Source organism: Rhipicephalus sanguineus, chromosome 7 (genome assembly GCF_013339695.2).
Source record: "Rhipicephalus sanguineus isolate Rsan-2018 chromosome 7, BIME_Rsan_1.4, whole genome shotgun sequence".
NCBI classification, from domain to species: Eukaryota; Metazoa; Arthropoda; class Arachnida; order Ixodida; family Ixodidae; genus Rhipicephalus; species Rhipicephalus sanguineus.
In genome coordinates this window covers 5,890,051-6,027,656 of record NC_051182.1, presented here as the reverse complement: position 1 = coordinate 6,027,656, position 137,606 = coordinate 5,890,051, and the positions used below count along the sequence as shown (strand labels likewise).

General features: G+C 47.7%; 2 protein-coding genes across 3 annotated transcripts; one reads left to right on the top strand and one right to left on the bottom strand.

The window, feature by feature from the left end:
* Positions 1 to 48,872: 48,872 nt before the first annotated feature.
* LOC119399276 (thioredoxin-like protein 4A) lies at positions 48,873 to 117,553 on the top strand. 2 transcript variants are annotated; one of them, XM_049417631.1, is made up of 3 exons: positions 48,873 to 49,014; positions 72,061 to 72,222; positions 117,195 to 117,553. In XM_049417631.1, exons 2-3 carry the CDS (start codon positions 72,070 to 72,072, stop codon positions 117,468 to 117,470), a joined length of 429 nt encoding a protein of 142 aa, XP_049273588.1. In that variant the 5' UTR covers positions 48,873 to 49,014; positions 72,061 to 72,069; the 3' UTR covers positions 117,471 to 117,553. The 2 variants fall into 2 exon arrangements, with proteins under 2 accessions (XP_049273588.1, XP_037522020.1); XM_037666092.2 differs by lacking the exon at positions 48,873 to 49,014 and having other exon boundaries at positions 72,050 to 72,222.
* On the bottom strand, positions 76,300 to 77,064 carry LOC125759226 (uncharacterized). Its single transcript, XM_049417630.1, has one exon. It carries the CDS (start codon positions 76,969 to 76,971, stop codon positions 76,327 to 76,329), a length of 645 nt encoding a protein of 214 aa, XP_049273587.1. The 5' UTR covers positions 76,972 to 77,064; the 3' UTR covers positions 76,300 to 76,326.
* Positions 117,554 to 137,606: the final 20,053 nt, after the last annotated feature.

Sequence of the window (137,606 nt, the reverse complement as noted above, 5' to 3'; positions counted from 1 at the left end):
CGAAATTTTTGTGACACATGGTGTTTTACTGAAAATAAATAATGAAAATAGGCGTTTTTCTCAAATAGTCAAGGCTTTCAGCAAGTGACCACCCCCCCCCCCCCCCCGAAAAAAATTCCTGGCTACGGGCCTGGTGGAAAGAAAAGCACACTGCATAGAGTGATGAGGATTTGTCAGCAGAGGTCATCAATTTAACGCCGTTGTTATCGAAAACAGAGCAAAATAACGCGACGTGGTGAAAAGCATTCGTCTCTTGTCGAGTGACAAGTTGAACACTGGACAATTTTACTTTGAAATTCAACATTTAGGTTTCGAGCTAACAAGCGCGAGCGCGTTCGGGCAGAATGTTGAGGAATAAGTCAGGTAGTGTAGCTACTAGTGATGCAGAACTATAGGTAAATTGACTCTCGATAGCATCGATAGTACTACTATCGACAAACTCTTGACAGTCCAATCGGTAGTACCATCGGTAATATTTGCTAACGATATTACTGCCATGCGTGTTTATTGCTTTTTTTATGTATTCGGGTTTCACCAGCCAAGACTTTCGCAGCGTTTGACGCCGACCGCGCCGCAATGTTTGAGAAGCATCGCGTTTGTTTGAGATCATTTTGTTAAGATTAAGCGCCGGACGCGAGTCAAGTTTATTCGAGAGCTTACGCGAGCACCAGCGATAACGCTGGAAGTTTCGATGGCTGATGTACAAAAGACGAAGCGTTCGACCGATTATCAGATTACTCGACAGCCGGCGACTGTTCTCGCCGCTATCAGTGCGCAGCGTGTATCGCTTGTATTTTGAGTTTTGATTTTCTGGGCACAAGTTCGCCCATATAAAGAGCTTCGTCTTTCCCAGTCTTTCTGCAGCATTCTTCACCCTCACAACCACGCGACAAACTTTCGAAAGTGGTGAAAATAATGATGCTGTTGCTTGCTGGTCATATTGACAAAATATTTGCGATAGCCTACTATCAGGTTCGCTTAACTTATGAGCAATTTTTGGCATGAGAAATAAATAATATCCGTAGTGAAAATGGCGCAATATGTCCATCAATAAATTCATATTCAAAAGCAACCAGTTACACTTACAATTAAGAAACTTAGTTCTTGATAACTTTTTTTTATTTTGAAATCATGAAATGCAACATAAATTTGAATCCGCGCAGCTCCACCACATGTAACGGCTTCCTTTCCGCTACAGCTGAACAGTTTGAATTTATGATCATGTGTCAGCGAAGCACTCTGGTGAAGAACACAAGTATGTCAACTTTCTTGCCCTTCAGCCTGCTCCTCCGGCTCCACTACGTACCACGCGCGCGGGGAACCAAATTTATGCTGCAATGAGTTCGCGCTGTTGATATTATACTATCGATAGTACTTACTATCGATAGCGCTATCGATAGTATTTTTACCATCGATAGCTCGATAGTGAGTCCGCTATCGATAGTATCGATAGTACCATCGATAGTTCTGCATCACTAGTAGCTACAAAAGCGATGACGGCCTTTGGTCAAACAAGGAAAACAGCAATGACCGTCAACCACAGACGCAAGGGAAATTTCCTCGGATCATTGTCAACTTCCAGCTAAGGAATAACATCGAGTGTTGCTGTACTTACTGAAGTTAAGTTATTAACTGGATGCTGGCTACGCATGCAATGGCCATAATGATGAGCACATACATTGGCATCAGTATGGAAGTTGGAGTTCTTCGGCGTTGTGAAGTTATTCGATCGGAGACATATCATTAAAATATTTTTATAACGTTGAGAAATCGCAAGTTTTGAACAGTCTGGAGATCAATGTATTTGCCACCAGGATAACGGATAAGGAAGTGCAATCACGCGAATTTATCTTTAATGTGGCTTTAATATGTTCCATTGTGCTGCGGTAAGAATTGACTGAAATAGTTCGCAAATGGCACGTTGATTGTAACCGACCATGTACATTACACCATCGATTAGTAATAAACTTTGAAAATGAACTAATTCAATCTTTCTTCCATCGGAAAGGTTTTGCCTGCCAAAAATTATTAATTTCGTCACACGAAACGTGCGAAATACAGTTTTCGCGGATTGTACAACTTTGGTGGAAAATTTCAGCTGCGTGTTTCAGAGGTGCGAAAGCTCTAACTGATTATATGAAAAGCTCAATTGCGAGGTGATCTTAAAACCTGGCGTTCTTGTAGCTTATTACACGCCCATTTGTCTAAGAACGATGTCGCATTTGCAGTCCTGCTCTATAATCAATAACCCCAGCACTAAAGGTATGTTTGCCGTGCCTCAGTTTTCCCGAATCCAGCCGAATATTTCTGATATGCACGTTAAGTATTTGACTAGGAAACGGTACAATTACGGAGTTGGTTAGGATGCGGAATTTAAATGTCGAAGTTCGTCACTTGTTTCGCAAGAAACTTCACAACCTTTAGCGATCGGGTCGCCGAGAATCCTCCGCCGCATTGTCATGAGTACCTTTCAAGCCCTACCTCTTATGATGAAACACTTATATGCTCAATGTACAGTGGTACGACACGAGTGTTTTTCAAGTGTACTGAGCGTTTACGGTTTCTGCTCGAAGTTCAAGAAAACGACCGTCTTTGCATGCATTAGACGCAAAGCATTTGGGTTGAACAACGTCAATAAATGGGAAATGCGAGTGCCGAGCAGAAATTTAATTGGGATCGTGATAGTATAGCGCACTGAGGCTCCATTAAAATATCTACGATTTTGAACTAGCTGTCCACCAAAAATTGTGATCCCCGCCTTTTCTATGAGCTTAAGTGGAACAGCTCGGCGCTTCTGGAAAGCTAGCACGGTGCTCACGCTTTAGCACGATCGTGAATATAAATATATGATTGATCTGATCGAGCCGCATGACAAAGGGAGGACATCAGATATAATGGTTACATATAGAAGTGTGCGAATATTAAACATTTGGAATATCGAATCGAATATCGTCATACTTGATTCGGTCTTCGGATGGAATAGCCCATATGCGTTAATACGAATATTTCAAAATATCATCTCTGTCCAAATAAACACAAATTAGCTTTATTCTGTGGACTAGATACGATAATTTCTACGGTCACAAGCTACACGCCACTTGCAGAGCCAGAATTTGATAGTTCGCACACTCTGAAGAGTTTTAAAATTTGTACTTGATGCTCAGTTTATGGTTCTCGTTAATTTTTTTTTTAATGTTAGGGTGCCAACGATATTTTGTGTTAACAACGAAAATGGTCCAATTCAAATTCGATTCGCTTCTTGGACGCATTAGCGCTGCCCTAAAACGTTTAGGCATGTGCTTCAGTGGAAATTTCGCGCGCCTTTTCATGCTCACCAAACAGAGCTGATATAACCAGCACGTGCGTTCCTCCGAAAAAAAACACAGTGACTATTTTGTGCTCCAGACCACAGAATAGACTGCAGCTTTATTCTGTGGACTAGACCACAAAATAAAGTGCAGCCTTATTTTGTGGATCACACAATAAACTTGCGCGCTGTGGGCTGTGCAGAAATGTTCTGTAGCCCAAGCAGCCCACCTCTCTTGACGACGGTTTCTGCGCACCAGACCGCAAAATAGTCCTAATCTATTCTGTGGACCAGACCACAGGGTACACTGCACCTTTGTTCTGTGGACTAGACCACAAAATAAAGTGCAGCTTTATTTTGTGGACCACACCAAAGAGACTTGTGCTGTGGACCGTGCCAACGACCATGCGCACCAGACATCGCTGTAGCCCAAACAGCCCACCTCTCTTGACGCCGGGTTTCTCTCACAAATGGGTAGGGTTTATTCTGTGGTCTAATTCACAGAATAAGCACTACGCCCTCCTCTCTTGACGGCAGCTTTTCTCGCGAATCGCAATATTCGCTCACAGCTTTGTGAATAAGTCCGGACCAAGGAGGTCATTTCCGGGCATAGTACGCGAGATGGAAGACGCTTATACGTGAAAGGTTCGAAATACGAAGGCGAAGCCCACCTTTGGCATGCTTGCTGGTCTGACATGCCAAAGCAGGTAAACATGTCGTGAATTTAAGCAGCAAAAATAAGGCGTATAGTAACAAATGACAGCGGTTCTAAAAGTTCCTGGACCTGATCTATCGAGTGCGGAACAATTAAGTCACTTTCACCACAGTACATTTGTGTCATGCAAAAAGAAAATGTGCACTAAGATCTGCACGGGAGACTCAAATTTTGAGCGATCCCCCCGATTGTGCGAACGCAGCCACAGATCTCCCTAAGAACAGCGTCAACGCCACCGCGAGAAGGGAATCATAACGACAAAGGGCGACACTACTAAAATACTCTGGCACTGATCTCTGGCGTCAGGACACACTTCAGTCACTTTCACCGCAATGCATTAGTGTCGTGCAAAAAAAGTGCACTGAGATTGGCAAGGGGCTACTTTAGCTGTTTCTGTAAAGTTTTCAGATGTTGACGATCATACAAGTACTCGTAATTATACGACGCGTGCAAGTTTATATAATTAAGTGACAGTGTGCTGTGTCCAGTGACAACTAGTAGGTTCTCGCCAATCTTATTGCGCTTTTTTTTTGCTTGACACAGGTGTACTTCGGCGAAAGTGGCTTAAGCGTTGCGTACTCGATGGATCAAGGCCAGAAAATTTTATACACGCTGTCATTTGTTATTATTGTTTTCTTTTTGCGGTGGCGTTAGCGTTCTTTTACGGCTGATTTATGGCCGCGCCCATTCAGGATTGCTCGAAATTCGTCTCCCGTGCAAATGTTAGTGCACTTTTTCACCTGACGCAAACGTACTGCGATGAAAGTGACTTTAGTGTTCCACACGCGATAGATCAGGTCGACGAAATTTTAGAACCGCTGTCATTTGTTATCATTATACGCCTTCGTTTTGCTGCCTCCGTTCACAATAGCAAGTTTATCTGCGGCTGATATCAATACTCGCATATGTCAAAACATTGGAATCTTTCACGCATATGCGTCTTCAATAGCGATTCACAAAACGGCGAGCACATACTGAGATTCGCGGGAGAAGCTGTCGTCAAGGAAGCTCGAGCGTTGGCAAATTGAAGTCTTCATGGGGTGGGTTCAGTTCCTTCTGAGGGCATTCCACTGGCTCATCACAACAGTGCCTGTTCTGTGGACCAGACCACAGAATGAACCCTCGCAATTTGTGACAGAAAAGCGTCGTCAAGAGAGGTGGGCTGCTTAGGCTACAGTACATTCTGCACAGCCCACAGCGCGCAAAATTATTGTGGTCCACAGAATAACGCTGCACTTTATTTTGTGGTCTGGTCCACAGAATAAAGCTGGAATTTATTCTGTGGTCTGGACCCCAGAATAGTCACTGCGAAAAAAAAAGTGGTGAGATGGAGCCTTGTGGTTTCGGCTTTGGAGAGAGCACACGCCAAAGCGCACGCTAGATGCATCACATCCCTCTCCCAGAAAGAATGACAAGACCTGAAAGGAGGAACGGAATGTGCGGGCCTCCGTCGTGTTACGAGGGGCGTGCAACGGAGTGCGCGGACCCCGGACCTCTCGCTGTTATTTTTGTACCGTTAGCTACACTTGTCTAGCCGGAGCCGATTTCGCGTGGGTCATCATGAGCCATGCTGCGCATGCGCGAGGATGAGTGCGGAGCCGGCATCTCACGCGCTCTCTGCCACCGCTGCGCGCGGCTTGCCGCTGCTGGTGGCGGAGAGCGGGAGGAGTGGCGTCGTAGCCGGGCAGACAGACTGGCGCCGGCGCGCGCGACTCGCCGCTGCTGCTCTGCGCATTCGAGAGGGGTGACGTCGTAGCCATGGCGCGCGCAGCTATTTGCCTTCGCTGTGCAGTCACCGTCTGACAATGCGCTGGTGCTGCTTGATAGCGCCTCTGACCGGCGTTTGCAGGTGGGTAACGCCATGGAGGAGAGAGCAAATGTTGCTCAACGGCGCAAAAAAGCCGAGAAGCTTATGTCATCGGATCCCGAAGTAGTTGCCTGGCAATGAGCGGTTCAGCGTACGAAGAATGAACGGAGGAAGGCTAAACGTGCTGCTGAGACACTGGAGGAAAGGGAGGAAGGTCTAGCAAAGCGGCGTCGCCAGGATGCTGAGCGACGTGCCCGACCACCTCTGCAGCAGCAACAACAAGACGCCGTCGATGACGACATGACGTCAAGGCTCGCCGATCGACTGCCTATACTGTGAAACTTAGCGAAAGCGCCAGTGCGACTCGGACCTTCGAGACGGACTTCGTAAACAATCCGTTTGGATACGTGTGCGACGTGTGTGAAAGACTATGGCACATGAAAGACTTGACGCCGCTAAGTAGTGTCCATGCGTGAAACGTTGAGTTTAGTGGTGGCGCCTGAGTGGGGTGAAACCGTGGCGCGGGTTTGTACAACGTGCAAGAACTTTCTCGTTAAGCAGAACATTCCGCTATTTAGCGTTACCAACGGATATCGTTACCCGGCCCTGCCGCCAGGTCTACCGGTTCTGAACGATGTGGCCGAAGTGTGTCATAGGAGCAGCAGTAAGCATGACAATCAAGCTAATCCTAGACAATCTGGAAAGCTCTGAACAATCAGCTGAACCTTTACTAACGCTACGTATATCCTGGCATAGCCGAGCAAAGCCGCTGCAATTTTTTCTTTGTCACAGCGCTGGGGAGGGAAGCAAGCTCCGTGGCGTTCGTGAGTTCCCGCCAAATCGTAGCTCTTTCGAGCGAGGACGTGCTGAAACACTACACAGAGACGGGCAAGCACTCAGCACTCATTTCGTTTGCCTTGATCCTGGAGGCGCGCGGCCGTCTCCCCGCTGCCGAAAATTTCAAGCGAACTCATAAGTGGCATTCTATTTCCTGACGGTGTATCGCATGGTGAGTTTTGTCTAGCGACAAAATCAAATTCTATTTGCACAATTCATGCGTCAGTCTGGTCGTCTCTTCTAGCTGACAGATCAGAAATGCTCAGGCGAACGGCGGTTATATTTGTCCATGGACCCAAGACTTCGTTGACGGGCAAATATGTAAAATTTTCTTGTTTTTTATTCATTTGTGGCATCTTATTGTAAGACCGTGACATATTTTGCCGTTTTCTCTAGGGAACACTGCAACAAGTTCTATAGTGTGGATTGCGTGCTGCGCTGGTCTGGCCAACTGAAAAGAACTCTGGTAACATGCAGGCTTAGTTACAAAAGTCTCACGCACTCGCTTTTCACATTGAATTTAGTTGCAGGTGTGCTGTAAATGCCGACTGCACAATATGTGACTGGCCGGCGGCCGCTTTGAAGGTAAGATTGTGTTCCCATTAATCTATTTATTGTACTATTTGTTTTCCAGTGACACTGCGAGCCAACAACGAAAACCTCGATCCAGTCCGTCTCCACATATTATCTAGTTTGTGCGCTGTGGAGCTTGAAGCACTTCTCAGAATTTCAACACACTCGCATTTATTGTAAGCGCAGTGTTTTTCTCATTTGTGCAGCGACAAAATTATTTTGTTTAGTTGTGTGAATAGAGTTTCTAGTACGCGACATGACTGTGCAACTAGTCAAGTAAATAGTCTACCTTTCTCACAGTATTATTCATTGTTCTTTCTTTCAGTTTTTCCCGACAGAGAAACAATGCAAGTCTCACATCTCGACGGTAAAACGTCGCATCTGCGTACGTGTTCAGGGCCAAGAGCACGAGAACTGGCCGAAAGAAGGGAGCCGATCCAAGAGGAATGCCGTCCGTCTTGGATATATGTCAGCGCTATCACGCAGTGATCACACGGACTGTACGGTTGCGTTGCACAAGGGCTGATGCAAACGCTCCGTGCGAACAATGTTGCATGGAAAATTAGTGCATCCATACAATTGAAAACTAAAGATCTAAAGCGAGAAAACCTATATTCAGGTCTTCTTTTATTCTGTGTTACGTATTAACACGTTAACAAGTGCAGACCGTTAGAGGCGTTTAATTCCGTGTTATGTGTGCACTGCGCCCGTAATTCAGATAGAGTTAAACGCCTCTATAAGCTGCCCGTTGACATTGACACGCACCAACACACCAGAAAAACAGTTGAAGCGTTTTGTTAGAACACGCACAAAAAAAAGAGAAAAAAATTTGGCAGATCCCACGTACCGTGGGAATCAATGTTACGCGAAGCATCCGCGGGATGGTGACTGTGGCGTAATTTTTATATTGAGCGAAACGTTGCGGAATGACGCTAGAGAAATATGGAAGTGGTGTACGCGCACTCATATGTTGAAGAGTCGCATATCTATTATAAAGCCATTTGTTTACAGTTGCGTAGCGATGGCAACAGACACATGGGTGTTACCAACACCAGAGGCGGTAAGCTGATTTGTAGTGCTTATATTCTTGAATAGTGGATAGCACGAATCCGTACAGGGAAAAGAAGGAACACAGGCGCACAGGGCAGGCATAACTTGCAACTAAGCTTCATTCAGGAAAGTTTCCCTAGATATATACACAGCCGCATGGCACGCGCAGGCGCACTGCACGTACGTTACAGTCACAGTTACAGTTGTAATGCTTATAATTCTCCGTTATGACGGAGAACGCACGCACATACGGAAAACGAACGACGCACGCACGATCCCGCGTGCATGTGTGGAAGGGGTTCTTGACAGTTCTTGATCAAGGTCATCATCAAAGTGATCAGTGAGCCCGAGCAGCTGCACCGGACTTGTTAATCGGATCCGTTCGTGATCGCGGTTACGAGGGGTCTGAGTGTACTGGAGTGCGAGGTATAGTGCAGATGGTGGAAATCCTGGATGCCTCTTATGATGAAATGATCTATGATGCATCCTGTCGTGGACGTGGCAGCGAGGCTTTGGTGCCCTCTCCACATCCAATCCGTCTTTCACGCAGTATAGAGACCAAGCATTTTTGCGTCTTGATAAATCAATGTTGAAGACACCGGTAATGATGAGAGGCCTGGTTCTCTCAGCAGAAATATTGTAGGAAGCATTGACGCTGGTTTTTGCGTAATCCACATGGTCCACGTTGCGGACCACGTGTACGAGTGGATAGTGGTTGAGCGTCTTCCAGGGGTGTTCTTTCTTCAGTTTCCTCACTTTCCTTGCGTCCGCCGCGGTGGTGCAGCGGTTAAGGTGCTCGGCTGCTGACCCGAAGGTCGCGGGTTCGATCCCGGCCGCGGCAGTCGCATTTCGATAGAGGCAAAATGCTAGATGCCCGTGTTCTGTGCAATCTCGGTACACGTTAAAGAATACCCAATGGTCAAAATTTCCGGAGCCATTCGCTACGGCGTCTCTCACTTCATATCGTGGTTTTCGGACATAAAACCGCAACAATTATTATTATTATCTCTTTCCTTGCGTCTGTATCACCTGACTCTGTGGCACATACCCGCATAACACTACCTCTGGTTTACGGGTATGTGCCACACGTGACTGAGAGAAAGGGTTTCATGACGTACGCGACAGGTATTTTGCGTTATTCATGTCATGACCAGTGAATGGTGTTCGTCATACACTGATCCCCTGCTAGGCCAATTTTGGTATATTACAAGTTATACAGACGACCACGAGAGCGCCCAGACGTAGGCGGCTAGATAGATAGATAGATAGATAGATACGTAGATAGAAACGGCCAAAGTGCCTGAGGTTCGCTAAGAAATGCTTCGCATTTAAAAAGCCGAGCAATACTTGCGAGAAACGTCCGCAACCGAGCTACGGCCGTCGGTAAATCGGCGCTTATGTCGACGCCCACGAGCGGCATGCACTCGGCTTCGTCGGCCACAGTGGACGGGCCTACATTGGGTGCCAAGGTTGGGCCAACGACAGTGCAGTTGGCCAGCGACGTCAGGCCGACATTTTGCCAAGGATAAAATGTTGCTTGGGAAGCGCGCATGCAACTAGAGACCAGCAGTTCGGCTTTGCGAAGCGGTGCGCCTCTTGCAGCTGCTGTCCGGATGAGTTTTCAAGCGCGCCGAGCTCCGATATTGAGTTCTTGTCGATTTGTGGCAGCACAGTGAGGTCCGCTGGCCATTCGGTACTGGAAAGCTACCAATTAAGCGGTGGTCCGTGGAGTGGACGCGCTGCTTACTTGTGATGTTTTTCAAAAGGAACGTGCAGTCATGGCGTGCGTAATTAGATTTTCACGAATTAGTGTTCGACAGTTTCATCCCTGGAAGACGGGAAACTTAGGCGAACGCCGGACAAGTGTCTACGCCTGTGACAAGACGGATATATATGGATCCATTGTGTGCGAAATGCTGCGCTGCCTGCCTTGTCCGCGATGCAGCCGTTTTGAAGGTAATATCACTTATGAGCTTCGAGTGCTAGTTGTCCAGTATCCTAGAGAATGTGTAGATATAATGCAAGGCAGGGTGTTTTCAAGTGTTGAGACGATGGAACGTTGCATTGTAAACATGCTTTCGGTACTGCTCTGTATTAATAGGTTGATTTATGGGTTTGTGCGCAGTGCTCGCAAATTTGCTGCCATTTGTTTTGGAGCATCACAGAAAACGAGTGCCGTGCAATACTTGTGCTTTGAACGGCATGCTAAATAACTATGAAGTATATTCGTGCAAATTTGTAACCCTGTCCATCTTTCAAGGAAAGTTCAAAGGGCCCGTATTTGCACTTTAAATGAATATTTCTGAACCTGCTACATGTGTAGGCATATGAATTCGAGTAAAGAGAGGGAGAAAATAGACGAAAAGGAAACGCAGGGAGGTTAACCTGGCGCGAGCGACCGGTTTGCTACCCTGCACAGGGGTGGGGATATAGGGGTCGGAAAGAGGACAGAGAGAGAGAGAAACTACGGGCCGACTGCCCGTAGTTTCTTTTTATTATTTTTTGCCGCTGATATATAAACTCGACTTTTAAAAATTCGAAATTGATCAGCGCATGATCTCTGCAGATAGTGTTTGTAGTGATTTTTCCGAAGGTAGGTCTGCTGTGTATATCTATAAATTGATATTACTATTCTGAGACATGCATGAAACATGTTACCTCTTATTTTGCAGCAACGCTGTTTCATTGGTCACGGGTGAATGGCACAGATTCGTCAGCTGCGCAGCCCGAAACTTCACCAGTGTATTGGTTGATAAAATACAGGACTACATGAAAGCCGAGCAGAGGAAATCTTTGCATCTGAACCACAGCGCTGGTTCAAGCCAGCTACAGCAGGAAATGCCCTGAGTTGTGTAATATCCTTTTGCGTAATATTGATAAATCATGATCATCTTCTACACTTAACATGGAGTGTCAAGTGTTCCTTTGGAGTGTTCGATGTGCTCAGAATGAACATTATTCGCACGTTCAAGATTTTTTGAGCTTAGCTGGGGTCAGTGGCGCACCGACGGGCGGGGGGGGGGGGGGGTAGAGGGTTGTAACCCCCCTTGAGGCCCGACCTAACCCCCCCCCCCCTTCGTAACTGCCCCAATGTCCTCGTCGCCGAGGGTCCAACGTACACCTTCAAGGGCCCCGTTGACGTAATTTTAATTCAGGATGCTTTTTGAGGTCTGATTGACTCCAGAAATGTAGGTGAGTATTTATCACCTGCAGGTGAGTATTCACTCACCTAAGCAGGTGAGAATTCACTCACCTGCTTACAAACTGATTGAGTGCAAACCGCATGGTTTGTGGCTCTGCGTTCAATTCTAGTGACGCAGCTTTGGACGAAATAGATGCTTTCACGGGCTGTCAGTCGGACCCCTTTCCTTTTCTTGCCCTTTTTGATTGCTGCCACAGCGCACGGAGATATCCCGGAACATTCGAAACAAACTATTATGTTCGTTTTGTCTTGAATGTGCATGCTTCTTCAAATTCGATGTCAATAAAGCGCATTTTATAGAGACGTCACTAGCGTTGTCATGTGCATTTAATGGCTTTACTCGCTCTGGAAACGAAACACACTTAATTATGCACATTTCCGGTGTCCCTGCCGGCGGCATTTTCGGCACTTCGTTTAAAATCTTCGATATTATAGTGAACGTGAATTGCGTCCGTCAAGCAGCATGCTTGTTTTCTTTCAAATAGTTAATAATATGCGATCTTCTTGCCAAGATACATTCTTTTTGCATCACAACTCTGCAAAACACAAACTGAGAACGAGGGCACTCATTCGACGGCCAACTTGAGTTGAGGGAGCTTATCTGGCTGTGAAGGCATGCTATCAAGCCCTGAATTCTATAGCCACGTGACACCGCTTTATATTGAAGGTCTTAGAAATTAGCACCGCTTTCAATGTGCGAACGAGGCACAATATGGTTCTATTTAGCAGGACTGTTATGTTTGCCGCTCATAAGTCGATCCTGCAGACGGGACGGCGCGGCACGGTACGTCGTACAAAGCTTCTTTCTCGGCTCTCCCCCTGCCTGGTCTTTGGCTGTGCAATTATCAAGAGAAAGCAAACGGCTTCCTTTGAGCAGCGATGGCCAGCATGGGTTGCGGTCAAGCGACCGATCTCAGAGGTCGGCGGCCCGAATGTGTGGGAAAATGAGGAGGACATCCCCCGCTCTATGCCGTCGCTCGAGGCGACAGTATGCGTGACCCTAACGACGACCGACATGTGCTTTCGCAACAATGCAAGGTCGAATGCGTGGGAGGCAGGGTCACGCAAACGCCTTTTCTTTGCCAGAACCATTTAACGACTGGCTCCGCGAGTTCAACTCGATGCGTATGTGAAAATGGCGTGAACGCACCAGGGCTAAGATACAGATGTATTTCGACCGTGAGAATCCCTGAGAGCGTGGGATAAGGAGAGGGAGAGCCATGATGGGAAAGAGTGCCAAAACGCCTGTCTGCACTGTAATGACACTGCTGTCGAGATTAAGGACAGCCCGGTAGGGAGTGGCTTAATCTGAGGATAAACGGATTGGATAAGGGAATGTCGAGGCGGACAACCAGTGGCCACCTCCCCTTTTCTTTGTTACCGCAAGGTACTTAAGACTGGACGGAATTCGTTTCCCTTCAGTCTAGGCTGTAATCACTCAACTGATCAATCAGTAAGACTCCGTACGATGCAACTTTCGTCTGGGCCGTAACCACTCGGTGGTCGAACAGTGAGACTCGGTTCTTCGTATGTAGTAACAGTGTTCTAGGCTCTAACTTAAGAAAAGTTAAGTAGAAGAGTAAGATGCTGTTGATGTCTATGTTATCATCAGTGTGCTTCGGCAAGATGTACATATGACTGTAAATATTTCGCTACAATATACCTTCAAGTTTTTATTACCTCCAACCTGCCTCCTGCTTCATCGACGTCGATCATCTCCTTGACGGGACTTCAATCCACATCAAGGAGAAAACGAACAAGGAAGAAACATAACTGGCGCAGTATGACAGGGATCGGCGAGCTCTACAGCACCATACACTGGACCAGCGCTGAGAAGACCCGAGGGCCAAGGCATCCAACAGCCACCAGCGGCAACGTCGAGACGATCCCACAGCAGTCAACTCCGGCACCGTGGAGGAGATCCAGGAACGACAGAGCATTCAGCAAAGGGTGAGCAGGATTTCTTGCGTCTTTCTCAGGTTGGCATGGCAGTTTGTGTGTAGAGCACATGGTGAGAACACGCGGAGGTGCTGAAAAAATGGAGTTTAATGGAGATGAGGGTACGAGTGTGGCGGAAGTGGATCGGAATCGAGAGCTATCAAATAATGGTAGTCTAAATTCCGATAAATCAGCTGAGGCGAGAGTGCCTACTCAGAGGCAAGAATTGATGCAGCAGGCATCTCAGGTTTTGCCGAATTCAAGTGAAACGAGAACGCTCGAACTTGAAATCCAAAGGCTCAATCTCAAGATTGAGTACGAAAAGCTATTGCAAATTAGAATGCACGCGGAACGTCTCAATGGCACGTTGTCCAACTCTGGGTCGGAGACGGGGGATCAGAGGCGACGGTGTTTCGATTCTGTCCAGCAATGTGCAAAAGTGCTGAAAGGGTTTCGCCTGCCGAGTGACGCGGATGTGCCATTATGGTTTGAGGAAGTAGAAAGACTGTTTGCTACTTGTCAAGTACCGTATGAGAGTCGCGTGCATTTGGTTATGCCAGCACTAACCGAACGAGTCCGTTACCTACTGCGTAACCTCAACCCTGAAGAGAGTGCAGATTACGAGTCAGTTAAAGCGGCGGTGCTGACGGAACTGAAGCTTTCTCCGGCAGAGTATCTGCTGAGGTTTGAACGAGCGGTAAAGCGGAAGGAAGAGACGTGGGCGCAGTTCGCGTCGCGTGTGAGAACTTATTTCTCATACTACCTTCAAGTGAGAGAGGCCGACACGGTAGAAGTGATGGCCGAACTCATGGTTGCTGACCGTATAAAATCGGGACTCAGTACGGAGCGTCTTGAGTATGTGAGATTAAGGGAAGGCGAGGGATGGCTTAGGCCAACCGAGATCGCTAAAGTGCTCCAAACTTTCGAACAAGCGAAAGGGAAAGGGCGTGCTTCAAAGCAACCAACTGTAGAAATGGGGCAGAAGCCGGCGACACGAGTTGAGAAAGGGGCTCTGAAATGCCACCTATGTCACGGCTCAGGCCATTTCGCTAAAGAGTGCCCGAAGGCTAGTGATAAGGAGAGCAACCCCAAGAAGGCTACCGAGCCAAAGCGGAAGGTCCAGAAGGTAATTTTAACCCACGAGACGGAAATTGAAATACCCAATGGAGTCCTTAGCGCAAAGGTGAAGTCTCTGAAACACGAGGGCGAAGGCACAAATAAACTGCAGTTAATTCCTGTATCATGTGCAGATGTATCCGCAGATGCGATTTTGGATACAGGGAGTGAAGTAACTGTCATTCGGGAAAGTCTGCTTCCGCGTAGTCTAATAGAGCCGTGTGGCACGGTAAGATTGGTGTCTGCTTTTGGTAAAACGATCGAGGCAAGGCTAGCTACGTTGCCGGTAAAATTAAATAGCCCGCGAGTGGTGACGCAGCCTCAGAGCGTCGACCTACTCTGCGCGTTAACTGATGAGCTCGTCGAGGGCACAGATTGTTTGTTGACCGAGGAAGATTGGAAACTTTTGTTGAAGGCCAGCAGCCCTCTGGCACCCTGTCGAGCACCGGCCGAGCCTGCTCATGAGGCAGAACAAGCAGTAGAGGAACCAAAAGTAGTGGCCTGCAATCTTACCTTGGAGGAAAAAGACGTTTCCGGGGAAGATGAGCAAATTGTGGAATATGCTCCACAACCAACCACTATAAAGCGGGAAGAGCTAGTGCTAACGAGCGAGAAGGTTGCTCACCTTGATGCTGACGCGCAGGCGGAAGTACAGGCGGTGTTCCAAAGATATTGCACACTCTTTAACGGCACCCCGAGTATAGCGAAGGTAGACGAACATAAGATAGAAATAGAACCGGGCCACCAGCCAAAAAAGGTGTTTCCTTACCGGGTGCCGGAACTATTGAAGAAGGAAGTCAGCCGGCAAGTTGACGAACTTTTGACTTGGAAGTTGATCTACCCCACGGAGAGTGAGTTCGCACACCCTGTGGTATGCGTCGGAAAAAAAGATGGGACTATCCGCATGTGTGTGGACTACAGGGCGTTAAATGCCGTCACCAAAGCGGATGCGTTCCCTATGATGAATCCTCAGGAATTGATTTTCCGAGTAGGTAGAGCGCAGTTCATTACGGTAGTGGACCTTAGGCGCGGGTACTGGCAGGTACCGATGGAAGAGGAGAGTCAGAAATTCACCGCGTTTGTAACGCACGAGGGTCAGTACGCATGGAAAGTGATGCCTTTCGGGCTAAAAAATTCCGCGGCAACCTTTCAAAGAATGGTGAATAAACTCTTGTCGCAACATCAAATGTATGTCACGGCATACCTTGATGATATTGCTATTTTTTCTAGCACTTGGGAGGAGCACTTAAAGCATCTAGACATTATTCTTAAGGTCTTAGATAAGGCGGGACTGAAAGTCAGTCCGGAGAAGTGTTAGATTGCGCAATCCCACATACATTACCTGGGGCATGTTGTCGGTTCAGGGACACATGCACCAGACCCTGAAAAAATAGCAGCGATTAAGAACCTGGTACCACCGCGCACTAAAAAGGAACTACGTAGCCTGTTAGGACTTTGCGGCTACTATCGCGAGTACGTTCGAGGATACGCAGAGGTGACGAGCCCGCTCACGCTGTTAACAAAGAAAGCGGTACCTAATAAGATACCCTGGCCGGAGGAAGCCCAGGCGGCATTTGAGATTCTCAAACGATCTTTGTGCGAGGCCGTGGCGCTTAACACTCCAGAGCCATCTCAGCCCTACTGGCTCTTCCCAGACGCATCAGCTACGGCGGCGGGAGCATGTTTGGCGCAAATGTCAGCCGAGGGGCAAGAGAAGCCTATCGCCTTTGCAAGCCACCGCTTCTCACCGACCCAGATGCGCTGGTCGACCATTGAGAGGGAAGCGTTCGCAATAATATGGGCCTTAAAGAAGTTTGACTACTGGCTTTTCGGTGCCATAGTAAACGTAGTTTCCGACCACAATCCGCTGTCGTACCTTACAACTTCGACTCCGCACGGGGCGAAATTGACAAGATGGGCGCTGGCTTTACAGCGATATCATGTGTCAGTACAACATCGGAAGGGCGTATGTAACGGTAATGCTGATGCATTATCAAGGCTCCAGAATAGTTTATGGAAGCCATCAGAATAACAGTGCCATGCCAACTGGGGGGGACGTGAATGTTCCTGCCCACTTGCTGCTGTATATTGTGGACTGTGTGATTGTCAATTCAAGAAACAGGCATTAGTGATCATACTGCGTGAAACAGCAATGGTGTGCTTGATTGTTTAGCATGTACTTGTTTACATTTCTTGTATTCTCTTGTCGTGTTGTCTCGCAATTGTGTTTGATGTTTGTGTAGACTGTTGTATGGTTAGAAAGTCCAGTGACCTAATCGCGGCAGTGATTTATCGTACCACTGAGCGTAGAACAGCCCAGCGTACTCTTTAGGGGGGACGTGTTATGTTTGCCGCTCATAAGTCGATCCTGCAGACGGGACGGCGCGGCACGGTACGTCGTACAAAGCTTCTTTCTCGGCTCTCCCCCTGCCTGGTCTTTGGCTGTGCAATTATGAAGAGAAAGCAAACGGCTTCCTTTGAGCAGCGATGGCCAGCATGGGTTGCGGTCAAGCGACCGTTCTCAGAGGTCGGCGGCCCGAATGTGTGGGAAAATGAGGAGGACATCCCCCGCTCTATGCCGTCGCTCGAGGCGACAGTATGCGTGACCCCAACGACGACCGACATGTGCTTTCGCAACAATGCAAGGTCGAATGCGTGGGAGGCAGGGTCACGCAAACGCCTTTTCTTTGCCAGAACCATTTAACGACTGGCTCCGCGAGTTCAACTCGATGCGTATGGGAAAATGGCGTGAACGCACCTGGGCTAAGATACAGATGTATTTCGACCTTGAGAATCCCTGAGAGCGTGGGATAAGCAGAGGGAGAGCCATGATGGGAAAGAGTGCCAAAACGCCTGTCTGCACTGTAATGACACTGCTGTCGAGATTAAGGACAGCGCGGTAGGGAGTGGCTTAATCTGAGGATAAACGGATTGGATAAGGGAATGTCGAGGCGGACCACCAGTGGCCACCTCCCCTTTTCTTTGTTACCGCAAGGTACTTAAGACTGGACGGAATTCGTTTCCCTTCAGTCTAGGCTGTAATCACTCAACCGATCGATCAGTAAGACTCCATACGATGCAACTTTCGTCTGGGCCGTAACCACTCGGTGGTCGAACAGTGAGACTCGGTTCTTCGTATGTAGTAACAGTGTTCTAGGCCCTAACTCAAGAAAAGTTAAGTAGAAGAGTAAGATGCTGTTGATGTCTATGTTATCATCAGTGTGCTTCGGCAAGATGTACATATGACTGTAAATATTTCGCTACAATATACCTTCAAGTTTTTATTACCTCCAACCTGCCTCCTGCTTCATCGACGTCGATCATCTCCTTGACGGGACTTCAATCCACATCAAGGAGAAAACGAACAAGGAAGAAACATAACTAGGACCAAATGAAAGTGACCATCGATCCACGAAAAAAAAAAATGATTTCAAGCACTTGCGACTTTTCAGGTACATGTAGTGCGAACCTTCCTATACCGTGCTAATCGCATCACATTACGTTTGCTAAATATAAAATATTCCACACAAGTGTTTGACTATTTGAAATTCTGTGTCCATCTCTGTCATCATGCAAATAAAACTATGGAACACACAGAGGAACAAGCTCTCAACTCATTCCAGCCGCAGCCGAAAATCTTTCTCAGATACTCTCAACGACTGTTTTTGATCGTCAAGAGATGCTCAGTCATGAATTGCCTCTCTCATCTAAATTCCATCGGAGTGGAATTTCGTTCACCCTTGAAATAGAAGACTCCCTGCCGTTTTCGCAAGTTCTCGTAAACTGAAAATAAAACTATGGAAACACACCTACACTGGTCGATATGTTCAGTTCACTTCTAGCCATTTAAAAATCCAGAATACGTCAGTCGTAAAGACGTTAACGCAAGGGGCTGAAACACAGTACTGCACACAAATTGAAAGAAAGAAAAAAAGGAAAAAGGCACCATATTCAGGACAATCACCAAAAATGACTAGTTAAAATCTTTTATGGAGAAAGCATTCACTTCCACAAACACAGCCACGTAAGCTGAGAAATCCAGCAACAGGCCCTCCCAATCAACACCACCACAGAAATACGTCACTTTTCGCTATGTCCGAGGCGCCAGCGAAACAATCGCTGGCTTAGAGTAGCGTGAAAGTCTACGAACAGAATAGCGCGTTCTCTACCTGCTTCCAAAGACCGGTCGCCGAAAGAGAGAACCCAAGGCATTGTCTAAAAAATTGCTTGCCCTGGCTGCGACGCCAGCTGCATAAGCGAAACCGTGAACCTCAAAGACGGAAACAACGTCCCCAATTTTGCAAGAGATCGCAACCCCACAGCCGAACATTCCAAGACGTATACCACTGAGCCAATCTTACTGAAACTGCAGTCCTCGCAATTGAAGCCAATTACCGGAAATGAATCCTGGCATATCCAAGGGCCCTAAACAACGCTAACCTCACTCAAGGCAACCTGCCTCTTGTGTACACGTTGGGCCTCCGTTCCGCTCTGCGCAGTGCTAAAAAAAAAGACGTGGGCGTACAGCCTCGCACAGTCCGGCACTCCAAGTATTCCCTTTCTCTGTCCCCCATCTCACCGACACAGCCACACACAACCATACAACTCCCCACCTTCAACACCCATCAAGCACTCGGAACTCTTGTGTTCTTGCCGACGTGCACCACCGCCGCCCGACGCACCCTTTCATCAAAGTGCTTGATTGGGATGGTTGGTGCTGCATGGTAGACGAAGAACGAAAACAGCGCTAAACACGGGACGAGAAGAGGACAGCGCCGTGTTTGTGTCTTCTTCTCGTCCCGTGTTTAGCGCTGTTTCCTTTCTTCGTCTACCATGCACCCTTTCATACACGCCGAACAAGAAAAAAAGCCCTCTTCATGCGTCTCCTCTCCTCAAACTTTGAAGAAGGAACGTTTCCCAAAACGTCTGCACAATGCCCACCCAAACATCCAAAAATAAGAAGGCGTCGACGCGGCGGCCGATCCATCCACCGAGCTTTTAGGCACTTGTTTTCAATTTTGAAGCAAGTTTCGGCCCGACGACACACATGATTTCTGTTTTCTTAGGAGCTTGTGTTTACTGCAAGTTCATCGTCTGGAATCACCCACCACGATTCGGACATTGCAGCCGCTGAAGAAACGCAAGACGAAGAGGCTCATTGTTTCCCTGCATACATCAGGGAAACAATGAGCCACTGCTTCAAGGGCATTCCTCGTATGTGCCTGTTATAGTACAGCTGCTCTGGCGCAGGCAGATGAATCGTGTCAGCTGTTCCTTAATGACTGCAGCGGAGTGATCGTGCATTTTTCCTGAACGTGGCGCGTTAGTGCGGCTAAAAGAAAAGCGACCTCACACACGGCTCGTTCGTCGAAGCGACCGCGACCCCACGGAGGCGGCATAGCACGGCCACACGACGAAATTACTTTGGGCACATTGATATTTCTTCCTGCATTTCTGAGCGAGCCTTGCTTTTAGTACTCTGGTTCAGTGCACGAGTGTCATTTTTCGTCTTCCAACGCACCGACGGTGGGGCATCTTCAAAGTTAGGAAAACCGTAGCGTGTGCGCCGTCAGCATCGCATGACCCCACCTACCCAGAGCGCTTTTTTGCACCACGTTTGTGTGTGGGCGGAGCAAGAAGCCGTGGCACAGTGAGTTAATGTTTTTGGGTACGTTTAGCAAGGAGATGGAAGGATTTTGGGCAAGTGCGAAAGGTATTTCGAAAGTGCGAAAGGTGCGAAAGGCAAGTGCGAAAGGTTTCCCTTTAAGATGCGAAGTCATCTCTTGCTCGAGGGTATGTCCCGCGGCGTGCTAGTCCGCACTCATGCTACGCATGCGCAACTCTCCTCCTTCCCTCTCTCCAACAGCTGCGCGTTACTCTCTCCACTTCTCTACCAGCACATGCTTGCGCTTCTCCTGCGTTCTTGCTTTTGCTCTAGCGGCGCATGCGCTACTCTCCTCCTCTAGTCTCCTCTCCTTCAAGTGGTAGAGCGCTGCGCGCGTTCAGTCCAGCGCTTGCTTCGGTTGACTCCTCTGAAATGCGGGCTCGAAATGCCGAAATTCTCTCCTGCGCAGCGCCGCGATGAGCGCCCGCGCATGCGCGTCCCCTCCCCCTCTCTCTCCTCTCCAACGCTGCTCCCCTCTCGCGCGCCTCTAAACCGCGTTCCCCGCTCGCCCTGTGAGGATTACCGGCCAGGCTAGAGGGAAGACACGACACGCGTAGTGTTCCTCTTCGCGTTCCACGACGCGAGGTCGGTAGCATGCCCAACGAACGCCAACGGAACGCGATCGTGCAAGTGCTCCGGCTTCGCATCGCCTTATGGTCCCCTTTAGCGGGAGATGATGTAATTTTTTTAATAAACAACTCTCTCTCTCTCTTAACCATTTCTTTTTTTTAATAGTCCACTGAAGCTATAAAGTTTGCTGGGCACCCACACCTGCGTTCTCTTGCTGGGGCTTCTTTTTGTGTCTGCTACGCAAGTCAGTGTCGACAATGAGCTACCTCGCCAAAGCCTCCTCGCTGAAGCGCCAGTCGAAAACTCTCCTCACTTACTTCCCCAAAAAGAGTCCGTGTGCGGATTCAAGAGATGCAGCAACAACGCCGCAATGCCAAATTCCAGTCGTAGAGGAACCGGTGACTGATCAGATATCGTCTTCAGATGAGTCAATTGCTCAGCAAGTCCTCACCGAGGATGTTTCATTCGACGAACCTGCGCACCAAAATGACCTGGGGATCTACGCGGGCCAGCCGGTAAGGGTGGCTATAATGCAGTTTACCCATGATGTGAGAATTGTACGTGTGCTGCATTGAACTGTACATAATGTTTATATATAACCAATAATTACAGATTGTAGAAACTGGCGCAGTAGTACCTGGTATGCATTCATTCCAGTGCAATGAGACAGATGTTTCTATCTACTATAGGTCACTTAATTACTCTAGCGGGTTCTTCTCTATATGGCAACAGCCGCTATTTCGATATCTCGAAAATTAATTCTTACAGCGGCACAACTCGACAACAATCATAGCTATCGGCAATCTTCAACTGCTAAATATTGGTCTTTTACATGCGTGACTCGTATGTATTGAGTTTGTATTGTATGTATCGTATGTATTGAGTATGCATTGAAATTAGGTTGACTCTTGTTGCTAGATTTTAGCTCTTGCATAATGCCACTTGTTTTATTCGATCCGATGCCATTGCATGGTTTCTGTTCAAAATGGGTTTATGAAGTTGGGATGCTTTTCCAGTTGTGAGCACGTTCTGTCCCTCACCTCCCATACCCGGCAGGCCCGTAGCCAGGGGGGGGGACCCAGGGGGCCCCCTGCCCCGAAATTTGGATAACACGTGGTGTTTTATCGAAAATAAATAATGAAAATAGGCGTTTTTTCTCAAATAGTCAAGGCTTTCAGCAAGTTCCCCCACCCCAGAAAAAAATTCCTGGCTACGGGCCTGATACACGGAAATGTGTCGTGGGTTCAGCCATGTATTTTAGTCCTTTCGTCTTTCTGACGCGCCAGGTACAAACTGAAATCGAATCAATCGTTAAACTCTATGTTAACTACTGTCTAGAATGGGGAGTGAATGGGGAAAGCCATAAGGCCTAGTCTGCTTATGTCACATGTGCATGGCTGTAGCCACTCCTGCAGAGTCTGAGGTTTGTCAGATTTGCCTCGCAGCCGTTGTAGACCGTGGCAAATTCAGAGGATGGTCGTGACGCCGTACCGTTTTATGCTCTTATAAATTCTCACGTGCATTACTTGAAGGTGATAGCTCGGCTAGTTGTAAACTGACTTTTCGTGCGTTTCCAGCGCTTAAAGGGGTACTCAGACAAGGGACAAATCCTCGGCGGATAAAGGCGGAGCCTAGTGACGTCAGCTCGCGAGGGGAAGTCTCCACAAATGTCCCCCACTCACACGGACGAGGCGAACGGAGCGGGAGACTTGTGTTACTAGACTACTCTGGTGGCTTGTGCGACCCGTTTGACGAGCTGCTGACGACGAGCTGCAGACGACCATGCAGCTGCAGACTGGGCACCCACTGATGCTCTCTGCAGGAGCAAGTGCAACAACGTGGCCAAACAAGAGCCCGAAATTCCGCCATATCCGCCGCCGCCGGGGGATCGTTTGTCCTGTCGAGGAAAAGGTGCCCGTATCCTCCGAGGAGTCGCGGGGGTGTCGCGCCGACTCACTAAACCGTGACGTCGCGGTGACGTGGTCCGCAATCTCCCCGTGTCCCCCACCGATTTCTCCCTCGTATGAATACCCCTTAAAGAACATCGAAAAGAAAAATTACAGAAGAAGGATGGCACATTTCTACGCAGTTTAAAACTGCAGCTGTTTTTTTTATATTGTGGAGCGCCCACGAAACAAATAAATAATTCATGCACAATGTTAAAAAAACACACAAACTAGAGTCACATATCTGGTCGAAATATCTGGAGCCCTCCTCTACGGTGTGCCTCATGATCACATCGTGGTTTAGCACGTAAAACCCCAGAGTTTATTAAATTTTTGAGATCAAACTGAAGGCGTCGATTTGTTATTTCCGAGCAAAAAACAACCGCCCCCCCCCCCCCCCCAGTGCCCTCAGACTATTACTTTGGAAGGGAATGAACAAAGTTTAGTAGAACACTCAATATGCATATTTGCTGTCTAAGAATTAATGTTGATGTGTACACGTCTCACAGTGGGGCTTGTTACTTCCTAATCTAAGCGACAAAAACTGCGTGTATAAACGTAATCTTTCTCGCAGCCTCTTTTTAAGAAAAAACATACTGTGCTATGATAACACAGAATAGAGGATTCAAGCCTTAACGCTGCAATTGCGAGCATCTGCTTAGCGCCTGTACATTAATTACACAAATCTTTTGTAGGTTACCGATGTCAAGAAAAATGAGCTACTGACGAGCGCATGGATGCCTGCTGCAAACTTTCCATTCAGGCCAACGGGAAAAAGGAATCTGAGGTTTCAGTGCCGGTGGCTGCAGCGATGGAACTGGCTCGTCTATTCAAAAAAGGAGAACGGCGCCTTTTGCAAGTATTGCGTCCTTTTCGCTCCATCTGGAGTCGGTGCGCGAGGCTTGCCCTCTGGCAAACTTGTGATGTCAAAGTTCAACTGGAAGAATGCGATTAAGGTTTTAATTTTAACGAGCATGAGAAAATGTCGTTTTACAGAAACAGCGTCCTTGGTGCGGACAATCTTCTAGAAATTTTAGAAGGCAAGAAGAACCCCATTGACCAGGACCTTGACCGCGGCTAAGAGAGCAAATAGCCAAAAAGAGAAAAAAAAACATGACTCCTGTTATTACAACGGTAGTCTGGTGCGGAAGGCAGGGAGTTGCTTTTCGAGGTCACAGAGATGGCGGGCCAATGGATTTGCCGCGTGAGCCTGTAGAGAACGAGGGAAATTTCAAGGCCCTGCTTAGGTTGCGCGCCTGCAACGGCGATGATTCTCCAAAGAGTCACCTAGAAGAATGCGGCGCTAATGCAACTTACACGAGTTGGAGAACCCAAAATGGGATTATTTCAGCATGTAATAGCATTATTCTGTGAAAGCTAGTTTCTAAAGTGAATGCTGCTAAATGCTTTGCAGTATTGACTGATGAGACAGCCGATATAGCCGGCGTTGAGCAGCTTTCGCTTTGCGCACGCTGCGTGGATATGGAAAAAAATCGAAATTCGGGAGGAATTTCTGCAGTTTGTTTCTGTTACTGACCTAACGGGAAGGGGCCTGGCCGATACAATTTTAAAAAGCTTATATGATTATTTAGGCATTGCAACCGAGTACAACAGAGCTCAAGGGTATGACGGTGCAGCCTCAATGAGTGGTGCTTACAACGGCGTTCAAGCACACGTCCGACAGAAGTGTGCTATAGGTGACCAAATTGAAATGTTAATACAAGCAGCTCGCGTGACGCGCTTGAAGTCGCTCTGTCCAACACGATGGGTTCAGAGGCACGATGCTCTCAATGTGCTTGTAAATATTAAATGCGAAGCATTTCTTAGCGAACCTCTGGCACTTTGAGCGTTTCTATCTACGTATCTATCTATCTATCTATCTATCTATCTATCTAGCCGCCTACGTCTGGGTGCTCTCATGATCGCCTCCTTAACTTGGTGTAGACCAAAACTTGCATGGGAGGGTAAGAGGATTTGACGAATATGATTGCCGGGTCATGACATGAATAACGTTAAAATCATGTTGCGTACGTCATCAAACCCTTTCCACTAGACACGTGTGGCACATACCCGTTTACCACGGGCCGCGGCGTACGGGTATGCGCCACAGGTGATTGACAGTTTATATCTACCCAGGAACGGCAAGAACAGACATTGGTAACCTAAATGCTACAGCGTTAAAGAAAACCAACATCAGCAGCGTTGACTCAACGAATGGAAAGAATGCAAATTAGGATCCCAGCAGGAATCGAAGCCAAGCATTCTGCGTGGCAGTCAGGTATTCTACCACTGAGCCACGCCAGGTCTATAAACTGGTTTGGAAAAACAGCCTACGCAGGCGTAATATCGGTGCAACGTCAATTGTGGTTGTGGTGCTGGCTATCTAATTTTACAAGAAAGCAGTAAACACAACATGATATTCCTACGATGTGCCCTCCTACGATACAGGCGCCATATCAGATTAACGTCTGTAATTCCAGTGTTGGCTCCGCTTTCATAGCAGTCTAATAAATATTACGTTTGTATTCCTATGATTCAGAAAGCTATGTCGAAGCATTGCTTGACCCCGGAGGAATACATTAACGAAAGTTACATATGTTAGTTACATATGACGAAGTTACAAAGTTACTTCGTCCACCAGAACGATGCAGTGTCCTCTTCATTTCTTACTAGGCTGGGCGATGGCCTCATGCTGACCGAGGATGATGCCAGATTGATTGACAGCCGCGTTGTAGACTAGGCTACGTAGGCCACATACGTCCAGGTACTCTACCAATACGACAAATACCATCCACTGATTTTGTTTTACGTAGCACTATCCAGGCCTACCAGCCTCGACGGCCTATACCTCCCCAACGCGAAGGGTGGCTTCAGGTTCCGGCATGTCGCCGGCTCTGTCGACAGACAATTTGTCGACGAAATGACCGAGGCATCCACGAATTCCAACAGCTCTACTATACCACATACTTCACTACACATGGACCCCTCGTCACCACGATCACGACCGGATCCTATAACAAGTCATGACCAGCCGCTGGTGCTCACTGATCACGGTGATGATGCCCTTGTCCAAGAACTGCCAAGAACTTCTTGCACACATGCACACGGGTTCGTGAAACGTGCGTGCGTTCTCGGGACACGTATAAGCACTACATATCGGCTTACCGCTTCTGGTGTTGGTAATACCCACGTTGCCATTGGCAGCGTTACCCAATTTATACAAATTTATACAAATCTTTAGCGTCATTTTGTAACGTGTCGCTCAGTAAAAAAAAGTTACGCCACAGTCACCTACCCGCCGCATGCTTCGCATAACATCGACTCCCAGGTACGTGGGATCTGCCGAATTTTTTATCCACCCCGTTTTGTCTACTCTCCAAAACATTAGCGACAGCTGGAATGATCGGGAATCTTCGTCGAACGCTCAAATCCTACTGTGTGGTTTGCAGAGAAGCGAATTTCTTGTCTGTCTTTTTGTGGCGGAAAAAACTTTCATAAGCTTGCCGTTAAGCAAATACTTGCAAACTGTAAACATGAATTTTTCATCAGCTCTCACATTGGCAGATGACATTTTGTTTACTGTACGTAACCTTAGATCCCGAGCTCACGAGACATTTTATGAACTTTTTGAAAATATTACGTCAGTTTGTGAAGAGGTTGTCTTGGTTATTGAAATGCCAAGGATCGTTGGTCAGCAAAGGATGCGCTCAAATGTGCCTTCGTCGACACCGGAGGAGTATTTCCGTCGTTGTGTATTCCTTCCATTTCTCGAAGCTTTCACAGAACAAATCGATGAGAGATTCGTGAAGCACAAGAGCATTCTTGCTCAATTTAAAGTTCTCCTTCCTTCTTCATTAAGCCTGTTACCCAGCAAGGACGACGAGAATGCAATGCGCATTCTCTGTGAGAGCTACCATTCTGGTGTCGGGGACTCCGTGTCATCTGCTATGGGGGAGCTATACGTCTCTGGTACAGAAAGCTTCAGCGGCTTGAAAAACGCCCAATGGGTCCTTTGGAAGCCCTGGAGTCCTGCCCGCCTGGTATATTTCCTGTGATCCGAAAACTTCTTCAAATTATGGCTACTCTCCCAGTAACGACTTCTACAAGTGAGAGGTCCTTCTCAACTCTGAGACGTCTTAAAACCTATCTTCGCAGCACGACTGGGGCACAAGGTTAAACGGTCTAGCTTTGCTAAATTTTCACCGAGAAGTTCCTCTCGCCTGAGCAGATATTGGACGAATTGGCAACGAAGCCACGACGGCTGGACTTTAAGCTGTAGAGTGTCTCATCCGCAAACGCGCCACTGCTACAAACGCCTGCTTGAGAACAGACCTATGTACGCTGCCTTCTGAATTGAGTGGTTTTACACCAGCTTCTACAACATGCGTACGCCTGTACTTGTTTAATTGTTTAAAATTTTTCTTCGCTTGGTTTAGCTATTTCCCTACGTCGCGCGCAGAAAATCTGCACAAGACAAGAAGACTACGCAGCTTACGTACGCTTGGTGCGGCGGGAATTGTCCGCCTGTGGCTATCCAAATTCCTTCTTGAACGCTGTCGAACGACAAATCGCACGTCCGCAATTGCCCTGTGCTGCCTCTGGTAAAAAGCGCGCGGGGATACCGTATATCCCTTCCATAAGCGAAGCCCTATGCCGTGTTCTGCGTTCATACAACGTCCAGGTGGCATATGTTCCAGACCAGAAACTGCGACAATCACTCGTGAATGTGAAGGACAGACTGCCCAAAGTGAAGTTCCCGGGTGTGGTGTACGCTGTCCCATGCGCGGATTGTGACGACGTATATATTGGTGAGACTGGTGACTTTGAACGGCGTCTCAAGCAGCACAATTATGACGTGAAGAAGGGAAATGTGAAATCAAGTGCTTTGGTTGAGCATGCGTCAGGTGGACACACAATCGACTGGGGGAGGGCACGTGTTCTCGCAAGAGAAAAAGGACTGTCACGGCGTCTTCATCTTGAGCCGCTCGTGATACAGACCACACCGCGCATTTTCAACAGGAGCGATGGTAATCTGCCGCCAGATTATGCGCGCTGCCTGCGTGACGTATTCAAGCGTACATAACGCGAACTGCTTGACGCATGTTTTTTTCATTTCACTTGTGAACAAGGCTCCCGTGTGGGAGCCGAAACGTCTTTTTCTGTGTGTTTTAATTTTCACTTTGGTCGGCGCAGTGCCTCGAGGTTCTTTTACCTTCACCAGCTTTTCACTTGTGCTTAATCATACAGATTACAACTTTCGGGCTCTGTCCACACTATATATTATCTTGCTCTTCGCCGGTTCATTATTAACGCATTTCTAATGTTAGTATATGACTTTACTTTAAAGTGGAGTTGGGCGAAAATAAACTAAATATAAATTTAAAAAACTATGCCCTGCCTGCACCACCTAAGTATCGCAGGCCAAAATCGATAAATTAGATAAAAGAACAAAATGCGCTAAAATTTCTATTAAAAGAAAAGATAGAAAATAAAAAAGTAACAGTTTGATCCCACCACCTAGCGAAGCCACCTCCAAGGGCATAATTCTCTAGATTACATACTACGGTTTCTCTTCATCTTGACTTACAACTGTTTTGACACAATGGATCTCCGATGAGCTCGTCTTGACTAACAAGTCTTCTATTCTTTTCTTTTCCTGTTGTCTCTCTTGTGTAGGCTTTCCATTCCTCTCTTTGTTGGGTCCCACTGTTGGAGAGATGGGTCCGTGTTGAGCTTGTCCTCCAGTATGTCCTTTTGAGGCCTACTCTAAAACTCGTCAAACTGATAAGTGACTGAACAAGATTTTATTGAATACAGGTTAGTTGTTATGGGTTTTTTCTTTTTTTATGACTTATTTACTACACCGGCTCCCCCCTAACTCCACCGGCTCTTACAAAGGTATTGAGAGATTATATTAATATCATAACGATATAAAGATGTACTGTATCGGCTTCAAATCACTTCACTACAAGTACATGTAGTATAATTACACAAGTTCAAGAATGTAATATATTATTATCAGATCGCAATAGAGATGCACTGTATCGGCTTCAAATCACATCTATACAAGCACATGTAGTATAATCACACAAAGTCAATCATGTAATAATTGCCAAATTAGCCAGGCCGCGTTGATGGCAAGGATTGATAACAATATGTCCAGTACATATTTGGTCCGTTCGTTTTTCTTATCTTCTTTTTCATGTTCATGTTTTTTCCTCCCTTCTTTCTTCGTTTTCCTTCTATTTTTTCTTCTTCTCTTTTTCTTTTCTTTTCATTTTCTCTTTTTTCTTTTGTATTATTTTTTGTTCTCTCTTTTCGTGTCTTTTTATTATTGTTATTATTTTAAAATATTTTTTTCTCTTTTTTTTCTCTCCCTCTTTTTTTTCCCCCGTATACGTTCACCTATCTGGCTCGCGCATTCTCTTCGTTGTTCTAACTGACGTAGCTTGCGCATTCCTAGAGTTCACTCCGCCAGTCATTAGTAACCTTCTAAAATGCTTACAAAACTCACTGCTGCTACGGCTGTCTAGGTAAGAGCTTAAACAAATGACCACTTCTCTACAACTTGCCGTCTTCTGTGACGTAACCATCGGCGCCGCTATCGTATCTGTCGCCAGCGCGACTTGCGTGCTTCCTCTGCGTATGAATTTCGATCAGACTTTCTTCCTGACCCTAACCCCCTTTCTACCATCACAAGCGAGGTGTAAGGCGTAACCGGCAGTATACTACGACCCATCACCGATCTTTTGCAAACTGCCCACTACTTCGTCTTTGCAAACATCCCACTACGACCCATCACCGATCCATCACTTCACCGACCAAAAGGCCGTTATATGAAGGGGGAACGGAAGCCACGTCTAGCTACCACTTACGATTAATAAAATTTCTTCTATAAATATATACAGTGTTTGTCACGTCTTTGATGATGTACTGGGCTATCGCTTTGATTACTGCTGGGCGAAGCCATTGAAGATTTCACGGTGTAACCATGATTGCTTCAGGAGCTTCGCCCAAGCTCTTCATCATTCACCCGTGGATATGCTGTGAATTTTTTTCTTGTGCCCATGCTGGTGACTTAAATAATGTACAATTAATACCTACTTCTCTCTGAGGTTTGTTCCTCAGGTTGCCAACATCAGCAGCAAGACAAGAGAATGAGCACACAAATGCACCAAACACGCCTGTGATGACGCAGCTGCCTTGACAGAGGCAAATCCTTCTGTCAAAATGTTGGCCAGCACGACTGAGGCACTCACCTGATTCGACTTTAATTTTGCCAACGATGCTATGATAATACGCGTCAGCGGTTAACTTATTTTCCTAGCCTACCCAAACGAATTTCGGAAGCATTTTTCATGATGTCAGGTTAACTTCCACATTTCAACCATACGAGAGGACCTTGAGAGAATTAAATATATACACCTCTTATTAAGGATCTCCCGTAGCCTCACGCGGGATCCCCAACCACCAGTAGCCTCACGCGGGGCCCCCAACCACATACACGAAACATCTCAGCGTTGGGACGCAAGTACGCTTGTCTTAAGGCGTCTCTCTCAGCCCCCCACGCAAGCAGGCAGTCATTCCCTCCTGTCGAAGTAACCGTACACCACACCACCCTCACGGCCACGGCACAAACGGCGCGACGGCGTTGTGGGGCTTTCCGGGAAAGGCATCTGGACTGCGCGCGTGACGTTCGACAAGTGCAAATGGAAACAAACAGAAATACCACAAGGGTGAGAGAGTGGCCGGCGCGGGGAAAATTCGGAGACCAGGGGCAGAGAATTTCGAGCCACGAACCAAGAATCACGTCTCAAGACAGTTGTAAATACTGTAAATAAACTTCTTGTTCTAATTGTAATCGAAGCTTTCATAACACCTCTTGTAGACCCAAATAAAAAGTTTCTCGGTGTCTGAATCTGTGGTGCGTCATTTCTCAACTTTTTTAAACCACAATCACATATTGTTTCTATGCAATGATTTATTCCCTTGATATATTATAGGCCGCGCCTATAGTACCGGCAGCCGGCATATTATCCCGGAAAAAAGTTGCCGGCAGTTTTTTCCTATTGGATGCTCATTACCATGTGACTTATCTGCCGGCACATTTCCGGTGAGCCTGTCGTGGCGGCAATACATGTGCATGATTGTGCATGATGCCCGTGTCACTGAGGCGCTTTGCCTGGCTTCGAGAGACGTTTCAACGCTATTCGCAATGCCCATAGACTGTCGCGCCACCGAGCGGAATTCAGGAGCGTCCTCTCGAGGAGGGTTAGTAGACGACAAAATGGCGGCACTATGCAGCCGCTCCCTTGTTCGGCTGTGCTAGCCTCAGTGTTAACGCGTTGGCAAGAAAGGAACACTACGACTTTGCATGTACCCTGCATCAGTGAACAAACCGGGTCCTCCGTGACACGAGAAATCTGATTCGTTCTTGCGAGACGCGAAGTTTTCGTGAAAATACGTCGCAACTCGCGCTTTAAGTGCTAGCCCAAAGTGTACACATACTATCAGCTTCGCGAGGCTTTCTGTAGCCACGTAGGTAAGTTAAATGTTATCGTCCGACATATTCAGTTGAAGCTCACCCTGTTTTACTTGCATATATAATTGGTCAGTGTTTCTTGTACTGCATGAGTCCCATAGCACTGTACGCGGTAGGGAGGTCGCGCGGGCTCGCGATGTGCTCATGTTTAACTGAGCGATCTCAAGTTGGCGATACATTAAAATAGGGCATCTATCCTTTGTCAGCAAAGCGCTGTTACGAATCGTGCGAGCGACGTTTCAATCATTCGAGGACGCGTCTGCTCGACGCCTTTCGTGGAGCGAACGCTTTCCATCCACGCTGTCCTTCGCGAGTGTGTTGGGTTACAGTAGTTGGGTTTCATAGCCACCGCTGCGCCGCTTGTTTTTGTACGTTTGTTGATAGGTGGCAGCACACTGCAAGCGATTTGCTTGTTGACCGGTCTGAGAGCAAAACGTTCTCCGCGCCCAGACGTCTCCCTAATTGTAAACGTGGTGACGCGGAGTGGTCGAAGTCGTTCGGCGGAGGAAATTCTTCAGATTGCTTTCAGCAGTGATGTTGAAAGAAACCATCTTGACGACGAAGATTTTTCACTGGACGTAGAAGACTGTGAAAGCACCGAGAGTGATAGCGACGATGAACCACCAGCTGCTAACTCACGACGAGCGAGTTGCACTTCACGTCCCCTCGTGCGTTAATGTTCTTTCAGGCTCGTAACTCGTAAGTCACTTTGATTGTATTTAATGTATAATATCCTTGAGCGAGATCGAAATAAAAGCATAGTTCCTCTTGTGCATTGCATGTATCATAATTATTGTGAATATTATGGAGCGCCGCATGCCGCCAACACGCTCGAGCTCGACCAGCGAAGCGAAATGGTTAGAGCGATGGATCGTGCAGTCACGGCCACAATCCACGCCTCTCGGCTAACTTCTTCGACGTTGCGAAAAGGACACGTGTGCATTCTTTTCAATATTCATATTTCGATTGTGCTGATCGAGCCTGCAACGTGCGAGTGAAGTGAATTGCACACGGCTACAGTCTCAGCATGGCTGCGACACAAGCGCTACTGAATGGCATGTTAAATGCTTGTGTTCCGTTGAAGACGTAACTCCGCGTTTCCGACTGCGCAAGTAATGACGAAGGGGTATTATCACAGAACACGTTTATGTTTGCAAGCCATCATCACGCGCAGCAGCGATGGCGCTGCGCTACTCGCTGGCGGCCTACTACTGCGGCAAATCCGTCAGGCAGGCTCGGTACGTACTACCTCGGAGTGCCGTTCAGCTCATACGTCAATTCTAGTTCATACGGGTTTATGTAGCACGCACAGGATTTCGCAAAGCATCGTTATGCACGGTAACGGAGCTGAAACATAACCTTTCACTTCGCAGCAAATAATTAGGTGGCGAGTACTTAGCACTTTCCATGGTTTGGGAAAGTATTTTAGTCTCATATCCATTTCAGCGCAGCTCATGACTTCATCCGGTGAAAGTGGCATGGTCCGTACGTCCGCACGTCCTATCTGTTCCTATGCTAACAAACGGGTTGACCCTCCTCCTGGCGCCATGTTGAAAAGCACGGCGCGCCACCTATAGTTCGTGGGCATTGCGAATAGACATCGATGGTTTTCCACAAACGAGAGTACATTATTTTCCTGTTGCTCAGTGAAGGCCCTCTGCGCCCTTCGGACGCGGAAAACTAATCGTGGCTTCGCCCTCGCTTCGCGAGTACGGCCATTTCGCTGACGCTCAATGGCCGGTTGGCAGGTTCTCCGTCACGCGGTACTGGCCGCTGTCGCGGCCACGCGCTCATTAGCCCGCGCGCCTGCCCCTTCGGGGCAGGCGTGCGGGCTGGTCCACTTGAGGAGTCAAAGGACGCCCGAGGCTGGCATCCCCGGTATCGCGAGGCCGCCAATCCATCGTCAATTTGACTGTGACTGCAGGAAACGTGCACTTCTTGTGTTACCAAGTGGCAGCCACCAGAAAAAGAGCCACGTTCGCGTGGAGCGTCGTTACCGGCTACACGTGCGGACAGCCGATGGCGTACGATCCGACACACGAACAAAAGCTCTACAGGGACCGTCCCGCAGAGGTCACGTGGACGTGGGCGGCCAACAGGAAAGAACTGCCGGTAGCCGGTCGACCGATATAATTGACCGGCAGCCGGCAATATAGACACTCATGGGCGTCGGCAGGGGTGTGCAAAGGGGGCACTTGCCCCCCTCAAGCCACACCAGCACTTGCCCCCACCCAAGCTACACCAGTACTATCTCCCTCCCCCAGCCGCCATGCAACACTGCTTTGCACCCCCCAAGACAAAATCCTGCCGACGCTCCTGTAGACACTACCTATATTATATGCATAAAGAGCTCATGAGCTCTCTATGAACTGTTTTCATGGAGTCAGTGTATTTATTCAGACTATGGCTTTCGTACAAATCCAGCTACCCACGTAACACAAAAGAAGCTATTTGACGTCTAAAAGACGTCTTGAACGGCTATCAAAAAGGGCTAACAAACGTCTTGGTCAAGACATTCCCGTAGCCGTAGACGTCTATCCGACGTCTAATAGCTGTGCTAATGTCCCGCTACTTCCATGTTTGTGGCTTGCGTGTTCTTTGCTGTAAGCGTTTCCTAAAGCTCCAGAAAGAACGATGCACGCACCAAGATTCATGTATTCTCGCTAAATAATTTAATATCGCCTTTTCATGTGGACAACTTTCGCTTTCTGGGCGCCGAGGTTGGGCAGTGACGTAGAAGTGTAGGAGGCGTGGTCACGTGACCACACAAGGCTGTGACGCACTTAGCCAGAAAACGATCGAAACTCGGCGAGTGATGTAGCAACCGATGCTTTGCCGGTACGATAGTGAACTAGAATATATTCTAGTTCACTACAGCCGGTACATACGTTGCGGAGGTGGCGGAGGTCCGCAGGTCACTCACGTCACTTTAGCAGATCTGGTGTGACGTCACTACAACTTTCGTTGTCCATCCTACAGATCTACGTCAGTGTTGGCGCGCTAGCGATGGGTTTGATCGGGAGAATGGACATCTAGGTACACTTTGGAAGTGAATTAAAATATATTCTAAACCTTTGCTGTGTCCGACCCTTCGTGTGGAGTGTCCTTGCATACAGAGGAAACCCACAACAGGCTTGTTATAGCCTCGAAATTTGATGGCACCACCCCTTTAAAGACGTTCTTGTTTTTTCGCCGTTTTCAAAATTTTGCACTTTTCGAAATATAAAATAAACTAATATAACTGTCTTTGCAGCACGTTTGGTCGGCAGCCTGACGGCTACCATAGGAAGATAGAGATTGAAGCGACCGAAAGAGCTCCCGCGAGAGCACCTTCCTGTTTTTCTCCCACTTCCTATGTCAGTCGTCGAGCAAGTGACCGAACAATCAAGCAAGATCACTAACATACGCACATACCTGTTCACTCACGCATGTCCTCACTGTTGCATACATAAATTTCCGACGCTGAGTTTACTCGCGTTTATTGCGGACCGAATCAAGTTGTTGCGGTCACTCATATATGCCGCGTGAATTATTGGCTACTGCAGCACACCATACATATCCAATTTTCATATAAAAGACATCCGTTTATAATCAATTTGAACACGTACGCAGGGGATCAACACGTATACTGTACTACATAAATGACGTTTAGCGGATGGCGCGCAAATAAATAAGCAACTTCTCAGCAACAATAAATTATCCCATGATGTCAAATTGGCTTTATTAATGAATAAAGCACAACCAAATGTGGCACAAAACACGTCGGAAGGTGACCGCACAAGGTGAAGCTGAGTGGCACGGCAGCAACGTAAATAAAATTCTGCATGAGTGCACTCCAAGTCTCGTCAAAGAAACTGCACTGGCTTCCGCATTAACTGGCGTGGCCCAATATCTTGCACAAACAGCAGTGAAGAAAAGCTGCATACAGAGAAAGCAAGTAAGCTACGCAGGATTTACAACAAATAACAGATCATCAAGTCACTCTAAAAAACATTTCCAATTACAGATATGAAAAATGCTGTCATGTATTAAGAAACGACAATCAATCATAACCGCACCTACAGGCGAGGCGCCTACGGTATAGAAGCTTTGCACTTTGTCAGCGACAGGCCGGCATAGTTGTAAGCATGCTTGCTTAAACTATGTCGGCCTGTCACTAGCGTGCGTGCGTGGAGCCACGAGCTGTAACGCGCAAAACATAATTACTCAAAATAGGGCGAGTCAGTCTGGCTTACGATTCGCACCGGCGCGTACACTATAGTTTCGCGTTCGACCACGCGGTTCAACCTAGCAAAGAACTGTTCACATTTTAATCACAATTCTAAAAACTTTCAGTAAAAACGACGAAAAGTCAGGTGCACATACCGAAAAAAGCACTCCATCCGAACGTGCACACGTTCTTAGCTGTTTGTCTGGCTGCAACGAAGGTGGTGAGCAAAACAATCGCTTCTTGAAACGAACGTACCGACGAACGTACCGTCGCAACAAGCACAGTAAAGCTTGTTTCACCACACTGATGGAAAATATGCGACAGACAGTATGATGACCGTTACTTGATGCCAAACAGCCCGTAATCCGTTCATCCGTTCACAAACAAAAGCTGCAAACGCTACACAAAACGCAAATGACCGCCGGCCGTCGCATAGCCATAGCTCTGCTGCCAATCGAGCCGCCGCGAACTGGCGGCTGGCGCGAACTAGTGGAGGAAGAGGGGCAAGGGGGAGGAAGGAACAAGTATTCTGAAACAAGCCTCACCCTTCACTTGACCGAGCTGAACGCAGCGTCACCATTCGACAAGACACACAACGTTTCTCACAAAATGATCCCGCTTATTGCTTACCATTTAGTAAACATTCCTGCCAATGGGTGTGTCTGCCATCGACATTGAGTCAAGGTGGAGCGCCGAGTGAAAAGATGTTCTTGAATGCAGGGGTAAACATGCGCGCTTCGACAACACCCGCTTCGAGCCGCCGACTGCGTAGCATCAGTATAGCTTAGTAGCATGCATGCTTGCCTGGCTTGCGTTTACTTCTGTTGTCGTTCGCTGTTGCGCGAGTGTTGCGCGGCCTTAGCCGCCTTGGCTTGAAAAGAATATACTTCCCAAACTGCTGATAGAAACCCGCGTTGCGGAGCGAAACCAATTATTTTGAGGGCTTTGTTTTCTGCGTCTCTTCTTTCACTAAAGCGAGAGTCACCGCTCCAATTAGACATGCCGTTTTGCCGTCTTTGCGCTCGTGGACAAAACATTTGAATAATCATTTAGATAGTCGTTGCGCGCGCACTTCCCCCACCCACGAAACACGAAACCTCTATAAAACGTTTTATAGAGGTTTATAGAGGTTTTAAACGTTTTAAAGACGTTTTATAGAGGTTTTGTGTTTCATGGGCAGAATGTCTAAAAATCTCTCAATGTAGACGTTGTGGACTTCTTTGGCAGAATACACTCTGGCTATGTCGTAGCTGTTGAAAACGGTAATAAACAGCTAGTACGCAGGCATATTTGAGAGGCAGTGCTTTGTTTTGCAAAAATGGCTATTCTTGATCTTCTCGTAAGCCAAGACGTCTATAGCCGTCCGTAGCCGTTTCGAGACGTCTTTTAGAGGTTTTGTGTTACATGGGTAGTTAAGGCTGACAATTCACTTTGAGATATAGTTTCACTAGGCTCAGAGGAAACATTATATGATGTTCCGCTCTCATAATTTAGAACATGCTGACCCGCAGAGTTTTTCTTAACAGCATTGCGCGACCGCCAACCGGCCGGCATATCGCCACCCTTCTCACTCACGGAGCGGCAAAATTATATATGTGCCGGACAATTAATTCCGTCCGCACTGAATCAAATTAAGCCCCTACCCCGCCCGTCTCCATTCTTACACCCCCCCCCCCCACACCCTTCCCCTTTTAACTGCCGATGTTCCTCCACTCGCTTTCACAGTCATATTTATTGTTATTCTAATACCGACTCTCCACATCTTTTATTATTCTTCAAAGCCCCGCTCATACATCTTGTTGGAGTAGACGACAGTCCTCGCCAAAAACCACCGCTGGCGCTGTCACTGACCCGGATTCGCTCAAGTACAGCTATGAGTACAGTGAGCTCGAAAGTTACTTCACATCCCCGTTTATCTTGAATCCAACACTAACTTTCCACATTTTTGGGAGCACTTCACAACTTTTAATGAGTACTTTGGAGGTGTGTTTCGAACACCTAGTGGGTAGAATTAAGAAAGAACTAAGAAGTTCCGAGCCTTTTGTCAGGGAAATAATGAAGGAAAGAATACAATTTTAAGATTTAAAGCAAACTGTATTAAAACATAAGGTTACATGTCGTTCTTCTGGCTGCCCCGCGGTCCGTCCCAGTTCGTGCCTCGAAGCTCACTGCCTTGCCAGGAGGCTCCGGCCTGGCTCCTCCGTCGAGATGGGCCTTTTGTCCCCACGGGGACCACACCCCTGCAAGCAGCACTCAACACAGAATTCGCGGAATACGCTCGTAAAAAGCCGTGAGTTCGAACGTCTCAAGTTTCGGTGGCGCGTCGCACAGGAAACAAACACTGCCCCACGCAGGGCTCGAAAACGAAAGGAGGTACACACACGGAGCGGCAGTGCTGCGACACTGACACACACGGAGCGGCAGTGCTCCCACACTCACACGATCCCCGTTTTAGTTGGAGCTGTCCTCAGCTCCACGCCCCAACTGAAGGCCGATGCTGGTGTCCGCAAGTTCAGCGGCGTCGTCACTTCGTTCATGGTACACACGCAGCTGTTCGATGTTGACCGCCCTGTCGGCGTCGCTTGCCCGACGTCGCAGCTCGCCGAATGAGGGCGATGTTCTTTCCTTGGAAACCGACAATCACATACGGTCCCTCGAAGCGGGGGTCTAAAGTCCAACGGCGAGCCCCGATGGCGCACAGCACCTTGTCGCCAACGTTGAATTTGGAAACTTTTCGCCTCGCATCGTAGCGGAGAGTCGAGTAGTGCTGGCTCGTTTTCAACTTTTCTCTGGCTTCCTTGCGCGCTACTGCTAGTCCACGCAATCGTTCGGACTCTTCGATATCGTTTTGGATCGCTCCAATGTTGAGTTCACCCGGCAGCTTGGGTTGGTGGCCGTGCATTAGCCAGAATGCGCTGTATCCGGTTTGCTCAGACCATGGCTGGGCAAAGATACTTTGAAATTGTATCGCGATACGATACAAGATACTCAGGCAAAAAGTATTGGAGATACAGATACAAGATACTGCCGCACTAATTGTATCCGATACGATACTTGGCAATTGTATCTTAAGATACTTCGATACATTCTCAAATTTGTTATTATAGATCCATACAATGTAGCAGCAAACGCCTATACACAAAGATGTCTCCTTGAAAATTTCTGAACTGTGACCTATTTAGTTTCACTTGCATGAAATGTCTGTTAGTATCTCAAAAGTTTTGCCCTTCTTGCTCAAAGTACATTAGTTAAAAACTTATTGGGGCTTGTTTTAGCTTCTTCAAAGGACAACTCTTTATACACTTCGCTGACAGCGGTTCTTGCTTGTCATTTTTGTAATTGATGGGAGTCGCTGCTCAGCTTGCCGACCAGCTAGCGGGTTGCCATGTAATCACAATAACGTCAATATGAAGCCTTCGCACGACGGCGCAAATACCGGTGTGGACTTTTACCTTGTCCGTAAAAGACAGTTTGCACAATACCGTACAGGTGTACAGCAGCAACAACGCTAATAGCGACTTTTTTTCTTCCTGGGGGGGGGGGGGGGGGTGGAGTGGCGCGGGGAACGCATGGTGTAAACGGGGCTTGTGACCGTTCGCTAGCGGCCCTGCCGGCACACATGACCGTCTCCGTTCCATTTGTTTTTGTTTTCTAAATAAGTATGTTAGTGAGCTACACAGACATGACTGGTCTCAAGCATTTCTTTCGTGAGGAACACGTGGTCACCATGTGCTGCAACATAACCGTGGAACAAAAACTCTACATTTCAATCCGCGTCCAGATTTCACTCGTTATGTACATTAGTTTCGTTGTTTCTGGAATCCGGACTCAAAATCCCCTTCAGAAATTACCTATATATGAGATATGTCAAAGGCCTCCTTTCAAATGGCAACGCCATTTTGTTAAAACTCTCTCCGACCCCACCATCTTCACTGTCCCCGGGCCTTTGGAGCTAAATTTCGCGACTGCGGCCCGCCGGCTATAAGCTGAGTTTGAGACCCCTGTTGTATATGTAGATGACGTAAACCTGCAATGAATTTCCATGTTCTACTTAGCTGCTGGCGTAAGGGATTCTTTGTTGATATACTCACTAACGTGCAATTTTTTAGCAATTTTTCTTGAACGAGAGAACATGTGCAACACAGAAATGTCTCAGACGTATTGCGTAGCTGCACGAAGCATCGCAGGACACCGCCGCTATTCGTGCTATTGCCGCTTATTACCGGAAAACAAATATAAGTAAAATAGAGAGGTGGTTGTTTATCAAACATTCACATTGAATGAGTACAGAAACACGATACAGACGGCGCCCTTAACAGCTATATGATCACGAAGTATCGTCAGCTTACCTGTTGAGACCAGGCACGTAGCCAAACATTTTTTCGGGGGGGGGGCACTTGCTGAAAACCTTGACTATTTGAGAAAAACACCTATTTTCATTATTTATTTTTCGTATAACCACCTACTTCACCAAAATGTCGGGGGGGAGTGGCCCGGGCCAATCCCCCCCCCCCAACCAAGCCCTTAGCCGCCCCGCCCCCCCGGATAAGGGCTTGGTTGAGACAGTGTGAAATTTAGTGCCTATGGAAAATTGCCTGAAACGGCTCGTTGGGACGCTCATGAGTAAAACGGAGCATTCAGTAAAACAACGTTTCTCGAACCCCTTCCTAACATCTTTAAGTTGGCTCTTCCATTTTTATAATGCAAACTCAATTTCGCTATTTTCTTAAGCGGTAAGTAGAATATTTTGTACTGTATACTCAAGGCACGCCCACATAATAATATATTTGTTTTCAAAATCGCTTTGGCAACGTGTAAATGTGTAAACAGTAGTAGAAATAAAGCAGATAGTTAGAAGAATAAAGCAGCAATCTTTTTTTGGGAGCGCGTTACAAAAGCGCGTTACAGTGACCAGACCGGAAAAACAGTGCAGAGACCTAAGTAATGTATGTGACGCAAAATTACAGCTAAGAAAGCACTTGTGCCTTGTGCTAATAATCAAATTATGATTTCATAAATTCTTTGAATAAATGCAGATGGAAGTGAAAAATACCGTACGCCAAGATATTTTCTGTTAGGTAAACGCTTGCTCTATTAGATCTAGCATCAGTACCTGTGGTGCTAAAGTTGTTAGAATCTTATTTGCATATAAGTTAATTCATCGCATGCAAGTCAAACTTATATCCTCGAGATCCTTTAAATCGCTAATATGTAAAATCCACGCGACGCGCAGCAACCCCGTTCTTGCACGCATCACATTTCGTTACGGATCAAGACGCAAAAGAATCTACAATAACGACACTGTGACAACATCAGAATTTGCGCGATAGACGCCGCACGCAGTGGAGTACGCGGCGCAGGACAGTGGCTATGAACAAGTGTAGCAGCATTGGAGCAACTAAAAAGAAAAGAAATCGAGAAAACAAAAGGTACGTGGGCTGGGCGTAGACGTCCGCGTGCTTGTCTTCCTAATCTACCCTCACTGGACGACTTAGACTTATTCAGATCGCTTAGTGGCACCAGTACCAGCTTGAGAAGCGGAGTTTGGCTAGCGATTATTGTTTCGCACGGCTGTGTTGCGATAGAAGTATCTTGTATCTTAAAATACACGATACATTATCGAATGTATCGGAAATACAGATACAGATACTCGTCTTTCGAGACGTATCGCGATACAGATACAAGATACCCAAAGTGTATCTAAGATAGTATCTAAGATACATGTATCTTCGATACTGCCCAGCACTGGCTCAGACTTTGCCACGTTGATGGCGAAGACGGCGTCAGCAAGCATGCGCTCCCAGCTTTGTGCCTGGCTGAGAAGCTTTGTGCCTGGCTGAGAAGCTTTCTCAGAACTTGCTTCAATGTAGCGACCATGCGCTCCACGAGGCCATTTGCCTGAGGCCAATACGGAGGCGTTTTCAAGTGTTCGATTCCAAGTCTTCTGTGAAGAGAAGCCGTCTTTTTGTTCACGAAGCCTCTCGCCTGATCCGTAATGATCTCTTCAGGAACGCCGAATCGTGGTATCCATCGGTTCAAGAGGTAGTCGATATAGTGCGTCGATGCCGTACTTGGTACGATGACAGCATCCCTGTATCGTGTGGCATGGTCAATGCAGACCAACACGTAGCCTTCGTCCTCCGTTTCGTTGAGTGGGCCGATGTGATCCAATGATATGACGGTGTTGGGCTCGCTCGGCACATCTCGTGGACTCAAACAGCCTTCGCTCCGTTTCGTCCGAGCGTTGATTGCCTCACAACTATGACACGACTGCACGTATGATTTAATATCCCCAGATATTGTTGGCCACCAATACCTTCGTGCGATGAGGTCCTTCGTTTTGGTTGCGCAGAGGTGTCCATTGCTGTCGTGGAATATTTTCATGACAGTGCTTCGTAGCGCTCTCGGGACGACAATTTTCTTAACTGTGCGGCCTTTCTCCGTCATCTGTCTGATTAGAACGCCGTCGTCTGTCGAGTAAACGCTGTCGTCTTTCGTTCCTTCGTTCATCAGCTTCGCACATTGTGTCCATGGCTTGAAATTGCTTCAGCGTCTCGTGATTCCGAACAATCAATGCCTGCAGAAGCACATGCCTCTCCGCATCCTCTCTTTTGAGGACGTCTCCTGACGTTCTTTTCTCTTCCAGTCGGGAAAGAGCGTCTGCTGCTCCGTTGAGCCGACCGGGACGATGCAGTACGTCGAACGTGTACTCAGCGAGGTCGAGCGTCCAGCGAGCAAATCGGCGGTTAGTCGCTCCCTTCTGCACGAGATATGTTAGGCTGAAGTTGTCTGTGAATACGGTGAATCGCGGTCCTCCTCGTAGGTACAGAGCAAATATTTCCGTTATTGCCCAGTGCAGTGCCATGCATTCGAGGACGTTGGAGTGAAGCTTGGAGTCATGCTCGTTGAGCGATCGGCTTGCATATTCAATCACTTTCTCCTTGCCGTCTTGTGTTTGCGTAAGCACGGCTCCTAGTCCTGTTTGACAAGCGTCGACGTAGACTTGTGTCGGGCATTCGGGACGAAATGTCGCCAAAACAGGGGGAGACTTGAGCGTACTTTTGAGATTATCAGCGATAGCTTGGTGCTCCGATGTCCACTCAAACTTCGTCTTTTTAGACACTTGGTCTCTCAATGGACGTGTTATTTTGGAGAAGTTCGGGACGAACTTGCGATAGTGATTCACAAATTGCAAGAACGAGTACAACTTTTTCGGGTTGGCGTGTGGCTCGAACTTGTCGATGGCTGCGATGCGTGAGCCGTCTGGAGTGCGACCTTCATTTGTGATCACGTATCCGAGGAAAGTCACCTTGTCACGGATGAACTGGCACTTTCGAATGTCCATCTTTAAGCCGTTAAGCTTGACTCTGTGTAAAGCTTCATCCAAGAGCTTCAGCGATTCAGAAACTGTAGATGCTCCTTGGCCGACATCGTCCATGTACGTAGCGGTTCGTGGCAAGCCATCGAATGTGTGGCGCATCACTTTCTGCATTGTTTGTGGCGCTTTGCAGAAACCGAAGGCCATTCTCAGATATTCGTATTTGCCGTCCGGCGTGACAAATGCAGTTTTATGAATGTCGTCTTCCTTCACTCGAATCGTTAGGAAAGCGGCCTTAACGTCCATGACGGTGAAGTACTTCGATTCGTCTCTCGTGATGTCTGATATCACGTCTTCGATAATTGGCATCGGGTAAGATGGGTTTACCGTTTTTGCGTTGAGTTTTCTGTAGTCGTGCACCATTCGTCGAGGCGTTGTTGGGTGGTTCGGCTGGTCAACCACAATCGTTGGTGCGGCGTGCTCACTGTCACTCGGTCGGACGATGCCCTTCACCAGGTAGTCATCAACTTGACGTTTGATGAACTCACGGTCTGCGGGAGAGCATCTGTAAGGTCTTGAGGTGACAGGTATGCTATCTCGGAGCTCAATCGAATGCTCAACGTGCGGGCACAGTCCAAGCGCGTCAGACTTCGTTGCGAATATTGAGCAGTTCTTGAGCAGTATCGTGCGTAGCATGTTTTGTTCTTCCGGGCTCGCGTCTGATGTCATCGAAGAAACTGATTTTTCGATTTTTTGGCACAGCATTGCATCAGGTTCTGTAGGTTCAATTCGCACAAACTCGGTTGTGTCGTTTTTTTTGTTGCTGACGGCAGAACGATGCAATAAGAATATCTGCAGTCTTCCCATTGACATTTGTGCTTGACGTCTGATCACGTACGGTGAGAGCTGGGAATTGAGTAGTGTCCTCTTTGGTTACGTTCACCAAGGTTACATCGTTTGTCAGATGGAATATGACTTGAACGTTTACTTTTCGTCGCCAGTCGGATCCAAGAATGACATCAATAGGTTTCGGTAGCGGACATACCACAACATTGGATAGTGTGGTCCGTGTTGTTCCGATAATTATGTCAATTTCGGCGGACATTTGCGGATTTATCGTTTTGTCCAAAATTTCGATGTGATTGCCTGATGTCCATGCAGTAAGTGCAGCTTTCGGAGGAAGAGCTTGCGGGAGAGATTAGCGAGACGTTGGCGCCTGTGTCGATGCAGACTTTGACAGGGGAGCTTGCGTTAAGGAGGCCGTTGACAACAGGTAACGTTCCACCACTAGACTCCAGAAAACAGTTCACCTGTTTGAAGGAAGTCTCGATCGTGTTGTCACTCCTCGGCTGCGCTCGGCGCTTCTCCTCTGCTCGTTGCGTTGCTCTAGTCTTTGGCTTCGGGCACTCACGCGATATGTGTCCGGACTCGTTACAGTTAAAACATCGCTGCACAGATGGCTTCTTGAATGGGAAAGACGTGGCAGCACCTGACATTTTGCGTTCAGGTTTCCTTTCTTGGAAGTCTGTGTGCTCTGACCGCGTCTCGTCCGTCGTTGCCATTGATCGTCGGCAGTCAAGCATAGTAGCTCTGTCAATGAGCTCCAGAACGGAGTTGCAACACTGCGCTGCTAGCGGATTGGCCCATTTATCATCTTTGATGCCTGCCAATATGAGGGAGATTCGTTCTTCGGTCCCCATGTAATACGGTGCTTTTTCCAGGATCGCGTTTTTCGAGTAAATGTACTAATTGATTCTTGTCGTTGCAGCGTGCGCTTAGCTTGAAAGTCCAGAAATTCTTGCATGGTCATTTTCGTTTGAATCGTTTAGAAATTTCTTGCTTCCACAGTTCCCAATTTGTAATTAGCTTTCCGTAGCTTGTATGCCAGTCGCGTGCAGGACCTCGTAAGCGGGTGATGGCGTTCACTAGTGTCAGCGACGGTGACCAGTGAGCGAGTGAAGCGATCCTTTCGGTCTCCATTATCCAAGTGTGTACGTCGGATTGAACTGAACCGTCGTAATGTGGTATCGCTGCTGACGTGTCATTGGTCGAATGTACTTGAATAGGTTCTCGGGTTTGGACAATGCATTCTGTCAATTTCGCTTGAGATTCGGCCATCATTGACAGTAATCGAGAGATGTCGCTGGAATCTAATTGTCGTAAATTACCAGCTTCACTACGTGCATATTCGGATGAGTTCAATCGGCACTCACTCGTTTCGGCGTCTTCGTGACGGTTGTCGTAGCATTGGCTGACTCGTTGCTCTCGTTGTTCGTTGGGCGTAGACAGAAGTTGAAGTTGGCTCTTGAGGACTTCGATTTCGGCATGCAGCTTTGCGTTGGCAGCAGACAGACTCCGAATGCTTGCCAGCTCTTCGTCGCTGGTAGCTCGTTGCATCCTTGGAGGCTCCTGCGTGCCGCTGATTCGTTGCCGTTCATTGTCCTCGATGAGCCTCGTGACAAGCTCGTCTTTTCTGCCCGTGTGAGGAATGCGGCGAAGCTTGAGTTCATCGGCAAGCTCCGTCTTCTTGAGTGCGCTGAGGGCTCGTCTGTCTTCGGACAAAAGCAAGTCCTCCGTCGTGGTCGTTGAGTAAGCTCGGGCTGGGTTTTCGGTGGCTTCGACCATGGTGATTGTAGCAGCAAATGACGTAGAATGCCGTGAATTTAACTGGTTTTATCCTGTCGACTGCGCCATGTCAGGGAAATAATGAAGGAAGAATACATTTTAAGATTTAAAGCAAACTGTATTAAAACATAAGGGTTACATGTCGTTCTTCTGGCTGCCCCGCGGTCCGTTCCAGTTCGTGCCTCGAAGCTCACTGCCTTGCCAGGAGGCTCCGGCAGGGGCGTAGCCAAGGGGGGGGGGGGTTCAAACCCCCCCCCCCCGAAATATTTCAGGTTTGCTTGCGTATATATACACGCACACATACAAACGCACGCACGAACGTACATAAAGTATGGTTGAACCCCCCCCCCCGAAAAAAATTTCTGGCTACGCCCCTGGGCTCCGGCCTGGCTCCTCCGTCGAGATGGGCCTTTTGTCCCCACGGGGACCACACCCCTGCAGGCAGCACTCAACACAGAATTCGCGGAATACGCTCGTAAAAAGCCGTGAGTTCGAACGTCTCAAGTTTCGGTGGCGCGTCGCACAGGAAACAAACACTGCCCCACGCAGGGCTCGAAAACGAAAGGAGGTACACACACACGGAGCGGCAGTGCTCCGACACTGACACACACGGAGCGGCAGTGCTCCCACACTGACACTTTACTGGTGGCAGAAGGCGCAGAAGGTGCCAAAGAAGGGTAGATTTACTGAAAAAAAATAATAAATGCTTCGCATTTAAAAATTAATTGGTGTTCTTTTGGTGCGCCGATCGCGCTGCGAGAACGGATAACTGGGCTAGTTTGTGGGAACTCATGTTAAGGCAGGTAGCGCAAAGAGACACGGACACAAGCGAAGAATAAGTGCACAGGACAAGCGCCAACTTCAAACTAAAGTTTATTTCCTGATCCTCGCCTATTTATCTTTTATCACACCACCACATAGTCACCATGGAGAGAACAACTGATACTGCTGCGAATGTCATGACGCCGACTCACTTTAATCATCTCTTATACCTAAAATGATAACAATACTAAAACGCGCCAAACCGCGCAGTCAAACACTGATAACTCGAAAACATCACAATAAGAACACGCATGCTCAGAATAGAATGTTCCTATTACGCGGCAAGGGTAGCAGCGAGGTTGGCCGAAAGAAAAGCCATCTCACACGGGAGTAGGCTAAGTGAAGCCTGGCTAACACATACAGAATCGCTCTTGAGAATTAAAAACGCTTCTACAATCTCTCTGGACAGCTTGTTCCGGTTCCGGTACATCACCGCCGTGTCAGACAAAAGTGGATCACACCCGCACTGCCGACAGTGCATCGCGAGATGCGAGTATGGCGAACCTTTTAGAGAGCTGAAATGTTCTCTGAGCCTGATGTTCAAACATCTGCCCGTCTGGCCTATATATTTACGCCCGCACGAAAACGGAATGCAGTACACAACGTTAAGAGTGCACGAAACGAACCGCATACCGTGCCTAACGGTACAGATCGCCGTTCTGTGATCTTCCTTGCTGCACATGCGCCTCTGCAACTTTGGACAAATGGCTCCCACCTTGTTTTTTGCCGTGAAAACAATGTCAACGTCATGACGTGAAGCCACCTTTTTGACGCGATGAGAAAACCCGTGGATGTACGGTATAACCGCGAAACTGTTCCTCTCTACCGTTTGACCCTTGACGTACTCTGTGCTCCCGTTTTTACTGTCCTTAAACATTTGAAGGCGGCCGCGGCAATAATAGACTCTGGGTACCCAGCCTTCTGACGCCTTTTCACCTGTCCATTCATATACTTTCTGTCATCAAGTGTTCGCAAGATTTCTTTAGAGCTGAGTGAATGCAAGAGAACGATACCTTGCTTAACCAACTTCGAATGGGAAGAATTGTAGCTCAGCAGGGCTTTTTCAGACCGAGGCATGTATTGCCAGCATACATGCGAGCCTCCCAGCGTAATCCGCAGGTCGAGAAACTGTATAACATTGTCTTTGGGTGTTTCAAACGAAAAACACAAACCTTGGCCGTGCTCTTCAAAAACCTTTAGTACCTCAGCTATCTTGAGGTCAAAATCTTGCGTTTGAGCAAAAATCAAGTAGTCATCGACATACCTCACAATTTTTTGTGTCACACTACCAAGGACGGCTGTCGATGCCTCTGTCCACCTTGGCCAAAAATATGTGACTCAAGATAGGCGCTACTCGAGACCCTATACACACGCCTGATCGCTGCGCGTATACACCTCCTTCCCATGAGATCAAGGTGGAGCGGAGGTAGACAGTTAGCAATTCTAAAAAACCTTCGGCCGATACACCGCACCTGGACATGAAGGCGACCTCGTCATTATCAGTACATATACAATCTCTTACACTCAACATGAGGGCGTCCTGGGGCATGGAATAGTACATGTTCTCGACATCGATGCTGAAAGCGCCGCAACCCACCGGATTGTCTTTGTCCAAAAAATCTACAACAGACGCGGAACATGGAATATAGAACGGATCGTTCACATGCAAAGACCCTAAATGTTTCTGAAGAAACCCCGAGACCAACACCAACCAGGTGTTCCTTTCCGAGACTATTGATCTAAACGGAATTTCCGGCTTGTGGACTTAGCCGTAAAAAACACTTCCATCAACAAGCGTTTGCTTTGTTTAACACCAGCAGCTAATTTGTCAAGCGACAATTTCTTGAGCAGTTCCACAGCACGAGCTCTCACCTTGGTTGGCTCGTCACGCACCTTGTGGAAGTTTCTGTGCACGGCTTGCCGCTCCCTTTTCTAGGAAGGTGCCCTCCTCCATGACGACGAAGAAACCCCTCTTGTCTGAAACGACTTTTTTTTTTTTTTTTTGTCACGACACGGCGGTACATCACCGCCGTGCCGTGACACGGCGGTGATGTACGGAACCGGAACAAGCTGTCCAGAGAGATTGTAGAAGCGTTTTAATTCTCAAGAGCGATTCTGTATGTGTTAGCCAGGCTTCACTGAGCCTACTCCCGTGTGAGATGCTTTTCTTTCTGCCAACCTCGCTGCTACCCTTGCCGCGTAATAGGAACATTCTATTCTGAGCATGCGGTGTTCTTATTGTGATGTTTCCGAGTTATCAGTGTTTGACCTGCGCGGTTTGCGCGTTTTAGTATTGTTATCATTTTAGGTATAAGAGATGATTAAAGTGAGTCGGCGTCATGACATTCGCAGCAGTATCAGTTGTTCTCTCCATGGTGACTATGTGGTGGTGTGATATAAGATAAATAGGCGAGGATCAGGAAATAAACTTTAGTTTGAAGTTGGCGCTTGTCCTGTGCACTTATTCTTCGCTTGTGTTCCGTGTCTCTTCGCGCTGCGAGAATAGATATCTAGTTCACTGCAGCGTAGAACACGGCGGCGGCGGCGGCGCGCCGATCAGTTGGCTTCGGCGGCGGCGCGCCGATGTCTCGGCGCACACAGGCGCACACCTCTATGAATCACGACAAACGTTCTTCACTACACTAGCTATATTAGCTATACGCAACGTAGCTGGTGTGTACTGGTGTGTGCGTTCTTTTTGGTTTTTTTTTTTTCGGAAGCAGCCCACGGTGCATCAAGATTTTTGTTTTGTTGCTGTACGTCTTTCACGGAAGTAGCAGGACCTGTATTGTGCATTCATGCTCGTGGATAGTTTCGTGGTTTGTCCAGCCCTCGCCGCTGGTGTCCTTGAAGGCAGTCGCATGCTGGGATGCGACTGCGTATGACAACAGCTCATTCGGTTGCGATTGAAAACCACTTCGATGACACTCCCGCGCCATGTGCGCATGTGTTACAGATGTATTGACAAAAATTATTGAAATGCTGCTCAATTGTAATGGACGGCAACCGCGGTCAATAATGCCGATGTTTCGCTTGGCCAGTGTAACTTGTCCTGCTTCTTGATTTGATGCGTAGTCTAGCTGGAGGATTTCAAAAAAGTTATTAATTTTGTGTAAAGATAAGCGTGCGCAGGATCTCTTCATTTCGAGTTCATTTCAACGCGTACCATGCACGCACGCCCGCTGCTTTGGGAGTCGCGCTGCGACAAAAGTCGGCAGTGGGTTGATGCATCCGTGAGTAGAGTGACCTAGAAATATTGGACAGTACTTACTTCTACGTCACCCTAACATTTGCTACTGTATGCCAACTTTCATCGAAGACAGCGCTATGCTCAAGCAGGGCTGGGCAATATCGAATATACACGTATCTTGGACACTATCTTGATACTCATTTGGTATCTTGTGTCTGTATCATAATGCATTCGGTACGTGGGGTATCAGTATGTATTTCCGGAATATGCGGGACAATGGTAACAATAATTAGAAAATGTCAGTAATTAATTTCATAGTTATACTTGTTAGGTGAGTTTCTTCGTTATACTTGTTATGTGGAATATCAAAGCTTCAGAAAAATCAAGCCTGCCAGTGCTCACAGAAAACCTTTTTACTTTCTTTATGCTTCAAAAAATGGCTTCTCAACATGTTGCACGAAATATATTGCTGCCCTAGGTAACAGGTTCATCTAAAGTTAAAATATATGCCTTAGTAGAGACGTATTATCTCTAAGAGTAGTACATATCGCTGCAAACTTGACCACCTAGAAGGAACGCATGATGGAATAGCGCAAAAACACACAAGGACACTGGCAAGCGAGATGACACAGGCACTGGACGCCTGTGTCCTTGTGTGTTTTTGCGCGATTTCACAATGTGTTCGTACCACCTAGCTTGGCTTTCCTTACTAATAGGAACATTGCTTCCATTGCTGCTACTGTCACACGACTGATTGAAGATAATTCAGGAGCCCTGTTGGGAAAATGGGGGCAAGCAAAGGCACGTGACCTTGCTGGTCCTTCAGGATTAGCAGCGCAGAACTTCAGGCAACAATGAAATGACAAGTGCCCTCGGTAAAAGATGTCAGGAACTGCAACCCCATGATCGAGAGAGTTATTGAAAAACGGCTTGCACCAGTGCGCATGTGACTGGTGTGCCTACGAGGGATGTATTTCCGTACACTTGCCGGCATGTCATTGCTGATGAACTTGCTACGTGTACACAGAAGAATGGTGGTGACGCGTCCTTAGCTGTGCCCATTACAGATTTGAAGCTCCTCTGCAGGGAACTCGGAAGTTATTGGGAGATTGTGTGGGGGGTAAGGAATCTTCATGCAAACTTCATTTAATTAAACTTTACTTGCATAACTGGCCATCAGCAGCAGTCCTGGAGAAGTGCTGTCTTGCTTAAAAATGGGTCGTACCTATACTACGCATAATTACTTGTTGATTGGTGAGGACCCTCCCAATTGCAATGAATATACAGTCGAAACCGCGATAACGAAATCCCGAGGGAACGAAATTCTCACCGCAACGAAATATTTCGGAGCACCGGCGAACGCCCATAGGAGACAATGCATTTCGTAACTCGCGACTACGAAAGATATTCATACCGCGCCCTCATACGAAATTTTTTGAACATGAATGCGGAAATAATCTACTCTCGCAACATTAACTACATTCGAAAACTGCTGAAAGCATTCATGCTACACTTAAATTGTGCAAAACTATCGCTACAGCGCATTTGAGAAGCAGCCGCCATCATTGTTTACAAAAAAAAACATAAAGCTGGGACAATGATGATGATGGCTTGCCGAAATACCTGCTCGTAATCGCGGGACTACGTAGCCAAATCCACATTCCTCATGGAGTTTTGTTCGTTGGCTTGGCTCTGTGCTTGGCTTTGTCGGCTTTGCGCGCTCATGGTCGCGTGTGTGGAGCGTTTGCTTGGTCTCTTGGTGCAACGTGAACTGTGTGTTGCGATTGCTTCATCCGATTTCGCTGCCTGCGAAGATGTCGCCTCCAACAAAAAAGCGGAAGTTCATCACGGAAGATAAGGCTGTAATCATAAGTGAGGTGAAAAAGGGTAGGAAAAAAATGGACATCGCAGAAGAAATCGGTGTTGCGTGCAGCTCGCTGTTCATGATTCTGCGCTGATCCGCGTTGATCCAGCGGAGCTGGAAGAAGGTTCGCCTATAGGCGCACTTGACGGTACTGGTGACAGCGCAGTGCCGCCGTCACTGACCAGTGCATGGGGCGAGTTTGTGCCGTGGCAAACAAGATTCCGATCGAGAGGCATGAAATTGCTGCATGGAAGGCCCGCCAAAGCAAGCTTAGGGACTTTTGGAAATAAAATGTGTGTTTTGTAAATTCCATGTCTTTTGCCGCATTCTCGCGCCAACGAAATTCCCGCAAGAGCGAAATTTTGTGCTTTCCCCGCCGATTTCGTTATTGCGGGTTTCAACTGTAGTGAAAATTTCATGTCGAGTAGAATGTTAGCTGAACCTGAAAGAAAGGAGGATTTCGAACGTGATTACCGAGAAGATCTTTCGCATTGGCAGTGTTTCTTGGAAAAAATGCAATATTTGACGCAGACGTAGCTTGAATTTTATTAAGAGAACCAGCACACTGGTTCTGTTAATGCTGGCTGGTGCGTCCCACTTCACATCTACTAGTGGTTGTTCCCCGGGAGTTAATTGAACTAGAGGACAAGGTTGAACCCCATAGAGTTACTGTCAATGTTGCCCGGTAACATGAATAACGATCTCGAACTCTAGCCGAAAGCGAAACTTGAGGCGAAATAGTATTCATAGGGGCTGAGGGGAACAGCGCAAAAAACGGGACGGAGAAAGATTGAGCACACGACACAAGCTGACGAACAACTGTGTAAATTTATTACACCTGGAATATATGGCTGAAAACAGAAAACAAGAACCATCACGTGCACAACATAGTGAAAGGCAAAAAACGAATCTGTCACGAGTCAAAAGTACAAGTTAACTGCTCAAAAACATTATCTCTTTTTCCAGGAGGGCGAGTGAAGGCTCACTAACGCTCATGTCCCCTTTCGTCTTGATATGAAAAGCCTCGTTAATTTCGCGCTCTGTCTTGTTACGATATCTTGAGTATCTTGCATTCATGAAAGCGGGGCGCAGCCGCACAAGGAGCAATGGGCTGCCAAGGTGCTGCTCGTTGAAGTCCTGAGATTATTTGCGTGCTCTCTCAGGCGGTCGTTCAAACAGCGACGGTTTTCCAGTATAGGACAGACCCAGGACAATGGAATGTCGTACACTACGTTGCTCACACACTCGACGTACTGCGTCCTGTGTTTCTTGACACATGCCTCCTTGGTATTGTCGACGTTGACTTTCTTGCAAAGGCGGCCGAGTTTACGAGGAGCCGAGAAAACGAGTTTCACGCCTGCCTTGCCAACATCTTCTTGAGCGCATGGCTCACCGTGTACGTAAGGGATGACAGAAATTTTCTGTCTCTCCTGTGTTGGGCGTGTCCTGGTACCACGTTTTGAAATCTCACTCAGTAGAATTGCCGCCAAGGCACTGAGTAATTCAGTCGGGTAGCCGGCGCGTTTCAGTCGCTCGACCTGGGCGCTAAAGGTTCTTTGCACTTGGTGAGGGCAGGACCTCCTCAGAGCACCTCTGAGAACACCCAAGGCAACTCCGCGCTTCACAAGCTTAGTATGTGCCGAGCTGAACGGAAGAAGGCCCTTCTGTGACCTCGGTGCGTATTCCAGCAAGTGTGCAGTCCCCCAACATGCAGCACCAGGTCTAAAAACCTTAAGCAACCGTCACTGGGGAGTTCCATGGTTAATGTGAATGCGTTGAGAATGGCCGCGAACACGCCAATATTTGCTGTGATTCTTCATCGATTGAACTGTCAAGCCTGAAGGGGCACTGATTCATAGGGGCACTGATTCATAGGGGCACTGATTCATAGGGGCACTGATTTTGAAATATTTGAAAATAGGCATTTGTAGGTGTTTTGGTACACATGCCGAAACAGGCATTTATAGCCACTCTAAAGTTCTTAACCTCCTGATCATATCAAGAGGGGGCGCACTGATATTGAAAATAGTGTCACGTTGAGGTGACGGTCTTTGCCCGTAAGCACGGGGACAAGGCGATTTAAAAAAACACCAACTTTATTTGGGCGAACTTGTGCCCATAAGAAAACTTCCGTCAAAAAAGCTATTCAGCGGCAGCGAAGCGATGTGGTCCAACGTCGGCGCAAGGAATGCCTATACTCTCGCCGATGCAGTATCTTATAACCGCACGATGCCAAACACACAAACACGAATGCGCCGTATCGTGCACCTCAGCCAATGACGTGGTCCCGCACTTTTATCAAATGCATGCCCAGTGCGCGAGCGATGGAGCAACGCCCTAACGACGTGCTGCTGTAGATAAGTTGCTGCGCAAGAGAAGCGGCCACCAATAAAATGCATGTGGCAATAAGCATTTGTAGGTGATTTGGTACAAATGCCATAACAGGCGCCACTGTAAAAGTTCTTCTTAACCTCATGCTCATGTATCAAGAGGGGAGCGCAAGGAACAAAGTGGGCATGTGCCTAAAATCCAGTCTCTGGTCATTGCATATGTCCGGCACTTTTGTGCCATCATTGGCCCTTGTGCCCAAAACATCACATTATCATCAGGTGGATGACGCCACAACTTTTCCAATGGGCAAACAGCATTTACTAAGGTGCTCTTTCTTTGTTTTCTCTGTTCGTCCATTGTTGAAATAGCATTGTGGATCACCTGCTATGCAGGACTACCTAGCTAAGTTTGTTGTAGTGAACCTACGACTATACACACTATGAACCAACCTTGTAGGCACAATATGCCATTGTCATGAGGATCCCCTATAAGGCAGGCTGGTGACAATATGTTGCACATTTTTTGCTGTCTAATACCCGTGCTTTGTTCTTTGAGCTGCATTTAGTGTTATTTTCTAATGCATAGAAACAAAAATTAGCTAGTGTGCTTTATAAATGGTTTATAAACATTCTTATTTAATAGAACAGTGGCAACCTGTACAATATAAATTACACAAACCAAAAGCTATAGGCGAGTGCTTAGTTAAACGTAACCCCATTTACGAATGGAAAAGAGCATTATATGCTGTTTGTAAACATGGCATATGAAAATTGCTGATGGCACGTTTTACCTGCGTTATTAAATCCTCCCTGCCCCATACACTCTACCACAATGACAACACGATATGCTGCTAGAATGCAGCAAAAGATTCATCTTACTATGAAGCGCGAAATGACACTGGGACAAAGCATAGACACACACAGGACAAGCGCTTTCTAACAACTGATTTTATTATCGAAACACCTCAGACTTTCAATCGACACGGAACTGCGCAAATCACATCTGCTAATGCCTTAGCGCACATCGCTAAAACAACATAAAAAAGACATTCACAAAAATGCTGAAAGCAGGTGTATCTCTTTGTCTGATAGAGCTATTGAAGGATGACTAATGCAATCATCCTTGTGCTGGGAAATGAAAAAAGCTTCAGCAATTTCTCTAGATGTCTGGCTCTGATGAGTAAACAGAGTGACGGTATTATCAATGCTGGGGTTGCACTCACATTTGTTACAGTGCAATGCTAGGTGTGCGTGGGGACGTCCTTTTAGGCTGTTCATGTGTTCCCTTAATCTTGTGTTCACACATCTGCCAGTTTGGCCCACATAAACACGCCACGTCATAGGTAATCTATATACGACCTTGTTCACGCAGTCAACAAACTTGTTCTTGTGCGTTATGGTGCACACTTCACCATTTTTGCAATAGCCGTATTGCAGCAAAAGTTTCACATGTTAGTAGAGGATGTTCCAAATGAAGGAGGCCTACCTGTGGAAGCGAAAGATGAGGCTCGTTGTTTCTCATGCTCTAAAAAACAATAACGAGAACAGAGGGACAACCCCAATGCATGCAGTCGTCTTCCATCTGTCCCCATTCGTGTTGTCACTGCTCGGATTTTGGCACGCAAAAGCCCACCAATCGTTGCTGTTAGTATGGTCTTCAGCAAGCACAAAATGTAACCAGGAATGTCGTAGGAAAAGTTTGGAAGCAAACTGTTAACTTGTAACAGCAACAAGAATGCAACTATAATTAGCTAACACCCGTCACGGTGGTCTAGTGGTTATGGTGCTCGACTGCTGATTCGCAGGTTGCAGGATCGAATCCCAGCTGCGGTGGCTGCATTTTCGATGGAGGCAAAAATGCTTGAGACCCACCCGTGTGCTTAGATTAAGGGGCCCAGTAAAGAACCCCAGGTGGTCGAAATTTCCGGAGGCCTCCACCTACGGCTGCCTCTCGCAATCATACCGTGGTTTGGGACGTTAAACCCCAACAATTATTATGTGTATTATTATAATTAGCTAATGTATTGATGTATCTTATCGTATCTGATACATTTATTCTGCAAGTGTCTTGTATCTGTATTGGGGGCGAGGAATTATGGAGTGCCCCCTATTGGATGCCCCTCTAGGTAGGATAATGCCGCTACACTAAAGGCAAATATTAAGTCGACGCTGATTGTTGAAATAGATGTCCAGAAGCCTCATAGTGCTACTTTTGTGCCAAGGAAGTGCTTATTTTGAAATAAAATCATGTTTTAGTGGTCCGCATCGCATTAGCGCACTTCAAACCACCCGCCCGAAATTGGTCTTTCTGACGTCACTGTTGCTGTGCCCAACGTTGCCTGCCTTTACTGCACACTGGCGTGCACTGGCGGCGTGCACCTTTTGGACATCCGGCAACATCACATGCATGCGGCATTTTGTCGAACTTTCTGTCAGAGTGACTTTTAAAAAGTTAGCTACTAGCCATAGTTATACAACATTACGACATATTTTTATTGCATTTAAGCTTCGCTTTTTCTTTGAAACAGTTTTTTCTAACTTCAAGGGACAAATTTTTCTCCCCACGAACTCTCAAATCTATCCCCCTCCCCCCGTGCGCCGCGCCGCTGCCGATCCGATGAACCCGTGCCGTTCATGTGCCGCCGCCGAAGGTGGAAACACCGGCGCGCTGCCGATGGCGATTTTGCGACCGGCGCAAAATCTAATCCAAAATACTGCATGTCGTTGAAGTAGGTTCAGAGACAAGCTGTGAAATCTAAACGAGTCACTAACAACTTGTTACACTCAGTCCAAAAAGGGCTAAGATAAGGCATTGTACTATTCCACACAGTAGTGGGGTAGTTGAAATTGCCAGCTTAGAGGGTAGGAATGTTGGGAAAACATACAGTAATCATGTTAAGGTCGTCATGCCATTTGTCAGTGAAAGTTGAGCATGATGAGGGGGAATGGTGACATATGCCTAAAATCACCTTAAAATACAGGCAAAGTTCATGCAGGACTAGTCCCAGGCTACTTGGGAAAATAATAGGCGATAAACGAAATTATCTGCAGCACCTATCCCAGCGTGCACATACGTCAACAAAACATTACCTAAGTGGGATTAGGCAAGTGAATGCATTGCCGGGGGTATGGAAGGGCATATTGACCAAAAACACAATTACAGTGGACTCTCAATAAGCGGAAATCTCTTACTCAGAACTGGGGCCTAAATGGAACAACTGCCTTAAATGTGATTGGTTTCGTAACTGAGTGCTTCAACCGAGTTCATCTCTCAGTAAATGGAACTCCTGTTAAATGGAAAATGTTTTCCTGGTCCCTTCAGGAAGAGCCAGGATAGGGGCCAAGTTTACACCAAGTTTACACCTGGTGCCTTCAGGTTTCGTTTAATGAGAGCCTGCAGTATTTGATTTCATTACCACTGGCGTAAATCGCTAGAAAGTCACCCCCCTTTTGTTCAGGCTGGGGGGACACTACTTGCAATTGTCCCTTCTTAAGATTTATTTATTTATTTATTTAGAATACCCCTCAGGGCGAATGGCATTACAGAGGGGGTGGGGCAAAAATACGGAAAATTGGAAATAGCTCAGAAACAGGTCACAAGAAATTACACAATATTAGTGGAGAAGAAAAAAAAAGAACTCACAACAATTCATAAATAAAACTCGAAAACATTACAAGTAGTTACACAAATTAGAGCGGCACAAAAAGAAAACAGAATACGTGATGCATTCATTATTAACAAAAGTCAAAATTTGATGTATCAGTGAAGATATATACACTTGATATAAATAATAATGATGGTGCCAAGTTTAAAAAGAAACAAAAAAAGCTTAGATACAGATATCGCGTACAGCTCCTTTAAATTGGTTAGTTTCCTTGATGGTGACAACATCTTCAGGAAGGTGATTCCACTCATCACTTGTGTGTGATACAAATGAGTGAAGGAAAGAGCAGGACCTACAAGATGGAGTGCCGACTTTGTGTTGGTGATCAATGCGAGATGACATGTAATGTGGTGCCGAAAGGAGTTGGTGTCGTAAAAGGGGTGATGATACATCCTGTGAAAGAGAGAGAGGCGCGCGTTTTTACATCGTGAGGCTAAAGATGGTAATCCCAGATTAGTTTTCATTAAACTGATGCTAGCCGTACTGTTATAGTTAGATGAAATGAATCGTGTGGAATTGTTTTGAATCTTTTCTACTAAATCAATTAATTTGTGCTGACTGGGGTCCCAAACTGAGGCTGCATATTCTAGTTTAGGGCGAATAAGTGTTTTGTAGAGAATTAGTTTGAGGCACTAATGACTGTAACGACAATGATTTCTTTTTCAAACGACATATATTTGAATTGCTTGACAGTTAGGTATAGTGCATTCAACTTTTTTTGTTAATGCTTGTTTATTTTGTAGTGTGTAGGCCTGTGTTCAATGCCCCTCAGCTTTTTGAGACCATTGAAATCGCAACTGCCGCTCGACTGCTTTCGGAGGAGACTCAGTAGAGCAATGCAATTACACGAGCTGGGAACCCATGCTCGTTTTGTTTTTACAGCAAAAGCTGTTATAAGATCACAACAAGGGCCGTTTTTAGCGCCCTAGTTGTCCGCCGCCGGTGTCCGTAACCACTGTCACTCGAAATAAGAAAAAAAAACGAAATAAGAAAAAATATCTGGGATGGAACGAAGTTAGAACCTGGGCCCTATGCGTGAGAGCCCAGTGTTCTACCTCAGAGCCATGCCGCTGCATGAAAATGCTTTGCAAAAAGACCCTTTACAGGCTTGATGTCGGGAAGGAACCACATTAACATATGTAATGTAGCGTGGTATACTCGCGAACAACTTTTCTTGGCAATGAAGGGAAGGCTACGGGGTGGAGCTACTGCACATGTGCTCCGTGAAGTAGTCCGGTTCGGCACCCGTTTCGAATTTACTTTTGGTTTGTGAATTTCCGTACCTTCGGTGATGGCCATTTGATTATTCGAGTGGCCGTCACAGGCTTACACAGCCATTTGTTAGTGAAATTCGTCACAAGCTCCCTCGGCGAGTCGTCGGGAAAGCTGGAGGATGACGAGCGCTCACCTGAAGACGAAGACGCCATTTTGAATGTGAGGTGCACGTAAAAGGTGCGACGTTTTCACAGGTGCAAAAACGCGAAATGACACTGCATAAAGGAAAACAAATATAAATATCTCCTTGGTGCGCGCTGACCCTCTCTTCAAACAGCGCCCAGTGGAAAATAAAGCAATGTTGTTTTTTTATTCTCACGCATAAAACACGGACGCAATTGTAGGACTATAATCTTCAGCGGTAGAACACGAGTAGTTCGGCTCTCTAGCCTTCCCTTCATTGCCAAGAAAAGTTGTCCGCGATTATAGAAGAGTAAAATAACAACCAGGAGTCACACAATGCGAATTCTGTAACCAGGCGTCACACAACTCGAATTGCGCAATGAGAGGGTTTGTTGAATGCTTCAACCCATTGCAAAGAGATCTGCCATTAATTCTTCGTCATCAGCCACAGCATCAACAAAGTGAACATAATGCCTTACAGGTATTGAGCAGGTACCACGGTTCTCCGCAGAACGACGAAAAATTGCATGGTAGCTGCTTCCCTTCACAAAAATTATGATGATTTATAGCGTAGTGGGTTCCTCGCTTCTATTGGTTGCCAAGGAAGCCCATAAGACTCCCGTGATGCATTTCCTCAGGGTCTCAATAAAGTTAATTCGCTCTCTCTCTCTCTCTCTTTCTCACGTTAATGTACGTTATAAAGTGTGGCAGGTGAGTTCAATAACGACCGGGCGTCACACAATGCGATTTACGTAACTAGTGGTTCTTTTAAAGCTTCCAACCCATTACAAAGGGCTCAGCCAGAATTCTTCGTCGTCATCAACTGTCGCATCAACAAAGTGCACATGATGCCTTACAGATGGTACCTTGCTTCTCCGCAGAACGACGAATAATGTCGCGGTGGGTGCTTTCCAACTTCACAAAAATTGTGATTTGTGGTGTAGTAGTAGTGGGTACGTTGCTAGTGTACTTGTAATAGTAGCCACAAGAGAGTTTATAACGGGCTCTAGAAATGCCACTTTTCCAGCTTTCGCTGTGACTGTGCTGCGCTATCCGCGCAGGCCTGGCGTTTTTTTAGTTTTATTTGAAAGCATGATTTTAATTTTATATCAATAAAAATGAAAACAAAATGGCCACCATGGCAGGATGTATGTTCCCTTTTGTGAGTTTTCTGGATTAACACTGCTGTTCATTACCAAAAAATAATACACTGTGAGGAGCAATGCCGTGCATTGGCAAGTGCGTAGGAAGTGCTCAAAGCCATTCGGTGCTTTCTGACAGATACAAGGGTTTCTTGTTGTTTCCCTCATTGTTTCAGCGTGTACGCATTTCTTATTCCTTTTCCGAGCCTAGCTTGCATTGCCCGAAGGTTCTACAGCAAGGGGAGGTGGTTACAGCACTGACATAAAGAAATCTTCATTTTTTACTGCACTCTTGCGTTTGAAGCAACTGGTTCCACTCTTTAAGCCTTTGTATTCCAAGGCCAATTCAGTTGTGCACATAATTATTTTTTTGCGTATGTGCAATTGCAATACATATGAAAATGGGAATAAACCAAGAACCTGGAAAATTTAGCTTCAGTTCTAGGAGAAAACAAGTGTCCACATATGTAGACGCTTGGAACACCAGTTACACTGGGTCCATCATCCTTCTTTATTGTACATGAGAAGTTTTCTTGCCAATGGCTCTGTTTCAACGCATTGACCATGACCACCATCACTACTTACCATATCCTGGATCCTTCATATTGAACAGCACAAAAAACGAGACACAAAGAAGAGACTGCACAACACGAGCGCTGACTGACAACTAAATGCTTTATTCAAGCACAAAGAAAAGAAAAAGAAAGGAAAGAAACAGAGATGCGCGCGCAACCTAAGCACATGACAAGGGAATGCAGGCATACAGCAAAATTAAGTGTTGTCCAAGTAAGCCATCTCACAATCGAGCAACGCAGTCGATGGAGTGCTGACACACGTGTCACCATTTTTGCTGATAGCAAAGGCTATCTCTCTGATTCGAGCCTCACTGTGTCCAAAAACAGCGGTCGTGCGGCAGAACTCCGGTGAGCAGCCACAAGCGGCACTGTGGGCGGCCAAATGCGAATACGGCGCACCCTTGAGACAGCTATGATGCTTACCGACGGTTACCGACATATCCTGCAACTAGGCCCGAAACACTGCTTGGAACCAGCATTGAAACCTGTTAAAAAGCTTTGCCTTTCGAGGTCTGTATCATGTTGTGTTCCTGAAAGTGAAAGCTCTTTTTGTTTGAAGGAATGTGTTTTCTGCTGTCGCCAACCCAATGCTAATCCTGTAAAGAGGAAGTATGTCAGCTCTTTGGTGAAACACTTTTTCAAACGGCCTCAGGCTACTTACTTCGGATAAGGAAGGATTTTTTGTGGTTATGTCCGAAGAACAGTTTGGTCTTAAAGCACACAGTGCAATAAGCAGGAACTTCGTTCTGTCAGGGCTTAAGCCTGCGCAGGTTAAGAAGCAAGCCATTACACTTCTTAAAAACCTAAGTTTGGAGCATCTCAGCAATGCTGTTGGTAAAATAAAAGAAATTCTCTTGAGACCCTTTTTCACAGCCAAAACCCATAAGACTGATGTGCCATTTCGGGTTATCGTCACCGAATGTCACACCTGGCAATATGTAGTGTCCAGATTTCTTCAAAGCACCTCAGCCATCTTTCCGCTGAATGACCCTTTCTTCATCAATGGTTTGTATGACGTCAAATATTTAAACACAGATAATCCCCAAAAGTGCATGGCTTTTAGCATAGATGTAGTTGATCTATTTTATTCTATTCCCCATGCGCAGCTGTTGACTTGTGTGAAGGCTTGTATTACAGAGCAGAATGATGAAGCACATTCATCACAGTGCGGTATTAGTACCGACAGTTTCCTAGAGTTGCTCACGTTTTATTTGTCTTCTTAACGTGGTTGGATGGAATGTCAAGTATATGTGCAGCGATCCGGTACTTGTATAGGGTCCCGGTAGCCCCGGTTTTATGTGACATTTTTTTTAGGTTGTATGGGGGACAATGTCTTGGTCAATGATCTGGATGGATGGTGGTGAAGATTTTTCGCTACGTAGACGATTATTTGTTGTCACAAAGAAGGACATTTCATGCATCAGATGATCAATGTTGTGAATGTTTCAAAGAAAAAGGACTAGGCCTGACCTTCACAGGCGAAAGTCCTGTGGAAAGCAAAATTCAATTTCTGGGAACTGTCTCTGACGTTAATGAGCAACATGTTTGCTGGGAATAAATGGCCCTAGGTCCAGAAGCCATGCTTAACTATTCCTCCAGTCTTCCAGATTGTGAAATCTGGTATCGCTGTTAATCACCATTTTTTCTTGCCCTAACCAAGTTCTTGTGTCCACAAATGTCCTCTAGCCTCCTCGTCTCAAGTTTCAGCGCTGAAACACGCGGCCTTCCCTCTTGACGCCATTGTTCTGCGTCATTAAAAGTTTTAAACAAAGTTAGAAATGGTCCCGCAAAACCACTCGTGACAAACGAGCAAAGGGTAAAACTAGCGGTGATCCCATATATTCATGGCATTTCTCACCATATTAAAAGATTTGCCGACAGTTTAACATTGACGTCACTTTTCCCGCTAAGAATAGCTTAATACCCTGTGTGCCGGAATTGATAACTTGTCCTCAGGTGCGCGTGGGTCATCTAGGAGAACGGGCACAGTAAAACACCGCATGTAGTTCGTCCCTTGCAAAGCAATGTAGTGTACTCAATTCCGATGTCGTGCGGTAAAGTGTGTGTGGGGCAAATGGGGTGCTGCCTCAACATTCGCCTGCGCGAGCATCATAGCTGTCTCAAGGGTGCGCCGTATTCGCATTTGGCCGCCCACAGTGCCGCTTGTGGCTGCTCAACGGAGTTCTGCCGCACGACCACTGTTTTTGGACACAATGAGGCTCGAATCAGAGAGATAGCCTTTGCTATCAGCAAGAATGGTGACACGTGTGTCAGCACTCAATCGACTGCGTTGCTCGATTGCGAGATGGCTTACTTGGACAATACTTAAATTTGCTGTATGCCTGCATTCGCTTGTCATGTGCTTAGGGTGCGCGCGCATCTTGTTTCTTTCCTTTCTTTTTCTTTCTTTGTGCTTGAATAAAGCATTTAGTTGTCAGTCAGCGCTCGTGTTGTGGCAGTCTCTTCTTTGTGTCCGTTTTTTGCGCTGTTCAGTATGAACCCCAACCAACTAGCCCACCTCTCCCTTTTGCTGCAATATCCTGGATCATCAGTTCAATGCGTTCATTAATAATATCGTCATCATAAACGTTGACGTGGCCACTTGCTAACGGCTCTGATTCAACACTTTCTCATCAGTGCCTTAATCCTTAGGTTCAAGGCCCACACAACGTGTTCGTCATCATCTTTATCATCATTGATCATCAGTACCAATGTGTTCCTCGTTAAGTTCAAACTGAATGTTTTCATCATCAGCAGTAGCATTGTTCAAGAGGCCTTTGCTTGTTGGTGGCTGTGCTTCAACGCGCTAATTATTGGCACATCGCAACATTTGCTTCCACTGACAACATCGCAACATTGCTTCCAAATTGCAACCTTTGCCTTCCGCTAGTCGGCTCACAAATTATGGCATGGTATGTCTTCGTCACTTAATCCACATCCCGAATAAAGCAAATAAATTCTAAATAACTTCTAAAAGGTGCTTTTAGCTATATTACAGATAATGTTTTGTGCAGAGCCGCACGGTAACGAAGCGGGTCCTACTACATTGCGGTGTTCTATTGGCTTCTTGCATGAACTCGGCATGCCTGGCATCCACAAATGTGGACACCGCAGAACAACTCAACTTACAAAGCTTTGGTCGCTCGCAGTGCAACAAAAGTCACACAAAAACAAGATCAACCCTTCCTTTCCTCAAATAAAGCCGAATAGTTTAAAAACTCCTACGAATTTACAGTGAACCACAAAAAAAAAATGTAGGTATAGGACATCTTCAGGCTACCTGTGAAGAATGCCATTGTTCTGTGTGCACTTACTGCTGTTTGTTCACAGAAGTTGCCACATGTAGATGTTTTTATGACATGCTGGAGTAATGCCAACATTTCAACTCGATTTTTAAGGCAATTCGTTGGCTAGCCTGATCCCACTTCACTGATATGTTTTGTCCACATGTGGACACCGGGATACAAAGGGTAATGGTCTAACAAAAAGGATTTTGTGAATAGGTTCATCCTGGTACGCAATTCCCTTATTTTGAAAACCTTGTAAAGGCGTTTATTGACGGCTGGATTGACGGCGATGATGCACAACAGTCACGACGGAGCGCAGACTCTCACGAGCACGAGGGGCGCGCTTTCCGAGAAGAGGCGAAGAGGGCGACCCACTAGAAGGCGCTGGAGAGGACGGCCCATTACAAGGTTCCAGTGCTTCTCTACAATTACCCCAGGTACGAAAAGGGAGCCGTCTGGCGACCTAGCAGCTGGTCCTATGAGCGGTTCATGTAGGGCTTGAGGCGCTCCACGTTGACAATGTCGCGCCCTCGACGGCGCATGTCGGAAGATGGGTCGATGGGTTCAATCAGGTAGTTGACCGGGGACGTGCGTTCGACGACACGGTAGGGGCCTTCGTATTTGGGCAGCAGTTTGGAAGAGAGGCCAGTTGCAGTGGTAGGGACCGAGAGCCGTACGAGCGCTCCAGGTAGCAACGGGGTGCAGAAGTGTTGGTCTCACACCGCTGATGCTTTTTCTGCCGCTCTTGGTCGTGCGTAGTAAAGATCTTCGCAAGCTCGCGACACTCCTCAGCAAGTCTGGCTGTGGCAGAAATAGGCGCACACCTCAGATCGATCCGGCTTGTATGGAAGGATTGTGTCGATTGTGTGCGACGGGTTGCCTGCCGTACAATAGGAAAAATGGTGAGAAACCAGTGGTGCTTTGAGGGGCGGTATTGTAGGCGTAGGTGACGAAAGGTAGAATGGAATCCCAATTTGTGTGATCGGCGGCGACATACATCGAGAGGCATGTCGCCGAGCGTGCGGTTAAAGCGTTCCGTGAGCCCATTCGTCTGCGGGTGGTAAGCAGTAGTTTTGCGGTGAACAATGTTGCACTCTTTGAGGATGGCTTCGACGACTTCCGACAGGGAAGACACAGCCTCGATCGCTGAGCAGCTCCAGGGGTGGACCGTGGCGCAGCATGAACCGGCGGAGCAGAAAGGAGGCAACATCGCGCGCTGTAGCCGCTGGGAGGGCGGGCAGTTTCAGCGTATCGCGTAAGGTGGTCTACAGCGACGATGGCCCAGCGGTTACCAGCCGAAGTCAGAGGGAGTGGCCCATACAAGTCGATGCCAACACGCCAAACGGCCGGTCAGGGCAAGGTAAAGGTTGCAGACCTGCTGGTGACTGGTGCGTTGAAGTTTTTGCGGCGCTGACAATCGATGCAGGAGCGACAACGAACTTCTGCACGTAGCGGTACATGCCTCGCCAAAAGTAACCGTTGGTTGAATGCGGTGGTAGGTTTTTGATACCCCAGAGTGTGCACACTGCGGATCAGAGTGGAACGACTCGCATATTCAGAACGCAGACTGCGGGGTAGTACTAGTAGCCACTGGCGGCAGTCGTCATTGTAATTGCGTCGGTGGAGGAGGTCGTCGCGAATGGCGAAATGGTGGGCTTGACGACGCAGCTCGCGCGAGTGGATGGGTGTTGCCGAGGGATCAGTGAGCAAGTCTATCAGTGAAGCGATCCATTGATCCTTGCGCTGTTCGGATGCGATGGTGTGAATGTCGATGGAAGAAACAGCATTGTGAGACATTGGAGCTGTGGGTATTGTCGTCAGGCAAGGGGGAGCGCGGAGAGTGCGTCGGCGTCAGCATGCTGGCGTCCGTGCGGTACAGCACGCGGATATCGTAGTCCTGTAGGGAAGTGCCAGCGGGCGAGGCAGCCTATGGATCCTCAATGATGACACCAGCAGAGTGCATGGTGGTCGGTGATGACATCAAATGGGCGACCATACAAATAAGGTCGGAACTTCGTAAGGGCCCAGATGATCGCTAGGCATTCCTTTTCGGTGACGGTGTAATTGGTCTCGGCTTTGGTGAGCGTAACGACTTGCATATGCCACGACATATTCAGGGAACCCTGGTTTTCGCTGCGCAAGGACAGCGCCAAGGCCAACACCGCTGGCGTCTGTGTGTACCTCTGTAGGGGCCGTAGGGTCGTAGTGGCGTAGTATGGGAGGTGACGTCAACAGACGACGGAGCTTCGCGAAAGCGTCGTCGCACTCTGACGACCATGAATTGAGGGACCCGTTATTTCCGAGGAGCTTCGTCAGCGGCGATATGACGGTCGCGAAGTTTCGAATGAAGCGCCGAAAGTAGGAACACAGTCCTACGAAACTACGCAGTTCCTTGACGGACGTAGGTTTGGGGAACTCGGTCACGGCCCGAAGCTTGGCTGGATCGGGAAGAATACCGTCCTTGGACACGACGTAACCGAGTATTGTCAGCTGCCGTGCTGCAAATCGGCACTTCTTTAGATTCAGTTGTAGACCGGCGTCGCTCAAACGCGTCAAAACATGCCGCAGGCGTTGAAGATGCGTGGAGAAGTCCGGAGCGAAAACAACGACGTCGTCGAGGTAGCACAAGCATGTGTGCCATTTCAGGTTGCGCAGACAGTATCCATCATGCGCTCAAAGGTGGCGGGCGCATTACACAGCCCAAACGGCATGACGTTGAATTCGTACAAGCCGTCGGGCGTGACAAAGGCGGTCTTCGGTCGAGCGTCATCAGCCGTCAGTACCCTGAGCGCAAATCGAGAGATGAAAAGAATTCTGCCCCTTGCAGGCTGTCAATCGCGTCGTTGCCGCAGTGGTGGTTGGGCACCAGTGTCGATGCGATGCGTAACGGCGGAAGTGCGGCCGAGAGAAGTTTGAGCGACATTGAAAGAAGAGCGAAATTCGTCCAACAGGCCCAGAAGTTGGGAACGCTGGACCGGTGTAAGGTCATCAGCAATGGAGGAACCAAAGACATCAGCAGGTGATGAAACAGACGTCGAAACAGCGCTGAGCGTACTGGAACTGTGGCAGTGCATTTCATCTGGTTCGTCCATAACTTGTGCATCTTCAAGGGGTTCCACGCTGCCGAGACATTCCCCTCGGACCAACATAACACTGTACGGAGATGGGTTGATAACAAGAATTGACGTACTGCCCTGAGTGAATGCACGGTCGCGAAAGGCACCAGCATGCCTTTCCTCGTGCAAACACGGTCAGATGGCGAGAGGAGTACAACGGTGTCGGAGCGACTGGCGCAGTACACTGACACCGCCGTCGACGAGTTTGCAGGCACCTTGGTGTCGTCTTTGACAAGTACCTTGCCCGCAGCCGATGGACTGTCTGCCGGCGCCAATTCAGAGAATGGTGAGAGCTCTATTTCAGCTGGTGCGCAATTAATGACGGCGTCGTGGCGGGAGAGAAAATCCCATCCTAGGATGATGTCGTGAGAGCAGGCAGGAATTATGATCAATTCGACGGCGTACAGAGCATCCTGAATAATGACGCGAGCTGTGCACACCGCTGTTGGGTGAATACTTTGGGCGCTGGCTGTACGGAGGGAGAGCCCCGAAAGCGGCATCGTCACTTTTCGCAGTAGTCGGCTAAACTTGGCGTCCATAACGGATACGGCGGCTCCAGTGTCGATAGGGCGGACGCGCGAAGACTGTCTACAAACACGTCAATCACGTTAGAGGGGCTTCGCTGAGGGCTTTCGCAGTTCGATAGCGTCGCAGCCCTTGCCTCGTGGACTGCGACGACTAGTTTTCCTGGTTGCGTGAGCCCGGACGTGGCCGCATCGGCGACAGTGAGCGACGTCGTGGAGACGGTGAACGGCGGGTAGATGGTGCGGGGCGGGACGTCGGTGACATAGGCGGCGCTTGGTCATAATAAGGGCTGCTTGATGAGCTGGTCAGGGTTGATGCGACCCGAGGCGGCTGCACGTGATTGCAGTAGCGTGCGACGTGACCGGCGCAACCGCACACAAAGCAAATGGGGCGGTTGTCGGAAGTGCGCCAGCGGTTCGCGGGTCCCATCCATGTCGCAGAACGGGATGGACGAGGCGGCTGCTGATATCAGGCAGGAGTCGGGGCCTGGGGACGACGTCGACGTATGTAGGCGGCACAGCCGCGTCGAAGGCCTGTGGTCCGACGACGGCTTCGGCGTAACTTCGCGTGCCAGCCACAGGAATCGCTGGGGGCGTCCTGGCTACAGCTTGCGCGTAGCTTAGTGGTGCAGGCACTAGAGGCGGCTGGTGGTATTCGGGAATGACCTCCGCGATTTCTTGCTGAATCGCTCGGCGGAGAGGAGGCAGAAGTGTAGTTGGCGGCTGGTCAACATGCTGCGGTGGAGTGAAAGCCAGTAGAGAGACCTGGCGGGCAATTTCCTCACGCACGAACGACTTTATTTCGGCGAGCAAGGTGGAGTGGTCAGAAATGGCCGACAAGCCGGCGAGATCAGCATCGCGTGATGGCGGTCGACGGGTCATCAAGCGCTGCCGGCGCAGCTCCTCGTAGCTTTAGCACAGGGTAATGACCTCTGCCACTGTGCGAGGGTTTTTGGCCAGCAGCATGGTGAAGGCATCGTCGTCGATGCCTTTCAGAACATTCCTGATTCTGTGAGACTCCGACATGCTCGCGTCGGCTTTCTTGCACAGGTCAAGGATGTCTTCGATGTAGCTCGTGAACGATTCCCCTGCCTGCTGAGCTCGTTCACGTAAGCGCTGTTCGGCTTGAAGCTTACGAACGGCAGGGCAGCGAAACATGTTGACGATGGCGGTCTTGAAATCGGACCACGTCGGGAAATCGGATGCATGGTTGTTGTACCACATGCCAGCCACACCCGCGAGGTAGAAAACCAAGTTGGTCAGCTTGCCTGCTTCGTCCCATTTATTGGGAACACTCACCCGTTCGTAAATCGCGAGCCAGTCCTCCACGTCAGTGCCATCCGCGCCGGTGAAAACAGGAGGGTCGCGGATACGGGGGACACCGGGACAAGCGGTCGGGGCAGGAGGCGGCGTTTGCAGAGCGGTGTCTTGCGGCATGGTAGATGGCACGGTACGGGATCAGAGCTCCAGGGGCATCGAATGGAGACCAAAGTTGTGGTGACGGTACAGCACTCTCCACCACTTTGTAAAGGCGTTTATTGATGGCTGGATTGACGGCGACGATGCACAACAGTCACGACGGAGCGCAGACTCTCACGAGCACGAGCACGAGGGGTGTGCTCTCCGAGAAGAGGCGAAGAGGGCGACCCACTAGAAGGCGCTGGAGAGGACGGCCCATTACAAGGTTCCAATGCTTCTCTACAACCTGATCAGTTCTGTGTGAATGCTAATGAGGTTCTTTGAAATACTTTTCTTTGTTAATTCCTGTTTTATTATTTAGTATATGACAAAAGAGCTTCAGCTGCAGTTTTTGGCGATGCAAGGTTACCCAAGTCCATGTTTCATTTGAGTGCAGCTCTCCCCCTTTTTGTGTCATCCCAAGACGAACCTAGCCGCCTGATTTTGAATTTTTTTTCTGGTTCATCAGTCAGTGTAGCCTGTGCAGGATCCCATATGGCACAGATATAGTCTAGTGTAGGTTGAACACATTAAATATGCATGTTAAATAGCCATAACAAATACGGCTAGATTGCTTAAATGTGTCCTGCCATTCTCATAAGTTTGATTGCAAATTTTCCCACCAGGGATGCTTTCGTAGCTCATTCGCTGGTATATGTTGTCAGCACTTTCTGTGCGTGTTTTAAAGATAAAAGTGAGCTCTTCTACTGCCCAGCTTTTTGAAAATTTTCCAAACCTGATGTGCCCGTTCTGAAAAACTACGTTCTCCAACATTTTTCTATATGGATGTCACTTTTAACACTACAAGTTGTGAAAGGGCTCAGATACCAAGGCTGTGGTACGACATATGTTAAATATGTCCCCTGTGGTTTCTATCGCAACTGTGCAGCACCTACAGGTGGCGCAACAGTCCACTGTGCCAGTGCCACGAGCGGCCACTTGCGGCCACTTCAGTTTCCACTTGCGTGCTACGAATTGTCGTCTCTCTAGTCTTCTACGCCTGCCTTGCATGCAAGTGCATGAGCGCAAAGGCGACAGGTTTGATCAAGCGGTTAGGTATTCAGAAAATTAGCAATGCAGGATTCTTTCAGGGCTCATTTCAAAATGTTAACAGCGCAAGAACGATTAGGAAGGGACGAGACAAACAAAGGTTTCAGGGCCTCAAGCGAAGAGAAAGGACACAAGTTTGACAGAATCCATCATGTTTCCGATGTGACAGAAAGCGCTGACGTGCGACAGAGTGTTTCAAAACGCGATTTTTGCAGCAGGCCAGCGTAAAACTGGAAGTATGGGCCATCACCATAGATGTTTCTACGCATTCGTTATTGTCGTTTTGCCTGCTTATTGTTGAGTAAACGATGATATTTGTGTCTGACCTGTGTTAGGCAACCCATTGCTATGGGCGCAGATAAAACGTTCGATCGCCAAACCGCTTGTGTTGCACTTAGTAACGCTATAGCAGTTATGTGAATTTTGCTGTGTTGTAGTTCAGCTCCGTTTGTAGACATTGCTCGGGCTACATAAATGCTTGAGTAACTTTGAGATGTGCTGACTTTGCACGTGATATCTTAGCAATCACATAGCACGGTGGAACGGCGTGTCGAGACTTCACTTGCATGCACTGTATTGTTAAAGGGACCGGCAATCAATGTTTATGGTGCTTATTTTTATTATCGCAACGGAAAATTTACCGGTGAGAGTGTCTAATCACGGAATGGTAACTAATCACAGAATGGTAACGTGGAAAACGACGTGAAACATTTGTAATCAGAATTTTTCTATCTGCGGCGAATATGAAGTCGTATACACAAGTGACAACACATGCTGCCAACAGTGAGCGCGAGAGAGCTTCCTGTTCCAGCGTGGTGGTTTGCTGCGCATGCATGCGCTCCGCGCGCATGCACCGTGGCTCTACATTTTCCACTGGCTACCGCGAAGGCAGCACCGCTTCTCACCGTGCAACTCATTTGACCATATAAGTAGCACAAAATAGAGCGGGGATAGATAATAATATACATACTCTAATTTTCAGGAATAATTGTGGCGCGCATGACAGCATCAACGACTTGACTATGTACAAGCAAAGTGATCGACTCCATAACACAGTTTCAAGGCTCTTCCCCTAGGCTACACGGCATACCGGTTTTTTGTTACTTTTAAACACGATTTAAAAATATAAATCCTACTCACAGCGCGAAAAGGATGCTGGAATCTGCCATTATATTTCACGGTCTTTTCATTTCTACCAGGAACTAATCACACGTTCTGGCCAGTTGTTGGTCCCTGACGCATTTTGCCACACATCCGGTGCTTCTTCTTTACTGTGCCCGCTTACGAACTGCACCGCACGACAAACTGCAGTACGGCAGAAAAACGACTAGGAGCGTACGACGGAGAATGCGCTGATCTGTCCATGGCTTTCTGCCAACGAAATGTAGACTGCAGACTTGAGATCACTTTTCCAGCTACCACTCAGTTTCATCAACACTTTAAAAATATCAGTTAAAATGCTTGGACCACAAATTCCCAGTGCACTAGCTACAGCATGTACTTCATAAACATGCCTGGAATCACTTGCTTTACCTGCCATACACTGTGAATCTAACATTCCCGCTGGTCTCTGAAGCATGGTCACGGCGGAAAACTGAAAAACTTTGTACCAGGTGGGTAGTTCTTAAATGTGTGGGCACAGTTTACGACGCAGCAATTCATACGCGCGACAATGCACTAACCTGACACGGCTCCGCTCATGGGTTGGCTGCTGCCCGTAGCACGCAAGTCGCTTTCGTTCACTCCCACACCGCTGTGCCGCCGGCTCAATGCACGTGCCCTGTTTAGTCTGAAACTATATCGTCTTGTATTCCAAAAGGACTTGTTTCTGGGCTAGTTGGTGTGTATATTGCTTAGGTACAGAAGACTGAGGCGCAAAATACATTTCTTGAAGCATGGCACTTGTCTATCTTCTCTTCTGCTTCTCCCTTTTTCAAGAAATGTATTTTGCGCCTCAATCTTTTGTACCTAACCAGTATATCATCTTGTGTTTTTCTGTGGCAAGATAGGCTAGAGGTCATTGAAATCATGTTGGCCCCATAAATGTGCAATATCTGTCAGGTGATTGAAAAGCCGGTGATTAGTAAATGACAGCAGAATAAACGTGGCTGCATGAAGCTTGACATAAGTCAAGTGTTGCACCCTATGAAATATACACATGACATTCGTTGCGCCTGTTTGCGTGTCACTCGTGGTGATCATGAATGGTGTTCCAGGGTGAGCTGCCATGTCGTACATGCTGCAGCATCTGCACAATGGCTGGCAAGTGGACCAGGCCATCCTGTCGGAGGAGGACCGGGTGGTGGTCATCCGCTTCGGCCACGACTGGGACCCCACCTGCATGAAGATGGACGAGGTGCTCTACTCCATCGTGGAGAAGGTACTACACAGCTGTGCATGGAATCTGGTGTTTGGTTCGTGTGCACACTGCTGTACATTTTTGGGCGGTCCTTGCTATTGGGAGAAAACGTTGACTCTGTCACATCCACTACCTCCTGTATAAACTTACGACCTGCTCACCGGCGCCATCCCTACGGAGGCGTGTGGAGCTAAAAATTGGCGTGTAGGGACCGGAGGTACCGCCAGGTGCTGCCACAACTTTCCCCCATAGCAGACGACGCACGACCGTTGTGGTGCACTCGTGTGTGCGCATTCCTCTCATTGTTTTTCTAGTCTCTAACGCGTGGATCGAACAATCCACTGATTTAACGTCTCGATGCAACATTCTGGCTGTGAGACGCACCGTGGTAGATGGCTCCGGGAAGTTCGTTACCGGATCTCAATCTCTGCGCGAGCGCTTTTGCGTCCCCATCTAAGTGCAGGCAAACGAAAGCATTATGCGACACATAACCCAGAGAACGTAAGCCTTATATCTTACTTTATTTTGTGCAGCGGCGCCTTACCTAGCAGCCGCAAAAATAATTCGTTCGTGGGCGAGACAGTGCGATCTTGTAACAAGTTGAAACCGAAGTTTCTACGATGCAAATGAAGACGACATACGGTACGAACGACGCATGCGATGACCCGTGTAAGTTTTCATGACCTGCCTGTCGCCCTTCAAGTATATCGTTGTCATACTGTGCACGGATGACGACAGAAGGGCGCAGTTGTGCTATCGTCTGCAGGTGCTTTGGGTCTAGCGAACGTCTAACGATGGAAGCGTGCGACAAAACCAGCGGATTATCATAACGTTGTTACAGCAATTTCTCGCACATACAAATATTATCAAACACAGTTTATTGCAGTTATGGCCTCTGTTCGAGCGTCGCTGGCATTGCCTCGTCTCACAGCGGCGATGCGACCACGCTTTTACTGCTGGAGCATTCACATACAAAGCGTTATGACACAACAGCTCTTGCATGCTCCATTTCCATCATAGGAATAACGATGTATAGAAACGCGAGTTTCATCTATAATCTAAAGCATGCTTTTTAACTGGCTAAATCACTCTGCACTGTCCCTAGTTATATTCCACGAACTTTTAGCATTAATTCCACATGGTATTTCCCACCAATAATGTACTATTCCTGAGGCTGCCTGAGGCTTCAGCTGCCAATTGTTTCCTTCACATCATCATAGGTGTGCGCAGAGGGAGGGCAGGGAGGCCCCCCCCCCTAGTCTCCTAAGAAGAGGGGACGCAAAGTCTCCCAATACATTGACTTAATAGGGAGGGGGCACCACGATGAGCCATCGCCCCCCCCCCCCCCCCAAGGAATCCTGCGCACGAAAATGCGCATCATGCGTGTGATGCATGATGTACCGACACACATATCAGAAGCCTCTGTGGCATGAGATTGAAGAACGAAATTTTATTTCACGTTATGCCTTCACCCTTACAATAAAATGCTTAGCAGACAAGCCGATTATGACCGCTGTAAACATGGGCGTCAGTAGGATTTTGTCTTGGGGGGGTGCAAAACCGTGTTGCATAGCGGCTGGGGGAGGGGGTCGCGCTGGTGTGGCTTCGGTGGGAGACAGTGCTGATGTGGCTTGATGGGGGCAAGTGCCCCTTTTACACCCCCCTGCCGACGCCCGTGGCTATAAATGTGCATAAATTGCTTGCTCAGTGCTAAAAACTGAAATTTTCCTACAAATTTAACGCTCAAAAACATTTGTAAGTGGTTGTATTCACACTTTACAATGGCAAGAAACAGATAAGTAAGCTTATGGTTCAAACGAATGTCTTATTCCTAGAATCAGTGGTACACTGCAGCACAAGTAGTAAATAATAATCTAGTCCAAACATTGCTTTTGAAGCATCAGATACCAATACAGGAAAATCTAATCTGCAACGAAAATGTTGATACCTGCAAAATGCAATTTATTAGTGCACAAAAACATTAGCAGTGCAATCAACAATACCTCTAGTAAAAAAAGTGAGCAGTACAACCAAGGACATAAAGGAATATATATGCACATTCTACCTAGCACCCCACGCTTTTCCTACAGTCCATCAGCATTCCATCTGCAATAACTACTGGCAGAACTAAAATTCAGCCCTGCGCAAAGCAAAATACTGCTCGAGGATCCAGTAAACACTGCTTTTGGGACCAGACAAAATCTCCCAGATATCCAACAACTTTCAAATATCTCAATGCAGGGGTGAAATATCCGATGTCATTATCATGACCCGACTATTTTGTGTCCACTGCATGGTAAAGACCTCTTGCAATGATCTCTTGCCCAGTCTTGCACACGTCAATTACGTTTTATCCCTCAATTATCAATTTTTGAATTTCATCGAGCCGCCTAACTCGGCTGTTTAGCTCGGCTGCGCTGGCCATCCCTCGATATCCACTCCGTCGCTCTCGCTACATGTTGGTTATAGGTCCTGTGCACTACGTTGCTTGCCCAGCTCTACTTTCTTTCTATTAAAGATAGATGTGACAAGCGATAGCCTTCGAGTGCCACAACGTCAAGCGAACGCACGCACGCACCAAGCAGAACAGCGGCTTGGCGGTTGCAGCGATGGGGGTAAGTTGTGGCGCCAAGGCGTGCTGCGGCACTTTGGAGAACTAAAAAAAAGCAAACAAGCAAAAGCAAATCTGGCGACATGGGGAGCGGCGGCATGAGCAGGTCGTAAGTTTATAGAGGAAGTCATGGTCACATCTAGTCAATGCTGCACCCCATGTTTTGCTTAACCATGGAAAAAGCTGTAGCAAAAATGCAGGCAAGGCTGTAAAACAAGAGCTTGTTTTCTTATAAACAACTGCCGTGCACAGAGCTAACTGAAATCCTGCTGGTCCCGTATATGTGGAACATCTGTCAGTTGACAGTGGTTAGGACATTAAAAGTGGTTAGGCCATGCAGAAAAGAATGTGCAGGACATGAGGGAATGTTCTATTGTGTTGCACTGCCAGTAATTAGGGAAAGTATCATAGAGTGACAGATGCGCCTAGAACACTTTGCTGAGAGGACATGTGAAAACGAGACTGACTGATGTCTATGGCAGCGTCTCGCATTATAGCGAAGTTAAGTTAGTGCAAATGGATGCTGACACACAAGGCAGGGACAGGCGCCGCTAACAACTGTTCATTCTGAAGACGCCCACTGAACTATATACATTCTGTTGTGCATGCAACGTGACACGTGAAAACGTTGTGGAAAAAATCACGATTAAGGCCCACAGATCAGAGAGTGTTCAGCATGAAATCATATTCTTCAGAATGTAATTCTACTGAAGCCACGCTGGGACTCAGTGAGTTATTCTTTTTTGTAAAGAAGGCTTCTAAAGGTACCAAGGTACACAGATCTTCTGCCTAGAATCTTAGTGTCTAGTAAACGTGGCTCACAACTGCAAGCAGTTACATGTGCAACCTAGTGTGCTTACTTATCCTTTTCCTTCTTTAGTTTTTGAGCATGCTGCCTAAGATGGTCGTTAATGCATTGCTTAGTTTGGCCGGTTTAGAATCATGCAATGCGAGGACAAGGTTTCTACAACTTGTTTGTACAGACGCTTGCTGCCCTTTGTCAGTGAGCTTCCCTGCGAGGGTTGTTGTTGCAGTGGCCGAAGCTCTTTTGCAAAGGGTGAAACCCAGAGCTAGAAGAGCTAGAGCTCAGACACAGCCTTTGAAGGGCAGGCCAGAGGTAATTGTCACAAATCACGGGGGCATGCGTTCAGGATACGGAAATGAGTGATGGCCCAACAAGCATTCTTCAATCTCAAAACAAAAAACCAGGGAAAGCTCACAACACTTCATAAATGCGACAAATACCAAGAACTGTGGTAGGAGGGTTCTAGCCGAGGCGGCCGAGGAGGCAGGCTGAAGCCCGAGGGCCGAGGAGTAAAGCACATGCTCCGAGTCCCCAGCAGAAGCGCCCTTGTTTATTACCCCTTTATATACTACATCCTATAGAGGGCGCCTCATATTTGACTTGGCACTCGCGCCCTCTACACCCCTCCTTTGGGAAAGTAATAGAAAGCAACCCCTCACTCTCAGGCATGCAGTGCAATGACAAAGATCTCATGGGACGTTCTACAAGTTCAGCCGCACCGGTGGCCTAACACAACGTCCAGACTGAGTGCGCACAACCGACCCAGGCGGTCTTGATGGAGTAGCTGGGGCAACCGGTGGCGATGCAACTGGCAGAGAGTAAGTGCCCTGGGAGTTGGACTGCTGCTCACAGGCTCTGGGGGCGTTGGAGTCTGTGGCAGGCTTTCGGATCCTTGTGTCCGTGGACTGGAGTTGCCGAGGTCTAGACCCCCTGATGACGGAGACTGCTGCGGAACCAGATGTCTCCTGTTGCGGACGTGAGCACCTGCATCCGTCTGGACCACGTAGGAGCGTGGACGCTGCGCTGGGCTGAGAACAGGGCCAGCACAATCTGTGTCGCGAATCCACACTCTCTCTCCCTCCTCCAGGGGCCACAAATCTTGTGCAGCATGTCGACAGTAAAAATCTTGACACTGGTGACGTCGTTGGGCAGTGTCGCACCGGTGGAAGTCGGCAACATTAGGCGGTTCTGGAAGCAACGCGGCCGTTGGGACTGGAAGGCGAGTCCTGAGGCTGCGCCCCATGAGCAGCTGAGCAGGGCTGTACCCAGTCAGGCCAGGTGCATTGCGGTATGCCAAGAGGGCCAAAGGCCAGTCCGGAGACTTCTTGAAGAGTTCCTTGACCGTCCGCATCATACGCTCGACTTCCCCATTGGACTGGGGGTACCTGGGACTGCTGGTGACTTGGGAGAAGCCGTAGCTCTGGGCGAAGACGTGGAATTCTGCCGATGAAAACCGAGGCCCATTATCGCTGACGAGGGTCTCTGGGATCCCATGCCTTGCGAAGACACTTTTGATGATGATCACCATTGTGGACGTCGTCGAGTGAAGGGACAGCACTTTTGGGTACCTCGAGTAGTAATCTACGAGGAGAAGGTAGTCGGCTCCTTCATGATGAAAGATATCTACCCCGACTCGCTCCCAAGGACGGCTAGGCGTCACAGTAGAAAGCAGTGGCTCTGCTCGCTGGACCGGCGTGGTGGCACAGTTGGGACAGTTCTCCACCATGCTCTTGATCTGGCTCCCCATGGTTGGCCATCAGACAGCTCCTCTGGCGCTGGCACGGCAGCAGTTCACTCCGAGGTGTCCGTCATGGATGAGGGAGAGGACGTGCTTCCGCAGAGAAGCGGGCACCAACAGGCGTCCACCGCAGAGGAGAAGGCCGTCACCGATACTGTATTCGGCCTGATGAGCCCACAACTGAGCCATGCTGAGAGGCAGATTCTCTTTCCGAGGCCACCCTTGCTTACAGTACAACTTGAACTGCGCGCACTCCCCAGCTGCAGCCTGGTGAGCTCGGAAGTCGTCGAGGAGCACTGCAAATGTGGGAGGGATAGCATGGAGTGCTTCTTGAACGTACAGCTCCACCTTGTCAACTGCTGAAGTCGCTGGCAGCTGTACGACTGGGTCCCTTGAGAGTGCATCTGCGGTGGCCAGCTGTTTCCCAGGAACGTACTTGACGTCAAACTGGTACCGGAGAAGACGGATGCGGAAGCGCTGGATTCATGGTGGCATGAGATCGAGATCCGCGGTTCCTAGGAGCTTTACTAACGGCTTATGGTCGGTCTCCAGGGTGAAACGAAGACCCCGAAGAAACTCGTCGAATCAGTTGATGGCCCAAGTGGCAGCCAGTGCCTCTTTTTCGATCTGGCTGTACCTCCGTTCCATTTCAGTCAGTGCTGGAGAGGCGTATGCAACTGGTCTGCGCTCCCCTGATGGCTGGCCTTGAAGAAGAACAGCACCCAGCCCGAAGGAACTGGCATCTGCGGAGACTGTCGTCAACAGTGCAGGGTTATACCTTGCGAGGCAGATGTCTGAGGACAGCATGCTCTTGAGCTTTTCAAATGCTGAAGCTTGCGCTGGTCCCCATGTCCAGGCAGCAGTCTTGTTCAGGAGACTTCTGATTGGCACAGTTGTTTCAGAGAGGGAGGAAGCGACCGACATGGTTGAGCATACGGAGAAAACGTTGGACACCATGAACGTCCTTAGGAGCTGGCATGCGCTGAATGGCGGCCACTTTCTCTGGATCCGGAGTGATGCCAATGGCACAAACGACAACGCCAACGAATCGCACGCTGGACACGCCGAAAATGCACTTGGCAGCGTTGAGGGTGACCCCCGCTTGTTGGAGGCAACTGAGGACTTCCTGGAGGCGTCCGTCATGTTCTTCCGTGGTTTGGCCAAACACAAGGATGTTGTCCATAAGGTTAACAACACCGGCCAACCCTTCCAGGGCGAGACATCTCACGCTGAAAGTATTCCGGGGTCGATGTTATGCCGAATGGGAGGCGGCATAACATACCTGCCAAACGGTGTGATGAAAGTCGTGTACTTCTGGGAGTCGCGCGCCAGGCGTACTTGGTGGAAGCCCAAAGTTGCATCCAACTTTGAAAAAACGCGGGTGTCACCGAGAAGTCCCAGGGTTTGGTCGACGGTTGGAAGTATGTGGCGTTCACGTAGAACGACTTGGTTGAGTTTGGTCAAATCAACGCACAGGCGGTAACCCCCTGCTGGCTTCAGGATGACGACAAGACCCATGCACCAGTACGTCGGTTCGTCGACGCGCCGGATTACGCCCTCCTGCTCCATCCTGTCGAGCTCCTTTTTGACTACGTCTCGTAGCGGTATCGGGATACGCCGGGCTGTGCTGAGGGCATACGATACTGCGTCAGGCTTGATATGTATCATGTACTCATCCGGAAACATGCCCAGGCCGGTGAAAAGGGCTGAAGGGACTTCACAAGGTGGTGCGTCTGGCAGAGCTGATGTGACGGCGCCGACAAACTTGACGACCCCAAGGGCAACAATAGCGGGATAGCCCAAAAATGGCTGCTCTTGTCCTGCAACGACGTAGAGGCGCTCGTTGACTTGCCTGCCTCTCCAAGACAGTGCCGCGTCGAAGGTGCCGGGAAGCTTCAAGGCTTGTTTCCCGGGTCCGAAAAGTTCTTCACCGCGTGGCTTATTGAGGACGGCTGGGCAGCCGGGAAACGTGCGTGGAACCACCGAGACGTCAGCACCAGAGTCCACTTTGAAGACGAGAGGGTGCCCGTTGACACGCACCTCAACGTACCGCTCGTTACGAGCCACCGCCGTGATGGAGTGGAGCTCTACGGATCTGAGGCGCTTTCTTGAGCGACATACCGCCGCGAAGTGACCTCGCTTGCAGTGGTTACAGACCGCTTTGTCCGCTGGACAGCCAGACCATCAGTGAAACTCGTGACTGCAGAATTGGCACTGCCCCCTTAGGTTTAGGCTGCTTTTCGAAGCCTCGCCATCTCTGTTGCTCGTGTGCGAACCGTCGGGTCGGTCACGTGGCGCAAAGTCGGCAAAGTTGCCACAGTCCCGTCTGTTGCATCGTCCGCGTGCACGCTGTGCGGGTTTATGCGAAGTCGCCGCGTCCACGTGAGCTGCCGTAGGCGGTTGCCCAGCGGTGAGGGACAGGCGCTGTTTTTTCGCGTTCGGCGTCTTCGTGCTGACGAGCTTGCACGAGTGCATTGTCCAGGGAAAGGCTCGGAGTGCGGCACAGCTTGTCTGCAAAATGAGAATCCGACAAACCACGACGAAACGGTCGCGAACATGACGCTCTTCAACGGCAGGTGACGGGTAGTTACACTTGCGTACCAATGTTCCGAACGGCCGTGAAGAAACTGTCGGCCGCCTTCTGACAAGTTCTGATTACTCTTCGAGCTCAGGTGACGAAAAGGCCGTGTCGTTGCATTACGTTGATCTGGTTGGTTGCACAGCACTTGTGAGTGCACTGGCTCGTTTGATGCGCGATCTGTAGGCTGTAAGTCGTGGGTATAGTGTTTTACAGTGAAAGCTGTTATGAGATCATTTCAAGGGCCGTTTTTGGCGCCATAGTTGTCTGCCGCCCGGTGTCCGTAACCACTATCGCGCGAAATAGGAAAAAAAAAACGAAATAAAAAAATGTCCAGGATGGAACAGGGTATGAAGCTGGGCCCTCTGCGTGGGAGCCCAGTATTCTACCTCAGAGCCATGCCGGTGCTTGAAAATGCTTTGCAAAAAGACCCTATACAGGCTTCATGTCGGGAAGGAACCAGATTACTATGTGTAATATAGCGTGATAGAAGAGCTAAATAACAAGCAGGCGTCACACGACGCGAATTCTGTAACCAGGCATCACACACCGGTAATTGCGCAACGAGTAGGTTGTTGAATGCTTCCAACCCATTACAAAGGACTCTGCCATAATTCTTCATCGTCATCAGGCAGAGCATCAACAAAGTGCGCATAATGCTTTACATGTGTTTAGTGGGTACAACGGCTCTCTGTAGCATGACAAAAAATGGCATAGTGGCTGCTTCCCTACTTCAAACAGATTATGATTATTTATAGCGTAGTTGGTTCCTCGCAAATACACTTGTACGTATTGATTGCCAAGGAAGCCCATAAGCCCACGATCCATTTCCTCAGGGTCTCAATATTTAAGTTCATCCGCCCACCTCTCTCTCTATCTGACGTCAACATAGGTTATGTAGCATGGTGGGAGAGTGAAATTGCGACCAGGCATCACACAATGCGAATTACGTAACTGGTGGGCCATTTAAAGCTTCCAACACATTACAAATGGCTGAGCCATAATTCTTTATCGTCATCAGTGGTTGCGTCAACAAAGTGCACATATGCCTTAGAGATGTGTAGCTGGTGCCTCGGTTCTCCGCACAATGACGAAACAAATAATGCCATTGTGAGTGCTTCCCAACTTCACAAAAATTGTGATTTATGGCGTAGTGGGTACCTTGCTAGTGTACTTGTATTAGTAGCCCCAAGGGAGTTTACAACGGGCTCTAGAAACGCCGCTCTTCCAGCTTTTGCTGTGACTGTGCTGCGCTTTCTGCGCAGGCCTGGCGTTTTTTCAAAGGGGTCGATTGCCGAAGGCACCAAAATGAGATGAATGCGGAGATACTCGGCAGCCTCGTCGCAATGTTCGCATTCCCTTCCCTGTTTGTTCGCTCACGATGGCATGCAGGCCTGAAAAGCATGGCCTTTGAGATCCGCAACGTCGTGACCTATTTTTGGCAGTTTTCGGTTATAAAACATATCTCGGAGGCTACGCTTTGTCTTGCTTTTCGCGCCAAAGCAGCGGCTGCTTGCTACAAAGCCACAAGTGCCATCGCCATCGCCAAGATGTCGACGGTGGTGGGGACTTTTCTTTCGTTGTTTGTGGGCTGCATGGTCTCTTGCGGCTTGAGGACTCGTGTACTTCTTGCTTCGTTCCTGACAAGTCCTCATTTGGGAGATGAACTAAACATTGACCGGCTCATAGCAATAAAATGATTACTAGTGCTTGGAACGACATCAAGCAAAGCACCGTCATGAACTGCTTTCTTGCGGGCTTTGGTGCCAGTTGGCGACCTTGGGAGCGTCATGAGTCATGACCGCTGAAATTGGCGTACGGTGCCTCAGTGAATTTTGTGACTTAGCATTTCCGAGTGCGCTCTCGGATAGGAGTACAGCAAGCGACTTCATCGGTGCAGATGACGTCGCTGTTTCTGACTGCATCGATGCCGAGATCAAGGCTGACGTTGCAAGTGCGGCGGAAGTGGACCCGTGCTGTTATGAAGATGCCAATGCCGTTGCTAAACAACCTTTTACCATGCTCCAGAGCTTGCATCAGCGTTCAGCATCAGTCACCGCTGTTGCGGCCAAATGTGCTGAATTTGCTTATTTTGAAAGCTTAATTGATATTTAGGATGACTTGATGAACTTGACAGTGCACAAGAAGGAAGACAAGTTTACGCACTATCTTTGTGCGAAATAAAGTGCAGTAACTTGCAAAAGAAAAAGTTTCCACCTTGTTATTTAGCATACTAGTTGTGAGCGAATCGTCATGCTAGCGCTTGTTACGAATTCCAAAAACTGTTTCGAGACATAAATTTAATTAATATAAGCCTTAAATATGCATATTTTATATTCCGAATTATCGTTGTATCGAACTATTTTGCGATCCCCTTCAAGTTCGATGACACCTGTATCGGCCTCTTGATTTCCGGTCACTGGCAATGACGTGACAGGCAGGCCTAGCAGGTTAGGTCTAGCTCGACTGCCACTTCTGTCCGTGCCTTGCTCAAATGACGTGGCACCCCGTGAACTGTCGCTGGCCGGCCTCCAAAGGGGGACTGCTGCTGCGGCGCACAGAATTACCATGAGAGGCTGCAGCTCATCCGAGGAGGAGCCTCTGGTGTCGAGGTCGATGGCTGCGCATCACAGCCTCCGGGCCCAAACACCTGCAGCACAAGCTGCTGGCAAGCCAACCTTCTTCGGCCGAAGCCACGCAGACAAACCCAGCTCATTGTTTCCTCCTGGTCACGGCTCGGGTCACGCACCTCGAGTACTCTTTGAACACTCTGCTCTACCTCATCTTTCTTCCTGGTGTCCCCTCTCTCTTACACATGACAGTGATGCCGTATGTACATTTGCTTTTGCACAACCTCAGTAAGGTTGCCTGCAGACGTCCCCCAGGCTTTTCAGCCCCTAACACATTGCAGAAACTTTGTCGTCGCACTTGTGCTCGAGGCCAACAAGGGTGCATCATAAGGCTAAAGGCATAAGGGTAAAAGCTCCATTTAAACATGAATCCTGACCAACTAGCCGAAGTTCCTCTTGTGCCAGATTTGAAGTATCTGCCTTGCAACTAAGAGCAAGACACAGCACCTCGTGAGATTGACATGAACTTGCATGCCTAAAACACGTTGGCATGCTTGTTGGGGTTCCTGTGTCTCTTTCTTTCAACGTCCTTGTTAATTCACACTTGCACATCCTTTCTTGGCTTATATATAGTTCTACGTAGCTATGCTCGCAGGCAACTTTTCTTGGCAATGAAGCAAAGACTACCGAACCAAATCGCGTGTACCCTACCGCTAATGAATGTAGTCCCAGAATTGTGCCTGTATTTTTGCGAGAGATATAAAAAAAATACTAGTTTATTTTCTACATGTAGCTCTTTAAGACAGGACACAGCTCACACCAGTGAGATACGGTAGACTATCAGTAAACAGAAATCGCTTACACGGAACTGCTGCTTAAATGGAACAACTAATATAATTGGTTTTGTAACTTAATGCTGCAATCCAGTTCATGTCTCAGTAAATGGAACTCCTGTTAAATTGGTCCTTTCAGGTTCTGTTTAACGAGAGCCTACTGTATTTGGATTTGTTTTGTATACGTTATCGCTTTGCATTTGTCACTTTGCAAAAAGTCACACCTTTTATGTGTACCTCTTGCTTCTTTCTCTGTCCTTGTTTTGTTCCGCTATATGTATTTAAGTCAAGACCAACTAGCCCAAATTTCAGCTTTAACTCGAATGCGAAGTGGTGTCCGTAGATATTAATCACTGATTGCACGCAACCATCACTCACTACAGCGGTGCGAACGCGTGCCACGCTGGACTACTTGGCATAGGAGTACGTGCAGAAGCTCCGCCCCCATAGCTTTCCCTTCATTGCCAAGAAAAGTTGTCCACCATCCAAAACAAGACGACAGAGAGGACAGGCCTGCCCACCATGTGTGCTGGGCTCCATCTTGGTCAATGCTGTGTGCGCCAGTGTAAATGCACTGGTGAATAGTGATGAACTACGGGTAAACAGCGCTACAGCGGGACAAAGAAAGAAGGGACTTTCTTTGTCCCGTCATAGCGCTGTTTACCCGTAGTTCAGTATGTACGAACAAGCCCGCATTTACACTCTGAATAGTCATGCCTCGTGTCATTTTACGTAACAAGCAGATCAACCTCTGTGAATGGATAGCACCAGTTATATGTGGAACCTGACCTTGATGGCCCACCACGGGTGTGGTTCGAGGTGCACGCAGTTGATATTGTTAGACATTTTGACCGCACAAAAAAGACGAGGACAGAGAGAGATACAGCTAACAGTAATGTCTAACAGTAAGCACCAACTAGGCCAAACGCAAGTTCTCCTGTGTCACGCAGTTGACTTTGCACCTTTGCACATTTGCCCCTGTCCCGTCTGCTTCTGTCTGTCTATTGTCAAAAACATTGTGAAACTCACATATTTACAAGTATGAATCCCTACTAACTCGCTCAAACTACTATCCTAAGGACATTACAAGCTGGGACTCTTTCATAGACAAAGTCCACGACCGTTTTGGAAACACCATTGAACTTCAATTGGCTGTGCAAAATGAACTGGCAGCTCGTGCACAGGCATCTACCAAGTCGTACGCTGCGTACATTCAGGACTTTACTGCCCTTTGCCGCCTGGTTGACGAGGACATGCCCGAGTCTGAAAAGGCATCTGATGTGTTGAAAGGCATTTCAGACGATGCCTTTAATTTTCTCATTTATACAAACATTCATGCCATTGATGCAACCTTCAAAGAGTGCTGGCGGTTTAAACACGCTAAGAGAACATGGCCACAAGTTCATCATGTGAAGCCGCTTGCCATCCTCCCACCCATGACAACATCACGCACACCATTTGTCGGGAAGTTGCTTATCCTGCTCCTATTCAACCACCCGTTTTCACAACACATGCTAGTGACCCATCACAGCCATTGGTATCCTTCATTCAGGCAGGAGTGTGCAAACCACAAAGGAAGAAGTATTTGAGGAGGAGAAACTGCTTGGCCGCCGCAGCGCGCGAGGGCGGCGCAATAGCGTCATGCAGGAAATGCGGTTTTCGCTGCAGCACGACAGATGATGCTTCCGGCGTGTTGCCATCGTTTACATGGTCTTCTATGGACGCGACGTATAAAAATCGTGATACCGCCTCATACATTGTAAAATTTCTCAGATTTCTGTCTGTCACATCAATTGATAAATGTGACAGATATTTTCGCTGCAATTAATAATAGATTCGTCTTGAGAATAAAGAAGGGGAGGCGCAAAATAAAACAGGCACATAAAGAGGAGCTTGACAACACAGGCGCACACTCGCAACTGGAAGTTTATTGAAGAGGCAACACATATAAAGCTAGGATTTACAGATTAATGAAAATTTAGGAGCGGTGACAACAAAGATAGTTAGGTATGTAGACGATTTCCTCGTGGTCGTGAGGCCTGGTTGTTTGGAACGCAATGTTTCCGATGTTTTGAGACTGTTTAAGGAGTACGACCGCGGGCTGAAATTTATAGTAGAGCTACCGAAAGAAAAAGAATTACAGTTTTTAGATTTAAGGCTAATCGCTGAAGGTAACCATGTGTTCTGGTCGTACTTTTCACGCTCGAAGAAGCCAATACTAAACTTTAATTCAGGACATTCAAAGGTTGTGAAAATTTTAATTGACGGTGTCATGTTTACGTGTAGTGCTATCCAAATCGTGCCCAGACAAGTTACCCCCAGTTTCGGCATTCAACTAGAAAGGTTAAATGGTGCGGGTTTTCCTCAGACTGTCATGCGCAAGGTAGCCCAGAAGTTATTAAAGAGCGTGAAATCTTATTGTAGGCCACAAGAAAAAGTAAGTGGAAAGGTGCACACATGAAAACCCACTGTTATTCCTTACATAAAATGTCCCGTGGGTTAAAAAATGTGGCCAATCGTTTCAATGTCAAGGTGGTTTTTTTTCGGCTCCAGTTAAACTTAACAATATATGTAGCAAAATAGACAGACAGATAGCAGCCAAAGCCAAGTGACTAGAAAATAAGAGGTGACACAGCTCGCCTTTTGTCGAATGCGCAACCTGCGTCGTGTACATGTTACCACTATCATGTGGCCGTGTATACGTGGGCCAGACTGGCCGGTGCTTAAATATTCGTTTACAGGACACAAAAGAGCGGTGGCATTAAAGGAAGGAGCCCACTTGGCGCAGCACTGCACCACATGCGGCTGTTCACCCTTTTTCGTTGACGCAACTGTTTTGTCTAGGCATCGTGATAAAACCACTCGTGAACTAATGGAAGCGTTCCATATTAAGAGATGCGGGGATCGATGTGTCAGCCACCTGTCTATTGCCCTGATAGAGAAAGAGCACTTTTATTTGATTAACACGCTGCGCTAACTTTTTGATTCTCACCACAGCCTTTTTTTTTTTCCTGTTTTTCTCTTTTTTCTTTTTTCCCCCTTCTTTTTCGTCGTGACACATGTGCTCTCACAAATCAGATGTGGAAAGTCATTCTGTTTCCATAGGCGAGAAAGCTGCACCAATTTGTAAGCTTTATATGTGTTACCTCTTCAGTAAATACCAACTAGCCCAAATAGCGATCTTGCTATAATAATAGATACTGCCCGAATTATAGTCCGTACAGTGCTTGAAACGAGCTGCTAGTGATGGCCCCTAGGCTGAAGACGTTTGCCGCATGCATGGGCCCCTCGTTCCTCGCTTTCCTCGTCAGTATGTTGTGCACACGCTTGCGTAGATGGCCTTGGAAGGGAAAGTTCCCAATTCGTCCAGGCAACCTGTCGCACATTCCTTCGCAATTTGCATTCTTTGTGTCCCTTTAGCGCGCTCAGTGGCTTCCACGTTGTGCTGTGGTGGCGCTGACTTCTCGAACTTTGTGCGCGCTTTTCGCGCCGCAACATAGGCACGTGCGAAGAAGTATTGCTCGGTGAAGAAGTATTGCTCCTTTAGGATGGGGCGGAAATGTGTCATGCCAAGCTGCAACAGTAGTTACGTGACCTTCAAAGTTCCTAGTGACCCGGTGAGGTTGGAAGTGTGGGCTCGTGCCATACAAGGAAAGACCTCGTGACTACATTTGGGAGAAGCACTTCTGGGAGAGTAAGTCTTATAATTCGTTGAAGAAACTCGCAGGGTCCCTTATGCATTAAACTAAGACGTATTGAAGCCATCTTCTTCAGTCGATGTGTCTGTCCTGCCCCACCCACGTGCAAAAGCTTTCCGCACCTAACGCAGCATCCAGGATCGGAGGCATTACAAGCTTTCTGCACCTCACCTGGCACTGCCTCCGTGATCGGACCACTGACCATGGAGGCAATGCAGAGTGGCAATGTCGTGATGATGTCACACTATATGACGTCACAAAATTTGGCTATCTGTGACGTCATCGCCGTATGATGATTTTTTGCATCACTCATCTTGACGTCGCTGATTGGGCATGCCGACAGTCAATTTTTGCATTTGAAGAGGCACCTAAGGCTCTTGCCTTGAAAATTGTACCTAACCTATCGGGTTCACATTACCAAATTTATAGATTTTGCGTTCTACAAGATATCTCACTCAGGTAATTTTCCTGTATGATGCCACTCTTTCCGTGAATTTACTGAAAAATATGGCACCGGCGAGAACGCACAAGAAACACACCCACTTGGGCGTGAAGTGCGAACGGCGAATCGGCGTCGGTGGCCTTGAACCGGCGAGCTTCGTCAGACAGCGCGACGCACGCGTTTTTTCCTCTCCATAAGCGGACTCTCACAAGAGAGGGCGCGTCAGTGCTGTGCTCGATTCAGCAACTTCATTAGGATGCCCGAGCGAGCGCATTTCGCCTCCTCAAGAATTCTTGCTCCGTGGTTAAAACCTTGGCCTTCCATCAGCTTACAAGTGTAGCGATGTGGGCTTGTTGGTGCATAATGGAAAGGCAGTTTCTTAGCGCTGATGTAGACGAGGACACATAGGAAGAGACACTAGACACATGGGCGCTACTCACAACAATAAAGTATATTCCTTGATCGCTTTCGAACAAAAGTGCTTTCACTTACACGTCACAAAACCATGTGACCTTTGTGAGATACAGGAACCAGACAAAACCGGACGAATGAACAAAAAACACTGCAGCGGAATCGCACAATAGATAAATGCTTACGGTTTGTGCAGGAAACTAATTTCTTTCTCAAACAGCGTTAGCGAAGTCTTGCTGATACAAGAGCTACCGTAATAGTCAATCTGCTCACTTTAGGGTGACTTCGCACTTGCTCTTTCTAACAATGACAGTTTTGTCAAACAATGGCACACACGCGCATTCTTGGCAATGTATTGCCAGAAAACCATCTGCGGGCGTCTTATTGCATTTATAGTGGTGCTCACGAAGACGATCGTTCAGGCACCTTCCTGTTTGTCCGATATAAAAACGCTGGCAGGATAACGGAATGCGATAAACAACACCTGATTTGCACTCAACAAACTTTCTCTTGTGGTTCTTACCGCACTTGTCATCGCATTCCGTTATCCTGCCGGCATTTTTTTATATCGGACAAACAGGAAGGAACGCGCCTGATTATTGAAGCATGGCATATCGAGAATAGTGGTAGCGCATGCGTGAGCCAACCGTCGATTAACTTGCATAAAGATGAAATCAAATGCCTTAACAGTTATCTTCCACGTAGACCGCCACGCGTGCCGGATTGATAGGTTCGCCTGTTGCATGGGCATGCGCAGATAAGTTTTCGTGCCTTCTTTCTTTTCAGCCGTTGTGTGTCTCTTCAGTTGTTAGTCGGCGTTTATGGTGTCCTGACTTCTTTCTTGTGTCCGTGTTTGCACGCCCTGTCTTTTTAGAATGAATACTTACCAACTAGCTCAGCTCTCTGTTATTCTAATGCAATACCATCAAGGCCTGAAAATCCTCTACTGATGCTCCCCACACACCATGGCCTGATGGAAGTAAAAGTTGATAATCTTCCTGTAACCGCCCTTCTTGACACTAGCGCACACCTGTCTACAGTCAAACACGGATATATTGAACCCGCTTATATCGAATTTTTTGTGTATCGAACTCGTAAATGATCCCCTTGAAATTTATATGTAAATGTAAAGAAATTCGTACATTTATATCGAACGGTATTTTTACCCGCCATCAGATATATCGAATGCCACGCGAGCTGGAAGGTGCGCTTCGGTAGTCGCTGCACCCCGCGACCTCTGCGGCACTGTGTCTCCACGGACACCTGAAACGCTAGAAAAAAACGACAGCGAAAGGGGGACTACTGCTGGGCCAACACCACGCTGGGCACGCTCTCCGACTTGCGGAACAGCTTTCTTTTTCCCCATCTCTCTCTCATTCTTGCCCCACGTAACCATAGTAATCGGCTCAGAGTGCAGGAGCGAAGGCGCCAGCGGCCTCCTCCTTTTGCTGCCTTTTTTTTTTTTTTGCTCTTTTGTGAGTTTTGACTAGCCAACCATAGCCCGCGCCTTTCATATTTACTCAGCCAACCACGGTCCGCACCTTTCGTACATCGCTGTTGCCCTCGGAGGTGGCCATCGCAAGCGCTTTGTTGGTGGAGGGGCGCAGTCCATTCAGTGAGGCTTCAAATTGTCGCAGACCATCACATTCTTGTTTTGCGTGCTCGCTGTGCGTGGACTGCTGGAATTTTCTAGCAATGGCCGCAGCAAACACAGACAGTTTCAAGAAGCGCAAGAACCTGGACTTCGCGACAAAGCTGAAAGCCATTCAGCACAACGAGGAGGGCGAGAAAAGTTCGATGGCGGCAGACGACTTCGGGATTCTTCGGAGCACTCTGAGTACAGTGGCTAGAATAGGGAAGTGTGAAGACCACGCCGCCTGCGCTGACGCTCTCCACAGATGCCTCGACCGGCGCTGTCAAGGTGGCGCTGGTTGTAGCTTACACGTCGCTCACTCGGCTTGCTGCAGCGAAGCTGTCATGTCAAGGCTGATTTGTGGCGGATATGGTTTTGTTTGCGCCGTAAATTTACTATACTATATTGCTGGGCGTAAGTGTCTCATAAATAAATGAAATTCACGGCAGATATTATCAAACATTATCACCGTATGGTATGACCGTACGCACAGTATCATAAGTGAAGCTTTACATTCGCAAACATCGCGGCCAGCTAAGCTTGCCACTGCTTGTGATCATTCCTTGATGCTGAGAAATGTAACCGATTAACATTTTGAGGGGATGGCCATTCCACAAGGTTATACGCAACCTCAAGAAGCACGAAAAAATGCTACTATGACATTGATATTCATTTTCTTCATGTTGTTATACAGTTTACTTAACATTTTGCATGAGATAGTTCTTAAGGATTTAATTATTCTTGCATATTCACACTGGAAATATATTTCAATTAACAACTGCACAGAAAATCGGAGAGCATGTCACTCTTCTCACACATTTTATTTAAAGTGGGAGGCATCAAAGTAGGGAAGAAAGCTAGCACACTACAGGGTGATGCACATAACATCGCTCTTCGAAGCTTGAGGTGCTTTTATCTTCCTCTTGCAGAACTTTTCTGTTTGTTTAGAGGTTTCGTGAAGAAGTGAAGCCGTGTGAGAACAAAAAAACTTGATTATATGTTGCTCGTCAGATCTTGCTTGTGCAAGTCGCACCCTACGGATGGTACGGTCTGCATTGAGTTAGGAAGTTCAACTATAGTGTCCCTTTGAAGCTTATTATAACTGAACCACAATGTGAATGTGTCCTCCAGTGCCTCCACAAATGAAAATAGTTCCGGTGACAGGTACAAAAGCCCTACATCACAGAATGCTGTGAATGATGCAAGATCCTTATCTGCGTTCTCGAGGGATGTGAGCAGCTGCTCAAAACAGTCACGGCATTTCGTTGCCATAACTTTTCTCCGTGCCACATAGCCGGCCAAATAGTACACCAGTCTTCCGTCACTGACTTGCACAGGATACACATGGTCAGAAAGGAGAGTCGATGCCTGTAGTAGACTTGAACATTTGTACAGGTTTCCAGTGTCCAGTAAATTGTAGACATGGATGGCCACTTCATCAGTTCCAACTAATGACGTAAGTATGTCACCTGCACAGTTGCCCGTGCCTGCTGCTTTTACCAAATTGTAAAAGCTAAGGGAATTCACGGCAGTAAGGAACTGGGTCGATGTGGGATGATCATTGCACCCGGATAACTGACGAATTATGCCGAATAGCTTTTCGATTGGATCTTGGCGATTGCAACGACAGCATTCTTTTCCAAAGGCTTGTCTGCTCTTGGTATATCACGCTGCCACTGCTGGAACAAATGGTCGTCTTTCGGGACTCCAAGCAATGAATGCTTCTGCTTGCACGATTTCTACCCAGTTGATCATCTGGACACAAAACAGTGGCTCTGACGTCTGCTCGTGGCACACACCCCGCAAAAGACATAACGTAAACATGACAAGGCTGTCCGACCAGCGAATGCAGCATGAAAGAACAGTGTAAACATGCAAAAGAATCACGTTTGACCGGCGAGTTGCAGCGTTGAACAACGTGTTCAGCCTGAGAGCCTGACGTGGATGGATGGATGGATGGATGCTATGAGCGTCCCCTTTAAAACGGGGCGGTGACATGTCTGCCACCAGGCTCGAAAAAAAAAAAAAAAAAGCTTCCTTGTTTCATGTTGGCCTAATACCTTATCTACATTGATTAAATCTATGTTATTATACCAAAAAATATAAATTCACGGTCCATCTCTCTGCCTCTTAAGGCAGAGTGACCTTATTTTTCCCGTGTATACGACAGCGCGCGCCACCTAGCGGAAACATCGTAAGGCGGCTTCACTACCTCCCATTGCAGCCGCTTGGCGGTGATCACACTTCTAGTATTCTAGCCACTGTACTCTGAGTAACGATAAAGAACAAGGCGGACATAAAGGAAAAAGAGGCGGAGCAGTGAACGTCGGGTGCTCGTTGTGCGCACATTCCTGCCCACGAGAAAGTCGAAAAGGCTCTGTATGCCTGGTTTTTAGAAGCCAGGGCTAAGAGCATTCTGGTGGATGGCCTAATGCTAATCGCCAAGGCCAAATGGTTGGCTGCGGGACTGGCTGAAGACAGCTTCACCGACAACACCGCAGTTTTTTCCCATAGAAATCCTCAATGCCGACGAGACAGGGCTGTTTTGGCAAATGCTGCGAGCTTGACGCTCGACATCTGGGGCAGCACGTGTCACGAGGGCAAAATAAGCAATGTGCGCGTAAGCGTTCTGCTCGCAGCCAACATGGATGGCTCGCGAAAGCTCCAGCCCTTTGTGATCGGCAAAGCGAGGGTATTACGCTGCTTCAAGAACTGCAAGCAGCTCCCCGTCCGCTACGCGTCTAATAAGAAGGCATGGATGACGTGTCAGCTATTGCGTATGGCTGCAAGCTGGGGCGCCAAAGTGGGCAAGTCGGGGCGCCGCGCTTGCCTTCGTGTGGATAACTGCTCGGTCCATCACACCACTTGCGAGCTCCATGTCGCGTGGTTAGTGCCGCAGGGGCACGGGCACGCAGAGACTGACGCGTACACGCCGCTGGCTCGGACGAAAGTGTAACCCGCACTTTATTGGGGCACGAACATATATCATGCAAGTAACAGGGGGCGCCACGCTCCAGTGGCGGCCTAATCAAAGGGCTGAATTGTGGCGACCTCTACATCTCTCCCCTTGAGAAAGTCCGATGGGAGGATGGAGGACGCCAAACACATCACAATGTCACAAGTTCAAACGGCGCGGCGGAACAACGCGCCGGCCGTAACGGGTTCGTGTAACACCATCGCTACGGTCCCTGGCTGCTGGGGAATGTTGCAAAGGCTGCCCTTGGGGGACCGCAGGTTCCACGCTGTTGGCAGGCTGAGGTTCCTGAAGGGGAACTTGCTGCGGTGGCGATGGTTGCTGTGCAGCTGTCGGCAGCGATTCCCCACTGGAGGCAGAAGGCACGAAAGGCACTAGGTGATGGCGGTTGCGCTGTAGAACACCACCTCGATCAGTTTCAACCACGTAGCTTCTTGGCCTTTGCCCCGGGCTGAGGACCGTAGATTGCACTTGGTCAGGGCTCACCCACACACGCTGACCCGTTTGGAGAGGTGGCAGGTCTCGAGCTCCGTGATGCCTATTGTAGTCGTCGGTCTGCTTACGCTTGTAGGCTACATCCTTGGCGACGACATCTTTCCTAGGCAGCCAGTTGGGACGTAGCTGGGAGTTTTGCTTCGGGACTCTGGTTCTCAGCTGACGTCCTGTCAACAGCTGGGCTGGACTGAAGCCATCGACTCCCGGAGTGTCCCGATAACTGAGCAGAGCGAGGTGAGGGTCTTTGGACTTCCGGAACAGGTCCTTGACTGTCCGTACCATCCTCTCTGCCTCTCCGTTTGACTGGGCGTAGTGTGGGCTGCTGGTCGCATGGTGAAAGCCATAAGACGTTGCAAATGCCGCAAACTTTTGCGACTAGAATGGTGGGCCGTTGTCCGACCTGACGTCTTGTGGGATTCCGTGGCGTGTGAAGATGCTTTTGAGATCATCGATGACTGCCCGAGCTGTAGTGCTTCTCAGGGTCACCACCTCGGGGAACCTTGAGTAGTAGTCCACCACCAGGAGGAATGTCTGGCCATTGAGATGGAACAAGCCCATTCCGAGATATTCCCAGGGACGTCCAGGTAGAGCTGTGGAGACTAGGGGTTCTGCAAGGTTCACCCGGGTGGATGCAGGGGCGGATCCAGCCACTCCTTTTAAGGGGGGCGGTCGCTTGAAAAAAACTGGAGAGGGGGGGGGGCTCACTTTTGTTTTAGGGGCGTAGCTCCTCTTAGTCTAACCTTGTCACGTCTCCGTTGTCCGGCGTAAACGGATCTCCCGTATGATGCAATATAGATGGCGCTGTCTCATAGAAGTACATACAAACTGCAGTTCAGGGATGATATTCTAGATGGCGCTGTACACAATCTGTGTCGTCATCACCATTTCTCGTCTCATTTCCTAGATGGCGTTGGTCCAGTAGAATTGTGTGCAATATGGCGCTTGTGTGAATCGACAATAGATGGCGCTGGAAGTGCCGCTGCTCTCCGATTGGCTGCAGCGCGGGCTGCGCGGGGAGCGAGCGCCTCTCTCATTCTCCTAGATTGTCGCCGTACGTGTCGGATCATTGGGGGAGCATGGACGATGCGCAGCGGCGGGCGCTCGCTTGGCGGCAGCCAGGCGGTTCCCGTGACGGTGCGCGCCAAGGACGCCGCTGCGAAACGGGCTCAACGAGAAGCGAATCCCGAGACCATGATTGCTTCAGGAGCTTCGTCCAAGCTCTTCATCATTCACTCGTGGATATGCTGTAATTTTTTAGTGTTACTATTATTACAAGAACCCCATCACAACATAAATACTGCTAATTTGTACTTAAAGTGGTTCCACCCATTTGTCCTAATCAGTTTCCTAATCTTAATAAATTGGAAGAATTACTACAAATTACGGGCTACCACACTTCAGATATATGCCCATTTTGCTGCGCTAAGCCTTTGTTAGAAATTGGGTTGCGTGGCCGGTGCGAACACGGGTTGGTGTATTGCCGGGCAGTCATCAGGATAAGTTGATGGAAGGAAGAAAACTATACAAGTAATTTATATTATTCAGATCACAGGGAACAGGCACGGTGCTCTCCGGTGCACTAGCACTGGATTAAATTAGCAGATTGAGGTTCACCCCATTTTCCCTCTCTCCACGCTGTCACCACACCAGGATTCCACCAATCCTGGAACCTTTGTAGGGTCATAATGATGAGCATACATCTGCACTTCAAAATTCAATGTCCCGTTGAACGCGCAAGACTTCAGAGGTTGAGTGAGGACCGCCATCTCTCGCGATCCTTCCGGGGATTTGGAGGCCCGTTGACCTCGCGTTGTCAGCACTTGTACTCGCATTATACGTTTGGACAAAAATCATCCGTATGGCGCCGAACAGACGACAGAGACGACACGGCAGGTGCACCGTGCGCTATTAGAGTCTTTTATCAAGTTACGGAAACACGGTACACAAATAGGGTACGGGATTACGGAAGCGCTCCTCCTCTCTCGCTCGTCCACTCCCAGTTCCAGTGACGCACTAGTGCGTCCCCCGAACGATAGGTGGATCGTTAAGAAATAATGGGCTGACAGGCAATAATGAGGCGTGACACCACACAGTAAATTTCGAAAAAGCTTTTGTGGTGTTGGGATGCCTTTACCGCAATTGGCAGCGGCGAAAGCACAACGAGCGAGAAAGGAATAGCGGTACCGTAATACCGTTGTTGCTCTCCCTCAACCCACTCCAGGTCGTTTTCAATCACTGAGAAGCGAGGTGAAACATTTCAAGGCGACGAGGCACGAGTGGCGGCTCTTAGAAGCCTTCTTGATAAAGAAACAAGGAGAGAAATGCGTGATTGAGCCGTCACTGGTTTTAACCGATGAAGAAATAGCGTTTCTGACAGCCGGACCAGGGGAGGCAAGCGAGTGTAGGGAGGTGGTTTCGGAGCTGCGCATGTGCCGTTTGCAAATGAAACTATTTATTTTAGAGAGTGCTTCAACATAAATAAAGCACTGCTCCACTCGCTCATCTCCACGCGTACGTCGCATCGTTTTAACAAGTAAAACGAAAACAGCAACGACAAAGCAGAACGGCAGCAGCATCACAGACGACGAAAATTAGCAAGTGGCACAGTGCTTACGCATATTTACGTAAGCCTTGCAAATTACTTTCAGTGGAAAACCTAAAAAAAAAATAGCTGCGCACTTTGTAACCGAAAAAATAAATCGCAATGTGCGTATTAACATTATATCGGGCTGAGCATGAGCAAGAGATGCTGAATATGTGACCGTGCGACATATCGCTTGTACTCAGACAGTGTGGCGTTGCTTCAGTACCTTTGAAACTACCGAACACAAAATCGTGGGCAGCGTTTATTTCATGCAAAAGAAAACAATTCATGTTCATATTCTTTCACATGTCTTGGAAAACATACCTTGAAGTTTTTTAACATGTGGAAAAAATATACTGAAGAAAAAAGTGCTTAATTCAATCATAGTGTTATAGCGGATTCTGTAGGATATTGGTAACTGCATTCCTCGTAACTGCATTAGAAGGGCTGCAGAAAGATACATTATGCTCAGTTTTCGGATTTCTTGGCTGCTCTGAACAGGTTAATAACGACAAATTGCAGGATATACTTGGCTGAATACTGGCTTGACTCATGGTATCTCTAATACTGCAGCTAGCAATGATAGGCACATTTCATGCCTTCTTGAACTCAGAAACAAACAGGGGTGACGATATCAAACCGAAAGTTCTAAACGCAAGCTATATATTTGTGCGTGACCTACGCTTACCTTTTTCTCCGGAACGGGTCAAGTGGCAACCACAGTACCAGTCTCCAGATTCATACGACTCGGGTAGCAACGCGCGCATCTAGACACTCGCAGGACGGTGGGACAGTCGCCAGCCGCCTGTGCCTTGTCAATGCGCACCGCTGTTTCCCGCCAAATTTGAAAGTGGAAATCCTTGGCGTAAACAAAGGCGATGCAGCCACTTTCCTTTCACTCCTACGCTGTAAGAAGCGCAGTGCAACGTCAAACCTACAGCATCAGGACTGCAGTCCGAAAAACATGCAGCTGCCGTGGAAGCTCTCCCATGCTTTTCGCCGAAAGAATAAAGAGAGAAAGGAGTGAAAGGTGAGACCACGCGTGAGACTAAAACGTTTTAGCAAGATGCGGCAGTGACGGTAATACCCTACGTTCTAGTAACTTCGGCAGCCTAATACCTGCAGGTGCATCGTTTCAAGAACCTCTTACCTTTGAGTTCTTAGAGGGACAACTTCGTGCCAAGCGACAAGCTGCACTGGGAATACAAAAAAAAAGGGTGACGAGAAGAACACTGTTTCATCCCGTTGACGGCAGCAATGCAAAGGTTCCTACAGGCTTTGTTTCGTTGTCATAACCTTCTCTGGTTCAGATATGTCAGCGATGTGTGCAATCCAGCGTCTTGCCTTACGCCGCGAAGAGACTTTGTTAGAGGAGTACTGACAAAATTTTGAAGGCGAGATAATTTGTGGGATAGATTTGTGTGGACACACACGCATCAGCTACGAAATATCGATGGATAATATCGCCTAGAGGCTAGAACATATTTAAAATCAATTTTAAAGTGCATGCAGCGCCACTGCACGCGAAGCTCGCCTTTGGTTTTCGTGTAGCCAACCAACCACCATCTGCGCCACGAGTTCGTGCTGGCTGTCACGATTCTTGCGAGCGCTCTCTCCTAGCAGACTTTTTGAACGGGAAGACGGGGCACACTTGCACGGGAGGGCAAATGCTCATGTCCTTGCCTCGACAGTGCATTTTTGGGGGGTCACGCATACTTACAACGCCTCGGAGGGGATTATAGCAGCACCCAGAAAGCCTTCGTTGAAAAGAGTTGACGACACGATGCGCATGTGCACGCTGTTTTGTGTACTCACGTAGTCAACTATGTTTAGGAAGTTGAAATGGCTCCAGCCACAGTTTGAAGAGAGCCCAACGTTTCGGGATCGATTCGGTCCCTTCCTCAGGGGGTGACTGCGTTGGTCATGGAAGCATGGCCGCCTCTTGTTCTCTCACCACGGCTCCGGCTTTCCCTTTCCCTCACGTTTCGGAGGCCGGGAACGTATACTGGGAACATTGTTCCTAGCGAGCGGTTCACATTTGCAAGTGTGTGCTGAATGTGCGCAGACTCGACCAAGTCTCCTTCGCAGATTCCTTTCTGTTTCTAGAACAGAAGCGCCGGCAAAGTAGATTTTATGGTCGTGCTTCTCACAGTGCTCAGCAAGAGCGCTGCGCTGCGCTTCCATCTTCCTGACGTCGTTCTTGTGTTGGCGTATTCTCTCCGGGAAACACTTGCTCCCGCCTATGTAGCTGGCTGGACACTCAGAACACGACACCTTGTAGACTACGCGTTCGTCATGGTCGGTCTTTCGGCCTCGGTAGCAAGCGGGTGAGCATCGATTCCAGTTTGTGAATTACCATGACCCCCGCTTTTCCGAAGACCGTGGAGAGCTGTTCACTGATGCCCAGCACATGTGGAATGACGACGCGTTGACCGGCTTCTTCGATTCCATTGTAGCCGGTGGGGTGGCCAGGGAGGGAGGGCAGTCGCGTAGTGTGTCTCTCTGCGGTACGGTGGCTGCCCTCTCGATACACATAACTATTTACATGATAACTATTCTGTGTTCACTCCACGCTCTATGAAACCGAAACTGCGGCTGGGCGCTATAAAACCATCTACAAATAATTAACCGTCGCGCGCTCGAGGAAACAAGCTTTCCATCCGTAATAAGTGAGTCGTAGAAAAAACAAGATCCAAATTTTTGTGTCAATGCTCCTTTAAGCTGCCACCCCCTTTTGCTGAGGAAGCAAGGGGGTTGAGGAGATGAAATTCTTGGATAAAGAAGAAGAGAAAAGCACAGGATAGTAACCGTCTCTCGTCGAGAAGAACATCTCAACCATCCTCTCCAGGGCAAGGAGATTAAAATAGCAGAACAGAGGCTCATCGTCGTTGGAAAAGATGAAAAGGGGGTGGAAGAAGTTCGAGGAAAGATGAGGGCACCATATAGAGTGCCCAGAACACAAACTGCCAGGCTGGGGCAACTCGTTAGAAAAACCGGCGGGTGTCTGGCGGCACTGGGAATCGAACCCGGTAGCTTCCGCATTGGAAACGGACGCTCTAGCGATTCGGCTTCCTCTGCGGTTTGGGCAGTGGTAGTCGGGGAAACCTGACAAAGGAGGTAGACGCAGGCACTAGAGGGAAGGGGGGGGGGGGGCTCTGGATCCGCCACTGGGTGGATGCGTACTGTTCGCAGTTGGTGACGAGAGAGGCGATGTCTGCTGAGATACCCGGCCACCAAACCGACTCCCGAGCTAGGGCTTTGGTCCTGTTGATGCCCTGATGGCCTTCGTGCAACAGCGTCAAGACCGCTGGCCGAAGAGACGATGGGATGACAATCCGGGGGCATTTCAGCAGGATACCGTCGCAGACAGAGAGCTCGTCCGCCACGGAGGCGTACTTCGACACATGCAGAGGTAGCTTGGCCTTTCGTGGCCAACCTTGCTGGCAGAAGGAGATGAGGGCCTTGCACTCTCCATCGGATTCTTGTGCCTGTCGTACATCTTCGGGGCTGAGTGGCAAAACTTCTGACATGCAGCCGACTACTTGTGCTGCGAAGAGTTCCACCGTGTCCACAGGAGTGGATGCCTTGTGGGTGATACGTGATAAGGCATCTGCTGTTGCTAGCAGTTTTCCTGGCACGTGCAGCATGCGAAACTGGTACTGCATTGTCTTGAGCCGTAGTCTCTGAATACGAGGCGGCAACATGTCCAGTTCCATCTTGCCCAGAAGTGAAACGAGAGGCAGGTGGTCGGTCTCTACGTCGAAGGTGATGCCACGGACAAACTCGTCGAATCTTTGGATAGCCCACGTCGTTGCCAAAGCTTCTTTTTCGGTCTGGCTGTAACGCTGTTCGGTACTCGTCATTGACCTCGAAGCGAATGCGACTGGGCGACGGTCTCCCGAGGGTTGAGTCTGCAGCAATACTGCGCCGAGTCCGAAAGCGCTTGCATCTGCGGACACTGTCGTGGCATACGACGGGTGGTACTTGGCCATGCACCTGTCTGACGTCAAGAGCTCTTTGACCTTCATGAATGCTGCCTCTTGCTCATGCTGCCACACCCAGCTCGCAGACTTGTTCAGCAAGGCTCTGATGGGTGCTGTGACGTCCAAGATGTGTGGCAGGAATCTGGCGAGATGATTCACCATTCCAAGCAGTCGTCTAACACCGGCGACGTCTGTGGGAGCTTCCATAGCTTTGACCGCTTCAACCTTGCTTGGATCCGGCCTGATACCCTTAGCTGAGACGACAACTCCGAGGAAGGAGACCTCAGATACCCCAAAACGACACTTGTCCTCGTTCAACGTGATGCCTGCTTTTGCAAGGCGAGATAGCACCTGGCTCAGTCTGGCGTCATGCTCCTGGCGGGTGCGTCCAAAAACCAGAAGGTCATCTATCATGTTGGCGACCCCTTGTTGGCCCTCCAGGATTCTTGCCATCTGTTTCTGGAAGTACTCGGGAGCGGAGGTGATGCCAAAGGGGAGCCGGCAAAAGCAATATCGGCCATATGGGGTGATGAATGTCGTCAGCTCTTGGGAATCGGCAAAAAGCTTCACCTGATGGAAGCTTGCGGTCGCATCCAGCCTTGAAAAAACTGTTGCGTCACCGAGGAGGCCAAGGACTTGCTCAACCGTTGGAAAAATATGGCGTCCGCGGAGGACGACTTTGTTAAGTTGAGTCAAGTCGACGCATATCCGGTAGGAGCCATCGCCTTTCCTGACGACGATGAGACCAGAGCACCATGGTGAAGGCTTGTCGATCCTGCGGATCACGCCCGCGCTTTCCAATTTGTCCAGCTCGCGGCGGACGACCTCAAGCAGCGGGATGGGGATCCTGCGGGGGACGCTCAGCGAGAAGGGCACGGCATCGGGTTTCAGCCGAATAGCGTACTCATCTTTGAGAGTGCCCAATACTTTGAAGAGCTCGGCGTGCAGCGTTGCTTTGGGAGTCTTGAGTTCGTCAAGAAATTTCACAACTTTCAGGGCTTGGAGCGCTGGCAGTCCTAGAAGAGGCAAAGTGAGTGACTGGATTACGTATAGGCGCTGTCAGCTTGTTTTCCCTTGCCACCGAAGTCGTGCCAGATACGAGCCTAGCACGCGAAGTGGCTGTCCTCCAGGGCCAGTGAGCAGACTGTCGACTCGGTCGAGCTTGGCAGGCAGCGTAGGGAAGTCGCCGGGTACAGCAGTTACTTTGGTGCTGGAGTCGACTTTGAACTGCGCTGTGTAGTTGTCAACGGTCACGTCGACGAACTTTGCAGCGGCGGGCCTGCCGACGGCATGCAGGTGAACGGAGCCGAGCTTCTTCTGCTGGTGCTTCCGCGAGCGGCAAACTTCGGCGAAGTGGCCTTTCTTTTTGCAGAAGTTGCAGGCGGAGCTTCGAGCCGGGCAGTCCGAACGTCGGTGAGGCGCGCGGCCGCAGAATTCACACGTGGACGGCTCGCGAGAGCGCTCGGCTGGCGGCTGCGACGTATTAGGCTTAGCTCCGGAGCGGCGACGAGAGGCAAACTTGTTGGCTTTCGCGGCGTCGAGGTTGAGCTCGCGTGCGTGCTCGGTGCGGTTCTGGGTCAACTCCTTCTCTTTGTCGGCGTCTTCGGACTGACGGGCCTGTGTCCATGCCTCCTTGAGCGTCAGCTTCGCGTCTCGGCACAGCTGATCCGAGAGGCGAGAGTCACGGAGGCCGACGACGAACCGGTCGCGCACGAGCCTTTCCTCGACAGCAGCTGACGGGTAGTAGCAGCGCTTCACCATCCTGCACAGTTCCGCGTAGTACGTGTCGACGCTTTCGCCGGGTAGCTGAACACGCCTCTGGAACCGCGATGACTCGAGCTCGTTGGCCGGGTGCACGAAGTGCTCAGTGAAGCGGGCGGCAACAACTTGGTACGAGGCGAGCGACTCGGCGTCGAGCGAGAACGTCTCGAGGAGCGGACGTGCCTCCGGGCACGTCCGCTCCTCGAGATCCAAAGCATCGAGCTCAAGTTTCTGCCTGCCAACACCACAGAGAAGCTCAAGGTGGTTTACAGGAGGCGACTCCTTGATAGACTTTTGGTGAACCTCCGTATGGGCACTGAGCTTAAAGTTGACCTGCTTGATGCCATTCAAATGATGATGGGTGCCTGGCGAGACATGAAGGTGGAGACAGTGGCCGACTGCATCCGGAAGGCAGGCTTTGTGACGGCCGAAGCCTCCGAAACCTGCGAAAACATGGATGGCGAAGACGAGTGCATGGACATTGCGTTTCGTGAGTTGTCCTCCCTCTTCCCGGCTGCCTTTCCAGCCGGCGTGTCTGCCGACGATTTTGTTAATGCTGACAGCGATGTTCAGGCTGTTGCAAGACTCGCCGACGAGGAAATTGTAGCTGCGGTCGCAGGGACCCAGGCTGACAGCTCGAGTGGCGATGACGATCGTCCAGACGAGCGGGTGACTACACGATTGTACTCCGCTGCTGATTTGCCGTTGTTGCAGCGACATGGAAAGAACCGTACTGTCGCACCTAGACAGCTTCGATGAGATCGACGCCACCGTGTTCATTTCGAAGACGAAGAAGCAGGCAAAGATGAGCTATCTTTTTTTCACGCAAATAAAGCATTCTGTTTGCTTTAATTGCGCTGCAAATCGAGGAAGTCAAAAGACAATGTATTCAGTGAAGCAAAGCTTTATTCAGGTGCAAGAACAAGGCAGTGAGCTTTGGCTGTTTCAAGTTCTTGCCGGGTGCGAGCAACTCCTGCTCCAGTTTGACCAAGCATGGCATGAGACCGTCGTTGCCACCCATGCATTCCACTTTATTTTGCAGCAGGCGTAGGTGCTCCCGCGTCTGCACCATAGTTGGCACTTCACGTGGCTCTTCGTCCTTGTCAGGGCCACCCACAGTGTCAATTATCTCTGCATCCGTTGCTGGGGCGACCACAGGAGCAGCAGCGTCAGCCAACGCGAATGTCTTGAAGTCGCCTTCTACCTCTTGGCGAGCAATTTTATCAACAGCCTCGTACAGATCACTGCAAGTTCGGTCATCGTCAGGGTCGCTGACGATGGTGCGGGAAAAGCCAGCGTGCTCAAAGCAGTTGACGACCTTCGAAGGTACGAGTTCTTTCCATGTGAAGTTGAGCAGATTGATTGCACCGAGCAAATCAATGTTGTACCTCTTGCTGGCATCATACGCTGTGAGCATGCGCTGAAAAAGAGCCTTGCGGTACAGCTTCCGGGGGGTCTCAATGAGGGGTTCATCAGATGCAGTACCACAGTTGTATTTGCAGGCAAAACTTCTAATGCGATCGCGTTGATGTCGACGATTTTCCCGTTTCTCAGATGATTGTCAATTATGAAAAGCACCTGCCGATTCTTTGTGTCGAACCATGTATCCATGAGGTGCACGTAGTCTTCAAATATAGCAGCAGTCATCCATGCTCACTTGTTACTTCTGTAGACGCACTCCTTGGGAATCGATGCATTTTGGAAGCACCGTGGCTTCTCCACCTTCCCCAGTATCAGCAAGGGTAGCTTGTCCTCGCCTATTGCATTGGCGCCAAACAGCACCGTGACATGCTCCTTGATCGGTTTTCCTCTGGATAAGGATCCACCAGCGGTAGTGAATGTGTGATTCGGTTGCTTCTTGTCGAAAAATGCAGCCTCATGTAGGTGTTAGATGTCTTAGTCATCATACTTTTCAAGTAGAGCTTGGAGCCGATGTTGGCACCAACGTTTATAGAACCAGGTCCTATAAACGTTGGTTCTATAAACGTTGGTTGGCACCACACGTCTACAGTGTCACGGTTCACCACTGTGCTTTCTCCAACGATGAACTTAAAGGTCACGTCGTGTCATTTCTTGAACCGCTCAAGCCAGCCGTTGCTGCACTTGAAATTTGTATGGCCCATTTGGAAGGCGAGTGCTTCGGCTTTTGCAGTGAGTGCAATTCATGCAAGGGTCCACTTCGGAGTACTTTGAATGGCGATTCCTCTTTCTCTTCACCGAGAAGCATGATCACTGGGCAATGTTTTCCTGAGGCATGCAGCCGTAAAGTTTGCAAAAGAAGAGTTTTTAGGTGCCCCATTGTTGACAAAACTGCCGATTCTACATTTTGAGTGTCGGTGTTAGTGCACCGCCACGTCCACGTTTGACGAATGCCTAGGAACAAAATTCAATGACCCTAGCATGCATTTGGACCGTTTGCCTAGACTCGGATGGCACGTTTCAGCACCAGAAGTACTTTTTAGAGCTCTAAAACTTTGCTCGAGTGCACCCCATGGAATGCTACGGCGCAAGTCAACTCGCAGTGTTTTGGCCACTTTTCGGCATCCAAGAGACTGGTTTTCTGGCGTCGAAAAATGCCAGGAAAGCTTTATTTTTGTTGAGGTTATATTATGGGAGACACCAGCGATGCAATTTTGAGCGAGAAACGGTTCGGGCGCGCTGCACTGTGGAATTTGACAGCTCCCGTTCGCTCCGCAGTAAACTTAGCACTCGGCGCTCGCTTAGTACTCGTTACTAGGCAGTCATCGGTCGTGGGTTTGGTACTTTTGTGGCCTCTTCTGTGCCTGCATGAGACGTCGGCGACATTAATTTGACACTGCGTGCACAAAATGGTCACCGCCGCTCAGCGACACCTCCGCTCGCCATTTCGTTGTAGCGGGTCAAGCTCTTCATGCACTTCGAGTCATGCAGGTTGCTATGCATTTTTTTAGGCCGGGAGCAGAAGAAATTTTGAATAAAGCCATAGTTTGAGTAAATCGATTTCGTTATAATGAGGGATTACTGTATTATCGCCACAGTAGTAGACAACTGTGTGTTCCTTACGCTCCTACATTTTGGCCTCACCCCCAAGTGTTGCCCTACCAGATGTCGCTTACACAGCTCACTGCTTTAACAGATGATGACGTTAACGTTGTCACCATAACTGCTCCTGATGAAGTTGAAGTTTCACGGTTGCCCAGTTCTAATGGCAGCACTTTTAGGAAAATGATTACATCAGACCTTTATCCTGATGAGGCCAATGCTCTCTACCAGGTTATGGCCTCATACAGCAACATTTTTGACATCTGTGATCGTCCCTTGGGCCAGACTGCAACTGTCACCCACTAAATCAACCCTGGTGACACTGCTCGTTCACCGTCAGCCTTACCATGCGTCTGCAAGTGATTAAAAAAGTAGTGGCCAAAATGCTTGCAAAGGATATCATCGAAGCATCTTCTAGCCCTTGACCTTTCCTGCCATATTAGTAAAGAAGAAAGATGGCTCCTGGCATTTCTGCTTTCATTAGCGGCACCTCAACAAAATGACCAAGAAGGACGTGTATTCTTCCACATATTGATGATGCACTCGACTCTGTCCATGCTGCCACTTTCTTTTCATTTCTTGACCTCTGATGCTTTCATTCTCTGCAACGCTCTGTCAGCCTTTGAGAGAATCATGGACACGCTGCTTCAAAGATTTGAATGGTCGACCTCGACGACGTGATAATCTTCTCACCCACCATCGCAGCACACCTTGAGCACTTTTCAACCATTCTCTCAATATTCTGGCGAGTTGGCCTCCGGCTAAATTCTTCAATGTGCCACTTCAGCTTTCATCAGATGACTGTGTTGGGCCATCTTGTTGACACATCCAGTGTCCAACCAGACCTGGCAAAAGTACATGCTTTCACGATCCTCTCCATTCCATGCTCTGTCTGCCGGCCCGCAGACAAAACAATTGAAGGCCTACTAACGCAGTTGTCACCTGCCTTATGTATGAAAAAGGCTTCCATGATTTCGCGCTCAATTTTATCTTTCCCTTTCTTAAGGAACTGTGTACGTTGAAAATCAGGGGTCCAACCACAGCGTTTGCAATGCTCACCCAGAAATCCTCCAGTTTGATTGCGCATGTTCAAATTACGATGTCTAGCTTTCTCGTTGTCTGACGCCGAGATTGATTATCTCAAAGGTTTTATTTAAGCGTGGCTCTCACTCGCACATCTCGGTTTTGTTGTCATTTAATCTTTCATCGTTTTATGCTTTTTATATGTGAAGCGTCCGGCAGTTGTTATGTTACATTACTCTTTTATTCTTGCACGCATGCTCCATGTGAAATCCTCTCCTAGCTAAAGAAATTAAGTTTGTTGTTTATCGCTGCTTGTTAGTTCTGGGAAAACGTGGCTGTCACAGCGAGCGATTATGGCACATATAAATGCTCTGCTAAAGGCAATAAAGTTCAGTTGTAAGTCAGCGCCTGTGGCGTCTACTATGTGTGTGTCTTTGTCCGTGTGTTCCTTAGCGCTGCCCCAAACAAGTTGAATTGAATTGAAGTGCAGAACTGGGTGGCCTCCTTTGTTTCTCTTTAGTTTTTCTTTTTTCCTCTTCCCTCTGTTTATTTCTTTCTCTTTGTATCTTTCTATCTTTTCTTTGTCTCACTCTTCTATTTCTCGCTTGCTTCCTCTTTTTTACCTCTTTCTCTCTCTCTCTTTGAGTATCTATCTTTTTTTTCTCTCTTTTTGCCTTTCTCTCTATTTCTCGCTTGCTCATTCTTTCTATGCTATGCTTTACTCTCCCCTCCTCCTCACTCTCACTTCCCTTTCCCACCCCCTTGCTACACTATACTATACACTATGCTCTGCTAGCGTGCCTGGATAGCCAAGTGGTTAAGACTCTCCCCTTTAGATCGTGGGTACATGGGTTCGAATGCCACCGCCTCATAAGGAATTTTTCGTGCCAAGAGCTTCTCTCTGCCCCTTGTTATATGCTGGACAAATTGGCACACGTGTTCCGGGAGCGAAGCAGAAAAGGAAGAGGAGGACACAAAGAACACGGACTGGTTCATGATGATGATAGCTTTTTGTTTCCGGCAGACGAATTAGGGCTAGCTTAAACAGCTTTGCTGCTAAATTGGAAACTAGATCAACCGCAAGATTGTTGAAACATATATGCATGTCAGCTAAAGCGCATGCACAAGCTGGACCTCTATAGTTCATAGGTGAATAATAATGAAGCTGGCGTCCATCACTTTGCATGATAAACAAGCACCATTTTTGACTGGCAAGGTAACTCACACACCCTTTTGTGACACGCACACGTCATGTGATCCTTTTATTATTATTTCTTTTGGTTCACCATTTTATTTGTTGACAATATCAACATATCCGACATCCTCAAATGACAGATACTTTCCTAATCGTAGTGTTCTTCCCCATTTCTAAAGCTTAGTGCAGCTAACACGTTCTTCAAAACTTTGTTGTCATAATGAGATGATTTTAGCGCGCACAGAACAGACAAAGACAAAAGGAAGTAGACCAGCAAGCGCTGAAATAATCCCATTATAAATTCCTACCAACTTGCCCAGTTTTCATTACTTTTACATTGTTGTCACTTCGTGGTGCTGTCTGAGTGATCAACGAGGGTGGCGAAATGGGCTTGTTCTTCAGTCACCTTGGGAATCGCATAGCAAAATACCGGCACAAGAAGAAACAAAGACACAACAAGCGCTTATCTTCGTCTTTCTTTCTTCTTTTTTCCCTTTTTTGTGGCGCTTCTAGAATCCATTCTTGCGTGAGCATGCTATGCAGGTCCAACAGACCGTGACATCTGATGAAAAGCACCCTGCTAGTGTTTGCATTTCTTATTGAGTGAGGATTATGCCAGCTGGTGTAGCATCGAAGTAAACAAGAATCTGAGTATGTTGTGTAGATGTTTCTTCATTGACGCAGCTAGCCTTGCGTCTGCATATGTTGTTGTTGCCGCTAGGATGATTTCATACAAAGACAAAACACATGCCGCCATGTGAACTAGCAGTACACAACTTCAAAACTTTTATTTCTTGCTTACAAGTTCACATACTTTGATAAAACTTTCTCAATTGGTAGACAATGGATTTTTCTGATAATTGTGCTATTTAGGATTTGTTTACCAGGACCACCTCAATGCCTAATTTATCATGACTAAACATCTGCCAAAACTAACTCGTCTTCAATTTCGCCAGCAGCTGTACGCACCATTTCACACTACTAAATTGCCTATGTAAACTTTATTCTTAGCGGAAAGTTTATGTCCATTCTCTAGGGAACATTCGTCTTAACCAAATTCAAGGAAGAAAAAATTTTTTGAAAATGCGTTTTATGAAACAGTTTTGAGCATTTTTTAAATCAGTTCTGCGGAATCCCGCAAGGTGGCGGAAGGGTTAATAAAGGGAAAATAGGCAACCACCCTTTTGTGCTGCAAACGGGTGGTTGCCTATTTTCCCTTTATTAGTTTTGAGCATTCCAGTAAACTTCACATGCGGCTTGCAGTGCTGAAAATTTTCCTTAGCAAATTTGGTGGAAGGCTTTAGGTAGGTAATCTTGAGTTTATTTGAAAAAGAAATCGCACATGGTCGAGTGCCAAGGTTGGGACACTTGGCATAAAATGACCCATGAGTGATTGGTGTGCATTTGAGAATCTGCAGCACTATGCATAGACAGTGTCGTTAGGTGCACTTTCTTCGCTGTCGATTTGTTGAATGTTGTTAGTTGCAGTGTTTTCTGTCGTTATCGTTAGCTTCTCTGTATCGCATTTTCTCTCCTGTGCTGGACACATTGTAGTATCACTGACATTGTATTGCAGCAAGGTCGACAGCTGGGCTAGTTGGTAGGGTTCCATTATATTTAAAGCAGCGCAAATGAAAGGACAAGTGGAGAAGAAGTTGACACAACGAACGCTTTCTCCCAACTGGCAGGTTTATCAGAAGAAAAAGAAAACATACAGAAGAGGGACCCAAATTATCTGCGCAATCGCCGTCATGTAGGGATCATGCCAACATGCGCAAAGGCAAGAAAAAGCAAGAAATACCAAGAAACAACGATCGGTAAACAGTTTTTTGTCTTAACACCAGATAGGCAGCAACAAGGTATGACAACAAAAACCAAAAGACACAAAAGCCAAAGAGCATCTATCTACCCCGCCTCCAAAAAACTAATTTCGGTTCGCGATAGCGCCACTGAAGGAGTGCTGATACAACTCGCCCCAGCATTCTTAATGAAAAATGATTCCATAACCTCGCGCGCCGCATCATCCTGTGCCTAAATGTAACAGTACTTTTCAGTGTGACCCATAATTGGCACTCAAATTCTTTTTATGTTCTCTTTTAAAGGTCCCCCTACAGTGTTTACACTATGGGACCTTTTTTCTGTACTAAAATATTTATATTCTGTATATGTACTAAATATTGAATAAACTTCAAACTAAGGCGCGTGTTTAGGCAGCGGCCCGTCTGTGCAATGTCACAAAGCTCGCACATCACTGGGATATTGTAGACAACACCTGAAACACACGGCACAAACTGATTATGAGCGTTTGTTGTGTCAACTTCTTGTCCTCTTGTCCTGTCATTTGTGCAGCTTTAAATATTATGGACATTGTACTATTGCTAGGCATTCTGGCATACATGATGGCAATGTAGGATGTTTTTGAGTTGGTATGTTGTCTGTTGATGCGACGGATACGAGTGCAGCTTAGTAATGAGGGGCCTGTCACTAGCTGCATCATTTGATCTCGTTACTTATCAGTTATTTTCTCTTGTGGACACCTCTTTTGTGCTAGCCTGCTGCTTTGTTTGCCATGTGATAAATGTCGAAATGAAGTATGCACTTTTAGGCATTTCTAAGATGACAAGACAATTAAATAAAGATTGTTGTATACCTCAGTAAAGCTTGTTGTTTGGCTAGATGGTTCATGCAATAAGAAGACGGAATACGCCAAAGGAGGAAAAAATAAACAGGTAAATGGAAAGAGCCCCATTTCGCCAGTTGAGTAGCGCTCTTGCCATTCACTTGCTTCTTTCCTTTGGTGTATTGCATCTTCTTATTCGATGAAAGGTTGTTCTCCTAGGATCACCCAAATTCTACAGTTTTGGCTAATTAAAAATTTCTACATTGTAATTATAAAGTCAGTGCAGGATTTCAGAAATGTTCGTCAATATTAGATTGAGTTGTGCTCATACTAATGTGGTTTAGCTCGGGGGTGATTCCACGAGAGATTGAACATGCCTGTCCGGTCGATATTTTTGTTTTGACTGGTTTTTTTTATATGTTTTTTGGGCACATTCAAAGTGCAGGAAACCGAAAATTTTATTTCCAAGAAACGCTCCCAGCGCGTCAAAAAAAAAATTTTGAAGGTGGCGGCGCGGGCCTCCTGTTTTTGCTCACTGCAATGTTTTCAGATTTCACGGCGGAATTTAACGCCAACTATAAATGATGTGTCGAAAAAAATTTTTTGCTGGTTTTAATACGCAATACTGTGAATTACATCCATACTTTTTTTATGTCGTCCTCGAAAGGAACAAAAATGTGAAAAAATGGCAAACCCGGTCCAAATCAACAAAGTTTGCTAAGTTTGATGCGCCTTAGCGCCGTTCCTATTTCATACAGAAACTTCAAGACAGTATCAAGTATAGCAAAGAGCCTTTGCAACATTTATGCGGAAGATCATTATCTTACGGGCAGTGCAAAAAAAAATTAGTTAAAGTCAGTTTTTTTCAAAAAAGTTCATTGTCAAAAAAAATAAAATAAAAAAAAACTCCGTTCTCAATTTTGACGATAATTTTTTATCGAAGAGCACTTATGTCAGTGAACACACGGTTTTAATATCATATGTCCTCATTTGCTTTGTTCACGAGATATAACGGGCCAAAATGACCCTTGCTGTGCGTGCTCATTTCAGTGCAAATGATGGTTGTTATCAGCTTGCATTGTGCGTAAATCTCAGTTTTAATTATTCTGCTGCAGTAAAACCTTGCTCTTGTGGCTTTTCGTCAAGAAAAATGTGTTCTCAGATTTTATTTGTGTCTAGCATGTGCGAAAGTGGGCTGCTGCCGCCCTCTAAATGGCTAACGTGTACACAGTTTGCAGCCTACAACGTCGCCTACAAGCATCAGAGGAAAGGTGGGCGCGCCTGTTCAAGATATCAATCGCTTCTTCTTCCTCAAGAAATGCCTGGTCTACCGCATCGCGGTTAGATGTAGACAGGTTTTTCTTGAGGCGCATAAAGCAATGCTAGCAGATCTCGCAGGTGTCGCGAAGATCCTCAGCCTGTGACAGTAGCTTCTGGAGGTAGGCAACAACAAAAAGAGCAGGGGAAAAAAATTTGCGCAACGAAAATGTTTTTCTCAACAATGTTCTTTTTGTGAACGCGTAAATAATCTGCACAGAATACTCGGACGTAGCCATGGGCCGCGCACATCGCGTGTAGTGAACAGCTAGACAGAGCAAGTCGAAACGTTTATACTGAACGGCGCCGCACAAATTATCTCACATCTGCGCAGCTGTCATGAATGCCTTTCCAGAACTGCTCACGGTCTAACATTTTATGACTAAGGGTGTCTAAGCGCTCTGGGCTGTAATATTTCATTTGTAGGCCGCACTCATTTTCAAAACTAAGGGTAATGTCCGTCTGGCGCCACCAATGACCTCTGCTGTCCTCGACGTGGGAAAGCACTTTAGTAAAGTGGCAACAAAACATCATCAATTGGGCAGCTTCGGCCACTCATGGCTTATTCATGCCGCACCGCACGCTTTCTGGCAGCTGAAACGCTGAGGTAAAGGTCGAGATGATACAGGAAGACGTTATCTGCGACGCCGAAAACATGTGATAGCAGGCAGTGAAATAAACGGCTCGGAAATGATTGAGCTAACTTTTTACAAATTTTGTTTAGGCACAGTGCGCGTCGAAGGGGGAAGGTGGTTAGAGCGTACAATACACGTAATGGAAGGGAAGCGAGCAGGCAGTGAGAAAGCACCTCCATAACTGTGTGCCTGCTGATTGTGGCATTTAGTTACGGATTAAGCTGGCATCGCTGCATACAGATGCTTTTTTTTTTTTGGTGTGCAAGGAGAGTTTTGACAAAGTCACCTAAACCATGTGCTCACGGTGTCTCGCGTGCGTCTGATTAGCGAATACTGGCGGGGTAAGTTGAGGTTGTAAGCTGCAAACTGCGTACGCGTTAGGCCTTTAGAGAGCGGCAACAGCCCACCCCCGCACACGCTAGACACAAATAAAGTTTGAGAATGCATTTTTCTTGGCTTCAAGACACCAGAGCAAAGTTTTGCTGCAGCATAATAATTACTGTAGTTTTACGTGCAATGCAAGCTGATGACAACCATCAATCGCACTCAAGTGAGCACACGCAGCAAGGGTCATTTTGTCGCTTAAATCTCGTTAACAAAGCAAATGAGGACATAAATACTAACACGGTGTTCTCACTGACATAAGCGCTGTTCGATTAAAAAATGTCAAAGTTGAGACCGATGTTCTTTTTATTTTACATAACTAGGGACGTTCAGCGCAATAAAACGGAGCCACAAGAAAGAGACGCAGACAACACATGCGCCGTCGACCCATTTGGCCTTGCACAGCCGTCAGTGTGGCTGCAGTCCGATGTGGAAAGAAACCTCTGTGCTATTTCGTCACAGGGAGAGAGTAACCCGCGAAATAACTGAGGCTTACGTTATCGAAAGACAAGGCTCGAAGTGTGTGAGCCAACCATCACTGCTCCTTCATCAAAAAGAATTGTCGTTTCTTAGCATGCCTTCGTAGGGCCGCACTCGACAGATTAAGGTTATTTTTGCGCAGGTGGCATGGTTGCGTCTTTCCGCGTGCGTTCCATATATTCGCCAGATGGGCGTGCGTGATGTGTTGTAATTTCGATTGTATATTTGATTACTGGGTTTCTGTATGATTTGGCATTGCTGGATGACACGTGCGAGTTTCCCTGTTTAGTTGATGACTGTAGGCGTGTTCTTGATAAAACATCATGTTTCTTGTAGACCTATATTTGTAAGAGGGCGAGGCGTGAGCTTGCTGCGATTAGAGTTTATATATATGCATGTGCGTTCCCAAATAAACGTGGTTTGAAGTTAGCGCATGTGTTGTCTGCGTCTCTTTCTTGTGGCTCCGTTTTATTGCGCTGAACGTCCCTAGTTATGCATCTTTACCAACCCGCCCAACTCGCCGCACTTGTCAGTTTTTATTTTATTTTATTTTAAAAGGAGCTTTTTTGAAAAATATCTCTTCTCTAACTATTTTCTTCTTTTGCGCTGCCTGTAGGAAAACTATCTTCCGCATAAATGTTGCGAAGGCTCTTTGCTATAGTTGACACTGTTTTGAAGTTTCCGTGTGAAATAGGAAAGGCGCCAAGGCGCATCAAACTTAGCAAAGTTTGTTGATTTGGACCGGGTTTGCCATTTTTTCACATTTTTCTTCCTTTTGAGGACGGCATAAAAAAAGTATGAATGTAATTCACAGTAATGCGTATTAAAACCAGCAAAATATTTTTCGACACATCATTTATAGTTCGCGTTAAATTCCGCCGTGAAATCCGAAAACACTGCAGTGAGCCAAAATAGGAGGCTTGCGCCGCCACCTTCAAGTATTTTTTGGCGCGCTGGGAGCGTTTCCTTGAAATAAAATTTTTGGTTCCATGCACTTTGAGTGGGCCCACATAATATATAAAAACCTAGGCAAAACAAAAATATCGACCGGACAGGCATGTTCGATCTCTCGTGGAATCACCCTGGGGAATGAGCACCTTGATAAATCACCTATGATTTTGTTCAGTTGTAATCAGACTTGTACACATTACAGAATATAAGTGACTGATTACAATTACAATTACTTCTTTTAAAATGTAATTGGTTACAGTGGTCTATTGCAGCCCCAGAAAAGTAACTGAGCAATTACAGAAATGTAATCGATTACTTTTGCGTTGCTTTCCCTCAAAATTTTATTGCCGTAACACAATAACACACGTCTACTCATACTACAACGAACTACTGTAACTTGCATGCCAGCGAGAAGGCTGGAGGCTTGCGTGAAGGCTTGGAGGCTTACTGTGAGATTCTGCGATATAGTGTTACACATTGTTAAATTTCAGCTGGACTTATTTTTCAAAGTTCTTTCACGTTTCCTTGTAAAGAAGTCAGCTGCTACAATGAACATGCATGCACTGAAGCGAAGGTTGGTATTTTAACAAAAGAACACCTTGTGCACCAGCTCGTAGTTACGCAGTGCTTCGATGCTGGTGTCCATGTCCTCTATGAAGAGTCGTGCTTCGCTGTTGTAAGGCGTTGCAGGTGAGGCCAAGGAAAAAGGTGAAAAAATAGGCTCTGTAGAGACCCGCCTTCTGACAGGACGGGAGATCCTTTCAGAGCTATCGCATATTTTTCGGGATGAGAACTGCCGTAGAAGACTGGTTAGTACTTAATCTTGGAAAAAATGTAATTGATTACCACTGACCAGTTAAAAGAAAATGTAATTCAATTACCCGGAACGTTACAGTACTGAAAAAATACAGCAGATCCCACGCACTGTGGGAATCGATGTAATGCGAAGCAGCCGGCAGAGTGCTGCTACATCGCCTTGTTTGTCTTGGAGACAAGTGAAGTCAATCATGCCATGACATCTAGTTCACTATATATCGCATGTTTGACATGCATGCATGCATGTGCAATCCGGTATATGCCATGCTAATGAAACATATATTCTGGAATATACAATGCATGACCTCTCATTTATGTTCATGACGCACTAGTGTCATGCCCATAGGTCGGCAAACTCACTCATGAGTCGACTCACTCAGACTCACTCAGACTCATATCGAGACGTGAGTCTGAGTCTGAGTGAGTCCGGGTGAGTAAAGATTTTGTGAGTCTGAGTCCGAGTGAGTTCGGTTGGGAAATATTTTCGTGAGTCTGAGTCCGAGTGAGTCCGGTTGAGGAAAATTTTGGTGAGTCTGAGTCCGAGTGAGCCCTAAGGGCAAAATATATTGCATGAGTGAGTCTGAGTGAGCTCCACAATTTTTGCCGACCTATGGTCCTATCTACTCAATTTTAGCATTACTATCAGCCCTATGTCAGCTGACGTGTATACTCCCGCATACTTCTACGCGCTACCGTTCATACGTCAGCTCAATATTTATTGATCAGAGGCGTGATTTGAGGAGGGAGAGGGGAGGAGGTGCCTTGACCTCCCCTCGCAAACTTTTTCACGGGAAGTTACTGATAAAACTATCTCGTGTGAGTCATGACTTCCAATAAAAAGGTCCTTACTGAACTGCAAACTCAGATAACTCGTATTTGAAGGTACGAGATCAAAAGGTGCTAAGTAGCGCACGAGATATTGGCGTTAAAGAGCATTGAAATTACGGTAGAAAAAGGATAATTTAATGCTAACGGACTCACGAGTCGACTCACTCAGACTCAGATCGAGCCGTGAGTCTGAGTCTGAGTGAGTTCGAGTGAATAAAATATTGGTGAGTCTGAGTCCGAGTGAGTCCGGTTGAGAAAAATTATAGTGAGTCCGAGTCCGAGTGAGTCCGGATGAGGAAAAGTTTGGTGAGTCTGAGTCCGAGTGAGCCCTAAGGGCAAAATATATTGCATGAGTGAGTCTGAGTGAGCTCCACAATTTTTGCCGACCTATGGTCATGCCATACCAATTTTGGTAGATATCCAGTTAACAAAACGGCCGGAAGCGCACCATGACAGTGTCATGTGAATCATGTCGTACATGACATGCATGTTATGATATTCATGTTACCACCTCTCATTTATGTTCGCCATACAGTCTCGTCACGCAATACCAATTTTGGTGTATATCAAGCGAGCGAAATGGCCGCGAGGGCACCATGAGCGTGGCATGTAAATTATGTCGTACATGACTCGCCTGTCATGATTTTCAAGTTTCCACCTCTCATTTACGTTCATCATACAGACGCGAGCGAACAATGAGCGTGGCATGTAAATCATGTCGTACATGACTTCCATGTCATGATTTCACATTATTACGTTCATCATACAGGCTCGTCGCGCAATACCAATTTTGGTGTACATCAAGCGAGCGAAATGGCCGCGAGGGCACCATGAGCGTGGCATGTAAATTATGTCGTACATGACTCGCCTGTCATGATTTTCAAGTTTCCACCTCTCATTTACGTTCATCATACAGACGCGAGCGAACAATGAGCGTGGCATGTAAATCATGTCGTACATGACTTCCATGTCATGATTTCACATTATTACGTTCATCATACAGGCTCGTCGCGCAATACCAATTTTGGTGTACATCAAGCGAGCGAAATGGCCGCGAGGGCACCATGAGCGTGGCATGTAAATCATGTCGTACATGACTTGCATGTCATGCTTTTAAAGTTTCCACCTCTCATTTACGTTCATCATACAGTCTCGTCGCGCAATATCAATTTTGGTGTATATCAAGCCAGCGAAATGGCCGCGAAGGCACCATGAGCGTTGCATGTAAATCATGTCGTACATGACTTGCATGTCATGATTTTCACGTTATTACGTTCATCATACAGTCTCGTCACGCAATACCAATTTTGGTGTATATCAAGCGAGCGAAATGGCCGCGAGGGCACCATGAGCGTGGCATGTAAATTATGTCGTACATGACTCGCCTGTCATGATTTTCAAGTTTCCACCTCTCATTTACGTTCATCATACAGACGCGAGCGAACAATGAGCGTGGCATGTAAATCATGTCGTACATGACTTCCATGTCATGATTTCACATTATTACGTTCATCATACAGGCTCGTCGCGCAATACCAATTTTGGTGTACATCAAGCGAGCGAAATGGCCGCGAGGGCACCATGAGCGTGGCATGTAAATCATGTCGTACATGACTTGCATGTCATGCTTTTAAAGTTTCCACCTCTCATTTACGTTCATCATACAGTCTCGTCGCGCAATATCAATTTTGGTGTATATCAAGCCAGCGAAATGGCCGCGAAGGCACCATGAGCGTTGCATGTAAATCATGTCGTACATGACTTGCATGTCATGATTTTCACGTTATTACGTTCATCATACAGTCTCGTCGCGCAATACCAATTTTGGTGTATATCAAGCGAGCGAAATGGCCGCGAGGGCACCATGAGGGTGGCATGTAAGTCATGTCGTACATGACTTGCGTGTCATGATTTTCATGTTACCATGTGTCAGTTATGTTCGTCATACAGAAATGTCTCATCATACCAGTTTTGCTATGTATACATTCATTTAAACGGTCACGAGCGCCCCGAGACCATATAATGTAAATCATGCTATACATGACATGCTTGCCATGATTTGCACATTAGGACCTGTCACTTGTGCTTGTCGTACACTATTGTCACGCCATGCCAATTTTGGTATATATGAAATAATGAAACGGCCGCAAGAGCCCATGACCGTGGCATGTAAATCATGCTGTTCATGACATGCATGTCATGATTTTCATGTTATGACCTGGCATTTATGTTCGTAATACGGTCATGTTATATTATACCAATTTTGGTATACATCCCATTAACGAAACGACCAGGAGAGCTCCAAGTCGTAGGCGGCTAGATTGATAGATAGACAGATAGATATATATGCTCAAAGTCGCAGAAGTTCGCTAAGAAATGCTTCGCATTTAAAAATAATCGATTATATTACAAAATTACAAGAAAATGTAATTGATTACAAGTAATTGATTATTTGTAACGTGTTACGTACAACTCTGATTGTAATGCAGTAGAACTTAAAAGATCATCTGAGCCCGGAGCATTGAGTCACGGATGCTTGTGAGGTTGTGAGGTTGCTTTTTGAAGTAAAAAGTGCGAATAGCTCATTGAGTCAATGCTTGTTTGCAGGTGAAGAACTTCGCAGCCCTCTACTTGGTGGACATTTCCGAGGTGCCAGACTTCAACAAGATGTACGAGTTGTACGACCCGTGTACAGTGATGTTTTTCTTTCGCAACAAGCATATCATGATTGACTTGGGTACGGGCAACAACAACAAGATCAACTGGGCCCTCGAGGACAAGCAGGAGATGATTGACATCATCGAGACCGTGTACCGAGGAGCTCGCAAGGGTCGCGGTCTGGTCGTCTCACCCAAGGACTACTCCACCAAATACCGATATTGAGTGTTGTGGAAGCATAGCTGGACCCTGTTGTCATGTGATCTCGTTTTCAGGGGTGAAGGATTAAAAGCTTTCGCCGTCTCGTTCGCTGGGCATCTCAACCGGGCCGCGAGGGAATGGACGTCCGTGCATCGTTGACCGTTTTGTGCTAGCCTAGAATGCCTACTGCAAGTGGAGTAATTTGATTATTCCTAGAATTAGCCAAGTAACGCAGCTGCTTGCTTTGTTCGTGCCGATGATAATGATCAATTACGTGCTTTGTAATGGGTGAGCCTTTTAAACCACCCACTTGTTGCGCAATCCACATGGCCTTGTGCGTGTCTACGGTTCTGCCACGTAGTATTACGTGTGTTAACGCGACTTCTTGCACTGTATTCGCACCTAAAACGAAATCCAGGGGCCGCTGCAAAGTTAGGCAACATAAAGGCAACACTGGCAAGGATGGCGGGGCCAAGGATAGTGTGACCTAGAATAGGGGGAGTGTCCAAAACGCCGCGCGAATACATGGGAGGAGCGATGGCCTTTTGCGGTGAACTGTCGCGCTGCGGCGCTGCCGTGCCGGACCCGCGATTGAAATAAGTAAGAGACGGTTAGAGTATTGGTGGCAGAAAACTAGAGAGAAAGGACAAAAATAAATATTGGAAAAAAAATAAGGACATTCTGCCGTAAAGGGCAGAGAACGGAGCTGAAAACTTAAGTTTATTTTTTTCTTCTGGAGTAAAATAGTTTTAAGTAAAGACACTAGGCCAACGCTAAGAAAAAAAAAAAGAAAGTTTTTTTGTTTTTTGTTTTTTTGTCGAGCCTGGTGGCACACTTGTCACCGCCCCGTTATAAAGGGGACGCTCATAGCATCCATCCATCCATCGTGAACTTTCTCCGCGGCGGAAGCCGCGCCATAGCGGCGAGCGTCTGCTACACGCCTGATAATTTGGCCGCTATTAGCCAGAATTGCGGGAGTATGGGCAATATTTAACACTGCGTCAGTGTAACATAATACTGAGGGACTCATCGCACAGAGAACTCGTTTATGCGTTGTGAAACGGGTATTTTGTATTTTTCCTTTCGGCGGATTTGTCACCGCAATGGTCTTCTACACTTAGGCGGCTCTTTGAGGAACGCATTCTGCGCACACTTCATCGTGAGAGAAGGCGCTTAATTTACTTTCGTGAGGAATGACGAACGTAAACTTGCTGCAGGAGAGGATAAAGTGGAGATAACCAGAATAACGTAGCAGATATGCTCGCAGTAAATGGGTAGCTCGTGCGTTTGCATCCTTCATATCTTATCTTTTTTTTTCGTGCGTTCGATTTGTTTTACAATGCTGCCTCCCGCGCTGTGCTGTTTCAAGCCTTTTCATGCGAAGCCGAGCGTGTCCGTCGGCGTGGCCGCGGGTCGAAAAGTAAAAAACAAAAATTTACTGGCGTAACTCGCGTCTCGTTCACTTGGTATACATAAAAGTTGGCATGGAGGGGCACGAATTTATGCCTAACATGGACTGATAAGTCATGACATCACAAACTAGACATGCTTGCCGTTTGCGTAACGACTAACAATAATAATAATATGGCGTGTGGCGCTCTCTTCGACCAGAAATAATTCTGACGATGTACGTGTGGTCTGACGATTTTTTCCGTCAGGTGATAAAAACGCTTTGGTCACCAGTATCGATCTCAACATGTAAGACTTACCCATACATTTTAAAGAACTGACCGCATGGGTAAAATGTATGCGAAAAAAAAATACATGAAAAGATGGTTGGTTGATCCCTCCGTCATAGGAATCGGTATAACAAGAAAGTGAAACGTGTCGTCACAGAAGTAGTTTATTGTTTATAGTGCTTTGGCATATGGAGAGCTTGTACAATGCCTACTGTGGTTCGGCAGATATAGCACGGCTTGATGTGGACGCATCTCACTCACGTCGACGCCTAGTGGCACATCTCCGTACCGACGACTAACGCCCATGATCATGATTTAACCCTTGTGGTTGCTGAAGTCCTTAACGTATACGTGGACTCCGCATATTGTGAATCCCGCGCAAGGATGGCATCAATAACCACATAATAAACACTAATGCTTGATATGTACTCCTACAAAGCGTCGTGAAATGCCAAGAGAAATGCTACGCGCCTCGTGTCTTCCATCTAGCCTGGCCGTTACATCTCACAGGGCGAGCAGGGAACGCGGTGCGACAGCCAGGCGAGCGTCGGTGAGCTATTTGTCGATATGAATGGATGCTATGAGTAAAATATTCTAGTACACTCTACTATGAGCGAGGCTTGCGCTAAAACCGCCACCTTACGGTGTGTTAGTGTTGACGAAATTAAACTTGTATTGGAAGCGCGCCGAATGGGACGGTCGTTGCAACGGCACTTTTTTTTTTTTTTTTTTTCGAGCCTGGTGGCACAGGTGTCACCGCACCGTTATAAAGGGGGCGCACATAGCATCCATCCATCTAAGATCACTGAGAGGTAAGTGTGAAAGATAAAAGGCGCGTTCATGTCACCTCCGTAATGTATTCGTCAGTAGACCAGTGAGCTAAACGCCCGCCAACCATCGTCGCGGACCGGGAGGTCATGGGTTCGATTCCCGTCAACGGAACTTTTTCTTGTAGTTTTTTTCTTTGCCATCTGATGGCATTCATTTTGCTGCCGTACTTCCGTGACGGAAATACGCACTGATTCCACTCCTGCGCCAAAGTGCGCTAAATTGTATTTACTGCGCCATCCTGATAATATCGACGAAAATTGCGCCAAACTGCGCCAAAGTCTCGGGTTTGGGGGCGTCTATCACCGACAATCGCACGGCCGCTGCGTCAGAACATGTGCAGCTTGATCTTGGGGCTGCCAAAGTCGCAACCACGGACCAAGAATTATTCCGCTGAATAAATAGCGCTCGCGCCTGCGTCCCGAATAAGCCACGATGCCGACGCAGCTTCAGTTCTGCAAGTCGGCTCGACAGCAAAACGCGTTCTCCGCAGAGGCTCGTGACGTCTAGGCCTCTCGGTAGCGAGAAAGTGCGACGGCGATTCATCGGGGGACGTCGTCTGTTCTAGAAACGCTGCTGATAGCTCGTTTCAAGCGTCGCACGGCACGTAAGGAAGGCAATGTTCAGTAATAACTACATGTGTGCTGCTAAAATGTCTGTCACTTCTGTTTCCGGACATCGCGGAATGAAATCCGGGATCGCTAGCAGTATATATATGGAACAATATCGAATTTTCCTTGCTTCGCGTTTATGGAAGAGCACGCGAACGGTGGAAACGCGTTCACATTTTTCCTCAGATATACTTTATCCATGGATCTTCATTCGGAAGAGCTTTTTCGTAATTGCTTATACCAGCACGTCCGAGTTTAATCACTCTGCGGTAAATACCCCCTAAAAGGCCCTGCCCTTTCGAGCTCACGTGCTAGGGTTCCAATTCGAAATTTTTGCTTGCTTTTTAAAAATGTCATCTCATTAATAAAAGCATATATCCTGGTCGGAGCAGCCGCAAATACGCAGCTGTCAGTAGCGGGCCCATCGCTGACGGCCCACAGTGAAGCGGCTACCCCATGTTACACGTCCGCCCCTCGCTTTCGGGGGTCAATAGCTGACGGGTAAAAAAACTCAGTTTCGCTTAAGGGCGAAGCAATGAATGCGATACCAACAAATTGTATTGTTAAACGAAGTAAGGCTAGCAGCTAACTCTTTTGGATTCGATCTCGCGTAACTCAACAAAACATTGGTTTAAGGGAATATGGCCGCTCCAGGAACCGAAGCGTTTTCTTGCTCTGAGTTCTCTAAACACGAAGTAAGCGTTGAGAGCACAGCAAGTTTACGAGCCGTCTCCTGATGCCTCGAGATGGCGCGCGCGCAAGCGACTGCGCCCTTCGAACGATGCGGTCCCCCCCCCCCCCCCCCGCTCCCCTGGCGTCCTTTCATGCTCCTTACGAAAGACGGGCGGGGCGTTTCCTCTCTGTTTGATGAGCAATCGACGGCAGGCCCGCACGCGGGAAGATGTTATCTCATGCGCTGTCCGTTCGACGGAGACAGACGGTCGGCTAGCTTATACCTGTGACACACGGGCATGTTTGAAAGGCCATTGAGTCGATGGCCATCGAAATGCTACAACTCCATTGAACTCGATGGAGTTCTCGCGTTGCCACACGACGGTTTTCAACGGCCGTTGAGTGATTCAGGTGTTTCTCGCGAAATTTTTGTGGCGCTGCTAATCTTATTTTCGTTTTCATGTCGTCGTAAGTGAACTAAAATAAATCCACTTAAAAGCACACATTTGTAGGTTGCTTTGTTCTAAAATATCAAAAAAATTGTTTATACACAATGATAAGTGCATTATTAGCTATAAGCAGAGTTGGTTATAAGTTTGCTGAACAGCGAAACTGTGGCTACGTTACAACCGCTTTACGCGTCCGGCCGCTTTTCTAGGTTTGCCACGTAGTACGTCGTTTTGCCGTTTTGCCTGGTTTTGCGGTTGCGTGTACTCATTTCGTTTAATTACGTGCTTGTTCCGCCGTCATGAGGGACCGCGAAGCAGATGACAAGGCCGCTATGGTGTTCTACATGGCTGCGATCATGCAGCTTGATGCTGGGATTGAAGCGGCGAAAGAGGAAGCCGACGCCATCGAGGATGAGCTGCTGCTGTTATCGCGAGCATGCGCAATTCCTACATTCCAAATGACACAAATACTTTAGTAAATGAGTTAGAACGCCCAAACACACTAGTTTTAATGTATACTCGGTAAATTTTTCTTTTTCTAATCATGAGTATCAGCACACTGGGAACGAGAGGGCGTGGTGACGCTGTTTCCGCTTCCGCCGCTCGATGGCCATCGAAGTTTCAGTGGTGTCTTCGAGTGCTCCGCTGACTCGATGGGCCACTGACTCAATAGCCTCCGAAACTGCCCGTGTGGCAGCGCGTGCATCCCCGTTGAGCCAATGGACCATTGGTTCAATGGCCTTCGAAACGCCCGTGTGACACGGGTATTAATCTCCGCTTCAGCCGCGTTCGTCGCCAGCGCTCGCGAGCTTTTACCCGCGGCTAGAGTGCGCGTGGTGATGTTATTAATTTGGTCTTTATACAGAAAATTACGGCAATGGCGACGGCAAAAATCCGCGGAGAGCGTCCATATAATTGTTATCACAATAAACATTTAAAAAAAAGTTGAGGAGCCATTTCACTCTCTGAAGTGGATGATAAGCGAAGCAGTTTCGCGCATGGCAAGGAGGTGACATGGTGGAGGACAGTTTGGTATGTAAGGCCAGGTTGTTAACGTTCAATACGCAATATTAATGCGAAATCATCAGATGCTTTAGCAAACACGAAAATTGACCGTCGGCGGCGTCAATCGATTGATGCAAAAAATAATCATCTGATGGCGTCATCATCACGTCATAGATCGTCAAAACTTGTGACGTCATCATGGCGTCATATATCGTGATGTCACGTGATGACGCCATCACGACATCGTCGCTTTACGCTGCTTCCGTAATCGGTGCACCGATCATGGAGCTAGCGCAAAACCAGGTAAGGTGCAGAACGCTTGCAGAGAAGGAGGGGGGGGGGATCAACCCGTCGATCGAGAAGAAAAAGAACCTGGCTTTCGCGTAGGAGTTTTCTTAGGGGAATTCATTAGGGACAGTGTGGCTCTTTGGCATTGAGGTACTGCTGTACATTGCGGCGTTTGTCTACCACGTCTGCTGATAACCACATAGATGTATTTAGAGTGTTATTTAATAAAGCGCAATTTTATTGATCTGGTATTCTGTTTATTTGCTAGTGTCGAAAATAATCGCCGAAGAGGTTAATTCAGAACACTCAACTGCATGAGCCCTTATTTTTTCATTAGCGAGTGAAGTATGGAGTTCTCCTGAGATGATTTTTTCCATGAGATTTGCAATGAATCGAAATATTTCTAGCCTTCATAAGAGCCTCGTAGTAATATTCCGGTGCTTGAATGTTATTGCAATATGCTTCTGTAGTGCACTCCAGGATGTAAAATTCGCTGCTGCAGAGTGCTCCCGATGCAAAATTATCTGCTCCAAAGTGCTCCAAGATGAAAATTTTGCTGCTCCAAAGTGTTCCAAAACGGAAATTTTGCTGCTCCAAAAATTGCTCCAAATCAGAAGTCCTCGGTAGCATCACTGAATACGTCATGAATGTCCCGGCATAAAACACTTTAGTGTTAAAAAAAAACACCGTCTCTCATGCAATCCGCCTGAGACGACTCGAAAATGAAAGCCATCTTTTTTTTCGTCAGTCGATGCATTGATCCTCCCCCGCCCCTCTCCGAAAGCTTTCTGCACATAACGTGGTTTCGGACTGCCCACAGGATCGAAGGCATTCCAAGCTTTCTGCACCTCGCCTGCTTTTACATTGCCACCGTGATCGGCCCCAGATAACTGAGGCAATGCAAAGCGGCCTTATGATGTGATGGCGTCATTGTATGACGTCATGTTGAGTGAAGTCATAGTGGCGTCACAAATTTTGTCGATTGTAACGTCAACACGTGATTTTGTGGATCACTCGTGTTGGCGACGCGGGACGCCAACGGTCAATTTTCGGTCAATTTGATGCGGCCTTTAAAAAAACAAACCAAAGTAAATGAAACGATAACAGTGCAACATCGTGTAGGTCTCGCTTCATGTTACGAGCGATCGCCCGATAACAAAAGTCATTCTCAGCACAGAGCAGCTGATTGCACGCGTCTGCGCCACGAAAGAGGCTTGCTTAACCCGCCCGGTCATCTCTTTATATATCTGAAAGAGATGACCAGGCATGCTTGAGAAATCTGGAGCTTCAGCGCGAAAGCGTGGTGGACGTTATGTTGAGCTCACCAGGAAAAAGCGGGAAATTGCGGTCGGGTGCCCTGTTGACGCGAACTGAATTGCCGTGGAAACAATTGTATTTTATGTAACTACTCGTCCACATCTTTTTGTAATGTCTCTGAAACGCGCGGACGCTAACCTCCGGGAACAGTGAAAACATCTGAAGTTGATAATGAGGTGTTTGAAACTGTTTTCATTTCGTATGGTGAAGGCTAAAAGCAATGCACGCATCTCCGCGCGAAGGTTTCATATCCTCCTCGGTCCTGGAGTACCCAAATGGGTACCGTTGTTATAAAGGATACACATCGCGACAATGCGGCATTATCGTGTTGAAATTCGCCTTGCCACAACTGACATGTGTTGCTTTCCCTAAAGCCCGAGAAGTGGCGCCGTGTGTCCAGTCATCTTCGAAAAACGAGTAAGCAAAGATGGCTGCGCGCTGCACGAGCGCTCGGCTGCGTCCTCGTGGTAAATAAAAGCGTTCTTTCTTAGTTATAGGCTAAACGACACCATCTCTAGTACATTCCTTTCACTGTAGACGCCCGAAACAATATATTAGAAGTCATTTCGGTCTTATGGTTTCGTTGCACGCAGTCATACAGACTTCAAAAGTTCAGGATACCCATTTGGGTATTGTGGGTCTCAGCTGTGTTTCTAACGCTTTTGAACTAGGTACCTGACTATTCACGCTAGCTGCTAGTATTAGACTACTAGTACCAGTCAGTGGCGTAGCGAGGGGGTGGCACATCGGGCCCGTGCCCCCCCCCCCCCTCCATCTCCTATGGGATCTCGTACTACAGAATTTTCCTCCGGACGCGCAAATGGACACTACGAGTTTCAGCACATTTTTTATCTTGCTTGCTGCAACAGCTGGATTGAATACCAGAGGGACTGCGAAAAGCCTATGGCTCCCAAGAAAGGCAGACAGACAGACGGACAGACCAACTCTTCTGGATTTCAAATCCAACATAGCGAATGTGCTCCTCAAAGTTGACACTGAACAGCGGGTAAGATCAAGCCTCAGTTGAGAAAGACCGATGAGCAGCCATGACCGAGCGCTGTGAAGCGGAGCAACATAATCCCAGTTCCACTTGATGAGGTGCGGTACGACCAGGTTGGACACGTCCCGCGGCATGAAAAGCTCACATCTCAAATGAAGTGCCGCCACCCAGAATGCGGTCGCAAATCAACAGTAGCATACTTGAAGTACGATGTATTTCTAAGTTCGTAGAACCGCCACTGCTTCCTCACATTTCACACTTGTTGAGACCAAGAGTACCCAAATGGGTACCATCAAGTTTTGATACAACCGCTTAATTTTTCGGGTTCGCAATTTTTCTCCGTTTGTTTCCATGGGCATGAAGCCAAATAGAACAGTTTCGCAAAAGTTTTTTTCATTGCATTCTTGGGACTGAGGATATATTGACGTTCAGCTATCCCTGTAGATAAGAGACAAGACCGACGCATGAGTGACCACAGCTGGCTCCGAAACATCTAGTCTATATATATATATATATATATATATATATATATATATATATATATATATATATATATATATATATATATATATATATATATATATATATATTTATATATATATATATATATATATATAATGTGTGTGTGCGTGTGTGTGTGTAAGTGTAGATTAATGGTTCAATGGGCCAGTTCTTTTCGAGTAATGGGTATAACACAACGGAGGCGTTGTGAACAGTGATATAAATATATCTGTTGGCAACGCCTCCGTTGTGTTATACACACACACACACACACACACACATATATATATATATATATATATATATATATATATATATATATATATATATATATATATATATATATATATATATATATAACCATGCTGCCCTTTCTCAGGCAAGGTACATAAGAGATCTCTGTATTTGAGCAATTTTCTGAAGTGAATAATAAATTACACTTTCATATTTGTAAATTTCTTACCGTATTTTGGCTCAGGCAGCTATTTAACTTGTACAGCAAGAATGGGTGTATTTGTAACTTTATTTCATGCTATCTGGATGTTTGTAAAACATTTTCTATATTATGCCTTTTATGCAAAAACTTGTGCAATAAGTTTAGTTCACCTGCCATCGCTTTTCTTCCAAATGTTTGTGCAAGGTGAGCCTAGTACGCTACCTCAGAAGCAAAGATAAGCCAACTGCATTGCGGTCGTATGGCCGTCTCTATTCTTTCTGTTGTTTCCCCTACGTCTTCCCGGTGGGATTTGTCCATAATAAAGTGCTAGGGGACGCTAACAAATTGTCGAATAAAGCGGTGTACATATGGCTAGCAAACCACTGGCGACCATAAGTAAAAAGCTCGTAGTGTGAAGCGGTCACTGCGCTTGAGTGTTTCAGCTGACTGCGCGTGTAATTTACCTTTCTTTAATACTCTTAATTCTTGCATGCGTGATGCTATTCCAGGTTACCCGTGAGAATAAATTTTTCGTTCTTTCCGTGTGCGTGTTCGTTCTGCACGTTTTTACGCACGCACCAACGTTCTCGAACTCTATCGCCGGAACTAGGCCACGCTGATGCCGCTTGACACATGATTTTTTGCATTCTGTTGTTGCCCCAGCACTAACACAACGCTTAATGATGGATAAGATCCATTCCGCACCGCAATATTAAAGTTAAGTTGACTTGAAGCGCCCTGTGCGGAAACTCAGCGCAAAAAACTACAGCGCGTAGCAGGCGCCCCTCGCTTTCCGCGCGCTTCCCGAGCGCGGAAAGCCCACGGGTCCGGCGCAGCAGCGGCGCGTCGCGGCAGTTCACCGCAAAAGGCCCACGCGGGAGCCGGCGCTTCGGACACTCCCCCTATTCGCCGCGAGATCGGGCTACAGGTGGCAGCACCGTCGCCGCGCTAGTGTGGATGGGCGGTTGTCGGCGCGTATACAAACGCGCACAACAGCGCTTCGTTGTGAGCGATTAGAGCCGATTTCCGACAAACAAAATGCGTTGACTGCAGCTTTCTGGTAATATGTGCGCTCTTCATTCCCGAATTAATGCACGAAGCGCGCCGAACGTTACTATTACTTGTGAGAGTAGCGCATTCTGCCGACGAATGGGTTGCCCGCCTTCGGCAACAGTCGGCGTTTTCGCAATGGATGATGTTTTCTTGTTGTTTTATTTGTACATGTTTAGCTTGTGTTCCACGTACTATACCCACTGCTGTAGTGCGACTGAAATAATTATTTACATCGTGTTCATCTGGATACCCACAACAAAAAGAAAGCACGCGTATGACTTCGAATAGCACGATGAGTTCGCACTTTGTACTCTGCGTTCTCAAATATTCATCCGCATATCTTATTCAGTTCTCCATGGAATATAGGACACTTGATAGGTTTACTGAGGAAAGCTACGTGGCTGATAGCGCTTAAGCGCTACGGAGACGCTTGTTTTTATTCCAGTAGCAGTAAACAAAGGTAACTGTACAGCACGGAACTGTCTTCGATTGATTACTTGCACGACAGTAATGGAAAAAATGCCCGGTTATTTCACGGGCCCAAAGTACGTTTTTTTTTTTCATGTGAATAATGTCCGCTGCCTTCCGTCAATCTATAACAACGCAACACAAACGCTCAAGATAATGTAAAGAAGAAAATATGTGGTTTCGCGTGAAATTACTGCGACATAAATGTAAAGTACGTCGGTTGGATTAATTTTGACCATCAGGGCTATTTAGCGCGTACCTTAATCTAATTACACGGGTGTTCTTGTATAAATTTTCCACAAGTTAAAATTGCGCAAGGCAACTCAGTTTTGCGATTTCCGTGTCATTCCATTTTCTCTTCTTTTAAGGGGGCAGATTAAGTAATGAAGTGTCAGGCGTGACTTGACAGAAATAGTTCTCTGTAGTGGGACCAGGACCGTACACAACTAAAGCTCGTCGCGTAACCTATAAACGACAGTCCCGAACTTATACACCTAACCATAACGCGCAAGTGCATGAGAGCTTTTTTTTTTTACCACCGAGCTCCTAAAAGGCTATATTCACATGAGATTTAATACTTCTCACCTTTAGGGCAACGCCAAGTGCGCTTTGCAATGCGCTTGAGCCACAGAGCGGCACCCACACTGATATGACTCTCGTGAACGGAGGGTACGACGATCACACACAGCACTCTCGACAAATGCACTCATTGATCTTATTACAGTGCATATACAGCCGATCAAGGCCAAACGCTTCTCTACATCGTGTTAGGCATACGTACGTGCGGTTAAAGTTGCACTAACGCAACGGAACAAACCGCCTTTTGAGCACCTGCACGACGTACGCGCACATGCAAACACAACACGCGTGGCTAGCAGACGACGCATGGAGCAATCCACACTCACGGCCACCTGGATCGGGGCGCGCGGCGGTGAACACCGCCGCGCGCCCCGATCCAGGTGGCCGTGCCACACTAGGCGCGGTTCAGCGAGCAGCCGCCAGGCGGCGACCTCTAGCCAAGGTGGTCCATGTGCGGATTGTTCTGCTGGAAATTCCGTGTTGCTTAGATTGCGAAGTGAAAACGTGGTGTTTTGTCGAAGGTGAGAGTGTACTTGGTGCCGAGTACCTCATTTTGGTTGCCGCGAAGGACAACATCGACGATGAAAGAAATGTTTCACTGTTCGTGTTAATGTCTGGCGTGATTCGAACGCGATCCCAGTGCTGCTGCGAAGTATTTTTGTTGAGCCTGTGATCTCCGATGGCCAGTCCTCCTGCACTGCTGGCTTTTTAATGAAGTGCGAACGCATATCAGCCGTTGTCGTCTACTGCTAGGTAAGCGCTGCTGCGCTGTCGCGGGCCGTGTCAATCGGGAAGGCAGACAAACTGTTCGGCAGTGTTTTGAAGGTAGGTGGGCTAACGCACTCGGTAGTTGCCGGTGGTTATCGTTTATCAAATGCTGATTGCCTAGAGCATCACGGCGACACGTCAGTATTTTGCAGCTACTTTGCCAGCCGGTTACTTCGTCGCGTCCTTGAATAAATGTGGTTAAATCCAAAGAATGAGTTGGTGATGGTACACCGAGCGAAATAACGTTGCATGTATAAGGAGAGGCGGAGAGAAAAATGACTAACTGCTCACAAAATGATAGCAAGAAACTCGTTCACCATTTTTTTTTTCAGTGCGCAGAGCCTTATTGATTTGTCTGTTTGTGCTTGTGTGTGTCGCATACATGAGCGGAATTGTGGTACCCGCAAATTCTTCTTACCTGCTGCTAAAGCAGTGTATCGTTATAGGTAGGTGTAAATTGGCACTTTCCTGGCTCCCTGAACCGTACCTACGATGATACATCAGGCAGGCTATACCAAAGTTACTAGATTAGGTTGGGCTATACCACTTACGCGTGCCCACAAATCAAGGAAATCGAGCGCGCAACATCTCAGACATAAGGCGCGCAACATCTCAGGCCTGCCTTGACGCCATGCAGCAAGCACGCTGACATCAACACTACGAAGATTTCGATTTTGCCCGCCGCTGTGGCACAGTACGGTGCTTGGATGCTGACGCGAAAGACGCTGTGTCGATCCCAGTTGCGGCGGTCGCATTTTGATAGGAGTGATGTGCTTGATGCATGCCTACTGTGCAATTTCAGAACCCCAGCTGGTCGAGATTATGCGCAGCCCTCCACTACGGCGTCTCTCGCAGCTTGTGCCGCTTCTTGATGTTCCCACGAATCGATTCCGATTCATTCCAGCTGTGTTATCCTTAGGATTTGTTGATGCCGTTCGAAGAGTGCAACAAATTTTTAACACAGCCCGTAATACTTGTTGCTGAAGTGCCGAGAACAAACAACCATCGTCGGAGTAACTTCTTCGCGGTTTCACTCAAAGAACGGAAACTCGTGAAAAGATACTATCCCGCCTTTCCGCCTCGCTGATGTGCATATAGAAACGCAGAAAAACCGCTTCGCAACGCATTTCTTTCTTTGCTGACGACGAATCCATCTGGCAGAACCGCTACCGCACGTGCGAAAGTGAATGTCGTCCGCTACATAGACCTCAACATGGCCTTGGCGATGGCGGACGCGCGGCGGGTTTTTCTCCGGCCGTCCAATCGCACGGAGAGAGCGTATTTCCCGAGGTGCGCGTGGCGCGCTCTTTTCTCCGCACCGCGGCGCACTTACTTGGGATCGGACAGAGCCATATATACCCTTCGGGAGAGTTTGGCGATTGTTTCATCTCGCCGCTCTCCGAGCTCCGCCCCAGCGCCACCCTCTTCTCGTGACGTAAACCCTCTCTCTTCGCCGGCGGGGGCGGGCGGCAGTGGCGACAGCGCGGCGCGGAGTCCGGCGCAGTCGCGACGGAGAGACGCCGGCGCGCCGCATTTACACGATCGCTGAGGAGCGCGCGTAGGTTACGAAGCTCTTGTGCGAAGCCGCGCATATTCATGGCGACTGCTCTTCGCATTCAAGCGTGAATTTCTTGCGTGCGATGGGCTGCTGTTGTGCGGTTGGCTGTTCAAACAGAAGCGCGCAGGGTTTCCGCCTTTTTAGGCTTCCGAAGGAAAAGACGCGACGACGCTTTGGATCAGAAACATCAGACGCTCACTTGTGTTGGCGCCGAAGCCTCGGGGACTCCAGTCAATTCGCGCGTTTCATGAGGCGTCTAAGGCGTTCGCCCTAAAATCAATGTTTTAATGACCATGACATTCAACAGCGCGAATTCTGCTTGCATGAACACACTGTTGAAAGCGCGAGCATGGGAGATCCGATTTCTGACTGTAGTGATCTTGCGCACTCGCTGGTACTCCGCTCCCGAAGCAAATAAAGAAATCAATGTTATATATATCGCACACTCAACAGTTCTCAACTCCAACTTCGGAGCGAGCATGATCGCTGGGTCAAAATACTTCTCACGAGATCACTGTGCAGAGAAGCGCCAGTCGCACCGTACTAAACATCTTCAGCGTCAGAAACATTATCAAGCGTCGTTATTATTGAACTCAACCTTTAAAAAATTAATCAAGAAAAAGCCGGCAGATTCCACGCAATGTGGGAATCGATGTAATGCGAAGCAGCCAGCAAAGAGCTGCATACATCGTCTTGTTTGTCATTGAGGCAAACGAAGTCATTCATGTCGTGACATCTAGTTCACTATATATCGCAAGTTTGTCCTGCATGTACAATCTGGTATAGGCCGCCGTACTAATGAACGTACATTCTGGTATATATATATATATATATATATATATATATATATATATATATATATATATATATATATATATATATATATATATATATATATATATATTTATACACACGCACGATGCGTGATAATCGACCCGCACTCCTGTCATGCCATACTGATTTTGGTATATATCCAGTTAAAACGGCCGCGAGCGCACCAGGAGCGTGGCGTCTAAATCATGCCCTATATGACATGCGCCTCATGATTGTCACATTAAATCCTGTTATGTATGTTCGTCACACAGTCACGTCGCGCAATACCAATTTTGGTGTATATCAAGCAAGCGAAACGGCCGCCAGCGCTCCATGAGCGTGGCACGTAAGTCATGGTATACATGACACGTGTGTCATGATTTTCATATTAACTCCCGTTATTTTTCTTCACACAGTCATGTCGCACAATACCAATTTTGGTGTATATCAAGTCAGCGAAACGTCGGCCAACGCACCATGAGCGTGGCACGTAAGTCGTGCTGTACATGACATGCGTGTCATGATTTCATAATAACTCCTGTTATTTATGTTCGCCATACACTCTTGTCAAGCCATACCAATTTTGGTATATATCAAATCAACGAAACGGCCGCAAGAGCACCAAGACTGTGGCATGTAAATCATGCTGTACATGACATGCATATCATGATTTTTCTTGTTATGACCAGTCATTTATATTTGTCATACAGTCACGTTATGCCATACCACTTTTGGTATACACCCCAAGAACGAAACGGCCAGGACAGCAGAAATTCGTTGGCGGCTAGATAGATAGACAGATAGATACGCTCAAAGTCGCCGAAGTTCGCTAAGAAATGCTTGGCATTTTAAAAAAACCAAGATAGACGCAAACCCACAGGTCTTCATAGCTCGAAAAGTCACTGATGATCACGATGCTCCCTCATGCGAATTCTGAGCGCCGCTTTGTGTTGAGGCAACGCGAACTGTGTTTGAATTTCTGGCTATCTGCATTGGAACATTCGTTACATATTGCCACAGAAACTGCCAGTGCTCGAGTGCTACGCACGCCACTCTGTGCATTGCATGCGTCATCGACGTCCCCGTCACGACAAGCGAGACAGTAGCAGCGCACCCACCAGCCCTGCATGCGCACGAGCTCCGACCGAAGTGCGAGCACGCATGACGGAGGAAGAAAGCGATGTTAGAGGCCAGAGCTCGTGATATCGACAGAATCCCGTTCGCTGTCTTTCGTCCTCGTTCGCTCTATCGGTTACGTCGACAACGCCAACGGCGATGCCGAACAACGCAGGAACAGACGCCTTAGAGCTGCGCTCTAAGCACAGCGCGTATCGTAGAACGTTGTGGACTCGAATCGGCGTGCGCAACTCAGTTCCACGATGATTTGGACACGTCTAATTCACTGCATATTCTTTATTAAATTTGTATAACACTGTTCTTGCACAATTTCGCTTTCGCAATTTGTTTAGGAGCGCTAGATTTCACGAATGAACAGCGCGTACGTAGCCTCAGCCGTGCGCCCGCCGCGCGGAAAGACTATATATGGCGGACGCCGCCGGAGCGGAGGCGTGGCGGTGACGTGAACAGCGTCATCGCCGCGGCGTGACGTCACTGCCCCACCCATTCGCCAGACTCTCCCCATAGACGGCTCTGGGATCGGATAGAGTTACTGGGGCTCTTCGATTTTGCACTTCTTGCTACCCGCGGGCTGCCAGAGCCAGCCAGAGCGCGCTCGTTTTTCTCGGGTTGCTCCGACCCCCCCGCGGTGCACTTCCGGTTGGCGCTCGTTTTTCTCGGGTTGGACGGTTCTGGCGACCCGCGGGGAGCTCGAGGGTCGCCAGAACCTTCCAGGACAATTTAGTCGTGGAAGCTCTCTGGAAGGTTTCGGGCTAGCAGACGCCGAAAAGAGACGATACGCGCTCGCCGCCATCTTTGTGAGGACTCGACGGATTGCAATGCGGGCGCTTGCGGACTACACCTTTGCTTGTCCTTACGCTCGGGCCGCTCGGCGCCGTTCCGCCGTGCGAGATGGCGCGATTACGAGTGGCGGCGAGCATTTGGAGCTAATGTTTATTGCTTTTCTTATGTGTCCCGTGAAGTTTCCTTCCGTGAACAACGCGGCGAACTGTCGCGTTCTATCCATTCTAACTGCGTCGTGCACATGTCCCAAAAGTTATGTACACGTTCGTACGAACGCATGAAGACCCCTTTCGAGTTTATTTTTTCGTGGTAGTATTCGATTGTGGTGTCGTGTGTGCTTTATGTGCATTTAGCTGAGACGATTGTGATCGAACTAGCTATTTCGCTCCGTCGTATGTTTGCGTGCGTGAACCCCGTCAGAACTTAACTATTTCAACTAGGTCTTCGATGTTGATAAAATGCACTGATCGAATAAATGCGATCGCGACATTGTTTTTTGTGTGATCCTCGTTGGTCGCGAACGGCGTGCGAGCGTACTTCGATCTACGGGCCAGTATATGAGGTATATGGTATTATGTTATGCTACGACGCGTCGATGTGAAAAAACGAAGATGAATTCAGAAATGTGTACACCCTTTTGTTGCTTATTTCATCGTCGGCTTTGTCTTTTTCCACTTCTTAGTAATAATTCCATGCAGTATGTACGCGGTTATCACCTAGTAGCTCAAATAAAAGCTGAGCTAGTACATGAGATTTTTGGAGTGCCACTTAGGACTGGAAAAGAGGCTCAGGTAACATCTGCCAAAACGAGTCGAAGACGTGTCACACGCAAGTTTATTTTCGATATAACGCGCACTCGTGGTACCCATACCGCCGCGTGTCTCAAGTTATGACAAAACGCAAGCTGGTCAACGCGTGTGTGCGACGTAGTACGCGATAGATCCTCGAGCTCTTTTGGGGACACGATCACTTTCGCGAGATTTTCGCGTCGTGTTGTGCAGCGACTGTTACCGTACTAAGCAGACGTGAGCTGGTTAAGCCGTTAGCGGCGCGGTAGCTCACCTTGCATCGCTTTCGTGGCGCCGTGCGCCAGCTGGCTGTTTTGTTCGCGGACGGTGCGAGTTGCGCTCGATTTTGCGAACGTACGTGATCGTATCCCAAATCCGTATGCTCGAGAATATCGCTTCAGCTCTTCAGCAAACCTAGCCACATATTTTCAAGCGGGCAATGCAGAAAAACCAACGCGCACGCGGCGCAAAGTTTCGTTTGCTGCCACGGCGGTAGCGTTGTTTACGTTTACGCTGGCTGTCCCAGCGTTCGATTTTGTAATCTTGGGGCAGCTTCGGGTTGTCTCGGGCTTCCCACACACGTGACCAAGACGCTACTTCCTGTCCCGACCGGAACTAGCTGGCTGACCCTCTGGCTATCTCTGGCTGCCAGAGAACTGCCAGAAGTCCGAAAATCGAAGAGCCCCCCTGTATAATGTAGCATATACAGTAACTCTAGGATCGGAAACGCTGCCGCGCTGTTGGCGCAGCTTGCATGTGGCGAGGAAAAAAATGGTTTTGCGCCTTTATTAACCTCGCGCTGATTTGGAAATGTCTGGTCAAGGTGTACGAGAGGCCAAGTCAATGCCGGGGCCTGTCGATTCTCAAATGGGCTTTTTTTTTGCTGTAGATTTGCGCCGCCTTTATTAGAGCACTTAGAAAAGCGATGCCTCTGCAAGAGATCCGCATGTGCTAGGAACCTACTATACTTCGAAATTTGCGGGCTGTATAGTATGGGCACGCTAGCGAAGGAGAACAAAAGAAAAAAGAACCATGATGAGGCTGGGCGTGATGACGCCCGGGGCTCGCGCTCGCCCTGCCGCTAAAGACCGATCAGTCGTTGCCGGGCCTTCGTAAATTAAACGCATTTTTCTTGTCACCTACGTGTTCTCTGAGGGCTTCGGCCGACCACTGGCCCCGAGCCCACAGTAGATATGTTGATAATATTGTAAGCTAGATTTAAGGCCTGTGACGGAAGCAGTCCGCTTGGAAGCAGTATCGCAAAAAGCAGGTATTGCTTCCTTTGTGCTTGCTTCCTTTGTGCATTTTTTCCTTCGGTGTAACAACATATAGCGAAATGAAAACACACGTACAGCAGCACTCAAAGTTTCCATTAGGGACACCTTGCAGGCACTTCCTTCTATACGGAATGCCTTACAGGCATCCCAAGCTTCTTTTTGCTATTCGACTTGCAGAAGGGTACGCAGCAGTATGCCATATTCCTGAAATTAAAGAGAAGACACAAGACCTCACAGCATTTTTCTAACAACAACAACAAAAAAAGACAGCACTGACAGAGTGTCAGTTATATAGCCGTAAGTAGTCTGCAACTTCAATTAATAAATCACTGCTATTGAATCAAACATTCATCAGCAATCGTCATGTTCTCTCCTCGCGATGTTGCCGGCGCCATCAAGTCTGGCGCGAAAGCCGCACTCGCATAGCGCACAACGCTTCGCACTCGCCCACGAGGCTTCCCCAGTTTCTCTTTCCAACTACCTTCCGTCGCGCCGCAGGAGACAGGGAGGAGGTTGCAGGCGGTCGCCATACGTCTAGACCGTGGTCTAGACTGAAAGTCGCCGGTTCTGCGAGAACCACGGACTGGTTACAGGCGCGTTTTGTTCATTTATGATCGATTGATTTGGATGCAGTCGAGAGCACAGTAAATGAACACGATGCTGATATTGCCATTGTGCTACCAAAACGTAAGTAAAATCCGGATGACGAAAAAGGAGGCGATGACAGCTCGGGCACTTTCACTGTGAACGACGTGTGGAGTAAATGTAGCTCGGCTAATCGAAGCCTTAAACAATATTCCGGCAAAATTACTTATCATCTTACTGCAGTGACATCACCAGGGCACTCAGTTATCTAGAGCGTAACCGTGCTTCGGTTGACCAACTCATAAATATCCGTACGCGATCAAATAATAAAACGATGTGTCATGATAGGAGGGCAATATGATTCAACGACGAAAATTAGCCCAGTTTTCACCCATACACGTCTCCAGAAAGGAAGAATGCTAGAACGCCCCTGTATATTTCTCAAATCAAGGTACTTCGCGCCGAGACAAAACGGATCGTAATGAAAAAAAACGGTAACACTACCACAGACGAATTGATATCTCCTTACAATATCAGGAGAATTCAGCAGTTGCCGTGCTTTTCTCCGTAAATTGGACCAAAATAAATGCAGTAACAGAAAAAAATACTTGCCTTCAGTGCATCCAGAAGATCCTGGCGGCAATGCTTGCTCGTACGCAGAAAAAAAAAAAAAAACATACGCACGCTGTAATCCCGCGCGCTCTGCTTTCTGCCGCGGTCTCCGCTGCCGCCGGAATCCTAACTTTACGGAATCCTAGAGTCACTGTATATGCTACCTTTAGGTAGCAGAGTAGCGCATAGGTCCGGCTAGCAACCACAGCTATGCGGTGAAGTCGCACTCCATTTTTGCAGGCGACATGCCTACCGCGTCGCCGATAAACATGTCCCGCGTGTCGAAGGCCGGCGATAAACATTGGCTGTCGATGACTAGTGTTAATTGAGTGAGCTGCAGCGGCGGCGTCCAGAAATACAAAAATTGGCCCGAGCGTCAGCTTCTCCGCAATGCATGGTTGCTAGCGGGGTTGGAAAACAGATGCGCAACTCTGCTACCTAAAGGTAGCATATACAGTAACTCTAAGGAATCCCAAGTGAGTGCGCCATCTCGCGGTAGCTGGGCGCGCGACGCGATGTTCGTTTTACTTGCTGGGGAGCGCGGCGATTGGGACGGCCGGAGAGAAACCCGCCGCGCGCCCGCCATCTCGGAGGCCATGACCTCAATAGCCTGTTTCGCGCTCTCTCCGCTAGGTGGCGTATTGGCTCAAACTATTGTAACTACCGAAAGGGCAAAAATTAAATAAGGAGGGAGGTATTTTACCATAATTCCATGGGAAGCGCTTTACTGCTTGAAGCGAGGTCGGGTTGCCTTAGAACGCGTAGTTATAAAGCGAGATTCAGTAAAGAAGAAGAACAGTGCACATGCTGCGGGGAAGGTAAGGAAACGGCGGAGCATGTTCTGAGTGAATGTGGAGATATCCATCCAGGTGTACCTTTGGGCACGAGCCTACATGAAGCCTTGGGTTTTAGGCACAACAATAGAAAGCTGAACACACCCGCGATTGAAACAA

Bases quoted from the DNA above. Each gene is read 5' to 3' on its own strand.
- LOC119399276 (XM_049417631.1), top strand. From the start codon at position 72,070: ATGTCGTACATGCTGCAGCATCTGCACAATGGCTGGCAAGTGGACCAG. The intron at 72,223-117,194 runs GTACTACACAGC...GCTTGTTTGCAG, and splicing joins TCTACTCCATCGTGGAGAAG to GTGAAGAACTTCGCAGCCCT.
- LOC125759226 (XM_049417630.1), bottom strand. From the start codon at position 76,971: ATGATGCGGACGGTCAAGGAACTCTTCAAGAAGTCTCCGGACTGGCCT.